A 144,179-nucleotide genomic window follows, 5' to 3' on the forward strand; every position below is an offset into this window, starting at 1 on the left:
CGGTCTGGCAGGGGCACAGCCCTTATGGAAAGGGCTTCCCTGGTGCAGGGCAAGGAGCTGGCTCAATCCCCCAGGGGTCCCTCCTCGGGATGCCCACCTTGCTGCTTTGCCTCCGCGTTTGCATCCCCTGTTCGCACGTGCACATCGTCAGTCTTTCAAAGATGCTTGATTTCTGTTTGATTCTTAATTATCGCAATAGTTAAGGCACTTAACAGGCTTTAGTGATTTACTTCATTTAATTGGCTGGGGTGATTAGAATAACTTTTATATTAACCTCACTGCGGTTTTAATTTGAGATTAAAATCTCTTGATTTTTTCAGTTTCTCTTTTATTTTGATGGTGCTTTTTTTCTTCTCTGATTTCCTTTTGTTTATCCCTTTTTCCTGCTGATTCAGTAAACATGCTGCTAGGATGATTTCTCGAGAAACCTGAGCGTGGTTATAAATTCTTTCATTTAGAGCAGACACTAATGAATTAAAAAAAATATCTGAGAACGATGCATGAGAATTTCTGCTGCTTTTGCAGTCATTTATTAGAATTAAAAAATACATATATAATATATTACATATTATATATATATAATATTTATTATATATTATATATTCCTGTGAAGTCTATCCACGGAGGAGCTGGGCGGGAGCAGTCCTCGTGTGTAGAGCGAGCAGCAGGGTTGGTGGCGGGTTCTCCAGGTGTGAAATGCGGAGAGCAGCACGTGTTCTTTTCCTCTTGGTGATACGTGGCAGCACGATAACCCAGCTGGCTTGTTGCTGTAGGACTGCACAGGGGCTGGGTTTTGTCTCTCCTCTAGTGCCAGATCCTTGGTGTCCTTCCCCACGATCAGTGCTCCTTTCAGCAATATGGCTGGCTTGGATTTGACACACAACTACCGCAACGAAAATGTAAATCCTTAGTCCTTTAAATCATTAAAAGGTAGCAGTGATCGTGTTGAAACAGAATCAAGGATTAGGTCCCCGGTGCAGTGCTCCTGGTGCTGCCCCAGAGTGGCCACCCGGAGGATGGAAACCGGCTCTGTGAGCCTGGCCGGGCAGTGCCTGGGGCTGGAGACTGGCCTGAAACAACGGGGCCATCCTTGTCATGTTCAAGCCAATAATGAGGTGAAAGCCACAGGTACGTGCAGGGCTTCAGAAGCTCTCTTTGATGAATTAATTATTTTGGCTGTCTCGCTGTACCTGTGTGCCACTGCACTGCCTTGCCTTCCCGGGCCCTATGGCTGCACCTTGCGAGCCAGGCTCTGGTGCCTTTAATCACCGTGAACTGAACTTTCTTCGGGAGGCGTCCCAGTGAAATCAATTAGGGCTCGTGCAGAACGAGGTGCGGCTGAACACGACCCAGGGTACCGGCACCTGGCTCTAGGTGACCGCTGTATCTGCTCTAACCGGAGCATCGGAGTGTTTGGCAGGGAAACCGGGAAGGTTTCTTCTGCTCCATTACCACGAAACACTAAAATGGCTCGAGTGTTGGGTGCTGCCAAGTATCAGGAGTATCATACGTGTCCTAAAGCAGTCAGGCTGTTGTTACGAGTGCAAAAAATATTAATAAATCATTGGTTGTTTAAACTGAATCATTTAGAGCTCATCTGGCTAATGAGGAAGAAAAAAATGAACTGAATGCTTCTTTTGAGTTCTGCGGAGACGTATGAGATCAGCTGTTCGTTGGAATCTATCAGTGTACATACCTCGTTAGCTCCCTTGTGTAAAATTCCTTATCTATGTCTTATTAGTCTTTCATTAATTAAAGCTACAGAATTCAGCATTTTTTTGTTAGCTGTGCTCTCAGCATGAAATTTAGCTAATTCTTCTACTATTGGAAACAAAGCTCGAAGATTGAAGTTTATTTTCATTGTGTTCTTTCAGTTACTCTTGTTCTTATTGCTGTCATGCATGGATGGATTTATATGATGCTCTGATGACCTTTAGAAATTCTTCTGATTAAATGCTGTTCTACTTCATTATGACATTTCTGTACTTGTACTACCAGATTTGATGTGTACAGCTTAATAACACAACTAGACGTGAATGCTAATAACTTTACAATTCATTGCATTGCTATTTTTTAACATAGATGAAATTTAAAACAAGTTTCTCTTGCTGCAGGCTCACATGAATCATATAAATTAGAAGGTAACAAAAGAACATATTAGCATTTGTTAGCCTGGATGCACAAATTTTGTAGTAACCATTTTAATATGTACTACAACTTTTCCAGCCTCAAGTTTAATATGTACTACAACTTTTTACCCTTGATTTTTCAACCAACACCATAATTGAATTGGTTCCCTTCTTGCCTACGGATAATGATTTAACACTGATGGAATCTTTATTAGATTCTAAGGGTTGTACTGATGCTGCCTGTTTTACATCGAGAGAATCACAGTTACTCAACTGCAAAACACTTTTACACATAGGCTACTGTAAGCCCGAGACATATGAACTAGTTATTATGTTGAGAATTGTTGTTAAGACCCGGCATCTGTAGCAAACGTCTTGGCACAGGTCTGCGTGGTGGGTGCGGAGCGCTTTGAGAGCCCAGCCCCGCCGCGTGGCCCTGGAACTTGGCGGGCGGCGGGGAGCGGCGGCTGTCAGCACACCTCAGCACTGCTTGGCTGGTCTTGGGTGGATGGAGGGAAAAGGGAGCCTGGGTTGAGCATAAATGATGAGTTTCTGCTATCCTGAAAAACATCACCATTGCATGGGTAGTTACGTTTTAGACGGCAGAAATGGCTGTTGAATGAATTCATTTTCCAGTTGCTTCCTCGTGTGCTAAGCGGGTGTTGGCTGGAGTAGCCACGTCCAAAGAACTTGAGAAGTCTCCCCGGTAAGAGATGTTTTGGACCAATGGACCTGTGTTTATTGAGTAATCATCAGTTAGATTGCAATTTAAATATCTGCAACCTTTACCCAGACAGAAGGGGAAGTTAAACTTTAAATACACAGAACATTTTTGCAGATTTTACTGATACAGAAGTGTCTGGAACTGGAATTAAGCAAGTAGTCTTTTTTTCTGACTTTAACTTGAAGGTTAACCTCAATTAAAAATGCACTTTAAAATCATGTTTCTGTAAGTATCCACTTAAAATGATTTTAAATCAAAGGTGAGAGACCAGTCAGCATAACTCCAATGGACTGCTCTTCTGCGTAGATTTAAGAAACCTTCACGCTTCATTACTGCAGATGGATATCACTTCTAAGGTCATAAAATGTGATTGTTTTCCCACACTTACACTTCAGTCAGTTTTATTCACTACAGAAAACAAGGGTAAGGACCAGCACCAATTGTAAACTTGCACTTACTCAACTAAAACTCTGTAAACAGAGTGATCAATATGAGAAATCAAATGTTATTTCCATGGTGCATTAAGATATTATCAAACTGCTGTGCTTCTTGGCTCCTTTAATATGCCTCGAGGTATAGCACACCACTCCAGTTATGCGTGGTTCAATAGTTTCTTTAAATTGAGATGTGAATGTCTTTAAAAGAAAAAAAAAAATGAGGGAAAAAAAAAGCAGCAGACGTAAAGCTAATAGAGCTGCACTGAATTCATCTCAAATACGTTAAATTTTCTTGACACCATTACCCTTTCCTTTGGAAACTTCAGAGTGTTCTTGGCTAACAATAAAAATAAGAAAAAAACAACTGCAAAATCTAAACAAGAAAACTCATTTACCCATCTACTTTCAACCTTTTGCTCTTTGTCCTGGGTATTTGCAGCAAAGGAGACAAAATCCCATCAAGCGTCCTTCTAAGCATCGCACGCTGCTTTATGCTGTTTGCTGTGCTTGAGCTTTTGCCTTTAACAACAAAAGAAAATAATTAAGGTGGTTGTAGCAAAGTTAAATGAAGACTGTAGCCGGAGACAAGATTCTGGATTGTAACCCAGGCTCTGAGACGTATTGAATAGCCTGTGCTAAATCGTGTAACCTGTTAGCTGCGGGTTCCCTGCCTATGAAGGGAGGGCATTGAGCCTTACCTACCCTATCCTTGGCATCTCTTGGCTCGTGTTGGCGTGGTGATTTCAAAACTTAAAACTGTGAGCTGCCTCCTTCCATAGCGAGGAGATGGCCCCAAAGCTTGAGGTCTTCTGAAAATCGACCAGATTTCTGTAGATCTCCAGGGGAGGAGGAGTGAAATCTGTTGTTGTTGCAGTAAAACCTCGTTATAGACTTGGTGTTACATCTCGTCAGGGATCGGCTTGGGAAGCATCTGCTATTGCCGTGTTGGAGGAGGTGGGAGCAGAACTGCAGAGCAGCTTTAAGTTGAGTTTGGGGCATCAGAGGTAACAGCAGACTTCCAGGAAAGCAGTGCTTGAATCTCCTCCATTCCGGTAGCTGTTAATCTTCATACACAAAGGGGGAGAGGTACCAAGGATGCCCGGTGGACAGAGGTGCTCTGAAGGATGCGCGGTGACGTTTGACAAACCCTGGCTCTGCAGGTGCTTCGGTGTCGCTGTGGTTGCTCTTAGGACACGTGTCAGGGGCTCTGTGAGCAGCTCAGCTGCAGCGGCACTGAGCACCTGGTGAAGGCCGGGGAGAGGAGCGGCAGCGCTTCGGCAAGTGCCGCGTCCCCCGGCCGCAGGAACAGCGCTGCCAGCAGCCACAGCGAGCCCAGCGCCGATGCCGATGGCTCTCGCAGGGGGGTGGCTGTGAGATAAACGTGTCCTGTGGCACCCTGCCTGCCCCGTCAGACCGTGCCTTGAGTAACTCGGAGGCGTCCTGGCGGACTCGGTGGTCTCTCTCTTTCCAAGCAAATGGAACAGAGAACAGCAGTTACAAAAAGGCAGCTAGAAGCAAAGGGTTTGCTTTTCCATCCTTTTCTTTCTAAAACAGCATTTCATTTTGGTGCAAATGTTAATATTGACAAGTAGGTTTTATAATTTGCACATGCACGTTAGGCTGAGCTGGTGCATTGTTTTTTAATATTTAATGCACAAAGTTTAGCTGGTATGCATTAATCATATTCCTGTTGCCTTTGTTATGTTAATGGGAGAAGTAAGCTCCTGGTTTTCTTTTATTAAAAAAAAAGAAAACTGGTAAGACTTTTTAAAGATGCATTATATATCAGCAGCTAATGAAGAGGAAATAATGATGACTCTGCACTGTAATATGTATTAGAGCACTAATTAGACTACAGCAGAACTGCTTACGGATGTCTTTTAAACACCTGCTCGGTAATTTCCAGCCCCATGCGTTACTACATTTAGCCAGGCATGCGTGCACGATCAGGAGGCAGAGTTAAGTCTGAAATGTGAAGCATGGCACACATCAGCCGGCCTTTTTGTCTTTTCTTCATCCAGCTTTACGTATGTTTAAGGAAAGGATGATGGAGCTGGCCGCTGAACAGCCCTTCTTGTTGGCTCCTCCTGTGCTTTCTGTTGCCTGTTGCAGATCAAGGGAGGAGATGAATATGTTTTTTTTTTTTTCCTAACTTTCAGACTGTACAGAGGCATTAGGTTTTCAGGCCAAGAATTCCCCATTGATACCATTGCCTTGCATCTGTACTAGCCCAGAAATTTCTGTATTGCAGCTCCAACGTTTGCTAATTATTGATTTATTTTTGAGTGTCTGTTTTTTAGACAGACATTTTTCAACCTGTTTTGAAGTTTCCTTTTTTTTTTTTTTTTTCTTTTACTGCAGTAAGAAACCACAAATATCTCTACTCTACACTTTATTTGATTTTACATTTTTGCCCATTATGTAAAAATTGTCCATGATACAGGAACTGAATTCTAAACACAGATATCAAGTGTGGAGCCTTCAGCCTAATAGCCTACAATGAGATTAATAAGAAATTGTAATTATAAAAGTGGTTTCCTTCTTTCTTTGACAGGCCAAGGCTCCATCTGTGGGCTTTGAACTTGCTCTAAAAGAGCTAGATATTGTCAATAACTTGTTCTTAAGAACATCAATCCTCTTGCAGTAAGTGCTTGCTTTGCATTTTCATATGCAAAATATTTCTAAGCTGCTCCTCTACAGCAGTGAAAGCTGCTGGCGTAGGGTCGGTTTGGGCCATCCAACTTGTTTAAGCCCTGGGGCAGCCAGCTTGGGGCCGTGGCCCCGGTCCCTGTAACTGTGTTCAGGGAGAAGCCCCTTCTCAGGAGATGCTCATGTAGGACAGCTTCGTTTGCTTTGTATTAGGCGATCCGTTCTGTAGTAGCCCATGAGGGTAAACATGGTAGTTTTATCATTGTAATACTCCCCAGTCTTCCCCAGATGCTGACTCTGTGGTGTTTTCACCTTCTCTTTTCTTGTTCCCCTTTCCAAAGCAATCCACCCTGACCGTGCTGCTCGCGCCGCCTCTTGTAAGCTGTGGAGCTGGTTGTGCTGGAGAGGCCCCTGCTGAGCGTGCCATAGGTGAGCAACTGATCCAAAGCCTTTTTATTATTATTATTATTCTTGACCGTGGAATTTTTCAGCTGATGCACTGAATCCTGAGATAGTTGCTCATTTAAATGCCACATGACCACGTTTCTCATAAAATAACGGGTTTAAAAGTACGATATGACATTTCTATTTTATAGGTGTGAGGTGTTTTTTCTCTATTTCAAATTTTTTGATGCTAGATGCAGTTTTATATAACCCCATTTCAGGCAGCCATTGCGAGCTACAAATGTTTTCATGCTGTACATAAAATCATTTTTGACTTGCACACAGGGATGCTGCTACTTTATATAACTTCTACCCTGGACCCTAAAGGTAGCAATAAAGCTGGGTAACTTAATGCAACAAGCAGAGAGGGGACAGAGTAGAAAAGAAGAGTGCTGGGGAAGCTCAGCTGGGCCCATCGGTAGCATTTTGCATTTCCTGAGTACCGGACTGGTACCAGATCTACGGCCTGCCCCAAGACCAGGTAAGAGATAAGGAGTGAGTGCACAGGGGTGTGAAGCAGCATCAGAATCCACAAGGCAGTGCAATAGCCAGGTGTGGATTTATTGGAGGGAGAGAAGGAAAAGGGGAATCTCTTTTCCTTCTCCTCCCTCCTGCTCAGCACGTGGTCTGATCCAGAGTGTGGTGCTGTGCTGTTGGCAGCAGTGCCGTGGGTCTCCTGCAGGCAGTCCCGTAGCACATTGCATGGTGCTCTGGGGCTGAGAGGGCTCTGTGGTGTTGGGAGATGTCACAGTGTCAAATATTATCGTTGACAGATGCCTGGGGGGCTGGGATAATGCAGGAAGATGCCTTTAGGTAGGACGTTTACAGGCAGAAACCCTGTCCTTCTAAGAAAACAGTCTCCAAGTGTAGGACAAGGAACTTACCTAGATACAGGGAAACAAGCAGCTAAAAAAGTCCATGCCAAACTCCAAGCAGTTCTGTTGCATTCTTCATTAGGGTAAGTGGTGGTCTCAGCACACCAGGTGCCTACGCGCCAGCTTTTGTGGAGGCAATAGAGCAAAGCAAAAACGCGTTCGTGCAAGGGAATCAGGGGCCAGAGCCTGAGTCTTCAGGAGCCCCCGGTGGCTCTTTTGCCTTGCTGAGTGTTGGAGAAGCGAGCCTGGTGACACCAGCTGTGCACCTGACAGCAGCTGCTGCCAGGCCCGAGCCACCCTCTAATGAAGCGCTGAGCCAGTACACCGGGGAGTTTTGAGCACGTCAAGCCCATCTTGAAAGTAATGTTCCTGGGAGGTTAGGCACTTGCTGTCAGTTACGGGAGAAGCTGGCTCGCAGGATCACGAAGAGGAGGGAGAAGGAGGAAGGCACCTTGGAAGGGGTTGTACTGGGCAGCCCGGGTGCTTTTTGGGGTTTTGCACCTGCTCACAGCACTGGTGTGTGTCGTTGGGGTGTCAGCCTGTGAGACCAAGGCTGTCCCCACCTCCACCTGCCTATTCCTCGCCGGCCTCCTCCTCCTCACCGGCCTGTGCGAGACGAACAGCCTGAAGAGGTGAAGGAACAGCCCTCTGGAGGGTTTCCGCCTGTCCCCATGGGGGTCTTTCCCTGCCAGCTCCCCCGTGCACTGCAGGTGACTCCAGAGATCTTGGCTTCTGCTTCTTTGCTGCTGTTTAATTGCCAATCTATATCGGCAGTATAATTAGGCAGAAGCCGTATCAATTTAATCACAAACTCTCCACAAACCAACAGTCATTTGAGTCCTGTACATATTGACAGGCAAAAGCAAACCCTCACCTCTTCTCCGTTCTGCATACATATCATTTTCCTGCCAGCTCCTTCAGCGCTAGAAATTCAATAACCGAGACCAACGTTGGTGTCAGTAAACGCAGCGTGTGGTCTGCCCCTTGCCGGAAGGCTCAGACACGCGGCCACGCCAGTGGTTCTCATTTGGAAGCTGTCAAAGGTCCGAGTTTCATTCTTTATCTCCCTTTTCATCTGCTTCAGGCCGCCGAAGGAAGGAAGTGGCATACTGGGGAGTTCAGTGGTGTCAAAGACAACCTTGTGATGCCCGACCATTCCCAAACACCTCGTGGGAGGACGAGGAGCGGGAAGCAGAGCTGAGCATTGCTGCCCTGCAGCCCCGGCTGGCCGCCGCCAGCGTTACCCCTGCCTGCCCTCCAGCTGCACGGCACGAAGCCCATGCAGAACTGCCATGGCAGGTAGGAAGCTTTCAGCCTGGTCTAAAGTAAATCTGATTCCTGAAGGTGAAAAAGGTTAAAATTAAGTTCAAATGTCTTGAATTTCCTGTGGGACTGTGTTTTGTGGAAAGGACGGTGGGGCTCGCCCAGCTGCTTACCTCTCACAATACAGTTATGTGGCCGGAAGGATTCAGCTGTCAGTGTGCTGCCAGGTGCCAAGAAGCGCTTGCTCAGGGCAGCAATACCAGAGCGTCGTGTCCCGTACAGCAGCCCCGTGTACCCGGGCTGCTGTCACTGGGAGCAGGGTCGGATGTGGGGTGCTGCCCACCAAGGCAGGTCTGGCACCCAGCCCGCGGCTCCTCCCGGGGAGGGCTGGGCTGGGCTGGGCTGCTCGGGGTAAGTGTGAAAGCTCTGAACAAGCACGACCTTTAAATTCAGGCTGAAATGGAAAGATCTGCTGCTACATAAAAATCCAGGCTTGCTTTCATGTGTCTGAGCATTTGGGGAATAGATGTAGCTTAAAATGCAAATGCAGTGCCTTCTGCAGAGTGTCTCTGCTTTTCAAGATCTCTCTTTTCACGCTGTTGCTGCTCCCTGCCCTGCTGTTTCTGTGAAAAGAGCCTCTCCAAGGAAAAGTTTCCCACAGACAGAAATCCAACTGATACGGTTAAAAAAAAAAAGAAACTTATATTTTAATTTCTGAAACGTGCCATGTCCAACCAAAAGTTGGCATTCAGCATCTTCGCAGGTGTTTAGAAAACAGCCAGCCCATTTTCTGTGTATGTACCTTATACATTACTCCTCATCCGTGTAGGGGACTGGATCTGAAATTGAGAGCTGGGGTCCTGCCCTGCCGGAGGGGTGCAGAGGAAGGTTTTCCTTCCACCAGCAGCGATGCTCTGGAGCCTTCTGCCACGTTCAGGGTAGCTCTTTTCTCTGCCTATGAGTTGCTGTGCTCATGCAACTCAGGTGTGCCACACATACAAACAGCTGGCCAAACGCTTTTATGTCACGAATGGGAAATGCCTGAAACGCCCGGGTACAGCCGGCTGGTGACTGTTCCCCGGAGGTTACACGTGCTTGTGTCACACGCCACCAGTGTCCACTACTGCCTCAATGTTTGCTTGGCACTTCAGATATCTCCCTTGGGCAACCTGGACATCAGCATCTTCTGTCTTTAAAGCAATGTGTGATGTGTTATTGGCTGAAATACAGGAAAGGTTGGACGTTTCTCTAATACCTTGCATTTTGTTCTTTTATAATTTCACGTCTTTTCCCTTCTGTGCCAGCGCCATGTAATTCAACGTTTTAAGTGCATTGCTCCTAACAGTGTCTGCTTATATTTTTAAGCTTGTCTGGTTATTTTGACAACAAGAGGCATCATAAATTATGTAAGCAATTTCTCTCCTTACAAGCAGGTCCCAGCCCTGTGCTGCCCAGATAAGAGCAGCGAGACAGAAGCCGCTTTAGTAACTGCAGGACTCGTGTGACTGCACTTGAGCTGCTCTGTAACCAGAGAACAGAGCACACAGCACTTTGGAAATGAATTGAAACTGCGTAGAATAGGAGAAAAGAAATCAGATCTGAGTCCTGCTGAGGTCTGAGGCTCCTTCAAGAACTGGCGAGGTGAGGTTTGTGGCAATTCGGTTGTGAAGTTGTGGTTGTGGCCGTGCCATGGGCTGTGTGTAACAGAGCACATGGGTAGCACAACCTGGGTCCAGAAATTAGGGTATCTTCATCTCTAGAAATGGGCTTTCGTCCCAGATGTGGAGGGCTCTGATACACAGGGCTTAAAGAAAATCAGAAATATGGGCCAGGGGAGGGAACCGAACCCGTCCAACATCTCGTTTCTTACCCAAACTCAACAAAACAAACAAAAAAACTCACACAAATTCTGGTATTTTCTTGAAGGAAAGACAGTGAGGGCCTTTAGGAAGACCCCTGGGCTCTGCACCTTGAGTGGGCTGAAATATTTCTCTGTAATTCATTTTGTTGTGTGTGTGTGCTGGGAAGCTATGTCCCAGCCCTTGTCTCAGCACATGGGCTTTTTTTAGGTTCGACTGCAAGGCTCCTAGGGCACAGGTCAGCCAGCGTGAGGGATCTGCTCCTGACCCTTCAGTCACCTTTTCATGGCAACAGTCATTATGGGCTAATTGATAATCTGGAGGACTGGCAGCAGTTATCTGTGACAGACGGCCTCTGCTGGGCAACCTCTGGCTCTGATAGCTCCAAAATATGACGCAAGTCTCATCTTTTCAAGAAAGCCTTTACCAGATGGGTCTAAATTAAAGCATGGCCTTTCCCATTGCTTTATAGAGGATAGCTAATTAACCACGGAATGGGTAGCTCTGCTCCTGCTGAGGGCAGGCAGAAGTGGGTGTTTGGTATCAAAGCGTTTATGGCTTTGGTTCCAGTACATCTGTAAGGAGAGATGATGAAGCCATTAGACTAAGTGTCGACGTGTGTATTGAGCTGTCCATTATTCTGAACGTACCGGAACTGGCCCAAAAGAGGACACTTCTTGGGATGTATGTCGTGAAAAAATGTTTCTTTTCTCTCGTTTTTATTATAGTTCTGCAAGGACCAGCCCTGTATCAACTTGTGTTTCTGTAATCACTCCTGTTAGTACACTACTGCCAAAACTTGTGGTCACAGCTGAGCACAGGGAGCACAGAAGAGGAGGCTGAAATAAAGCTCTCTTCTTGCTTTCCAAGTGCTGCCTGCATCCATTTGTTTCTGGCAGTTGTTCCCCACTCAACAGGCAGGTTTGTTGTCTGACATTTGAACCTCCAGCTTGTTTAGCAGGGCTCCTCTCAATCCTGGGTTTGCTGCTCCGAGGAAGCGTTATCCCCAGGCTCCGGCGGGATGCTTTATTCTCTTTTCCTCTCTTGCATGAAAATGGCTCCAAGAGATTGTTCTCCTTTGGGCAGGAAATCCTGAAAACGCTGGAACTTTTCAATTAGATGCATTGCAAACTGTGCTGATTGCCAGCCTTGTCTTTCTTCTCTTACATTAGCTATAAAAAGCGTTTTCTCATCCCCTCCCCAATCAAATTGAAAATGGCCTATTTTTATACGCTGCTCATAAGCATGTCTATATGGCAGATCTGAAGAGTTTGAGCTTATCTTCTGTTATGTAAATACTTCTGTGCTTCTAGTATAAAGTTGTTTTTCCCTTTGATCCAGTTTTCTTGGAGCCGGTTTAACCTTCAGGAGTCAAAGGAGATTGGTGGAGATTGCCGATGGCGTTGTTCCTGAGGAAAACCGGAGAAAAGAAAGCAAACTTACCACTCCCCGTGTAACAGCTGGTTTAGGAATGAATGGCTAACGAAAGAAGAGGTTGCCTCGAGGTGTCCTTTTAAGCAAATTTTTGCTTAAAATAGCTTGGGACCAGATGTAAAAATAGCAATTGCCATGTTCATGTAGTGCTGCAAGCTGGAAGCGGTGCTGAAGGCCCGTTTCTGTACCAGGGAGCAGGAACGGTACCGTGGTCTGCTGCCGGGTAAAATCGTGTATGTGGGCTTTATGGAGATAGGTCTTGTCCTGGTGTTTGCCTGGACGTTTATCAGGCCAGCTGCTACTGTCTCTTTGAAGGAAGAGGGCGCATATTTTCAGAAACAGGCAATGACAATGTTGACAAAGTCATGGGTGTGAAGGCGGAAAGGAACCTCTGCGAGCTGCTGCTGCGAGCCCAAAGCCTTCCTGTCCCGCTGCCGTGGGCGATGCTCCCAGGCTGGCTGTCGATCCCGGGAGCTCAGTAACAGCCCCTGCACGTGCGGGTGCTGTCCTCGTGAGTGACAGGAGCCATGGTGGTCTCTTCTTGTCTGAGGGGGTGTTCGTGGGGATCCTGTGAAAAACTTCTGATAAATCTTCTAGAAACACAATCACAAGTGAAACTTGGCTGAGATTTGTTCTTCCTTGGTCCCTCCTTTGTTTAGAAGGGATCAGACAAATCTTCTGGAACTGGGGTAAGGGTTTCATTAGTCTTGGATCCGGCCCCCAGCATTGGACACTATGGTTGCTTAAAAATAAGTAATTAAATATTATTTTATTTTTCATGTTTCCAAGGCAACGCAAAACCCCAGGACACTGGTTTTCAGTACGTGAGCTGAAGCTTCTGGCTGCTGCAGAAGAGTTTTCCTCTATTTCTCTCATGAAACTTCCATAAAGGTATGAAAGCTGTATTTTCTGTCTTTGTAGTCAATTTACATCCTGTATCCAAAAACTAATGACAATCAGATGCAGCTGATGAAATATCTGCTCTTGCTGCAGCGCTCATTCAATCAGCTGAGAGCTCTGATGCTCACATAGATAATGAGTGTTGTGACAAGTGTAACTCCGACTGCCTGTTTGGTGGCAACGTTAGAAACTGTGACAAAAATTAAATTATTTGTCTGCTTTAACCGTGGCCCTTCTTGGATTGCTAATGAGAGAGATCTTTGTTAAACATATGTCCTTTCTGACAGACTCCTTTTCACATCCTCAGCTGGGAAAATGATTTATTGTTTGTATCATAAAGGGCATGAAAGAGAGGGTTTTCCCTTAGTTTCTGTGCCTTGTTTCTTTTTATGTCTCAGGCTGAGGTAACAGGTCATTGCTCGTGTGCCAGCATAAAAGGGAAAGATCCCCTAAGCCAAACTTACTGGGGAGAGCAGTGCTGCTGAACACCTTTCCTGCTACATGGCCCTACAGCATCACCCGGCGCTCAGTGTTCCTGCTGAATGAGCGGGCACGGGGAGCACGTGGAGGTGCTCTGGTCTCAGGGGAGTGTTTGCAGTGCTTTCCTTGGGCATGAAAAAAGTAAATCTGTGCTTCTACTACGGGCTGCAGAGCAGCTGGCACAGAGCACCTAAAAATAAGTCCCTGCGCTTGCCTTAAGTGCCTGTCATACATACCTCACAGGTTTGGTCACTGGTTCTTGGTCAAACCTTTGAGGGAATGCAACCCCCTGCCTGTACTGCCGGAGGGCTCCAGCCAGCAGTCCGCATCCTCGGCTGGCACCGGAGGTTCTGCCTCCGTCCTCTTGGTCCTGGGAGCAATGGGGGGCTTGGAGGCTCAGCAGGTTCAACAAGCTGGGCTCTGTCAAAGGGGGCTCCTTGCTGATGGATAGTCCTGGGATGTTCCCCTGCCTCAGGAGTTGCTTTGACTTTAAATTGTCATTGGCTGAATTAATGAACATCTTGAGGTTGCATAGGCTCCTAATGGGATGCTTTTGATTCTTCCCTTTTCAGCATTTGCAATGCCTTGACGTTCTGCCATCTGAGGAGGAATTAATCGCCAGGATGGCATGAAGAGCACAGCACAGAAAGCAGGCATGGTCCAGACCTCAAGGGACTAATTATGTTCTTAAAGGGTAAGAAAGTAGTCTTAGGTACCTTGCAAAGAAAGTGTCTTAGCGATGCTACATAATGCTCATATGCCCAGAGTTACTGGTGTATCTCCAATACTTGGCTGTTAAAAAAAAGAGAGAAACTTTCAAAGACACTTCTTGACCTAAAAAAGATCAGCAGGGAGCTCAAGAGAAGATATTTAGTACCAAAATTTAATACCAAATGAGCTTGTGAAGTTTTCTTGACCATTGGAGATGGGAAAAAAGCAAAGGACAGATGCATATGAAAGCCTCATGCATCTCTGGAACGCTCATGTGCAAGCTGAAAAGCCTCAAAACAGAGAGTTCAAAACCAGTCGGGGAGCGTGGTTGGCGTTATAACAAGCGCCATGGCAGGCTCTGTGGCACGGCGATGAATGAGAGCACGTATCTGGTAGCTAAGGCTGGTGAAGAGGACCTGTAAGAGAGAGGTTAAGAGGAAGGTGGTGTTTGCATCTGTTCATAGGAACAGCAGAGGGCTGGGGAGGGAACTGCTCAGTGCACCTAGTGCAGGGCAGGACAGAGGCAGAGGTCACGCAGCACAGATCCCAACAGAGCAAGGAAAACATGACACGATAGTCAAAATTGGTGGTGGGCTGGGGTTATAGACCGCAAGTGTCTGTGTTTATGGAAGGTGCCCGTACACACAGACAGGAAGGTGCCCGTGTGCTGTGAGGCTATCTCCTAGCAGTGGCTTTGTTTCTCCTCCTAAGGCAGGACACTGCCTGCCTGCTATGCACGTCATGCCTGCTGTGCCTTGGAAGCAGTGTGCTGCTCACAGCAACTCCCCGCTGGGCGGGCAGGACTGCAGCTGCCCAGGAGGCCAGAGGGTGGCCTGAGAGGATGCCAAGGCCCTGTCTGTTTGCATCTCCTCGTCCTGCAGCCAGCGCCCTGATGGCGTGGCAGTGACCGGTTCTGCTGACGGTAACAAGACTTCCCCTGCCAGACGCCTCAGCTGACTTTGGGAAGCACCTCCACGCCGAAGGTGAGACACTAACAGCACTTCTGGGGGAGGTACAGCACGTACAGGTGATGGGGGCAGGCTCAGGGCTCAGCTGGGTGCAAGCAGCTTCCCTTCTCTGCCGGCTGAGGCTGCTGAAAAAGGTTTAGGGTTGGAAAAAGACAAATGCCTGTTCGTTCCTCGTAGGCTGTACATCCTGCTTCCCAGTGAAACCCAAGCGGTGTGCGTGCCAGGAAGGCAAATATGAAAGGTCTTCACACAAAAGCTCTTTTTCTAAGAGGTTAAAACTGATAGCTAGAGATATAGTAAGTGGCATACTGTCTTCTTTTCCTCCCCCCGTTTTGTAGCTTGTACTATACATGCATCAGATTTAAAGAAAAGTAGTGTCGCTTTTTATCAAACAGGCGTGATAAAAGAACAATAATGTACACTCAGTTATATCTCTGCTAAACATATCCTTTTTTATTGCTTTCCAGTAGTTCAAAGCATTAGCATAAAACAATCAAGGAGGTTGTTTTTCCTAAGAGAGAGAGTGGCTGTTTACAAACTCATTTTATTTTCACAATATTCCATTGTTATTTATTTCAGACAGAAAGCTGTCAGATTAATGCATTCCCTCATGCAGGACAGCTTGCTTTATTGCCTGTTATTAAGATATAACATATATAACCTGACAGGCACTGCCCACGTCTGCAATCCACCGGTGAAAGGCAAATTAAGTAGAAAATGGAGATCTCCAATATTTCTTAGGGCTAAAGTGATATTAGTTTTTAACTCATTTTGTATTCAGAGGGGATTCTGCCTTTTCACAACATACCTGTCGGAGTAAACTGTCCAAAGAAAAAGGCTTTTTTAATTCTTAGAGAAATTCGGATTTCAGTCACAGGAGACATCAGTTCCCCTCATATAATTGTGTGCCAGGGAAAATGGAAAAAAAATGGATGGCAAAAGAAACTGTTTAGAAAGCAAGTCTTGGGGGAATAGTGGGGCAGGGTGAGTAACTTTAAACCCATGCCTACAACAACCCCCCAAACACCTCATGTGCCAGACCTCAGCATCCTTGTGTCCCTGCCTCCAACTGTAGGTGTCGCAGGGACTGGAGGAAGGCCAGGGTCGTCCTTCCAAGGGCAGCCTCCTCCTCTCAGCCCCTGCTCCTCCTCTGCCTCATGCCAGCTTTTGGCTTTGCTGTTTGTTGGTCTTGAGCGTCATTAAGCAGCTTGGAGGAATACAGCTACATTTTTGTTTGTTCTTTTTTTTCAGGACTGAATTCCTAAACTTGTTTAGTGACAGAAACTGCTCCGGAAAAGCCTGCAAAAGGTAAGCTGGCTTTGGGAACTCACATTAGCCTTTGATGACTCAATGTTTTCCTCCAATACTTTCTCAGTAGTAACTTATTTTCCAACTCTCCCTGGAGTATTAAGTTAGTCTTACAGCAAGTAAGTATTAACTGAACTGAAATGAGCTTAGGAAGAAACAGACGTCAGTTTATAGGAAGACTAATCTAAGTACGGGGTGAAACAGGGAGCAAGGCACATGTCCACCTACAGTCATCTGAAAAAGAAAACCTGCTTTACTCAAGAAAAAGAGCTTTAGTCTTGCCCTGTGCATGTATACTTAGAAACACATTGGGATTATTATTAGCTTTTACTGCAGCATTTGGATCAGCTCCCCATTATGCAGGTTAGGTTGAAGCCATGTATTCCATGCTCTGAAAGCTTAAAATACGATTTCTGTTGTGCCCATGTTTCCACAGCGCAGGTTTTAGTGCTAGAAAGTCATCAGCTTTATGGGAAGCTGCAGTACGTGAGGAATAGGCAATTTGCAGGGGAAAACAGGCCATGGAATTTAATGATAAATAGTGATATACAACATAAATTATTAAAAAGAACCAACTCTTCTTTAATATAATTACATTTTATTTCATCTCGGAGGAGAGGAAACAGCCTAATTGGATAGATGGGAAACCAAGCCATGGAAGGCGAGTCAGCTTTTTGTCTGCTGTGCTGCAAACCTATGGGCACGGGGAGCTCGGCACCTGGAGTTGGACCTCGTGTCCCTGCCTCTGTGCACAACTCCTCCAGGGAGAGACGTGGACGCAGGCCTGGGTATAGCTCAGGAGTTTAGCTTTATGGCAGCAGAGCTACCACCAGGGAAACCACTCCTGTCCTGCCAGGAAGGGGCCAGTTAGCAGAAATATGAAGAGCATAGGCTGAGGGCTTTAGTGGTAAATCCCCACATGTGTGAATACATAGTACGGACAGGCAGTAATATTTTGAAATAGTCTTGTGTCCCTCAATGTAGTAAATATTTTATTAGAGTAATAGAAAAAATGCATACAGATAACCATAGGATACACACACGACTGGAAGTTTAAGGATAAATTTCAAACTTTTCAATATGAAACAAAGTACTTGGTACATATCTCATGGAGATATATAACTAGAAATTAAATAATATGATATAATAGCATGAAAATGGCAACACAGGAACGTGAACTAGAATTCTGTGAAACAAGAATAGAAAGATTCACCCTTTGTTGCATGAAACATAACTATATACTTACTAGTAACATCTCTTCTCCATTTCCCCCCTCCCCCCGTTTGCAAGTGTCTGAAAACATCACTGGTTAGCCACATTGAAAAGCAACTAGCCATTTATAACCACGTATGTACAGTATATACAGATCTTGCTTACCTCAACAGTTAGCACATAGTTTCATATGGATGTGACACTAATAACGTAATTTGCTATTTGAATGCATATCAAGGTATTTCTACAGTGCTATCATAGTTTCATTAATCCTGGTTCTCTCTCTTTGTATTTCTGCGTGTTGTAATAATACTGTGAGATAAAAATGAACCTCTTTAAAAGGATATGCTTTATGTCACGTGAACACTTGCTCTACCATGGATGTGGGTAGCTCTTTAAAAGGTGTCTAGAAGGCTGACTTGGTCTAAATTCACAACTGTTAAAGTCCAATGTACCAGGTTTAATGTATCTTTAATATATTGCTATGAAAGAAAGCATAGATTTCTCTGTACTATCAAGCTTGAAGTGTCTTTGTGTATTTTTTGTATTATAAACCACACTATTGCCATAAGCTTACTAGAATTACATGATAGTAATGGGTGCATTAGAGTGCCAGACCTGGTGAAATACTTTGAACTGGTTAAAGAGCAGCTGGAAGGCGAGTTATGAATGTAACGGCAAACACTGACTTATGGATGAGTTCACATTGCAGTGTGGTAGACACAAAAGAGCAAGGTAATTTTGGGCTGCATATTGGGAAGCACCACATCACAAGGTAGGGAGGTGGTAATAGTCCCTTTTGGTAAGGCCATGGTGCAACTGCATTTCAGTAATGCTTAGAAACGGGCACTTCTGTTAGCAAAACACAATGACAGGAGTTCAGAAAAGGGCAATGAGAACAATCCTGAAGGTGGCAGAACTTGGTTATGAATAAGGAACCTGGTTACAAAATGTAAGGTAGAGATGTAAGGAAATTAGAAGTCTATTGATTAAGAGGAGGGTCAGGTGCTTGAAGGGTACATAAATGTGCACTGCGATAAAGCAGAGAGCCTTCTTTGAAACATGGCTGTGAGATAATTTCTTACAAGTAGTAGTGGAAGCCCTGCCTCTTGGACACCTCAACATGGACTGTGCAAAACTAACATTCATACTGTGATTTTTCTCTACCTTCTAGCTTTGATTTCTTACTAGATTTAGAATAACTCATATAAAGGGCAGCAAGCAAACGGATCCAAATCTCCTGGATTACGACACTGTTTTAAGAACTGCCGGTTGGTTGGCATTTTCGATTCCGATCGAAGGTATGTCTCTGATCTCATCTTTCATATGTACAATGCTGTTATCATAACACTACAGAACATACTCAAATCATTGTCATTGCAAAAATGGAATTTGTCATAGAGCTACGCTCTTCCTTGTAGCTGATCACAGTGCCACTGCTTTCACCCTCTCTTTTACATTGTATCTGAAGTATGCAATATGTAAACTCCTTTGGTTCAAGTATTAAGGCATTTTAGATCCCTTTTTAAAGGATTTGCTAAACTTTACATGATATTTGTACTTCAACCTACAGTGAAATATAAAGAATTTAAAAACACGTCAGAAGAAAAACATGCATTAACCACTGCATTTTTTTTTTTAAAAAAGCACTTTTCTGTAATAACTGATTCCTTTTTTTTTTTTTTTTTTTCCCAGCAAATGAAAATGCATCATCACAACACTGAATTAAGAGTCAAGTAAAATATTGTTGGTAAGAAGCCGGATAGACTGAATGCATTCAAGACTGGTGGACCAGAACCTCTTGCATCCATACCTGTGACAAATGAAAAAGGTACGGATTAAATGAAAGTATGAGTATCTGCTGTGTCAAATTATTACTCTTATTAGATACTAAACAAAAATTACTGTAAATTTATATTTTTGATAAGCAATGAAAATTTAGAGAAATATTTTAAGGTATAAAAATGCATAGCAAGATGCTGAAATTACACGAATAGTCTTTACTTGCCAGATAATTATAAAAAAAAAGAGAGAAACATTTTTAAAAAAGTGTTTTTTAATATCAATTTACATGGTAATTTATCAATTCAATAGAATGAAGTTTGTCATGCATAAGGGCATGAAGATTGTTAATTGCTTTTCTTTCTATTACCTTATTATCATACAACATACAGGCTTTAATTTTTTTCTCCTATCAATAAGGACTCAATTCCTATAAAGATAAGCTGTGACAACTGCTTAGTGTCAGCTGCAAATTTAGTAATGCCTCACTACGCTAAGGCAGAGGCAGTCTCTTTGTACTGTGGCTGGTATAAAGCAGGTTCTGATATTTGTTGAGGTTATAAGCACGTGACAAAACAACATTGATTCAGCTTCAACATACTTGCTAGTCTGGGAATCAGGATCTGCTCGCTGCTAGTGCCATCTCCACCATCAGTTGTTGCTTTGACTTCTATAATGTAATCGTCATTAAGCTGGAGCAGAATTTCAGCTGTTGTCTTGTCTGTGTTCAGCACGTTCATATTGGTCTGACTGCTTGTCCTATAAAAAACCTGCAACAAAAGCAAACAGCATCTTTTGCAAAGCTGTAGTAGATTATTTCTTCCAGTAGGACCTGCCATGCAATTTTTATTAATGTTTCTTGAAAACAAGGTTTTAGGTCTTTAAAAAAGGTCTAATTTTTGGCTAATATTACAGAGCAGAATTGCATTCAGTATCTAGAGAAGTAGTGAAAGAAGGTAACATGGAACAAGGGCTTTTGTTCCAACTTTAATCTAAAATGGCACAATGTATAAAGATAATGAATAATATATTCTGTTGAGTATCTTAATAATGTATTGTTCTATAAATTACTCCACCATTTGGAATCAGTCATTATCTAGATCAAATACTTAAGCCAACACAAAGTATGAGGAAGGAGATAAGTCAGAATGTGAAAATTACAGACCATGTTGGAAGATGTTCTGCAAGCACTGATTAATTATTGATATGAAACTTAACTTCATACACTGTGCTATGTCTCAAACAACAGGAGCTACGCCTAAAGGTCAAGTCCTCTATACTCAAGTATGATCAGACGAGGGATTTAAGAACAACAGCCTCTTTGCTGCTCCGTAGGCCTGATGAGCCAAAAGAGACCCTAGTGCAGTTGGCCCGCCTAAGGACAAGGATGCGATCCAGCAGAGTTATACTGCAAATAATACATGCATCCAGCGCATTTCTCTGTCAGAGCTTCACAAACTTGACAATCAGGTAAGCCTGGGAGTTTCTCACTGCAGCGCAAAACTCAAAAAAAGCAATCCAAACTCTCCCAAAATAACGGCAGGAGTAGTGGGCAACAAAAAAATGCAAAGCCACTGGAATTACATACATGATGACCTGCTACCAAACCTTGAATTCATCTAAATTACAGCAGTCTCTCAGAACCTTCCCAGCTCTGTACTACATGCCACCACCCTTGGGACATGCTCCCCAATGTTGTGCTTTGCTGAAAAAAGCTCTGAGGGACACGACCATATGGCTGGTCTGAACAACGCCTGCGCTACGGCTGCTCTTGTGCTTTCAAGGTCATTCGGTGGATGTTCTCTGCTTGACAAACCAGCTTTCTGTTAACTGCAGTGCCCTTGATTTCAGGGATAAAAATGACACCCCTAAATGCTTTACTTGGGTAAAATTAACCAGCGTTATCAAAATTCAGCTTATTGTTATGTACTTAGCAATGCTTTCAATGGGGAGACCTGAAAGTGCTGTGGGAGACAGAGGATGCAGTTTGCAACTGTACATTGGATGCTTTTAGTTCAGCTCCTTTCTGTGCTAGCTAAAGCTAGATAAGCTTTAAACATGTATTTCTTGCCAATAAAACTGAGAACACTGAATAGTCAGATCTTCAAATAAATCTTTTATACAGGTATGTATCATGTGGGATACATCTCTACGCTGATCATCAAGAACATCCTCAGCAATTCTCGTAAGTATACTTAAGATACATGTCATATTTAAATACGTGTAGATTTGTGCTCTGATTAGCTTTGGAATAAATGTGGTGATGTAGTTTCTGTGAAGACAATGAGCATGTCTCACAGTAGGTAAGAAGAAAAAGCTTTAATAATATGAGAAGTACATCAGTTTGATATGTGGAACTAATAATTCAAGTTCCAGTAACAGAAAGCATTGATGTACCATTAATGGTAAAAGGCCTACGGTTTGTGAGACATCGTTAGAATATGATTAAAATCTAGAAAAAGGAAGACAGTACTGAAATATGCATCTTTTAAACTTACTGCCTTGCAAACAGACAAGATAAAGAAGTGTGGATTGCTTTCAGATACTCTATTGGTGGTCTTTTGCTTACCTTATACCCAGTCACCTCAGACTCGTTCTCCATGGCTCTTACTTCTTCCCAGTTGAGGATTACTCTGGAGTCAGTAACATTCCACATGATATTTCCTGGTGGTTGACTGGGTGCTTTAAATACATAATAAAAGCATGACTTTAATTTAATTGGCATTAGTGATTTATTCTACAGTAGGAAATAATAGCTGAGGTAATTGACTGTCATTACATGTCGGATGTAAAAGCCACTCAAATACAGCCTCGTCATTTGTACACTTTATGGTTCAGGGACTAAATTGAAAAAAACAGAAGGAATTAAAAATAGAATGGCACATAAATGTTATTACTGAAGTTGTATTATCTGTGGATGGTCTTTCATTATAGTCAAACGAGCATGTGTCTTAAGACACGTATGATCAATTAGAACATACTCTAATGAGACCATTGATGATAACAGACAGTATCTATTTTTAGTATGTTTTCAAGAATAAGAAAATACTTCACAATAAATTGTTAGACAAATTTAGTCTTAGTGAATATACCAACCTATATGCTATGCTGATTTCCTTTAACATGTTTGTAATGTACAAATATGTGACAGATTATTTTTATTGTTGACTTGAGACATGATTTTGAAATGCATTCTGTACCATTTCAGTAATTGGAACAATAGTGGGCCAAGCAACTTTTTGTTTTTGTTGATCATTAACAACTCAGGAGTAGTGTGCTTTTGGCTGTACACTTCAATATATCTTGAAACTGCCAAGTTTTCGTGAAAAGTGAAGGTAAGTACAAACCTCTTCAGATGCCTCAAGTTGGCTTCCCAGAAAATGGGTCATGCAGTGAACCACTCAACTATTAAAATCTTTTCTAAATGTGTTAAGGAAAACAATTTACTGTTGCTGTCACCTAGTGGAGGCAACTGCTGCTTAGGTGGACTGCTCTAAGCTTTGATGCTGAAGACATCCAGTATTAAAAGCTAAGAGTGGTTTTAAATAGTCTTGTGCATGCACTCATGCTTGTGTTTTTAGTTCTTCCCTTTATTTTAAACTCTTTTGCACAGATAGCTCCATTAGCCATCAGATAAAAAACACACCTGATTATACTGCTTAGCACTACATGGACACAAAACGTACGACCAAAACTTACAAGAATTAAAGTCAAACTGTTCAAAGATCTTTTTTTTTTTTCTTTTTTTTTCCTGCAGTATTTGCCTTGTTCTAAATACTAAATAGGATTCAACCTGATGCACTAATAGCCAACTTGTGTAAATTTAAGAGGAAATTGTTTTACGCCTCAGATTTGAGTATTATAGCACACATAAGTAGTTTACACACTCAGATATTAATGATGAATTTGAGAAGAAATGAGTCACACTCTTAAATCCCAAACTAAATATTAATGTCATCTGAAAAAAAAGAATAATAATTATATATAAAACCTGTAAGCCTCTATCTACCACTTGACTTAGAGAAGTGATTCAGGGGGCTCCAATTTGCTTCAGCTACACAAATCTCCAATAATCTTTGGTGTTCAAAACTTAATTTGTAATAGATAATACCAAACTATTATTGTAACTATTGTAATGACATGTCCAGTACTAGGTATGCAAATACTGACATGGATTTCTCTACAACTCCTTGGATGCTTAAAGTTAGCCATCCACACTAATATTTCTCTGAATTACAGCTGATGGACAGAACATTGTGTTGCAACGGCAGAAGACTTTGTTGTATTGTAAGACCTCAACATGAATTGTAACATCTTACCTTATAAACTCAGGCAGATCTCCCGGTTAATCTCAGTTTATCTGAGTTGTTTTAGTCATTGGTGATAGACAATGGCACTAAAATTATTATTCTGAATGTATTATTTCATAATATTGATGATACAACTACTTTCCGTAGAAAGACATTAGTAACTATACCAGGGAATTTGACCTTTCATACAGTTAATTGTACATTCTTGTGAGTCTGGAAGAAATATGTCAAGGTTGATGACCCTGATTTTCAGTTGTAATACAAAGCAAGAGCATACCAAACACATTTCATTTGTAGAAAAATTAGTGCAGCCTTTGACAATCTGTTCTCCAGCTTAATTTCTCTTTTTCAATAGGAAAGTGGCCTCTTGTGTAACTTCTTAAAGGGGAAACAATGAATGTGAGTGATTGTTTTGCATGAACTGTATGAGGATCATTACGCTTCAGAAGTCATGCCCTAGAGAACTTATAAATATGTTATAAAACCCTGAAAAATTCAACAAGTCACTGTTTATTCTTCTCACTTTTTTTTTTTTTTTTAATTAAATTCTTCTAGCCACTACAAGAATATAAAGGTTTTATACAAAAAATGGTGCATCTTATTTCAGCTCTACTGGCATAGCTGAGTTTTACTTACTATTGCGCTAAAGTAGCAGAGGTTAGAAAATAGATCTATGCTTGACTTACTTGTTTAAGTCCTCTGGTCTGTATGAAAATGTAGGTCATTTATGCGTACTGTGATTCCCAGTAACACGTCTATTTTTCATTTGCCTGCAAATGCTAACATCCCACTATGCCTCTCCCCAGCATACATTTGATATACTTACGTGTCTTTTTTGTGGTAGCATTTACTGTGGCACTAAAGGGACCCGCTCCAGCACTGTTGTAAGCACGGACAGCTGTGTAGTATGCCAAGTTGCTCTTCAAACCTGTTATTCTTATTGATGTCTCATTCCCTGCAGCTTTCACTCTGTTTGAAGATTCTTCTTTTCCACCATTATTCCAGTATCTAACCTAGTAGATATAAACCAAAATTATTTAAAATGTTGAATGGAATTGAGTTTTTACCCACAGCATCGCATTTGACTCCTTTAGGTGCATTTTTTTCTCAGCTGAAAAAGGTAGAAATACTTAAAAGTTTCAAAAATATGTAAACTATGTAAACAAAATTCTTCTTATCCATCTGCCTTTCATGCTTGCTGCTCTTTTGACTGTAGAAAAAAGGAAACTGAAATATTAAATGTTGCTTGAATTAAAAAATGACAGCCAGAGGAAAATCATTACTTCATCTAGAAATAAACAAATTAAACTCAGAAAACTGCATCTTACAAAATAGTTTCTACGGAAATAAATGCAATTCTGAAAAAATATGTCAGTTTGAAAATACTGTTAAACACGTGACTCATCATAGGAAGCAAAACAATTTCATTCTGTATTCATTTTCAAAGATGCTTAGAAGAAAATATCCTTTTTCTCGGTGACGGTGGGGGCAGAGAGACAAGACGACAGGCGGTAATCTTCTGTAAACTAGGCATTACTAGAGTCTAATATTCTGAACAAGTAGCTGTTTGCTTTGATTTTCAATTGCTTTTATGAAAAAAACAAAACAATATATATATATATTTAACAAAATCTTGATTTCTGGATAATGATTGGGCTGAACTGAGGACTTAATGTATTTTAAATGAATTTACCTCATAACCCAGTAGCCTTCCACTACTCATCTTCCAGGGAATGGCTGTCCAGGAGACTTCGATGGCTGAGGCGGACAGGCTAGTCGCTGATACGCCAGAAGGGGCTACGGTAGGCTCTGTGATGGGAAATCAAAACATGAGAGATCAGCAACATTGGTAATGGTGCAAATATGTTTACATTCCAGATAATCTTAGTTGTATCAACTGCTGTTATATTCTCTGATGAACCATAGCTTGTTCAATAGTTGGAGAGAACCACATACCTTCTTCAGCTGAAAAAACTGTGGTTACTGAACTGAACGGCCCTTCTCCTTTGTTATTATAGACCCCAACTTTGACTTCATATGGTGAAAAGGGCAAGATGCTTTCGTTCCGAAAGACGTATCTGGGTGTGTCAGGAGAGGTGACTACAGTCTGTATCCATGTCGTGGTGCCAAAGGGGCGGAAAGCGACGACATATCCAAATCCTTCTCCATTTTGTAGTTCCTCAGGGATGGGCTGTGAGAAAAGCAACCGATGACAGAAGTCTGGTCTGTGACGTTACATACAGCACTGGAAAAGCTTTGCAGAAGGGAAGTGCCACCATGCTAATGCACAAGGTTGTAAACAGGTTCTGGTACTACATTTGGGATCATTCCATCAACAAATTAACTCTGGTACGGTAGAGTGAAACACTTTCTTTTGAACCTATTTTAAGGCTTGCCCTTCAAGAGAAGTTCATAGTTCTCAGGTATACTCCTTGTTTTCCACTAAGTGCTTAGTTTTAAGGCACCATTCAGTAAGCAGTTATTTTCAATTTCTAGTCAAAATTCATAGTTCAAAAAATTAATCGCTTAGTCAATTGTCAGAGAATCCAATACTATCTTGTACCTTCCCCCAGTGTGATTATGATGAATTAACCACAGGGAGCCATCAGCATGAGTAAGTAATATGTTAACATTTTTTAACTCATTAGAAACGGGATACATAATTAAAGTCGTATTGGATTCTTTGTATGGGTTAGCACATGCATTCACAGTTAATGGTAACGAAGTACAGACTGTAAAGTTGCACTGACCAGCATAACGCTTTGGCTCCACCTTTGAGCTACAACCATTGCCCAGCCCAACAATTGTTTGAGAACAGAAGCAATCGCCTTAAACAAACTACTAAATTTCTTACTGATCGCAGTCTAGCACAGTAGCAAGCGAAGGAGGGAAGGCAAACGTGCATAGCTCACATAGCAGAATGTTACCAAGCACATATACATCCTAGATGAGAAGCTGCTGCAGCCAGGAAAACTCATCTTTTAAGAACAGTTTGAATGAGAACAACCATTCTGTGAAGAAAATTGCTTGCCAGAAAACTTACATCCCATGTTATGACCAGTTCAGACCTGCTGCCGCCTCCCCCACTGACTTCAGATGGGGGAATTTCAGGAACTGTGAAAAAGAAACGTACAGCTGTCTGTGCAGTATAGATAGACGAGGTGACATCATATAATGTTAACCTCATTCTTTGAAGCTAACGCTGCAGTTTTCCTATTTCTTTTGCAAATCAAGGCAAGTGCTTTGAACCAGCATGAGCAGTCCTGGAAAGGCCCAGCCCCTTCATTCAGCTGGCTTTTTACCTCCTTGGGGCAGACAGGTATTTTTCTCAGCGTTTGTAGAACCTCACAGATTATATGCTGTATCTGCTTTAATGTTTATGAACTTCTAAAAGCCAGTGGCACACTTCAGGTTTTCAACAGGGTTAACTCAAGCAGATGTATCAGGCAATAGCCTTATTCCAAGTATCATCGGGGGTTTTACTTGATGTGTTCTGAGCTACATGCTTATTACACAGAAGGTATATGCTGACCAAACACCAGGAAGGGGAAAAAAAAAGAGTCAAAATCAACTCTTCCTATCCATTAACATTTTTATACTCTGTAGCACTAACTAAACAGACAGCTTTTGGAATACTAAATATAGTTGAAATGTATTTTAATTGTTATGTGTAATGCAACACAAACTGTCCCACAGCTAAATGGAAAAATCATCAACAAACTAGTTACGGACTTTTATTAATTGATGGCAATGCCAAGCCTGTTTGCAGTGAGCCAAAGGTATGTTTTTTTTTTTTTTTTTTAAATATATCTACAATTCTTGAATTAAAAAACAAATAAAAGAACCCACTAACCTGCCTCTTCGGTTCTTACTTTTTCTGAGGGTAAACTAGGCTCTCCACCTCCTATTTTGTTACTGGCAACTACACGAAATTCATATTCAACCCAAGGATTTAAATCCACCACTGTGGTTGTGAATGTTTTTCCATCAATCACATCTGGAACTATGACATAGAGAAAAAGAAAACTAAGACCATGATGTCCCCTAGTCAAACATATTCCAACAGAACTTGTAACAAGAATTGAGTTTTACCTGTTGTAACTCGCTGCCAGCCAACTGAAAAAGGTGTTCTTGCTTGTACGGTGTAAGTGGTTACCGGGCTGTGATTATCTGTGCCTTCTTGCCAGGAGATCTGAGCTGTGGTATCAGTTATTTCATCCACTTTTACATGTTCAGGGGGCCCAGGTGAGCCTAGGATAAGATTGAAAAACAGAAGGTATTTTGTAAAACCAGGACCCTGAATATTCCTAAAATCACAGTATGGATTCCTGTTGTACTGAGTACTGTGCAAGGAAGAAAACAATTTAACTTGGAATAAGAATATTTGTATTTTTTTTTTTTTTTTAACATTCACTAAACTTGCATCTGATAAAGTAATTCTGAAATAGTAACCCTGAACTCCTATACAGATGACAGCATTTTGTTTTAGGTCAAGAACCTTTATTCAGCATGATTTCTGTACCTTTCCATGTTGTCTGTCCTTTACTTTGGTCCCTGATATCCTCTTTTAATCTATTATTACATCTCTGTAGTCTGCCAATTTGTTATCTGCAGCTGTTTTAGTGCATGATGTGCTGTAGCAATTTTTCAGCAGACCACCTGAGCAGCACCCTAAGCAGCTATTCAGGCAGGCAAGTGTCCTGCTGCATTCTGGAAAAATCCTGATTCCGGACAGCCTAGGGGACAATGCCCCTTTTGTTTCATCTGCACAAGCAAACAGAGCTGAAGTAACTACAAAGGCAATTAAAAAATACCTGACATATTTTAAAATACACAGAATAAATGTTGATTGCATAATGTTCATTCCTGGATTACAGATTTTCTCTTGCAATAAACATAACTGCACCATTAGCAATGAAAGCTACAGTTCAGACTTAGCTGCAAGCATTCCTGCTCTGGAAAAACAAACGAACAAACAACCCTGCGCATTATATACTTTAAATTCCAGTGTGTCCCTAGGAAAAAGCCTTTCCTAGGCTTTGGCAGACACCCATTTCAGAGGAAGGATGCTGGACCATGGAGTCACCAACCCCATTCAGTCATTTAACAGAGGCAGCAACTCACAACCACGTCACAGCTGCCAGTACAGAGTTCCCACTCATCAGTGACTTGAAGGACTGTCAGTGAAAAAATACAACACATCAAGATTTATTATATTCAAATATTAATTTCTCTGGGAAAAAGCAAGCTTTATCCCATACTGAGCTAAAATTCTCCCTAGCTGCAAGGCAGAATCACATAATTCAAGTCACAGATGAATTGCTTTTGTAATCTACATCATCAGTGGTTTCTGTAATCTACAATACACAACAGTAAGAAAATACAATTTACAGTAACCGAAGCCGAAATTTACCTCGTACTATAAGGTCTGCTGCAGATGCTACACTATCCACTTCTGTCTTCACCATACAAACATACTTTCCGCTATGTTTCAGCTGGATGTTTCTTATCATTAAATCTCCTGATGCACTCTGTCAAAATACAAAGGTCATAAATGAACCACCTTGTGATTTAGTATTAACCTCATATTTTGCAAGTGGAGATCAACCAAAATAGTTGAAAATAAAGTTGCCCTAAAATGATTGGGCAGAAATTATTTCTGTTTTCATCCTTAGTTTTCAATAAAAAATTATTTTCATGGAGCATGCCATTGTTTCAGAGAAATCTCTAACAATATGCAAATCAGCCGTGCCATTTTGTCACAAGCATTTCTTTTTGAGCTTGAGTCTAGTTCACTGACGTCCACATCTGTAGTTAAATTGTAGGCTGCACATTAGTATGTCTCACAAGCTGAAAACAATTCTGCCTGCTTCCCTTCCATGCGTGACAATGTAAATACAATGCCAGGTCTTCTACAGAGATGTAAGCGTTTAGAGGACAATCCAGCACTGATTGCTTACAATGCCCTAGAAGTTAAGTTGAAAGCAATCTAAAATCTATCTACTTGATTGGAACTGGATATTCAGGAAATGATCAGCAACAGCTACAAGCAAATCATGTTCTACATGAACTAGATTTAGCAAACCTTATTTAAAACCTGGACAAAGGGGACTGTCAAATAGAGTAATTTTACTAAAATTAAACAAACAAACAAAAACCAGTGAAATATTAACACTGCATTTAAATTATTTGTGGATATTTTGGGGAAGCATCCCAAAGTATTGTGGAAAATGGAGAAATGTGCAGCAGCAAAAAAAATACAACGAAGAAGGCACTCTCACCTCTCCTGGCTCTGCAGACCGTTAGCAGTATCCACATTCTTGCCTAGCCAGATTAAATCTTTGTCAGTGTGGACAAGTCCAGGTGACAGTAAGGTCACCTTCCTTTCTCCATGCTAGATGGAATACAAATAAGGAGAAGTGCACGCACAGTACCAACACTTGCTGGAATTGCTTTTGCTTTTCCTGACTGCATAAAAATTTCAGCCAGTGCTGGGCTGCGTAAGCAGGTGATAACCAGGAGCTACTTGGGAATCTGCTTGGTTTGCCGTCCCCTTTGTATAAATTGTTTAACAAAGAAGCCCAGTACGACAGTGTTACATCCTGTATTTTCTAACCATCTGCAAGACCAGGTGGTGATCCCGTAATGTTCCCAGCATCAACTACATGTTGGGGACCTCAGGCATGCATACCAGGGACTTCTAAGACACCATTACATAGGAATCTATCCACTGAAAAATTATTTTCCTTTTGACATGTTAACCAACAAAACTGAAGTTACGCACAGGTATTTTCATTTAACAAATGCACACTGTGACTTAGGCAGATTTACTTACTGCGATGCTCATGCAACTCCAGAAGAAATCATTCCATCACCCTTAGTGGGATCCAGACAAAGTCCACAAAATAGTTTTGTCTATCTCTCAGTAACATAGCGAGTTCTCTACTTACAAGCCTCAGTCCCTTCTTCACACAAATAAGAGATTAAAAAACAAAAATAAAACTAAATATCTGTATTCGATAAAAGCTCCTAGTTCTGTCCCTTACGACAAACTCCCAAGAAAAATGTTCCAGATTCAGAGGTCTGAGTTAGTCACTACTCACTCTCAAATTTTCTTCAGGACTGGCTGAGAATTTTCTGTGAAAAAATGATTTTTTGATGCTTTTTTTTTTTTTTGTGGGAAGGGTGTGGGAATGTAAACACGGCTTGGATTAGGAACAATATTTGTGTTTGTTAAAAGAAAAAAGCTGGAATTTTTAGTGAGAAAAAATATTTCATTTTCCAGTCAGCTTATGAATCCTTAACTGAGCCAATAAAACTGTAAGATTGAGGTTTCCGAATGTTTTTAACCTTTCCTGTCTCGTATCACTATTTGTATACACGACAAGAGTACAGCTGGGGGGAAATATTACTAAATAAATAAAGGCCATGTAGCAATACTGGAAGGTAACGGGCTATGAAATCTGAGCACTCCCATTCCAGCATGACAGATGGTCAGTTTGTAATTCTAGAAACATTTCTATCAAAATGTACCTGATATACGAACATCTCATGGCTCTTACAAGGAAATCTCATCATCTCCACATGCAGGTGTGCTTTTATCAGTTGCAAGCTGTGGAACAGTCCTGTGTGTTTGGTGCCTACTGATTAAATGCTAAATCTTTTGATGTTTTACAGGCAAAAAAAAGAAGTTAGGTGCTGAAATTTCAGAGTTTCACAGACAAGTGTGTAACCCACAGCTATCCCTACAGAACAAAAGATCTGGCAAGATGACATGAAAGGAAACTTCATGAAGGCTTAAAATGACCAGTTTCGTGCTGATACTCAGCTGTCTTTTTATTACTTGGCCATGGCTTGCACTGAAGTAAGGCGCATTGCTGTAATTGATTATATCTTTCATCTGTCTTAATGCTTAACTTTTCATGTTTTGATTAGAAAGCTGAATTCTGAAAAGCACTGCTGCAACCATTCCCCACCAGCAGCATCACTTCATCCTACATAAGAAATATTTAATGAGCTTTATGGCCTCCCTCTCTCACTGGGGGAGGCTTAGAGAGAATGGTGAGGAATACGCTAGGGACACAAGTGTAGGAAAAGTAAGGAGAGATGTGATTTTTTGATTAGGTTTTAGGCTGAAGCTCACAAAATCTGTGTTGAGTTCCACAATCTGTCATTGTTATGTTTCATGTGATCTTGGAAAAATCATGTAGGGCCAGATGCAGACACAGAGAGAAGTAGGCACTTACAATACTTCATGTCTAAAGCATTAGGTCTGTATGGTGAGTTATGTGCAGCCATCTAGCTCAATTAGTGATTTCTCTCCAACATAGAAGAATATTCTATAGGCCCGAAAGAAGAAACGTCTTATTTTTAAAATAAAATATGTTTTTATGTTGAAAAAAGAAAGTGTGCCTGTTTGTGCTGCATACATCTACAAGGAAGCGAAGAGACGGTGTTTCGAACTTACCCCCCCAACCTTCTCAAAATGGGAGGCATCTTTTTTGAAGTCGGTGAGTGTCCCGTTGAAATACCACGTGAAGCTGATGTCCAGGATAGGATCGTGCTGAACCTGGCAAGGCAAGACAACACTTTCTCCAACAGTGACATCCATGTTTGAAGGTGCCAAAGTAATCCTCGTTGGCTCTGTGGAAAGCAGAAATACCAATTATTGGATTTCTGTATTACTGAGCTTTGCCTGCTACTCATTCCACCATGTTCTTCAAACCTGATTAATGACCGTCACTTTGAATTATGCAGCTGGACTATAAATGCCACTGACTGACCTCTCTTGTTGGAGCATTGCATCACTGCACATTTACCAGGTAGATTTTATTTTACCAAGCTAAATGCACTGCAACCCCCAGCAGTAAAATTACCATTCAGAAGCATGTGTGGATCTCAGCATGGTTTGGAGCAGGAAGCTGTAGTAGCAGCCATTGGGAAAATTAAGAGGTGGGAGCGGGAAGAAGAGCTAACAAAACCTGGAAACTAGAGGAAATCTATATAGGGTAGGATCCATTGGATATGTGAGCCCATCTATCATATCGAACATAAATAGCGTCATTAAGAATAGCTGCTTGCAATTCCTGAATCATACTAACAGAAAAAAATCAAGTACTGTAAATACTGGAAAAATTAAATTTCATTCCATAAATCCTCTGCACATAATTCTATTATTTGTACATAACAAGGCATGAATCATTTAGAAACAGACTGAAAATCTGTAGCTGTTAATTCACTGAACAAAATAATTCTGTTTGGATCTATGAGATATATAGGATATGTAATGCAGTAGGATATTAAATAATTTTGCATCTGGAGAATATTTCAGATATTCCAGTCTTCAGAAAAGAACATCATGAGAAAAGTCAGTCTTCAGCTAAACTTCACAAACCATTTGTCCTCTTAATCTAGTATCTTAGACAGCAGCTAGTAATGGATGGCTTGGAGAAAGGGGCAAGAACCTTTTAACAGTAATTATGTATACAATTAGCTTTCGAAGACTTTGTATTTTACTGCCTGTGGAGTCCCTGAACACTCCTGCAGCTGGAGCTTCTTCCATATCTTTTTCCATAAACAAATAAGTGTATGGTGCCTTAGGGATAAAGAGGTTTTTGGACTAGATTGTAAAATTGTATTAAAAAAACAAAAAAAAACAAAACCAACCAAAAAAATTTAAATTTTTTTGTTGGCATGAATTTTTTTTTTTTTTTTTTTTTTTTTTTTTTAACAAGTTTAGAAGTACTTAGAAGTATAATTGCATTGTTTAGTATTTAGGTAAGTATTTAGGTAAGAGTGGAGGAAGGCATTCAGAACTCCCTGATCTGAGATCCCAGGGCTAAGAAGCATCTCTGCCAAACACAGACCACCCGTCAGTCTCTTTTCTGTCAACTCATCAAACATCTTTTATTTGTATATATTGTTGGATGTATAACTACTTACACTTTACATATTTGTTATTTTGTTCAAAGAGGAAACAGAATTCACATCACTGCAGACTTCTGTTGCCAAGTTTGCAGTTCGATGTAATTCATCGTTCAGATGACCCTCTCCCTTTCCAGCTCACCCACCTGTAACTATCAAGTTTGTCGTTCCACTGGCTGTTCCGAACTGGTTTGCTGCCACGCAGGTGTAGCTACCAGCGTCAACTTTCGTCACGTTGGCTATTCTCAGTCCTCCGTCCTTTAAGAACACGATTCTAAAAGAGATTTTAAAAGGGAAGAGATTTTAAAAGTTGCCCCATTGCTTTGTAGACACAATGGCTGAATACTCATTCTGTTACACCTGATAGATCAAACCACATCAGCTACCAAGCTGGTGTTGGAAAGTTTTGATGCTCTGTTACTGAGGCTATGCAACAGAGCTGCACCCATCCTTCAGTTCCTATTTTGGACACCAGATAGGTACACATGTACGTACCTGAGAGAGACCCCACATTAACTCCATCTTTTCCAGCTGTACCAATTGAAACTGGAATAATTTTCCGCTGCATCATTATGGTGATGACGCAATACAATTTTTCATAAGCAATCCACATTTTGCACTTTCCAGTATTCACATGTACAAGACCAGCACACTACATTCAGTCAAGTCAACAGCTCATTTGCACCACTGACTCCTCAGAGCAGGATTGAGCTCATGCAAGTATAAACCTGGGGTTTGTTTAGACAGCAGGTTCAGACTTCGTGCTGTGGCAGATTTCTGTCTCGGTTCCTCACCTACACTATGCAGCAGTGACCTGCGGACACGCAGAGGTATGCTTTGTGGGGGGACTTGAGGGAAAAAATTCCCTCCACCCCAAACAACCTCAGGCAGTGAGAATCATGCCCGGTGGACAGATAGCATGAACAAAACAGAAACACTCCTAAAACTGTAAACCGAAGGAGACGTGCATTACTGATACAGATGTTAAGAGCACCGATGTCCCTGTAGTAGAGTTGACATCCCAGACAACAGCACTGTAAGGACCTAGAGGTAAGGTTAATTTAATTCCCTCTTTCTGGGCCTCCCATCTGTCATGTCCTTAGATGCAGGACCTTCCACCAGCCGAGAGATAACCTGGAGCAGCTACAGAACCAGCTGTACATAAAAACATTCAGAATAATTGCAAGAAAAAAGAAATAAAAAGTAAACAACAGTTTCCTGATACACCTGAGCCAAAAGGCTTCAGAGCTTCTATCTCAGATCACACCAATCCATTTCAAAGGCACCAAATGAATCACGGCGAGGCTCTGCTGTCAGGTCCCTAGGCACCTTAGCTAGCAGGCATTTTGGAAACGTCCCAAACACCCCACATCTCACTGAACAGAATCAACAGAACAGCAAACAACATGAATACTCGAGGCAAACCTCTACCCGCATTAGTTGGAGAGTCTCACACAGTTGTCAAAATAAGTATAATCGGAGAAGGCGGCAAATGTCAAGAAACTTAACATTGCTGTCTTCCCTCTTCAGAAGAGTTGTGTGGATTTTTGGTCTTCTCACTTGCATGTACTTCATTATTAATCTGCTGCTTTATTCAGTACAGAATTAAATGCACACCCCTGCTGCTTTATTTTTAGTATACGTGAGGCAAATTTGTATCAGTAATTTGTCCCAACTGAGATCCAGTCCTCTACACTTAAATACGTATTACAAGTAGCAGCTAAGAAGGCTGCTGTGTTTAGCTGGTGATTGGGAGCGCTGCCTTTCTTCTCGAAACCTGTCCCAAGCCTGGGCTAAGCAGGATGCCCTGTTTGAAGCTACGAGTTCCCTGCTCTTCTGTCACTCACACGCTGCACCTACCAGCTCAGCATGAGCCACGGTCTGCATGACACCGCTTGTGCTGTGCCAGCTGATGAAGGGTAACGCGAGCAGGGAAATGCAGCACTGGCTGCAGGGCAAGGCTGCGAAGACTTTCTGGACTGAAATAATGATTGCAAGGAAGCGACTTAGTTTTTGGACTGTCTAGATATCTGTAGATCCTGCAAGGGCTTGTATTGCATCATCTACATCGAAAAAGTTTCCAGCAGAAAAAAAGCTAAAAATAAATAAAAAATCCAACAGTGTTGACAATGCCTTAGATCAAGCAAACTAAAAATAGGGTAGGGGTATAAAATGGAAAATGCCTATTATTTAATTAAAGCAAATCACATTTGGAGTGCTCTGAGCCATCTTCAAGCCTAGCTTGTCTAAAATAACGAAGCAATAGGCTTATTAAAACCAAGACAGAGGTAAGAATCACATTTTTTTGTTTTCAGAGTTATAAATAAATAAAAAACCCCAACAAATCAATCCATGAAAAATTTATTGTCAAAATAAAATCTTTACTGGTGAATTAGAAAGAGCAACTCTTTACTTTTTCAAACACAAAGCAGTACATGCAGCGCAGCTTCTGGAAACACAAACCCCAGAAATAGCTCTACCCCTTCCGGCTGAAGCATTAGAGAAACCGAAGCTTTTAGTACACTTAAAATTAGTAGATATTCACACGCTGTTACAAAACAAACAGACTGTGGCTGGCCTGCTGCCAGGAAGCGATCTAGATTTCTAACACAGAAAAATAATACACCCTTTAGTGTTCCCTGTATCTACAAGAGTTTTTCCAATACATTTTGCTAAAGGCCAGCAATTTTCAAAGTGAATTTCATGACCCGCATACTTGTGATGCGCTGGCAAACAGCAGAAACTTTTAGCCCTGTAAAACGAAGCTAATTGGCTGAATAATGCTTTGGCATATATGCGATAGCACAACTGGAGACTGATTTAGGACCTATCTACTCCTCAGATCAAAACATGATTGACAAAAATGAAATCATTCTCTTGAGCGAACCTGTGGGAAATCAGTCTTTGAGAAGACTTTTTTCTCCAACAGTCAAACGAATGGCATAAAAAATACCCAGAACAGCTACATGTCTTAACTCAGGTCCACCCTTTTATGCTCCTTGAGAGGTCAAAAGGATGGGAGAGGGATTAACCAGTTTTAGGACTCTGGGGTTTCTTACTTGAGAGGCAAAACTAGGAGAGATTTCCTGTCCCTGTGAAGCTAGGATGGAGTATTTGGCATTACAGGCCTTCCAAACAGCCGAGGGACTTCAGTGAGGTTACAGACTCCACTAATTCCACCCAGTATGTCAGGTGTGTTTTACTCCTCAGATTATCACTTGTTATCAGTTATGTTAGTCGTAACTGACCATGCAGAAGTCCACCCATGGAACAAGCACATATACTTCTAATGCTGATGAATTATTTTGCTATGGTTACTGCACTGCATTTTCAGTATTTACAGATACTGAGACAAAGATCATCTGGGATTAGACGGCAAGCGATGCTCCAGAAAGCCAATCCGAAATCTGTTGACCTCACTGTCTGTCTGTAAGAACATTCCAGCTATTCCATGTTCACTGTCCCCATATTTGCTTGCTTAGAGACCTGTGACATTATTATCTAGAGGCTTACATGTTTTTGCCTTACTCATCACAATCCTGCTAAATGGAAGTGTTGGTGCAGTACAACACACACCTGAGGGCCAGCATAAGCCACAGGATCCAAGATCCCAGCTCTTGAGTCAAGGCTGCCACCTGAAATTTGGTGTCATTAATGAAACTGTTAACTAATGGAAATATTCTCATCTTCCCAGGTGAATACTTTATTGCTAACATAACAGATGTTAAACTAAATAATCACTACCTTGTCAGATTATTCATCAGAAAAGCCAAGTACTTCAGACATTTATTGGTATGATACTAAACATAGATGTATTACTTTCCAGTTCATAACTCTTCAGTACAAAGGATCAGTGAAAAAGTGGGTCAAAACTGTTTTTTTTTTTTTTTTTTTTTTTTTTTTTTAATATATATCAAGCAAATTCCAACTAAATTAAACCAGATTACTTTACAAGAAAGCCAGCCAAAATAAGCTCTTACAGAAGTGCTGGTAAGTGAATGTGTTGCTTTCCAGATCACAGTGTTTCAAACTGCATCGCAAAATGAAATAAAAATACTTCAAACTGCAGTGACAATAAAACCAGTAACTGATCCTTATAAGGCTTATGCACCATTTTATCAGGAGTAATTCCTCTTCTTTTCTTTCCCCCTTAATTTGACATCATTTTGCCATAGTTAAAGATGCTAAAACTAAAAGTTGTTTTGAGAGACTTGCACTGCAATGCTTCTTAGTGAAGTTAAAGCTTGCAGTATCTTTTCATCTTTTTCTACTCTTGGTAAATTTAGAAAGATCTAGGAATAATGGTGGGTTTGTTTACACTGAAATAACTGCACTGCATGATCTCACAATCTTCATCTTCCTCCAGTCAGATATTAGAACATAATAGAAACATCTTCAAAGAAAACTTTAAAAGGGTTATTTTTCTAGGACCTGGCATATTTTAGTGGCTTACGCCTTTGATGGAGATGTGAGTTAAACTACCGTCAAGTGAATTTAACCTTTGTTAAAATGTCTAATACTCATTTTTTGGAGGATACAAGACAAATAAAAGCTCATCCATCAGGAGATGGGGGCGTCTTAGGCCAACTTTCAACAGAGAAGGTGGCAGGCTTGTCCCCATAGAGGCCTTGGGGGCTGTGGTCTGCCATCAGTAGAAGCTGCCCCAGAATCATTTACAATAAAAACCAACCAGGTTTAATGACTGCAGATGTAATATACTCTACCGAAAAAAAATATTAAAGGCCTTATTATATGAGCTGGTTGGGAAAGAAGAGCCTAAGTGAATACAAGCAGCTCCTAGCATGGAGATACACATGATAACCATAATACTGGGTAAAAATTGACCTGTGCCAGTTAATCACAGATTCCTAAACTCAGTACCTGATCTGGCATCATTGAAGACAAGGCAATTATTGCTAATTCTTGATTATCATGCTCATTACATCCAAAATAATTTGTTTCAGAGGTCCAAAACTGTTTTGGAGGGAAGTATTTCTTGCTTTAGTCCCCAATTCATTTTTTGCCTTTACTTCTGCATATTCTACAGTGATTCATGTACCTTAATGCTTTCTACATTCCACTGTTCTTCATTGTCTAGCTTTCTTTATTCAAGATATTCTAAAAAAAAAGTCACATATTTTGCAGAACTAACAAGAAGCAAGGTTGTATTCTTTATGTTGAGCTATTTCTCAGTCCAGAGACTCACAAATCCATTTTGACTTATATCTTCTTCCCTCCACAAGATATATGAGATTCAGCTCATTTAATTAAAATTTACTGAGTCATTATCCAAATCTTCTACATGCTGAAAACCTAGCATCATTTAAAAATAAATTAAAAATACAAGCAACAGTACCATCAAAATGAAGATTTTTCAGGCTTTACAGAAGTAATGTTGTCAGTAGCCCCTGTGAAATGTACCATACAACAAATACTAAGGTCCGTTACACCACAAGCAAACCTACCAAACCAACAAGAATATAGTTTTAACTACTCAAGGACAATCAGACTGGGGAACTACACCTCTGTGTATCTACTTGGGGTACAGGGCAAGAGCTGTTCCCTCGCAGGAACCAACTTCCAGAAAGGAAGCAACCTGCTGTGCTCTTAAGACTGTGAATTCTCTGCTTGCTCTCTACATGCAAATAGGAATTGCAAAGAGAGGAGAAATCCTTTCCCTCAATCTCTTTCTCAAGGAGTGCTCTATGAGAGAGCCTCAATGCTACTGTAGGTCTGAGGTCCAAACGTACTTAAGCTTGTTCGGCCTCTGCCAGGTAAAGAGCATGTGGGACCTGTGTGCCCTGCATTATCCCTTTTGGGAACTCACTGATCCCTTTCTCTGCAATTAAAAAAGGCATTCTCTGCCCCAACACACCCCCAATACAGACTTCTCCCTTAGAAATTTAGTTAATGGTTGAAAAATGTACTGCTAATTGGAAACCCATTCCTGAATTGGAAGAATTGTAGAACTGCAAGGAATTAATGAATTGTAATTATCCATAGCAGACAGTAATGAACTACAGGGCTTTCTGCAAAGAATCACATTTCTCCTTTTCTCTGAAGGAAAGTGGACTCCATTTAGATTAATTCAGGAGTACTGGCTTGTTATTATGTTCCCTCTGTAAGCCATTTATAGTGTGTTATCAAAAATACAGTGGAAAACACTTTGGGACATATTTTGGAAATATCTGCACTTTGCAGAACTAAAAGCCCTAATTTGTGTTTTCAAGCAAATGCGTAAATGTAAGCAGGCAGCATTATGTGTGCTCAAAGCATTTTCTGAAACTGAACGTTACTTTCTGCTGCCATCGCCATGACTGAAATCAGTGGGTACAGCTTTTGAAGGGCAATTAAAAGCAACCGTTAAGACCAGATCTGGTGTCCGTTCAGACAGAAAGCTGACAAAGTCACCCCAACTTTACAGCCACCTTTGCACAGTGATGCTTGTATCGCTCTCCTAAGTGTTCACAGTTAATTTACTATACTTGTATAAAAGCAGTTTTCTTTCCAAAGTGTACGTGTACAGCATGTTACACATCTGTACACAGGTTAGACATCACTAATCTGTCACCATTCAGCTCAGTTGTCTGGGTTCATCAGGTCCCTCTTGCAATTACACAGTAAACCTTGTATATTTTCATATATCTTTTAAAATACACCTATAACTTTGAGTCATCTTTGTGATAACTTTCCCCAGAAAAGCTGTTCTGTTTAGCAGAACAGCAAAAATCAAAAGACTAGAATGGTAAGAGTGCTATTCTAGATCTCCCAATTCTTAATTTTTGCCAACTGGAAATTTATTTCTTTTTTTCTTTCTGTTTCTTGGCCACATTATCATCGTGGCTGTAATACGCCTCATCCGTCTCCCTGCCAATGTTTTCACAAAATTTTGCTGAAGGCTTTTAGTAGTGTTTTATAGGCTTTGCCTTTCCAGGTTTTCTGTCAGTACCTGATTTTCTCTAAATGAGGCCAAACTCTACATTAAACTGAAAGTAAAAGCTGGCCCTTGACCTTAAAGAAAGCTATATACGTGTTCTGTCAGTGCTCAGACACAATGACAATTAAAAACCAACAAAACTCCCCCAGCAAGGCAGATTCCAGAGAGGCTTTACAACTATCTGGATCTACAGATGATGCTATTGCATAAAAAGACATTAAAAACACTTTTTGTAAGCTTAAAACAAATGAACCAATATAGACTTATACCTTTCATTTTCGTGTAGCTGCTCACCTCCCTTCTTCCAGGAACATTTGGCCTTAGGGGAAGCTTTTGGTCTGCATTCAAAATCAACTGTGCTGCCTATTTGAACCTGAATCATTTTCTTCATTGGATTCTTGGAAAAATCTGGAGCAGAAGCTAAAACAGAAGGGATACTAACAGTGAAATAAAGTGTCTCGAATTATATTAATGATATTACTATTTAGCACTTACATGACACTTCTGAACTTCCAAACATAATTAAAAACCTGAATGAATTAGACAATTCAAATGCATCTTCTGCTGGGCAATTATGTGCTTCTTTTCCTTACACTGGTACAAAAAGTAAAGGTTTCCACTTTGCAAAGTATGTCACCTAATGATGCACGCACGTAAGATCATACTGACTTTATTTGATCTGAAGCTCACTGAACCCAACAAGCTTCAAGCACATGCCTAACTTTACGCTTTGCTGAACTTGAGCTTACATGACTTGTCTAGGTCCAGTGAGGGCAGTCAACACCATTAAAACTCATTAAAACTCATTTAAACTCAAGGAATTGTGTGGCTTCTATCTTCATGTCAGAGTACAACGCCACATCAGGTACGTTAAATGACACAAAACTACAGCACAGCTCCTTCTGTATTGGGTGTAGTTGGTATTAGCTAGCAGTTAAGAAAATGCACATGGCTTCTATCTATGTCAACAGTGAACTTTGGAAGGAAATTCAGTATTTTAGGAGAATGAGATTGAGCGAGCAGTCTGCTGATTGAGTGTAACCTCATACAATATAAAGGAAATAACTCGTGCCCCAAAACACACCGCTCTTACAGGCTTAGTTTTGATATCAATCTTTCTATGTTGGAAGCAGAAATTGCACAAACATATCAATGCATATGGCATTCTGCAAGTTCACTGTTTCCCTCAAATAAATGGTTGTCATTTATTCTAGACTCCAGCACGCATCATTTGAATGACTGAATGACAATTCTTTGTCCCCTTGATCAAGAATGGCTGCACACAAGAACAGCCTATTGCTTTTAAATGACATTGCTCCCCTGGGAATGCTGGAGCCATGCTGCAGAAGGTCAGTGCAGCTGACTGATGTGCTGAGCCAGTGCTGATTCCAGACCCTGTGAGAGGTTTTAATCTCCAGGCCTGTGTCCAAGCCCCTGTGTCTGCTTTTCCCCTAATTAATAATGTATCTGTGTTCTGTTTTAAGGCAATGAATGATTGGACTGCAAATCCTCTGGAAATAGATGAATAAAATCCTCAGCACTGCAGATAAAAAGATATTAGGTTGCTAAAACTGTTTATTTCAGTCACAGCAACAGTGAGTTATAAAGTAGAAATAATTACGAGGTGGAGTAGTGGATGGGGTGTGGAGAGGGAGAATGAGGTCTTTGTTTTTAGTAGAAAGGAAAATCTTACCTACAACCCTGAGCTCTGCACTCGAAGAGATGACACCATGCTTATTTTCAGCTATGCATTGGTATCTGCCAGAATCTGTCAGATTTAGATTTGATATTGTAAGTGCACCATTTTCAATTTGGATCCTTCCCTGAATATTAAGAAAAATACCTTTATTGATGATATATTTCCTGTGAAAAATTTAAAATAAGTAAGAAATATGAATAGGACAGCATAAATATGATAAATGGGGTAGATGCAACAGCATATATTTGAGAACAGTTCTAAAATAATTGATATGACCGTATCATGGTATGGCAGCACTGAGATTTAGCAATGCAGTGTATAAAATCAATTCTTCAAACTTGCTTGGTTTCACAGAGGCTTTTTAGTCTCAAATACCCTCATATTTCCCCAGAAATGTGGACAAAATCATACTAAGCACCTCGCAGCAGACTAGAGTATCCAAAATATACAGATGGCACTGGCATTTCATACTATTTAGAGATTTCACACTTGCCATTTGTTAATGAGCTCTCTGTAATACTATGCAGAAAAAATTCCAACAGTCATTAAAAGGAAGATGCATTTCAGTGCCTCAGAGCTGACAAAGCTACTGAAGTATAGGGTGCTTCTCACCTCAATACTTGTTGGAAAACTATGAATTATGGTAAGGAGCGACTGCTTTGAAGGATGGTGTGATAGGGACTGGTGACATAGGAATCAGTGACAAAGACAAAACTAAAAGAGCTTCTCCTCTGGGGAAAGACAGAGAAACAATAATAAACAGAGGGACAAACTATTTTCTTAAAACATTTTCTGCCCCCCTTTTTTTTTTTTGAGCAGCAGTGCCTAACAAACGCCCTGGATATGGCTCCCTAGGCCTACCGCAGCGGTACTCCCTCTTTGCCCTTTCTGCTAAGGGCTGCTCACAGCTGGCCCCACTGAAGGGCGACTCTGGCTAAGGGAGCTCAGCTCAGCTCCTTCCCTTCCTAACAGGTCCTTTCCCAGTTAACTGCAAGGTGCTCAGGCAGTTAGACAAAGGACAAAACAGGCCCTAAAAGGAACGGGCCTGAATCTCCACATCTTGATCCTATTTCTAGCATCCTGAGCTGCTCTCACTCTTCCTTACGTCAGATTCATTTATGGGGAAGAGGAGCTTAACAGAATAACCCCAGCAGGAAACTTTTGTGGAGCAGACCCAGCATGAAGGAGGATTATTGCAGTAAAGGAGCTGAAGACAATTCATGTTACACAAAGAACTCCTCTTCTTCTGCCTCCTCAGTGCCAGCCTTTAATGAGTTAGTCCTACAGCGTACAGCCCTTAAGCGTTTCCAGAGCCACGCTTATTCCCTTACATCATGCCTAAAGGCTTGACACCAATGCTCCATGGTGGAGAACTGCAAAATCTGAATGAGAGAAGGTATTTTTTGTACTTACTGGTAAGGTAAAATAGTGCATTACCTCAGTGACTTTGTGTAATACAGTAACAGCGCTCTTAAATCACTGAGATATTTTGTACTCCCTCACTGAACCTGTCCGTGAAACACTACCAATCCTTTTAGTGAGCATATAACTATAACAGTCTGAAAGGTAAGAATTGTTTTTCAGTGCTCAGATCATTTTTCATAGCCATCCACTGAATTCACTTGAGCAGTCCTTCTTCAACTGTGGGTGCCAACATTGAGCACAACATTCAAGTACTCTTGACAGCACTGGCTAAGGGCAAAATGCCTTCCTACTATGGGCTACTGCCCCGGTTTATGTTCCTGATAACCTGCATGCTGCGGTTTTCTCAATGTAGCAGTGAGAAGTAAAATCAATAGGGGTATCAGATGCTTTTCTGCACTCCTGATCTGGCAGACATCCTCAGTACAACATTTTTTCCTTGTCACCAAATGGATTACTTTCCACTAGGTTAACAACTGTATTACAGCAAAGAACTATGTTACATTGCTATTTACATTTCGAACACTGGTGACCTGTGGCTTTTTAAAATTTTTGTCCTCCTTCCTCAAGAAGTTTGAAAATCTTTTCTTATTACCTTCAATGAAATTACAATGACAAGTATAACAAAATAATTTAAGTTCTCCATCCCTTATTTATGGTTGTTAATGTATAACTTTAATTAACTTATCTCTCCAGTCCTTCCTTATGTAATTATTTCCCTGGTTCTACCACTGTTTTTAAACCTCCTTTTAGGATATTTTTGTATAATGTCATTTGTCTTTGTGTTTCTGGTATATCAGCTTTTGAAGTTTCCGACTGGACGCTCTGGACAAACAAACATGTAAATTATATAAAAATATTTCTCTGGACATAAATACATGGACTTTTGTGAATTCTCATTGTTATATTAGGTACTGCTACTTTTGCATATCATCATGTTTTTCAGAAGTGAACGTTACCTCTGTTGACAGCTGTTCGCCATTCTTCAGCCACCTATACGATGGTTTGGGCTTCCCACTGGCCCTGCAATCCCAGTACAACGTGTCCTCTACGGCAATTTCAGTATTTTTTATTGTCTGGATCCAGTGAGGTTTTGCTGCAGATGAAATACATATCAACAAGGAAGACCCTAACAAGTTATTGTACCACCAGAGATTCTCACTGGTTCTGCTTCAAGTCACCTAATGAAAGAAATTACTCACTGTTCCTTCTAAACATCTTTACTGCGAGTAGTAAAACAAAAGAGAATTGAGAGTATAGATCACTAAAGCTGAACCAGTCAAACCAATATTAAAATCACTAATGATTAAATAACACAACTTTAAAATTGAGGTAAATGTAAGATAAAGAAATTAGCAGCAATATTGGAATTAAATAATTGATGTAGCCAAATCATCAAATTAATACTGAAGAGAATCCGTTAAGTCCTAAAAAACGTAATGGTATGTCAGTCTTAATTTCCAATACCATTTGAATTGTTTTCAGTACTAACATCCAGCTCTATGGGTGAAAAGATAAAGATGTAAGACTGCTTCTGATAGCAGTAGAAAACGTCCTTAGCAAAGTCTATAAAAATAGCTAATTTTTGAACAACATTTGGATTTATTAAAACTATACATCCTTCAGAATTATCTAAAACACAATTAACAGCATAAAGGTATAGTTTAAAATGCTACAGTTTGCATGGGGAAAAAAAAAAGCTCACTTGGCAAAAAAACACTCATTCATGAAAGGCAACAATAGTTTCATCCTTTAGTGCTATTTCACAGAATAGCACATAATTGTCTAATAGCTAACTGGTGTGAAATTTCTTTGAATTTATTCAAATTCACAGAAAGTTTATGATGTCAATATATAAGCTATGTCTCTTAGATAAGATAAATTTTGAACACGGCATAGAAAGAAAACATACTTAAATTAGAATGAAACTTGGGTTGCAAAAATATCATTACGGGCAATGGAATTTTCTAGACCCCAGCTGACTACCTTAATGATTTTCCTAAAATGATCCCTTTTCCTATAAAAATAAATACTGGAGCTAAACTTTCTAAACTAGAATCGTTTGTATTTGCACTATGTTTGTCTGATTAAACTTAAGATGACTGCTGAAAAGTAATTTAGCACTAGGATATGAATCAGAAACACTTTTTTTTTTAATATCTAAAACCAAAGAAAGATGTTGTAAGACATTTAAAGAAGTAATAAGTACTACATATTTATGTAATATAATATTTACAAATCAAAAGGCAAAATTTTGAAAGCTTCTAGTAATCTATGGACCAAAAAGTCAAGTTTTAAAGTACCTTGCTCTACTAGAAATCTGCACTGAATGAGGACATATCTTTAGACATCTCAGAGTACTTGTTACCTCAGGAATAACGTTGACTTTGATGATCTAGCAGGACAGTGCTGTACATTGACAACTATATACCTTAGTATCTAGATAATCTGGGCACATAACATTAAAGTCTATACTTTTTTTCCCATATAAAAAGCAAAAGCTATATAATGTACATGAGATGCAGTCATGTAGATAAATGTTTAGAAAATTTTCTTTTAGGAAGACTTTTGGCTACTAAATAGAAAGCATCAGCTTCTAAAACACAAAGGACATTTGAAATTTAATCCTTTATTTCCTTAAATACAGGCTCCGAACACTCTCATACCAAAACAAATAGAAAGAAAAAAAAAAAAAGAAAAAAAAAAAGAAAAAAAATGGAAAACACCATTATTTTATAGATGACTTTTAGAAGCACATAAGGTCAGATTAATTCCTGCTGAACTTCTCACTACAATACTATTATACCAGCAATTAATTCAGACCAGGAAAATTAATGACTTGCCTATGGTCAGAAGGGAAGGCTGCAGCACAGCAGGGAGCTGAACCTATTCCATTGCCAAAGGCACGAGACCAGCAGACCAACACTTGGAAGAGGGCTAGTATTCATTTTGTTAAAAAGGTTCATTCCTTTCTAGCACACAAATTCTCTCTCCATCTTATGTTCTGAAATGCAGTGAGAAGATCTCACCATGATCACATACTGCACCACACTTTCAGGATAACAAGGATTAATTCTGTTTATGATTTCTGTGTAAATATTCAGGATTAACTTCTCATAGGAAGAATTTACTAGAACATACTCATTTAGATATTAACTTAGGAGGCTTTGGAATTCAACCAGTATTTGCTGACAGTGAAACCTGCTGTTATTTCTTTTGTTTTGCATGCCTCTTATACCACATGAGGATTAATACCTTTTACTGGTTTGGGGATCATATATTTTTTTACACTCTATCGAGGTTAGCTCTGAAAGACAGGTTAGCCTAATCTCTGTGTCAAACAAATGTACTATCTTACTGATGTTAATATCAGTTAAATACTGAAAGCTAATGTTACTACATTGGAGTTCAAGAAAGAGCCATTGCTTTGTCATGTTGTCATTTGGAGTATTTGTCCCACATGTGTCAAGGGGCTGAAAGCTCAGTCCTCCATGTCAGCACGCTTCCTGCACTTTGCATACCTAAATATTTATGCAACAAGCAACAGTCCGTGAATTATTGATGGATCCATACATGTGCAATATTTCACATCTGCTGCATATCTTCACTTGAAAGTAGGTCAACTGTGGTCTGTTTTCAAGTTCAAGATCTTGGATTCAATTTCATTACACAGAAAAACTCTGTCTTCACTGTAAATCTGCACTTTAGGACTCTTTATGTCAGACAGTCTCCATAGGCTGGTTTTCCCCAGTCTCTGGGGTATGTTCAATAAAATTCTCAGAAAGTGTGGGAGCAAGACCACCACTCAGAACAGAAACAAACAGAACAGAGCTTCAAAAGCCCCAGTGTGTGGCTTTTCACAGTGTGAGAAAGTCATGGTGCTTGAGCATTTGCAAGAGAGTGTTGATGTAGACTTCAGTGATTTTCTTGACGGATGGTCTTTGTCTCTTTCAATTACTGACAAAGGAATCCAGCAGAAAGAAAAATACCCTTTTCAATCTTCCACATCTAAAAAGTCTCTAAAGATGAGTGTAGAAAATATTGGAAATTCTTTGAGAAAAAAAATCATTCAACTAAACAGTTCAAAAGTGAATAGACAGCTTAAGCAGGGCAATTACAGATGGGAGTATTCCATGAAATATTTTGAATCTTGGCAAAAGTAAAATGTCCACACTGCAGCAACCGAGAAAAGAGCAGACAGAAGGTCATGTATTGGTAGATCTACATATCCTCTTAAAAGATAAACATCATTTTCCAAGCCCAGCACTGCCCTTTTTATTGAGCTCTGCCCAATTGTACCTAAATTATTCTGAAGAAACAAACATATTCCGCTTGAAGTCTAGTCACTGGTAGGCAAATGTTACCTGCTTAGAACGTCTGCTTTCAGTCTGGAGAGAATACCACCATATCTGTGCTCCTGAACGAAGACTGTAATGACTTGGTAAAAAAAAAAAACACACCTCTTTCTGGAGACACCACTCCTTCCTCCTTCAGCAGGGAACAGGCAAACAGACAACACATTTCCACAGAGATGAAAAAAAATACGATGCCCTGTAAGTTGTGAGGTTGGAAGTGAATTTTAATGGAGTTTGTAGCACAGCGTTTGTGACCATGATAGGAATCTGTAATTGTGTGATAATACTTGCAATTCTCAGGAACTTGCAGTACAATCTTCACGAAACATTCGTAAGAGGTTCCCTTAGGACAAAATACTTGTAGGTAACTGATTTTCTAAAAAACATAGCCATCAGCCTCACAGCCAGTTACTTGTAAAGGCATCAGAATACATTTTACTTCATTTGTTGTTGCCTTATATATTCCTTGTAATACTCATGGTCGCACAGGCAAAAATGATACAAGTGTGTAAAAATAACATTTAGCCTGGTGAGAAGATTCAGTTATCTTTTTCTTATCGACTGTGACCACCTTTTGCTTCCAGCTAATAGGCCAGGCCGGCCATCCTGAAGAGAACAACTGTTCCTCCACTATACCCAGGGGAATCCCTGTTGGCCCTAAGGGGAAAAAGACCCAGCATTTTGGCTTTTTAAGAAACCTCTTTGCAATGACTGTTCTGGGGTTTGGTGAGAGCAAAGACCAACTGCACAGAGTGACTGTGCCGAGGCTGAAGAAGCTGACACTTTCCAGACGCTGTGTTGAGACCTAATTTGTAAATAATTTGTGGGGTACCTTTCAGCCTCCTCAACAGCAATGATGTATGTTAACAGGAAACTTTACATCTGATTTCCTTCCAAGTCAGAGGCTCCAATGAAAAGCTCTTTTTAAATTCTTTAAACCACAGGAAGAACGTGCAGGAAGACAGAGCTTCAGGACCACGACTTCTGTTCAGACACACTGTGCTCTCCCGGAGAGCACTGAGGTCTGCTTTACCTCTGCTCGGAGGCAGGAGACCACGGGAAGCTCTTCCAGAACAATCCCTAATTGGAGCTCACGCATAAGATGCAGCCTGCTTATACACACATCCTTACTTTGAAATTTACACTCTGAAAGCTGGGCTGGAAATCTCTTTTGAAAAAATACCTTTGTATAGCTCAGCAGTCAGGCAATAAATCAGAGTCAAAAGGCACTTTCCATAGTTCAAGAGAAAGGGGCTATGAAGCATACTGGGAATTCACAAAGTTTTATAAAAACAGAAAATGTAACCTTCATTTTCCAAGGTAATATCTCTCTGAAAGTCAGACTACGACACTCATACTGATGCCTACAGCAGTCATGAGCCTACTTTTATCTAAAAAATTCAAGTGACTTTAAGCACAGAACTCTTTCTGATAAAACAATGGGGCCTAAAGAAGCATGTAATAACTTCAATTCAGAGGTCGCCGAAAATGTCATTTTTTCACTTTCATTACAAAACAAAAATGCTCTGAAGCAACAAGCAATTGCTACATCATTGGCGAAGGCTTTAGTATGTAAAAAAGACAGGCAATTAAATTAGACAGTGATCATCCTGAAGTTTAGTTGTCAAAAATGTCAGCAACTCCTTGTATTTAGCTCTTTATAGTTTTATGTTTTGAAGACCTCTCCGTGAAGAAGATGGGGTCAGGCTATCAGACAAAAGCTTTGAACAGTGAGGCTCTTCCACATTCAGGAGTAACGCGTTTCAGTATGATTTTGGTGGTACATTATCACCAAATGGTGTATCAATAATGTATTTTATACAGAGTCTATTTCCTACTGGGGGTCTGTATGTTCACAAAATGGAAATTCTGCCCCGACATCCCTGCATGCCTTAGCTAAGCACACAGAAATGGCAGCTGTTACAAGCAAGTGGAAGCAACCTTGCTGCCTGACTTTGACCACCAGCATCCTGGTCAGCACAAGTCACCTTTGCTATTAAAAAACACTAATGCAGAGCAAAAGCAAAACAGAAGATACTTTTTCTCCCTATAAAACATTTAACCTTAGTACTGACTGCCAAGCATGAGTTCTGTTATATCAGCCTGTGCTAATTAAGAAATTTCTTCAATTATACTTAAAATTAACATCTTTACATAACTCTACCACGTTACATGTTGTTCAACTGCACCTTAAAATACAGAAATGTAATTGTTTAATTTCTTCTCATTTTTCCCTGCTATGAAAAGTCACAGATTCTTTCTTCTTCTATTACCTCTTTATGAAAAGGGGTAATAGAAAAGATAAGTGAATATACTACTAAAGTGAAAGCACATTATTTATATATTCAGGTTTTATATGAAATCAAAGTTAGATAATCTCATCCTATATTTAGCACATGTTGAACTCCACCGAGGAGAAAAATATCATTAAACACAAGTTGGAACTGTACAGAGCACAATGAACCGAACGTTTGATGTTGGGCTTTTCTTGATATAACCCTTCACAAGGAAAAAGGAAGATTAATAGCCTGTTAGTAATGTTATGAAAGAACCCATAATATCTGTTTTGGAATATCTATGTAAATTATCAATTTGAACTATGTCTCTAGAGTTATATTTAAAACCCACAATAAATTAGAAAAAATTGACCCATTTCATTTTTTATAAAGAGAGTTACAGAGGTCCACAGGATTTCTAAACCCAAACATATTTATAATCCTTCTTGACATAATGACAAGAGGCACGACTGAAGTTGAGCCTGTATTAAAGTGCTTAATGATTTCAATACCATGATTCATTACTGGAAGAAGAGTAAACAATTGAATTATTTTTTTTAATCAAACAACTTATGCATTAAAACCCTAACTTTCAGAATTCAAGATTTACAGTTTCAGATGTTTCCTAGCAGAGTAACAAAATAGTTAAAGCTTTTGCTTAGTATCAGGTTTATGTTTCACTTACAAAGTTTTTAAAACCTGCAAAGAAAGGAAAATTGCCTATTTTCAGTCAAATGACACATTTTTGCCCATTTTTTTTCCCTTAAGAGATGTATTTTACACGTTGTTTCACTAAGACAACATGGAGAATATTAACCCCAGCTCTTCTTAAACTTTTTTGGATAAGACAGAAACCTCTTTTTGTTCTGCTGAGGAGAGAAAAAAAAAATGAGGCCACTGCTGAAATAAAAAGGCATTTCTAATGCTTGTATTTTTCTATATATGATTATCAGATCCATCCTAGACTTCCATCAAAATATTTTTTTAGACAGCAACCCGTATCCACTAACATTGCCACACAGATTTGAGTCATCTTTGCCAGAACTGGTGCTTTATGGCAGATGGGTGATTTTTATTCTAAGCCTTCAGTATACTGCATTAATTTTCCCCCAAATCCTCATCTGCTTTCAGAACAAGTTCCTTAAAAGTGCATAAATATTGATCTTCTATTGGAAGACTAACTGGCATACGATTATGTTTCTTTACCAGACAGATTTCTGAGCCCTGATATCAGACATAGCGGCAAGCCATCAGAAAGTATAATCTTCAGTTATAGCACACTATTCATTTTCACACAGAACAAAAATCCTAATTATCAGAAAGGTTTAAAATTACCCTATCCCAACAACAGACTTGTTGGTATTCTGTTTGTAAAAATGAAAGCGAGTAATAAAATAAGAAAAAAAACTCAAATCTACTTAATTCTGCAGAATGGGTTTCATTAAGCAAAACAGATGAAATAAAACAGTTGGAGTACCATTAATGCCATTACAAGTCTCATTATTCTCTCCAGTTTAAGCACCCATATTAGGGACGAACCTAACGCAGACAGATATTTATACTGGAATATTAACTCCATTTGAGAGTTCAGATCCCTTTCTGGATTTGGAATGAAAATATTCACACTAGGCAGTTGCAAATCACAATTTCCTTGTTACAAAACTGCAACTTGCTTACTTTTACTGATTACCAACTTTCTTTATTTGAGCTCTGTGCCCTTTAACGATGCAAATGAAAGTTGGAAAGCATGTCACATATCATGTCAAAATTACTCACTGTCATAAAATTATAATGATGTAACTAATAACTATATAATATAATTCATTTATATATAATAACTAAATTTGTTCATATAATAACTCATGAACAAATGAAATTCTATCTGGCATGTTGTTTACGTCCATGTATCTTACAACTGCTCTGATTTCAAACAGGCACAGAAGTACCGGAACCAAGCTGATGACAAACTTCAATTCATTTGAAACTTTTCAAGCAGTTAATAAAGTCATAGAATGGTTTGGGTTGGAAGTGACCTTAAAAATCATCTAGTTCCACCCTCCTGCCGTAAGCTGAGATGCTTTCTACTAGACCAGGTTGCTCAAAGAGCCACTTTATAGAATCAAATGCATAGTACCAAGTTTAGAATTACAGATGACACTGGCAGATAAAACATCTAGCTCTTTTGCCGTTATCCACAATTACTATTAAAAAAAAGCCTTAATTAGAATTACTATATGGAAAATTTAATACAATTATTTATTTGGAAGCTGGAGTGGGAACACCTTTTTTCCTTCTTCTTTATCAGTCTTGTTTCCTAAATTTTCATTGACTGAAATCTACATTGCAACACTGTGTTCCAGTAAAAAGTAGCTTCCCATGTAGGGTAAGCAAATGGACAGAACATTTGTACAAAGTGGCACAGTAGGTATTCTCTGTGTTTTTTTACACAACTTTTTTTCTAAAAAAAAAATCTCAAATATCCCTACATGAGGAAAATATTTGAAAACAGACTGAAACATTCTTTAAATTGGCATTTACCAGAAGAAAACTAATTTTACTAAGATCTGGTTTTCACAAAAATTGCCAATTACCACTTTGTTGCAAATCACTCTATCTTTAAACCACTATCAATGTGCTTTGCTAATATTCATTTCACTCTATAAATGCACAAAAGACTCTGTCATTTTTCCAGCTATTACATTTCTTATTATTTCATCTCCTATTCTGGATTATATTGTCCTATTTATTTACTTATAACATAAAATAAAATTGTCTTTTTTGAAAGCAAAGGATTGACAACATTCATCAATAATCTTATCCTAAAGCAATATAAAATTTCTATTTCCTACAAACATGATGACTATGTAATACCTTAAATAAATCTAATTGACTGGAAATTTAAGGTTTCACCCATGGACCACTAAGAGGTGTTAATATATATAAATGTGTATCTTTCCAGCATTTTTCTAAATAAGCACAAGAGCTTTCTACACTACTCTTAGCAATTCTTTTGAACACAGACGTTTATCAGAAATGTTATGCAAAGACCTGGTGGAAAATTTCTCTTATTTCTCTACAAGATGTTAAGATGCCAGGGATTTTTAAGAATGAATCTTTCATGGTATTGTAGAAGTTGTAAACCCAGAAGTACTTAAGAGTGGTTTGCATTTCATGTGCAAAGAAAGGTGGGAGACAGGGAGAAAGAAAGTTTCCTACCATAGTAAGTGAGACGTCCTCTTGCAATGTTTTTTCCTCTTGAGTTCTCAGTAATACATTCATACAGTCCTGCATCCTCCTGCTGGAAATTAGGTATTTCAATCATGCCATTGGATTTCCTTAGCTTTATTTTACTCGGAAACGGCAGACCATCGGTTCTTCTCCAGTTAATCTGAGGCACAGGGCTGAACAGAAGATAATGGGATTTAAGTAAACAACTTTGCTTCATGTACTTGATTGTCAAAATTAGGCACTTCAACTAGTATGTAATACACCCCAGAAGTGACAAAAACTTGTGTTAAAAGTAGTATTAATACTGTACATGACAGATGGTCAGACAGCATGGTAACTGATTTGCATACGCTGTTCTGTTCCTTATGCTATTATTTGTGGCATCAATTTTTTCATGAATATCTGTTTGAATGACCAGTGACTAAAATTTCCTGTAAATCAGCACTGGCCTCCCCTGAAGACAGGAGAGATTTACACCAATGCCCTCCATGGAAAGGGAATCAAGGCAAGTAATCTGCAATTCCCATCCTAGAAGAGCCTTTCATTTTCTGATTTCAAAACTTTCCCTCCTGTATCTGGGGAACAGAAGCAAAAGCATGTCATTAAGTTACTGTTCTGGAATTTAAAATTATGAGCGCTTGACAAACTGTCTACAAATAAACTTCAGAGTGGTTAGTAAATACATTTACAGAAACATAAATGCATTCTCAGATCATCTATGAAACAGAAAAGGTATCAATTGTGTGTGAAATGCCATGGAGAAGAGGAATGTATTTTAATCTTTATTTCAGCTATAAAGGAAGAACAATATTATGAAAGCATCAAGTGTGTTTAACAGTAAAATTCAGTGAAAATTCTCACTGACTTCAACAACAATTCCTTTACCCTGAGAAAGTGGAGCTACTTCAAAGGACATCTGCAGAACTGCATTGATCTCATTCAAGATAATTTGAAGCGAAATGTAAATTCCTGTGTTGCCAACATGCACATTTTAATTCTAAACAACTAAAATGACTCCAAAGCTTTCCCCTCTTATTCCAAGGCAGTAACTCTGACGGTCAAAGCCGGATCTTTAGAAAAGAGTACCAAAGACTGCCAGCTGTCCACACCTGCTGTGCAAATGAACACTAACATGCTTCAGCTTTGCAGTATAGGTGAAGGCAAGAACTTACTTTCCTAGTGCAAAGCACTCTAGCTTCACAGTCGAGCCTTTAGCTGCAGGAAGTGTCTCAGGAAACTGAACTTCTATTTTGGGTTCATATTCTCCCATTACACCTATACAAGACAATCGGAAAAGGTCATATTTCGTTTTTGACGCTACCTTTCTCTCTTTAGTACTGCATAACATTACATTCAAAATTAAGTTTATTTCTACCACACTCCATTTAGAAATTCAAGCACGGGGACCTTCCAAAGAAATCAGCCAGAGGTAGGAGAGGAAGAGGAATACACAACAGATATAGTTTATCTTCTTATAAGCAACCATTATTCTGAGAATGCATAAAAGATTACACCATAAGATACAAAAACTTTCACTAGCAACTAGCTGTAAGTAACATAATGAAAGAAGGGGTGTTTAGTCACAGGTAAAAGGGAAGTCATACCATCGGTGCGCAGCACTAGAGGAGTAGGTGACCCAAGAACGTGGCTGTTTGTCACCGTGCTGGTTACGACACAGGTGTAATTTCCTACGTCTGACGGCTCCACTTTGGCTATGTAGAGGTGACCGGTCTCCTGAGACACAAATCGCCGGCTGTCCTCTTGTACAAATGACGGGTACTCATTGAAGATCCAAGCAAATGACAATTCTAATTGGTTAGAAAAAATAAATAAAGATGTTTGGTAGGGTTTTCCACATCTTTTTTTCTTCAGAGAGATTTATTTTTATTTATTGTATCTTACAGCATTATTATAGAAATACAGAAATATTGCATTATGTAACAAATAGGATCAGAAAACCAGCGATAGAAAAAACAACCTAAAAACAAATCAGAAAGAAGTGAAACCCCAAAAAGTTAAAACGAACCACTTTTTCAATGAAACCATACCTCTTCCAGGAGAAGAAAAACGTGAAAGGAATTCAAAGTCTTTTACACAATATTTTTTTGATCTACTCTTTTAAGACTTAATATGACTGGAAGAGGAGTAGACAGCAAAAAATGAGACCAGACTTTGTTAAAATGGAAATATCATTCAGTATCTACTTAGCAGCCCAGCTAGATATTTAGCAGAAATGGCACAGGAGTATATGCAGCTGAAATGAATGTCAAAAGAAGTAAAAACACCTAGAGGAGCACAGCACACAGCAAAACTGTGTTTTTCACACAAAAACAAGATCTTTGCATGAAATGGCAAACTGGCCCTCAATGGAGTACTTTACAGACATTTTAAAGGAAAACTAAACTTCAAAAGATGAATAACAAGATTTAGCAAAAAACATATTTGATTTTTTGCCCTCTGAACAGCACTCTGAGCTGTGTATCCAATTCTCATTGGCATGTGAGAAGCCATGTGCCTCTTTCATTCATATCCTACAGAATGAAAGGAAATTAATTTTTAATGGTTTTCCAGGCAAGAAATAATTTTTCACCCAAGTGCCATTCAGCTGAAAGTTTATAAAAAGATTAGAGCTTCTGCAAGTGCTAATTAGAAACAATTATAGTTTGATTGACCTGCCTTGGCGCTAAAATGTCTTGTAGCATTTGCACTGCCCCTACAAAATGGAGATCATTCCTTTTTGCACAGGTTTAATTTGAAAGTGCATACATTAGGATGCAGTCACCAAAGGAAGGGTAGGCTTTTTCATAACCCCCATAGCTGAGTATGAACATGCAGCCAGGAAAGCACCAAACCAAGAGAATAATTTAAAAGGTAAGATTGAGCAGATAAAAAACACTCAACAAATTAAATTATTAAAATATTTATGGACTAGTTAATGCAAAAAGGGCATCAAATGAAATGGCTTATAATAATTGCATTTAATTTTTGTCAATCAATATTTAAACTCCTTCCATTACCATAATTTTGCAGGAACAACGTGTGTGTGAACAATTAACATTCTCAGGAATATTCTCAAGAGTTAAACTTTTGTTATACTGGGAAATTTTTACTGTTGGAAACAGCCAACTATCCTATATGTGCAGCATGTCTCCTCCCCTGAAACAGAGCCAAAAAGTTTATTACTAGGTAACACGGGAGGTTGAATTAATTTATAACAAGGAAGCCAACGTGGATTTGTTACAAAAAGACAGAGCAGTTAGTGCAGTAGGAAGCAAAACCTTGCGACAGAGCTTGACTTCAGTGAAACATCTGAGATATACCACAAGAGTCTCTTAAGAAAGACACGTACATACAGTCAACAACAAAAACATACCCTATATAGCTATTCTCCCATCTTGCAACAAAGATACCAAAGTGTCAATGTTTTGCTGTTGAACAGAGAGGGCTTGAGTAAGCAGTGTGATGGGAGGGCCATAGGTGGTGCATGGCTCTGGCTAAGGTTCAATAATTTATGACAACCGCTACAAATAGTGAATAAATAAATGCATAAATAAAAAAGATGATAGAGAGTACACCTACAGAGTTTGAACGGGACCACAACCTCTGTGTACAGTCTTGCTAAAGAATAGAAAATTACTACATTTTATCAGATCTGCTAGGGGATGGAGCGATCATAGGAAGTGGTGAAAGCAGCAAGTAGGTATCAATTCAGGAACAGTAGGAAAAAAATGAAAGAAAGTTCTACATTTTCAGCTTTATACCCCATTCTAAAGTTTGGGAAGTCACAGTATTAGTTCTGGTATTTATTGAGCTCCTTGTTTTCCTTCAACTCAAATTATTATTTTATTCTAAAACAAAAACAAAACAAGACATTATTCTACATATTCAACGGGGATGGACAGGTCTGTATACCCAGCAGGACAAAAAGCAGCTTGATTTCATTATCATTATACTGGATTAAGAGAAAATTCACTGGAATCAGTCATTATGATTATGAAAGCCACACAAAGTGTATTTCAGTTTAATCAGATTCTTCGACAGCATATGAATAAGCACTCCTGGAAACCTAGTTTCCCATTCAACATACATGTTCATTGACTCTCTTAAACACAGAGCATTTCTTTACCAGTGCCCCACAGCCACTATCTCATTTATATTTGCTGTACTTTACAATATTGTATTCTGATTTTCCCCCCAAATTCATATTAAACAACTTGTTCTGTGATTTATTATGTTTACACCCCTTGCTTGTTGCTGATCTTACAGCACCTCAAGGGATATAAATTCACTCCCTTTCTGTCAATTACAAATTTTCAGTTGATTTTCTGTTATAAATGAAAATAATACGTCTCTCCTGGGCTTCCTCAGAGATCTAAGCCTTTGCTTTCCAATGCATTTTTTCCTTATTTGGAGACCATGCATGGATAAGGTATTGGAAATTACAGTTATTACTCAATTTTTATTTGTTTACTACATCATGGTTGGCTTCTACTCTTTATTTAGTATTATTTGATTATTATTTACTGTGCAGTTTACCAGTCACAACATGCTCATACTGTTCTAGGCCCTTTGTGCACTTAAATGTTCAATTAAAAAAAGTCTCATAAAATTGCCTGTCATTTTTAAACTGAAATTTTATAAGATTCAACAATTAAATCACCACAACTGTTGTGGTCTGCCATGGTCATTTCCTGCCATCTGCAAGCCTTGAGAAAACTTCCTATGTCAGAAAAATGTAACGCTGCTAAAGGAACATAGAGGGAAGGAAAGTCCCACACATTTAGTAGCTTTTAACTGGGTTCAAAACTAGGTCTTAAGTACATCTAAATGCTTTTGAAGAAAAATTACTTTTAATTATATTGCACATTTCCTTCTTAAGACAGACCAGGACACCAGTGGGGAACCACTGAGCGGAACTGGAATGATTTCATTTTTAATGAACAGAATGTTAGAGTCCATATGGGTTTGGGGAATTTATAAATGAATTCAGGAAGTTGGCACAGCAAAAGCTAGAAAACAACAGTGGAGATAGGCCTGCAACAAAGGAGCAGGATCATTCATAAAGCTGGTTTGATACACTAAAGCCTAAGGTCTAAAGGTCTTTTCTGCCTATCTTTCCCTCACCGTCTCTTAATCCTTTTCTTCTGGACTGCCACTCCTTTACACCTATTTAATACACATCAGCTAGTTCCCTAATTCACACCTTAAATGAGATTTCTAAGACAGCCAGAAGTAAATGATGTGAATAATATTGTTCTGAAACTGATTGGAAGTTCTTATTTTCAAAATTGATTACATTTTGGTTACAGAAACTGATGTTTCCATAAGTAACCCTGAAAAGAAATTGATGTATTCGATTTTGGAGTGCACTGAGCTGACTCAACAAAATTTACGGGTTCTGTTGTTTTTCTGTTGCTGTTGTTTTTAGTTTTGGTTGTTTTCATTTTTAACAAAAGAAGTTTCATTGCCTTCACTGAGCCTGAAATCCTTATTATTTCATTAAGTCCTACAATTTAGATTTTAAAATATTCTGTACTAGAGACATAATAGGAAGCTGAAGTATCTTGCTATTTTCTCTTCAATTACAATTCTGCCTAAACCACAGGATTGCATATGCCTTCAAAAAACTTTGTAAGGGAGTAATCAGAGAAAATTTAGTAATGATACCAACTGCAATTAAAGACATGGAAATCTGGAAGAAAACCCAAGTATTTTGAAATTATCTACCTCAGAGTTAAAATTAAAAGTAATGGGAAAGCAACACTGATTTTGAGAGGATAATGACAGATTACATAATTACGAATGAAACCAATTAGTTTGTCATTTGCACCAGCCTCAGCTGAAAGTGTGAAGAACGCTGCACCTCGCGGCCATAGGCCGCAGTGTCCATCTGCCAGCATGGCCCTGTGTGGGGAATGACCTGCCAACGGGACACTAATTAATTAAAGGTAGGGAGTTAATCTGCATGAGGTAAACATGCACTGAACCCCCTGAAGATGCTCTTTTCTGTAAGAAAACCACCTCGCTGCAGCTTAATCCTGAGGGGACTGCACTACTGCGAGGTTAGGCCGCTGTACTTCTGGAGGCCCCGGCGCTATCATGCGCTTTATGTTGCATATGCTAGCTTCAACCTTCTCATTAACTACCTCTCATTTCTTAAACTAGACAGAATTTGCCTAAGTATTTTGCTCACTAGAATGAAGAAAAATGTATTTCTGCAATACATCCACCACGTAGAGACCACCTCTGGCATTGCCTGAGTCAATGAGTATTTGGTTAAAAGAGTTCTAACACTCACCATACTAGATTAAAAAAGTTTGGAGATTTGTAAGAGCTGCTGAAATTTCCTCAAAAACTTTTAGAATAACTCTCTTCTTTTGCTTAAAGATATTTTGTGTTTATATAAAATGTAAATTGTATGATGGGAATCTGAGTCCAACTACAAAAAGTGAAGAACGTATCCTCAGAAACTCATTTTATTCCAGAGTATAATGGGAAATACTCTGATTTGAAACTAATGTGTACCATTAATCTTTCTGGCATAAAAGGTGAATTATTTTGTAGATAAAATATAAAAGATCAATTTTCAGCATGCTGTGCAGGTAATTAGGCATGCAACTTCTGCGTATGGAATAACCCACAACAATGAGAGCAGTGCCAGAGACCTATGTAATGTCTTGCAATTTCAATCTACACATTTAATAAGAATATTGAAATGTTTCAGCTTGAAGTGGGATCCTTGCAATTTCAGCTAGCACCTAATTTTCATTTTTAAATGGAATATGGTAACAGTCTGCTTTTTTGATTCTGAAATGAGCTAGCATGATGTAAAAAAAAAAAAAAAAAAAAGAAAGAAAAGAAAAAGATGCAGTTCTTTAAATGTAGTTACATCAGGAATTACATCTTTCTCTACTATGCCACAGATATAGGCTGAGGTAGTGGCGATCAGACAAACCAACCAGTGATAAAGCTCCAGCAATGTAAAACGGTCCATAAAGAAAGGTCTGTCCTTCACTGTACTCAACAGTTTGTACAGTTTTTCCTAAAGACTTTCAAAGCAGCACCAAAAGCAAAGCATACAACTGTAACTGAAATGTAGACATTTCTAAGCTCATCCTTGGGAAACACAGATATTAAAGACTGGCATCATTCTTTCCTTATTAATACAGAACAAAAACTCACGTTAAGTACATTTCCAAACAGCATAACCACTGGAAAAGCAGCTCAGCAATATGGCCTTGCCTGCTGCCTTTTTCTTGCCCCCATCCTTGCCCCCTCCTGTCACACGTGTGATTTGACCATTAGCTAGTGCTAAATTTCAAACCGACTGTGACCTTGTAATACAGAAGTGCTCCTTAACTGGCAGGTTAAATGTTGCTTGGTGCTCTGAAGGAAATCCAGACACTAATGGAAAAGTCTAACAGAATGCTTTTCTGCATTTGGGTTCCAGCACTGAATAAAATCGCAATTTCTTTTGCCCTGTGGCTGTGAGGGATGATGGATTAGTTTCTCTTTATCACATTTCTAAACTAATTGTTTCAGACTAGCAATGTCATTCAAAATGTACGGGCTCTGATCAAATTGTTCATACTATGGACGTATGCACAAAAGTAAGAAACTGCATTAGAAAGCAATATTTAAGCATATACCCATTAGCCATATCCATTTCAAATGACAAATTATTCTTTTAATCACCTCCCTAGAACTTTATATGCAATTGCTCAGAGCATTTTCTAACAGCTCTGTTGTGCCTTCTCAACAGTTGAAAGTATTTTAAATTGCTTCTTGCGTATAATAATTGAGGATAAAAAGATGACAGTTTAGCTTGTTGTTCAAATATAACACATCTGATTTATTCTGAATGTTAAATACTAGTGACATAAAATAAGGAAAATACACAGGTGTAAATTTTCAAAGAAATATTCTAATGTTTATAGTGGTAGTAGTATTTAGTGGCAAACTTCTTTGAGTAGTCTTGAACTCATTTAGGAGAAATTACTTGGTAAATCCTTGTGAAAAACTATCTGTACTCTTGTTAACAATGCAATGATCAGCTCTGAGTGTGTGCTGGGATTGCAGCCACTCCCTCCTGCCACTTTCTAATCAATTATCCTATTTCTAAAGGAAAAAATAAACTATTTTAGTAGAGAAGATAAAACTGAGAGAAAAATCCACAGAAACAAGCTAGGGATAAAAACAATCCTGGAAGAGAAGAGGCACAAACCCATTTATGCATATGCATTTAACATGGAGTTAAAAAAGAGTTCTATAAAGAATCTGGAGTGGTACTTGGCTTGTCTAGTTTGCCCTTTCCCAAACTGGAATCATGCATCTGCTGCTGCAGGTTTCTTAAGCCGGTTATAGACATTCACACTAGTTTAAAAGCATGTAGCATACAGTAGCTGCACATGTTGCACAAATACATAAATAGGGATATACTAATTTCAGTCTGTTTTACTTCAGCCCGGAACACAGGCATATCAACAGAAAAGGTGCATTAGCAAGACTGGATTAGATAAAGCGCAGAAAATGGAGAAAGCGTCTCTCTGTAGCATTGGTTTGTTACTGGCAGTGGGAATAAGGCTTTGACAGAGAGAAATCATTGTAAACTCGAGCTGTGAACATGTATTATTGTCTCTCGTATGGACAAATACAAGTGTCTCTCAGGTACCATTTGATTTCAAACTGTCAGCTAGAATTTGTGCTACTGCTGATGACGACACCAGAAGGGCTATTGCAAAACATATATATTTTTAATAAAAACACCATTTCTCCTTGGCAGATTGAGAACGGCTTGAGAACGCTGTGGAACAATTTTTAAGGCCACTGCTTTTATGATATTCAACTTGCTATTCTCCTTAGAATGCATTTTTGAGCAAAAACCTCATAATGTGCCTACTGCAAGGATGATTTATTGTTCATGCCCAGATGAGTGTCATACACAATCTGCAACAAAAGCAAAAGTAGATGTGCAAAGACAGGCTGCTTTGCACCTACTGAAAACACACAGATGGGCAGGAGAAAAACTATTCTGGAGTTCTATCAGCTTGGTGTTGCTTTTTTTTAAAGGTATGAAATGTTTACAAAGCCAGCAAAATTAATTCAATACACAGCTCCTTGAAAAAATAACACATTGTGATTCAAGAGTTGTGGAAAAGAAATAAATAGCCAAAGCCTCAAAATATTTCTGGCGTTTTAGATACTTTCCATGCTATGTTATTCATGAAGCACGGTCTTGCTGGAACTTGCAGGTCTCCAAATGGCAGTACAGAGACACGAGCAAAAATTTGCAAGTCTAAATACTAATTTGCAACAGACATGACATTATTCACTGAATGATTTGTCATACCAAGCAGTGAGCAATAAATTGGGATCTATTTATCAGTGATCTAATATTGTTTCAAACCAGCATGTCACAGCTTTAAAATAATAAGCCATGAGCTAGATTGATCACTATCATTCAAATACAGCCTCATTTATCAATTAAGTCTTCATTTGTCAGGGCATGATATTAACATGGAGAACATTTTTTTCTTTTCTTTTTTTTTTTTTTTATGTAGAAATATCCTTGCCATATTGGAGGAAATAGGAACACACGTCACACAAGGCTAATCATGAATACAAAGCAAGTGGAATTTCCTCCCAGAGCTGTAAGCAACAGCTTGTTGGCTCCACAATGTTCTTGCCATTTACTTAAGATCTTGTGGTTATGTTCATATCTCACTTTGTATCCACCAACAAAGAACTAATTCCTAGCTTTCTGGGCAAGTCTAAATGCCTTGGAAAGTGTAAGTAACTATCAAGAAAATCTTTACCTCTACCTTTATCATAATTTCCTCTGTGTATAAAGCAGTCCGGAAATCAACCCAGACAACATGAAGAACGCTATGCAACACTGCCTTCTCCAAAGATTCTGTGATTCTGTAATAAAAACCACCTCAAACGAGCAACATCTTCTGAAATCCAAAATCATTGTTAAATTAGTAAAATTGACTGTATTAAACTAATAGAAAACATAATATTAAGATAATAGAAATCGTAGTGCCTGAAGACAAAACTACACGATAATCAAGACACACATAGAGTAGCATTAGTAGGTAATACCCTAAAGGAACTTCGAGATTTGCTTTACTCGGGGTTTTGTCAGTCCTTAGATACCGATTTTGGAACAAAATCAATAGTAGAGAAAAATCATTTTTAGATCTCCATATGCCTAGCCTTTTCAATTCTTGGCAGAATGGAAAAAAAATAGCATTTCATGATTTTTTTTTAAACCTGCTGCATGTTATTATACAAAATTTAATATTAGATATGTTGAGATGTTTGCTACATCAGCACTCCTTGAAAACCAAAGACATACCAGTAGCACAGCAGAAAATCAAAACAGCTGTATAGAGTTTAATGATTATAACAATTGAGAAAGACAGCAATAGATCTACATAAATCAATTTTAGATGTTGTATTACCTTTCAAATATGTGGGGGTCGTGACTTGTGAAAAAAATGTCTTTTAACAGGTTCCCTCTGACAGAATTAAAATTATATACAGCAATATGGTCATGTATCTGCAGAACAATGACCAATGAGCACCTTAATTATCCAAATATTACAGTTCAACTAGAATACAACTTAACACAAAGAAAAAAAATACACTTAAATTATTAAAACATTTTACTTCAGTTTTACTTAGAAATCCCAAACCAATAGCAATCATTGAGTCACACGTACATCTCCATTCAGTTAGAGCTATAACACACACACAAAAATCACCATAAAGAAAGGGAAAATCTTCACAAAGTCGATCATTCACTCCGTCTCCCATTCAGTAAATCTCAAACAAGACTGCTAAAACAAGGAATGATAAAAAGGGAAAATGCGCTAACTCTCAAGAAAATATGAGTGGTTTGTAATGCAGCTTACATTTAACCACAGAACTATAGAACGGATTGGTGCACTCAGCTGGAAGCATCGAACACCCTTTTCCTCTCCCCACACACTAACAGCAAGTTAAATGGAATTTCTCTGTTGGTTAAAATAGTAGATGTCCATACCCTCATGGAATTGCAAAAGTACTGTTAATTGCATGAATAATTTGCTCCCAATTGAAATGGATATTCTTATTACTTACATCAGTATCTGTAGCTAAGATAAGCCAAAAAATATGCCAGACTGTAGAAGGGAAACAGTTTCATTTTCCCATACTACAAACTGCTATTTCTTCTGGGATTAACATCGGTTTATATTGTAACTGGAATGTTGTTTATAGAGGAATAATCACAATTTAATCAAATCTCTTCTCAAAAGCTTCTTAAACCTAAGTGCAAATCCCCATCCCCATCAAGCTAACAAGAACTTGAAAATTGTGAGAGGCAGCAAAATATACAAGAATATTTTGGAGGCTAAAGGGAGAGAGAAAACAAGGTATTTGAGAAGGTTCTCAGAATTAGTACTGTGTACTTATTTGTGTACTTATTTGATAGCTCAGTGCAACAAATACAGAATCAAATAATAATAGTAATAATCAGCCTACAGATGTGGAAAGGGCTGAACAGCCATCAGAACCCCCAAAAGCTCAGGTCAACTGTCCCTAAACTATCCCAGACAGATTATTAATTCATTCTTAAAAATAACAAACAAACAAAACCATCTATGCTGCCCCCCCAAACACACAATTTCAGTGAAGAAAGAAGAATTTCTTCGACCCTGTTCCACATCTCCAGAAAACTTCACTGGTTAATACTCCAATTCACACACAAACCTGAGGATTCTCAATTCTATTTGATAAATCATAGAGCTCTTTTTTACAAATGAATAACACCGTTAGTGTGGGGGTGTCAATCAGATCCCATCTGCTGACTGTGAAGGAAATCCTCACCTCTCCCACCTGTTGATTTGAACCTCAGCTCTGAGCAACGTGAGCATGTTTTGCATTGCCTCCTCTTTAACACCTCAAACGCTCATAGTGCAGAGCTGTAGTTAGCTATGCGGCCACCTCTGCACGCACACATGCATGGCATGTTAGTGTGGGAATGGTTGGGGTGATTCAGACTCTGGACTGCACATAGAAGCAAAATTTAATCATTCTAATTCTTACAGATAGAGAGGGGAATGACCCATTTTCTCAGCAGCTAAAAGACAAAGCTGTTGTAAGGCTATAAAGATGATTTAAGAGTACGTATCGGTTTGGAGAGAGAAAAATTCTGCAAGCTCAGACAGTTGTAAAATTGTCACTTTATGGCTGTGTCTGCTCTGCCAAATTTAAGAGGCCACAATACCTGTATTATTGTATTCACGATGTTTAGCTTATATTACCAGGTCTTTGCAATCAAATCTAATGTTTAATGTCACAGAGCTTCAGTAATGAGACTACTTATCAATAAAAAACAAAACAAAACAACAAAACAAAAATAGTCATTTCCAAATATTACTGGAGGCTCAATAATAATTAGTTGAAAACTGAAGACAGATAACAAATGATAAAATGTCCTCACAACTTCTGGTTCCCAAAGAATCCATATAACTGTTTTTCTCTTCCCCCTCAAGACGGCAGTGTTTTAATTATATCAGCATCATTGCATTATGTTACAAAATGCCTTAGTTTTAAGAAAACAAGCACGCACTTGAATAACAGCAGACAAGAACCCAATCTTTGCAACTGGCTGGCCATAGAGAAAACTAGATTCGGCTCAGCAATTATGAAATTGGGCAGAATTTAACTCCAGAAGATACTCAGTTAATTACTGGAAATATCATAAAGATCAGACATGTTAAATGCACAGTAATTACTAGGGACAGAAAGGCAGTTCAAGATAGAAGTAATTTCTCCTGGGTGCTGCCTTCCCGCTTCTTCTCCACTGGCTTTGGTTTTGTTTTCTTTCTGTTTGCACGTACTTCAGGAAACCAGGTTTCACTCTCGCTCTCCCTGATGGACCTCCCTGCCACGTTTCCGTAGCGGCACAGAGACATTTCCCTGTCCCGACAACCGGCCCCGGTGGAAGAAGAAAGCCGCGGGTGCCCCTTACCTCCTGCGCGAGGCGGCGTGCCGCAGAGCAGCACAACTCCCTGTCCCTCTCGCACCGACACCGCGCTCCTCATCTTCGTCCGGGAGCTCTCAGGATCTGTTTTTGAAAAAAAGATGAGCTGGATGTTAGGAGACAGAAAGGCAAAGTGCACAGGGTTTCACGTTCTCTAGCTCTTGGTATCAAGTCTTGGGATGCCAAGAGGTTCAGTGATTTCAGCGGCTCATGGCAGAAGAAATGGCTGTTCCGCACAAGTGAGGATGACAGAATTGGGACTGAAGTGAAATAATTTACAAGAACATAATGAACAGATCCTATGGGTAACTTTGTTCTTACGCTAGGCTTACGCCACCCTAATTATGCTAACTAAAAAGGAGTCATAAAAACGGGTCTTTAAGCCACTGTTTCTTCTGAAATGAAGGCTCTGATGAAAATAGCATCACAATCCTACTGAGCTCCTCCAGCCAACTGGATATTAACGCTAATAACACAGCTACTTGGAAGAAGGATGCATGTCTTCAAACAGGAAAAAACCCTCCACCACCTCCCCGTGGGCAGCATTGCCAGGCTAAGACCTCACAGCACAGCTAAGGCGAGCGCCTTACCCCTCAGCATCCTGACCCGGCGCCCGGCCTGGTTTCGGGTCTCGTGGGATCATTTTAAGCTGTATAAGAGGGGAAACAATTGCTGCTGGCTATGCATAAATGCAAAATTGTAGAGCAGTGGGATTTGTTATAACTTTAAATTAACTTTCACTCTAAACTTATGACTCGAGATCCAAGAAAGTATGGCCTCGTTGTAACCCTGAATTAAGCTGGATATAACCATCAATCCACACTGACAGCGAGGTTATACCCTAAGAGAGACTTTTCCCCAAATAATCTCATAACAAAGCCAAACAGAACACAGTTCAAACAGCAGTAAGCCAGCTAGTAATCTAAAACAAAGTTTGGTCTATAACTTTGTAAAGGATATTAATACATGATGCTCAAAAACCTCGGGGTGTCCTTAAAATAAATCTGGCTTTATAACAAAGCATAACAGCAGTGAATTGACCAGCAATAGCTATTTCCCAAAACATAATGTTTTTTAATATTGAAAAGCAACAGCTGCTACAGCCAGCACACAGTGATTAGAATTTCAATGCTTCATTAAAAAAAAATAATACATTTATTGCCACAATAAGATATTGTTCTGCTATTGTTTGTTATTGAACATAGGAGGGTTTCTTAAAAGGGCTGCTTTCAGCTTTCCAGCTGAATTTCTCTGCAAATACATCTCAAGGACCAAGGTCTTCTCTCACATAATAAGTTTGGGTCCTTTGGCTGGATGTGTTTTGGAGTTCGTAAACAACCACAACTCAACTGATTTCTCCAACAGATCAAAACATTCTGCCCCGCAATTTGTTTCAGGCCTGGTAAGCAACCTTCTCTTCCCTCCATCATGATATAAACTCCATAGCCCTCCCAAACGATTGCACTGAGTTATGAAGTTGGGAGCTAAGAGCCAGGAGCACCCCCTGTACCTGCATCCCTGGTGGGCAGCAAAAGGATGGCTACAAAAGCCCACGCTGGGTTGTGGAGCACCAACACTGGGTTGTGGAGCACCAACCAGAACAGGCAAAGATTTCCAACGCCACCTTCACTTGCAACCTGGAGACTTTTCCCTCCTTGGATTTTAGGCCTTTGTTTGCTGGCATACCCCAGAGGGGAAGAGACATGCGACACCTTACTTGAACGAAAACAGCTATGCAATTTGGATTTTAAAACTCCGAAGTACACGTAATTAATGCCTAAAACAAACAGACTGTATTTCACCCCCTTACAACACAACCGCTGCAAGTCATAAATCTTACATATTACTTCTGTAATTAATATGAACTAGTTTATCGCTACTTTCTGCGAGTGTACTTTCATTTACTGCAAATGCATCTCTTTAGAAACACAGCTGTCTCTGTGTCTAACACACCGTACGGGCACCATGGCACTGGGCTGGCCCAACTGGGAAGGGAGCGACGTGGGGAACGCGTGCTCCGACGGGCACGTTGTGAGCCCGCCAGCACCCTGCTGCGACCCAGTCTGATCTGCTGCAGTTTTGGGCTGCTGCAGTTATTCATCACTGATTGCAGGTGAAGAGTGCTGTCACGGGGGAATAGTTTTTTGGGAAACACGAGGCAAGCAGAATCCATCAGAAAACAAAGAATATGAGCCCTATTACAATGAAAGAATGATTTTTCGTTAATTAACAGGAAGTTCTCCATCGCACCTTGCAGAGTGCTTGAATTACCAGACTAATCAGACAGCTGCAGAAATATCATCACTTAATTCATTTAGATACCTTCGTGATCACCAGCACTGGCTGCTGGCACTTCAAAAATAATTATAAATTACCACGTAAAATAGCACCAACGTCCTCTATTAGTATTATGCAACGAGTCCAAGCCTCTGACCTTGGAAAGACCTTGGAAAGTGTTCCTTGCTTATATACAAGATTCTGGTCTGATTTTAAGAGGTCTCTGTAGCATATTCATAGTATTATAAAGGTCAAAGCCAGACTTGCTCTGTGGAACAGGAGGAGATAAATATATTTTTAAAATAAAGTATCCTCAAAGCAGTAACACGAGGGAGCAGTGCTGTGTCTTCTTACAAAACCAATTGCGATTGTATGAAATCAATGGCAAGGAATATTAAGTTCCCAGAAAACTGATGGGGTAAATAAACTACTGTAAGAAGTGCAAAAATAACGGAAAAGATTTTCTTTTACAAATTGATTTGTTTCTCAGAGATCGTGGGCTCTTATCCCACAACTGTCTTAACAGGTCAAACACAGCTGGAAACAAGGAATGAAGGTAAAAACAGGACAGAGGATGGCTTTGGGAAGTGTCGAGTCATAAAACAACTCGCTTTTCAGCATGTTTCTGTGCAGTGCTATGCAAGATGAGTGAAGGCGTAGAGTAGGCCCCTGCCTCCTCCTTGGGAAGCGGCGATGGCCGTGCCTTGTGTCACCTCTGGACAAGGAGCTCCCAGCTGAAGGAGGGCCATGGGAGGCACTCACCATCCAATATTTACTGACTGAAAAGTGGGGAGAAGGGGGGTTTGCTTTGCTTCATCTCCTATCTGGCCTTGGTTCTCCTCTCTTCCCATAACTTTCTATTGCATCCCAGCACAACATAGGATGGCAATAGCCCCTTGTCCTGCATCAAGCAATGTATTTCTACATTTTATCTACTGATAAATGGATGTTCTTATTCATCACTGGATTTTTACAAAGGTTTTATCTACTTTCTCAAGCCAGACACTGAAATTAAGTGTTTTGATTAGCTTTGCTTGCTTACATCTTTTTACTTCTTCCTTGCATTTGTTATGTCCCAATTTTATTTCCTTCCATCTGAAATGTTATAATTCCAGCTCTATTATGTAACTTGGCCAGGTAAAGTCTCTAATCTTAACACTGAAAATAGTTTGGTAAAAATGTTATAAAAACCTCTCTCTATAATAAAAAAAACATTCAACCTAAAACTACTCTAGAACACTGTAACTTGAAAAGTAGATGTCTTTATTGCTTTTCTGTACTTTGACATTTAGAATAAAGTTTAAAATTTGCAACTGAGACATTTTGGATTCCTGAAACAGCGTTGTCTTCTCCCTTCCCATGCTAATAGCTACATTTGCCTCATTGCTTTAAGTACATGAAGTTGCATCAACTGAAATACACAGACCACTCTGATAAAATAGAGCAAAAAAAAATTGTAGTTCAGATTTATTGGAAAGACTTTTGTTCTCCTCTTCAGCCAGCATACTCAAATGCATTCTTGTTCATACAAACAGCAAGGATGTGGAACCTCGATATCCCATTGGCTTCTCTCCTTCCACTTAACTCAGGTTTCAAGCCTCAAGCATGATGCTAAGAAAGATTTCAGAAATATGGAGCACAGAAATAGGGAGCCAAAGTAACACAAGTACCACTAATACTGTTACTACCCTGGAATAAAAAGTTCATTGATACCTGTCATAATTAAAAGATGGGTATTTAAAATTAGGAGTGGCAGAGCGTACAGAGCCTGAAGCATGTTGTAGAAGGTAAAATCTGTTCACCTGCTGTCAACAGGTAAGAAAGAATTAAAGAAAAATGTGACAACCTGGAGATGAGCAGGATTTCCACCAGGTTTCCAACTCCATGTCGTCCAGAAGCAACCAAATATCTAATCACATTTAGATCGATTGATATTTATTGTCAACACATGTTTATTAGCAATTCTACTATGTTTTAATAACGTCAGAAAAATGGTTCATGCTCTACAAACAAAAGTGTCCCCTGACAGCCAGAAAAAAAGATTTATTCCATTACTTCATTAGACTCATTCTTCAATGCAGCAGAACTTGTTAAATGTATTTTAATGTATAATTTTGTACTGGTACGATGTTCAAGTACCTCAAATGAGCCAGACATCCAAATTTTAACTGTTTTCTTCAGTATGCAATTCTAAAGGAGGAATGTGGTTCTATGTCAGCACATAATTAAGTACTAATTCACACCCAGGTCGGCTTGGTACAAGTCACATTATTTAAAAAGAAATGAAATACCAGTCGCAGCTCTCAAGAATAACAGCCTAAGCACGTTGTAATAGCTACACTGGTAGTGACAGCTTCTGGAGAAAATAAGACAAATCTGTTTCTTTTTTGACAGTGCCTTCCCACCACCTACACTGCTTACGCACACGGGAACTCCCCGCTACTCTATATCCCAAACTTGGCTCTATCAAGGCACTTCCATGACCATGTATTTTATACCTCGAGACAGATGCTAGCAACTCAATGTATACTTGACATAATTTTAAGCTCTTTAAAACACTTCTATCTGCTTAGGAGAGGAGCTGGGATACGTGCTCAGTTAGCCAGAACACACTGCCTGCAGAGCTAGTGCACAGGGAACAAGTGCAATAGATCTGCACTGGGAGAAAGTCAGTCCTGCTGCTGCCTTCACTGAGGTTTGGGTTGAGCCTGTAAGAATAATGTGGGGATGATGGAAAGAGAACAAAAATTATCGCTATAATCATCAATTATTGTTGGGAGGCGGAAGAAAGAAAAATGTTAACAAAAAAATGTTAACAGCACAAAACTGAACACTGCTGAAAGTGCACAGAAACCGTGTGCTTTGTCACTGGAGAAGAAATTTGCTGCCTACTGGAAAACTATCTCCATGGTTTCATTTTTGTCATGCTGGTATTACAGGGAAATCATATAATTTCACAGCAACATCCACAAAATCTCTTCATGCCATGACACATTGCTGAACTTTCATTTTATAGAGCATTTATCTGTAGGAAGGTAACAGTACAATGGGTTATGTATACGTAGAAATATTCTTCAAGCCTCATGTTAGTACGAGGGCAGCAGCTCCCCCATGACTGGCGTATTTCCACAGCACAGGAGCAGACGGGGCACCAGAGCATCGCTCATTTGAATATTGGAGCTCAGTATCTCGTATCAGCAGAAATATTGCTAATAAAATGCAGACAAACTTATCCACAGAGCGGGCAGGACAGGGACGAGGACCTGCAGGTTGTTTCTGTTGAGTGCAACCGGTGTCTGACAGCAAGTCACGCACGATGAGCAGGCTCTAACAGCAGCAAACTTATTTACAGAACACTCGCCCTCTTCAGCTCCACTTAGTCACTTGGGGTACAGCAAAAAGATGCAACAGGAAACAAACACGGTTACACCAATTAAGGGAGAATCATAAAGCAAAGTCTCTGGTATATAAACACACATGAAAATCTAAGAACACATAGGCACAGATACATCAAAGTGGATCTGAAATTCCAGGGTACAGAACGGCAGAAGAGACTACAGAAGTAAGGGAGAAAAAAAGGGAAGGAAGAGAGATGAGATAGGTCTGTGGGCTCCGTGGAACAGAAGGAAGAGATCAGAGATAGCAGAGAAAAGGAGCAGTAGGGAAACATCAATAGCATAGAAGTTGAGTCAACATCTATCTGATGAGCAGATTCCCCCCCCCCCCCCTTTTTTTCCCAAGGCATTTTGCATTGGTAAAAATACACCAAAAAGAACTGAAAAAAACCCACGACACTGCAAGGAAAATGCATGTTTGTAAGGAAAAGCATTCTCCAGTACTTCCCAAAATATACTTTCTCAAAATTCAAATTATCTGGGAATTATCCCTTTACTCAAATACAGCACTGAACAAAGCAACTGAAGCAATTTAAGAAATATCTCAGGAGGGAACAATGTTTGCTCAAGCAAATTATCTCACAGCCGAGTTCTCACATGAAACAATTTTGTCCCCCCAAAGCCTTCCTAGAAGAAGCTCTACGAATATCCTGACAGTCTCCAAAGCACCTCTATCATTAACTACTCGTGGCCACAAAGCGGGTGTAGGTTTAGTGTTGAACTATGAGGCTATTCACACTGTTGTTGAAGAATTACAGTCGTGTGCTACTCACATTGTAATAGCTAAGCAGATGGCTAAACGCACTGCCAGATCTAGGTTTCATTACCTGAAGGTTTGTTTATGTAAGCAGCAGTATTTTGACTTTCCTCAAAATATAAATAAAAGACATCTTGTGACACTTCATTTTTTTTTTTTCTTTTTAAGTACTGAGAACTTGTTGACACACGACTTTTTTATTATTATTTTGGCAGTGGCTTCACTCCTTTATCTTTCTAAAGATTACAGCCTTCCTCCGAGAAATGGACATTCTGCAACAAGTAGTACCGACTACAGCTGGGTTGTCACCCCTGTTACCAGGACATGGGGAACCAAAATCTGTCCTTTCTCCACCTTGCTTGGTGCGGAGCACCTGGCAGAAAGCCACAAGTCTCTGATTAGAGCCATGTGGACTATAACAGATGTAATGATGACAAATAACAGATACGGCAGATGAGTAAGTGTCCTATCAACAGATGTCATACCACAGCTGCTGTTTCACACCTAAAAACACACCAACTTGTCTGCGTAAAAACCTAATATTCACAGACCTTCAAAATATTTATAGTTCTCATCTCAAAATACGGGCTGTACCTGGCTTAAGCAAAACAATACGAAACGCACGAGCTGATACAGAGCTGCAGGAATACAGAGGATGCACCCGGAAAGCTGCTAAGAGCAGTTAACGCCCACACAGCTAATTAAAAGCACGTCCCCTGGAGGGAAGCGTGGTGTCCTTATGGGACTGCTCCAGATTTACAGAGCAAACCTTCGGTCTGCAGACAGTGTCTTTGAGGATCAGATTCTCCAAAGGTAAAGATCTCAACAGCTCTTCAACCCTGAGACATGTTTCTTGCTGTGATTAAAATGCTGAAGTAGCTTCATCTGTTTGTTCCTGTCTCTCCAACAGCCGCTTCTCAGCTAGCAGGCACTTACAAGGGCAAATGCACCTGTGGGTGAACTACAACACTATATTTGGTCTTTTGCCATAAAAAACAGAAAAAACAGCAAACCTTAACCCGTGACTTGCCCTGGCAACACTGCAACATCACCTATGCCATTTTCCTTTCCTGAAGCTCTTGGATTTCACCTCTAGCTCCAGCTACTGCTCTGTATTTTTAACTTGAGCTGTTGTTGAGGATCCCAAGAAGCTAATGGATGTTATTCAGCTGTCACCAGACCTAGATTCTATTCTCCTTGACAGAAACATGGGACTGTGCATCTTCCAAATCAGTGTGGTCTGCCTGGAAAGCTGACAAGGATGATGATGTTTCAGTCCTGCCCAACAGGCTTCCTCAAGGGCACAGAATGCTGCCCAACAGAAAAAGCAACGTGAACTTAACGCTTCTTTGGCAGCCTCAGTTTCCACCAAATGTGAAGGTGAACACGTGTCAGGCTGTCCAAACCCGGCTGTAACCACCATGAGAGGAGACGAAGCCCATGTCACCGTTCCATGCCGCACAAAACCAAGCAGCCCAGCCCAGCCAGACACTCAGACTCTTGCTAAGCCACGACTGATTACAATTTTAGCTGAGACCCCACTCAGGGGATGGGGAGATATGGGAAGGGATTTTCCCTTCTATACCTACGGTACGGCAGGAAGGACACGCTGCACGTACCCGAACCATCAGCTTCTCTGAGAAGCTCCAGGGAGCAGAATGTGACAGAGGTGCTGCTTATAAGCAGCAACAAAGACCAAGAGTCAACCCTACCAGAACAGCTCAAACCATCTCAAGGTGATCTGGTCTCATTTTGGAGCCACTCAGAACAGCGAGTTAATTATTCGTAACAGTCTCCTGCTATTAGAGCAGCCACTTTCTTATCTTATCTAGAAACCTCTCCCTTCCTCAAGTGCTGCTGAGCACATTTAATTAGTTTTCAAGAGCCTGAATGTTTGCTGGAAGATGTCAAACTATTTTGCACCTAAGGCATGCTGCAGCAGGGACCGAATACATGGCAGCTCGTGCTGGGCAGTGACTCCACGATCCTGGTGGGCCATTTAGGAGCCTGATGAGCAGACAGGCTTGCAGTCACTTTAACACACAGCGAGACTTAGTTACACGTGCTGCAACAGCGCTACTTAGCTCAGCTGAAATATGTTTTCACTGTAAACAACTTCCTTACACTTGTACCCTCCCACCAACAGACTCACAGCAGTCAATAAAAGAAATCATTTAGACCGGAGTGAACGCGTACCACGGGAGTAACCAAACGGCACGCGGTGAGGCCAACACGGGCTTTGCAATAGCTGTCAGCAGCTTGCTGCCTGCCTGCCTTGCGAGTGGTTGCACAAGGGTGTCCGCTGCAGTCATTTCAGGTGTAGGACCACATCCAAAGGCCTAAGGTTGGTGCCAGATAAACTGGAGTGATAATTAAAACTCTGGACAGATCAGAAGCGGTGGTGAGTTATCCACCTGCTCGATAATGCCTTAATATTGAGTTAAGTTGTATCGCAATCTCCAGGAGATCAAACAGATCGTCTAACAGCTCCTGCTGCTCCTTCCTCTTCGAAGGACAGCAATATCCTATTGCACAGGTTATTCTCTCAAATTTAAGTGCTGTAAACACTGCCTTTTATCCTACCACAGAGCTGCTCGGTTCCTACTCTCTGCACAAATACCTGCTAGTCAGCCCGCACGGAACTGAAGACAAGATCTGCTGACTGCTATTAAGCCAAAATTTCACTTGCTTTGTCACACATCTACTTCTGCATCTCATATCCTCCACAAAACCTGAACGGACTTTTTGGTGTGTGCACCAGGGCATTAGTCTGGTTACAAAACCTCTTTCAGTATTTATTATATCTGGGTCAGAGAAATGGTTGAGATATATTTAAAATCAAGCAGTTTAATCCCCATGTGGGTAACAAATCCCATGTTTTGATTCACAAGAGCATGAACAATGATTCTTAAGCAATTAAAGAGATAAACAGATGATAAAATGACATTTGATCTTGCCCAAAATGAACTGGTATTTGATACTCCACTGTCTAGAGGAAGAACAAGAGAACCTTGCAAGCATGACTTAGAATAAATTAAATTCATTACACAAAGCAACGTTTTGTGAGAAGAATTCACTCTAACTTCATTGACTTTGACACCTTATATAGTGACAAATGCAAGTCAGGGTCTATGGCAGGCAAGTACCATGCTGTGCTCAAGCATCGTGCTTTCAATCAAACCCACTTGCAATGCACAGCAGTGCCTCTCCAGCTTCTAGACCTACAGCTCCTTCTCACTGACACTGGGATGTGAAAAGAAATGGATTTTACCCTTGGAACAGGAGTTCAGAACAGTGTTTGGGTCCCACAGTTCAGACACAAAGCTCAGAATTGGAATCTGCAGATAAATTTATCAATAATGAAGGATTTACTGTGAGGAATAAAGGTTTCTAAAAAGAAACGAGAGAGTAATTCCAGTGAATCCCCAGCAGAAAAACTAGAAGTAAAACAAACAAACAGGATGGCTAAGACATAACTGGCTTAAAGAGAGGTTATAGTTTCTTTTAAGTGGAAGCGAACAAAGGAATTATACAGAAAGTTGAAAGGGTAAATAAAACAATAGCATGTGCTATTAAGAGGTGAAGTTCTGAAATACCAGAACTAAGGAGGAAGGTCGCAGATTGCTAACCAAAGCAGCTAAGCATTCAAAAAAATTCTCCTGGAAATAACCTTAAATACAGACAGGAAATTTAGAAATATTTAAGGAATGAGATCTTCAAAAATATCTGAATACTTTGCTCCCATTTTCTAAGAGGAGAAATGCCAAGCAGTGTGAACAACTGATAAGGAAGTGCAAAGCTCCACTGTTAACATCAAATATTAATAATCTGAAGCACTGCATCACACACATCTCTGGTACTCAGGGAGTGAGAAAGGAAGCCTCCTGGCAAATCATGAATAAGAGTTCAGAGAAGAGAACAGATGAGAAGCAGCAGCACTGCAGAACCAGCTTCTAAGACAAGAAACTCAATAAATTACTGACTCGTTTGACTGTTTAACTTCATTACTGGATTAAATATTAGAACAAAATAGAAGTAATTAATATAAAAACACTAGGAAAATACAAATCATTAGATGTTACAATGATGCAACACGCAAGGTTGCCTTCTTACATGCTGGAGCTTAGAGTAGATGCCCGCAGATCCAGTTTCAACCCACCATCTACAAACTAATTTTCTCTAACAGTTCTGCAGTCCCAATGCAGCACGAATCCAGCACGCTGCTGTACACCTTCCTCTGGAGTAGCTGTGGATGAAGGTAGAGAAGCACCGAGAAGCTACGTGGCTTCGAATGCAAAAGTGTACCAGATTGTTCCAAGCTTTGGTATAAAGGAGGTGCTCCCAAGGCCTGCAAAGTACTAAAGTACACTCAAAAATTAATATAAAGATGAGATTTTTTTTTTTTTTGAAGTGGTTCCACTTTTAAATGCACAAATGCCTATGAACAAAACACCGATTTAACTGAAGTTAGTTCTATACAACACTAACATTTGAATATTGTTTAGCTCTTCTTGTGTAAGGCGATTTTGACTTGCTTATTTCCACAGCAAGTGGTGTCAGAAAATGTACATAGATATGTATCTGTATATATACATAGACGTACACACATCTGTACAACCTTTTAGTAAAAAGCTAAAAAAATAAACGTGCCAAGGAAACAAGTGAAGGCATTTGAAATTCAAGTGGTAAAGAGGCCTTCTACCCAACTGGTGAGTTCGTCTTTTAACTTTACTTCATACCCTAAAACCTAGTGCAAACAGATCGTTCTTTGCTCTTCTCACAGCAACAACAAGTGAAAAAAAAAAGAAAATGCAGGGATCATTTGAGCACGTTAACCTCCTTGGAAGAGAAGGGAATGAGACGAACCTTTAGAGAATCGCATTCTGTCTGCCTCTGCAGTAATGGCATTACACTTGAATGAAAGCAAAATTATGTGGAAGACTCTTAGTTTACTGAAGGGTCAAAGAGATGACAGCTGTGGCAAGCTGCAGTAAACCTTTAATATGCCATGATGTACCGATGTGCACATCCTTCAGTAGATGAATAAATGTGGCTGAACAAGGGATTACACCTGAGCAAGCAACTGCATAGATTAATACATCCTGTAGCAGACTATTCGACAACAGAAGCTGGGGAAGCAGAGAAAAAGCTGCCCACAAAGACTTCTCTGTTCTTCTGCGATTCTGTTTATGAAAACAAATACAATCCCGGTGCTATGGAAGCAAATTTAATAGATTGAGACATATACATTATGGAGAACCCCCCCCAAAACACAGTGGGGCCTCAAATGTTTTTGCTGATATCTGAGCAGAATCTTAAGTGACAGATGCTCGCCGTGCAGATTGATCTCCGGTGTAAGCCAAATTGCTCTGTGTAGGGTGGTGTAATCCTCAGAAGTATATTGTTAACTACAATTTAATAAAAAGCCAAGGGCTGAAAAAATACAGTTTCATAAAAAAGAATGAAGATCTCTCACTGCACAGGGCTGAGAGAGGTAATAAGAAGAAAATAAAAAACAGGTAATGCTTCTCTTCTCATAAGTATGGAGAATTTCCCTGGCTATAAAGTCACACTCCCCACAACTCGCTCTGTGTAAATTATGTAAATATATTATCGATAGGAGATAAAAAGACACAAGCAATGCAGTGTAATAGGGATAGTTCTGCAAGTTCCATCACTTCGGTATTAAAACATCTCCTTTGCTTAGCCAGTAGCTGTAGTGACAATAAACCTCAGGAGGCAAAGCGGGCAGGTTGGCAGCAAATCAGAGCCCTCAACAACTGCACTTCAAGTCAGAAGATCCCGAGCAAAGACATTTACAAGGTATTCCCAATCCCTCTTAATCCTGACATTTCATGTGTTGCAACCATGGGTTGCTTGAGGTTAAAATTTAATGTATATTTATATATTCATTTACTGTTGGTGGACTTTGGTAGATTGCGCATATAGCTAAGACCGCTGCACTCGTTACACACACTTTTAGCAACGCTTTTTTTCTCCTCTATGCGAGCCTTTCTTGCTGTAAAATGTTTTCAGGACACTTTTAAATATTATTTCTTTTTGGAGTATTAATTTCAGTTGGAGGAAACTCCAATCCAACCATTTGGTTAGTCAAAAAGGGTGAATGAGGTATGACAGAGGTAACAGAGATGTGTTTATAGACCGAAACATTTTTAGTGTTTGACTTTCTGTGGTTTTACAACTTAGTTGAAAGACTGAAGCATTAAATTCCTACTGAACATTCCTATCAACTTCAATGGCTTTATAGTGTGTCCTTAATATGGTATTAATACAATTTAGATGTTTTTAAACATTATTTTAATATTATCTGTAGTGTGCTATATGAGCTTACAAGACCCCATTAGGATACTTCTGACAAACAAAACAAGGGATGAAATGTTTTCCCTAGTGATGATTCTTTGATTTTTCAATGCATGTAAGCTGTTTTCCAAAGAAGCTATAATGCAGAGATTTAAGAATAGTCGCATAATACAAAAATTCTAAGGAAAGTCACCATTCTTAATTGAAAAAAATAATTTAAAATAAATGTTATCTGCCAGAATTAAAATGGAACCATTTTTTGTTTAGAGCTTTCCCTGGGGGCAAATAATGCCCAAATCATTAGTCTCTTGTAAAACTTGTATTCAGAAGTTTTGTCATGTTCTCCTCAATTTAGACAAAGTACAGCAGGGAGGGGCCTTACTCACCTCTGCCATCTAATCGCTCAAGGCTGTATAGTACATACCCGATGGTAAGCAATGCCAAGTAACTCCACCATGTCCCAGCTGTTTGTGCAGTGGCACCACAGCACTGCCGCTATGGTGTGGGTAGAACCTGGCCAAGGACATCAGCCATCCCACCACCCCTCACAAAAACTAGGCATCAGGTCTTCAAACATAGCAGATAGAGCAAATATAGCAAATAGAGCAGCAGGACATGCCCAAAATACAGCCAACGCTATCCATAAAGCACTTTTGCCTCATCCTTTCCTCTGAATCCAAGCTAAAATTTCAGTCAAACTAAAGGGCCACCTCCAGACAAAATTCAGTTTTCAGCATAAAACAAGAACTTCACAGAAATGGTAATCTCCATTCACTTGCAAGAACGGCTGTGAAATTCAATAAAAAAAGATCACAAGTCTTCATGTTCACAGAAACGCAGCTTTCAATGACATCAGCAGAACCAAGGCTGACAGATAAAGAGATGCAATTAAAGTCCCGAATTGCTTTGTTAAGCGAGGCGCCGTGCCTGCAACTACTGGACATGTGCCCGTGTTTGGGGCTGATTTCACCTGTCGTGGTCTTCAGCTGTGCACCAACAGCTTCTCCATCCTGTTCAAGGAACCATTTCTTCATTTGCTTTGCATTCTGAGAAATATTCTGTCTACTACAAATAATGGTGAAAATCCAGTCTAGATCCAAACTTCATGGTTTGCAGGTTCCTACAGTATAAAATGCAGTTGAAATCAAAGCAATGCACTGTACCCCAGCTTTGTAAAGCAACCCAGGGAATGTGTTTCTCACCCAAAAAGCCCTGATGACTAGCAGTGGCACCTGCTTAGCCACCACATTTCATTTATGATTTGTTCTTTTTTTCTTTTTTTTGGCATGAAATAAATCAAGTAAGTTTCATATGCAGCTTCAGGGATTTTTTGTACAGTTAATTTTGCATTCCCCTCATTCCCCAGTTGTGCCTTGTGCTAAATGAACGTTAAGGGTACTGCCCTTTTAATAGCATTTTACATCTAATATACAGAAGCTAAACTTCGCTGTTAATCATTTTAATAAAACTGTTCAGCTCCACGTTAGCTACATAATTTTTCCAGTATAAGTCTAGTGGTTTTGAATACAAAAAAAAAAAAGTGAAAGAACTAGAAAAAACATTATTATATGGCCAAGTTTTTAGCTGCATTACATCTTCTATTAACCTTGAAGATCATCAAGCCTGGACAAAATATAGCTTCCCAATAAAACAGCTGTCGATATCCAAGGCATCAACAGTATCAGAACAGGTCTGTGCAACACACAGAACAGAAAAATGAAGACAATAACCATGTTGTTGTCAGCAGCCATGCTCTCCTGTTAGCTTACTGGCCAAAAAGTCTTGCAGGCAGGAGTGATGAACACAAACCGCGGACCGCCTATAGCACCAAACAGCTCCCTGCACACAGCTTGCTCTTCTGGCATTCCAAAGGACCAAAATCATGGCAAGTTAGGAATTATCTTCACTGAAAATAGCACATTTCACAGATAGAAGGCACTGTTAGAGGTCTGTTTTTGGCTGGGGGTACCGGTTGACCTTCAAAATCTTTTTTAAAAGTTTTCCCCAGACAACCTCCTAAAACAGTGTGAAAATTTTAATTCTCATTAGGGAAAAATATATGGATGATAACAAACAGCTTTATTTTTTTAAAATTATTTTTAACAACACTCTTTCAATTATTTTCTGTGCCAAAAAATCTCTGTCCTCACCATACTCCTCCCCTTCACAAGCTATTCATGTGCAAGCTTTGAAAGATAATAGGAGAAAAGCAGATTTACATCATAAAAAAAAAGATAAGGTTGCTATGGGAATAAAGTGACAAAAACTGTTACTTAATCCAACATAAAAAGATGACAAATGGAGAGAACTCAAATGGAATTGAAACTGTCACCTCAACTGATAAGGTTATGATCTGTAACGACTGCTTTCTCTCCCTCATTTACTCCATGCTTTTATGTAGATTTCATTTTCTCTTCAAACACTATTTACAGAATAACAATGTAATTCCTATCAAGACTCAAAACCTCTTAAAAAAAGACAACAAAAAATGAATTAGAGCTAAAAAGTAGTAATTTCCAATATTTTGCTTACTATTGTCATTCGCTTGTAGACTCAAGGTTGAAATAAGTCCATTCTGCATCAGTGCTACAGGTGTAGGACTGTAAGATGAATCTTTACATTTTATATATGAAATATATAAAAAGTTGATTCAGATGTGTAGATTTCTGCCTTTAAACTGCAGTCTATGATCTGCAATAATATTTTGCATAGGTTATTAAGTAAATTTAGATTTCATTTTCCCATAGTTGCTATCAAAGGCTATTACAAATTGTAAAGGCAAAAAGAGCTATCACACCGTCCCCCCCTCCCAAGCATTTTTAGCACAAAACATCATGACAAGGAATGAGTCTTTCCCATTTTAAAACTGGAATATAGTCAGAGCACTAGCACGTCTAATGTTGATGCAGGACAAATGTTTCATCACATTCAGTAAAATGTGGTAAGGACATATTTCCTTTCATTACATATCCCCATAGCTGCCTTGACTCATTAAGTAGCGTGCCAAATGATCTCCTTACACAGTGAACCTTAAAAATGAGAAACGTGATGAAGCCTTAAAAGGTCCAATTCACGGTCTCTCTACTGATAGATCATCCCTGGCAATATAAAGACCAGAAAGTAATCTGGCATGAACCAGCTGAAAAACTTTTCTTAAACATATGGCACAGCTTTAAAAGACTGATTCTTATTTGCTCTATAGCTCCTCTTGCTACGTAACTGCTTCTGAGAACGGCCAAGCAGCAGATTGGAAGCTCCTCTAAGGTGCCACTGCAAGATTTGTATCAGGGTAATTCACATCAAGCAGAATCAAATCCTCTGCCTGTTATTACGACTGCTACCATCACTATTTGCCTCTTGTTTTCAATATCATTGAAACGTTCTGTATAACAAGAGTTCCTTATGTTATTATTGCATGAAATTACTCCATACCTCCCCTTCTTCACTAAGGGTTTCTGCTTGTGGTTGGATTAAAATATTAAAGCTACTTCTAGTGACTGGTTCAAACAAAATGGTTTCTGTGCTCAGAAGCTTCTCCGCTGGTCCTGAACACTTGACCCTTGAAAGCTCTGTGAAAGGGTAAAGGATAATCGAGCACAAAAACATGCACTGAGGTGTCACATTAAAATGATGTTCTGCCTTCTCTTCCAAGACAGCAAGCAGCACCGATCTAGCAAAAGGTCTGCTTTCCTGCCAAATGGCATGTGCTTGAAGTGTTTTTGACTTTCTTACAAGACTTCTAAAAATTTGACAGGAATGTCATAACTGTTTGTTCCATCCAGGAAGGAAAAATTCTACTATATTAAACAGCCGTATCTTAATATTCTCTTTATAGTTATGGAGGTTTGATTCATTTTTAGCATCAATAGTTCTGATTATGCTAATCATACAATAATATAGGTGAGCCTTTATTTGCTTATATTTTCAGACATGTTTAGCAATAAAATTGAGGTTAAGTTCTCTTTACAACTTTATCTTATTTCTTCCCTGAAAACCAAGTGAGAAAATTGTGTTCTGATCCCTGATATACCTTCACTGGTATCTACAGCCTGTGTCAGAAAAGTTAAAGGCTTTTATTATTCCATTTGTTATTAAACAAAAAAAGTTAGTTATGGCAAAAAAATATAATCATGTATTTGTCCAAATGGTAGCAGCAAAGCAAGATTACCAAAAATTAAAAGTCTAAATCATTCATTTTTCAGCATGATCATTAAGAAAAAACAAGTTTATAACAGTTTCTTCCGGAAGGTTTTTTTTTCAAATAAAGAACAATAATATTTATTCTCAATTCTGGTGTATTCCTGAATATCTGCCATCATTCAGCTTTGGATTTCAACCTCAAAGTGCCTCCCGCATTTTTCAGCTGTTATTCACAAATGTTTCAACATCTCCCTCACCTGCCAGTGTCCTCAGCTTCCCAAGGGGCTGATACAGGTTACGTTCAGCACAGTTAACTTCTACCAAAGTCCTCTTCCCTGGTGTTCCCTCCCTAACGTCTTTTACCTTTTTATTTGCAGAGGAAGGGGTTCCTTCCTCCCCTGGTTTGGTATTTCCACAGCATGACTCACCTACACATCTCCAGCCTTCATAAAGTAAGGAGCACCACTAGATCTGTTTTCTAGGTAAGAAAGAGAAGATTAAAGGTATTACCCAAAACCCCAGGCACCATCTCACAGGATGAGATTACTTATGAATCTCGGTCATCATTTATTCTTCAAACGCTCTAGCCAACGATAGCTACTTCGGGAGGTCGTTTAATCAATAAAGATGCTGAGCAGCCAGCCTAGGAAGCTTTTGTCTAGTTTCCTATCAAAAGGTAGAACAACAGGATGGCTCTTCAGGTCATGAGCGAAAACCCTCTCTTCATTACCTAAACCAGCAAAGGACAGGCAAAACAGCCAAGCTCTCTCAGCTTCTATCTCCTCACCAGCAAGAGGTCTGGCAAGCAATGTTGGATGACTTTGGTAGCTGCCGCTGGGGGACGGGGAAGAAGAAAGAAGCTGTTGTTTTTAGAGAGAAGAAAAAGGGACTCCAAAGCCAAGGATCTCCTACCAGTGGCTTCATTTATTTATTTTAAAATATAAAGAGCCTGAAGGTGTTTCCACCTCGAACCTTGAGTTCATGACTTTCCTACCTACTGCTGTCACGCACAGCTAGATACCACCATTCATATTAAAGAATCAACACTTATTTCAAACAATTTGTTCATCATTTTCACCATGTCCGATACTTTGCTGAAAACCAAGAAAACAGACAAAAATGGGACCGAGGATGTGGGGCCAAAACAGGAACTTTACTGAGACCCTTTGCAGGCTCTCCAGCAAGCAATCATCAGGTCTGCTGCAACAGCTCATAAAGCATCCTTCTGGATCTGGGTTCTCCTTTGACAAAAATATTTCTGCTTTCCTGCCTTTTTAACAGCAGCAATACATCAGTAAGAATATGGAAGGTTTTCATATTTCTTGGAAATATTAAAAAGTACGAATCATGCCTCCTGATTTCATAAGTCCCCTAAACTTAACACTAATAAAAAGGAAAGCAGTGCATCTGCTGCATGACATTGCTGAGCCTGAGGGTTTAAATGGAGTTCTTCTCTAAGAATTAGACTGACAAAAATGAAACGGAAACAACAAAAGTGAAAATAATGAAAACACCTGAAGTGCCATTAAATCAATTATAACATGATCTAGTTTTAAGTGCAAACAGGCTATTAAATCAGTAACCAGAAGGAAAGGCTCCATAGTGGCAGATTACCCTGTGAAGAGCCAGAACTGGAGCCAGGCTTTGATGTCCAAATGCTTTGGGTGCGTTACACCAGATACTTGATTCTATTCAGCAGATCACTGTTTTAAGATGCTTGGGAAGGTCATTTCTCAATGCATCTGGAAAACGTGATCAATGCTTGAACTGTGCGTTTCTAAGAGAGGACGGACAGAACATTAATCAGCAGCATCTGTCCTAAACAAGTTAGAGGATACCAGTAAACCTGCACTCTGATTTTCTTTTTCTATTTAGACACCTCCATAAGTTTTCCAGTGGAGCTGTAAACTCACGTATAGCACATCACCACTGCCCAGAGGTTTGTTTTTCCTAACGCTCAGTGGAAAGCGCAGCCTGCCTGACGCAGTCTAGTCATCTTAGCATTTCTTATCTTTACTAGTGCAACAGAAGTATTTCTTTGTTGAAAACCCCATATTTATGGTTTTTAAGCACATTCAAGTGTGCAAGAGAAAGGCGCCTAAAGGAACTGAATGGGAGAAGAACCTTCCAGCTCCACGGTTACAGTCAAATTCAGCCAAGCCTTGCGAAGGGGGCAGATAATGGCAATTTTTTGCTCTGTTTAGATGAAGTACAATCAAAATAGAGTTAGGACACTATTTGTGGTGATGGCTAATTAAAGCTTAGGAGAGAAAGTTAGTGCAGGTGGATTCTACAGGTCTTGTTCTGGACACGCTGATTGAAGTATGTCCTTTCATCTTCTGAAGAACAAAAATTATATACGTTTACACACACAATTCTCCTTGTTTCATTTCTTTGAACTTTTTTCTTTTTCATAGCCTTCTTTACCCCTGAAATATACTTCAAAACTTGTTTTTCCTCTTAATTCTCAGGAGAAACTTTAAATAGATACGTTTTCAGAGAGAACAGAGCAGTCAGTTTTAGCAGTATAAAACAGCAAGAAATGACGAGAGAGCAGGAGAAACTAATGCCTGCTCTCCTACCAAGATTGCTGGGAGAGGCTGGGTGAGCAAGTGAGTGGCACAGCTTGTGCCAGCCAAGGCTGATGGAGATGGCGCTCCCCTTGGAGCTGACTCCTCGGTGCAGCAGTACAATAAATTGCAGTAGGAATTTGAAGCCAAAATTAACAGGAATGGTAAGAAAAGACAGCTGTCACGCAAACTGCAGAGAAGCAGTTTGTACTCTCATGGGATAGGAGTTTACCTTGTCTATTTTAGATATTCACCAGTCACTTCTATAGCAATGCATCTCAGTCATTTATCCTTCCCTCACATGGGAAATAAAAAACCCTGCTATCCAGTTTACTAAAAGATTAAGTGAAATCCAGTTTATTAAAGATTAAATGAAATCTTCTGGGTCACTTGGGAGGCGTGGGAAAATCTATGAGGGTCAGGAAGAGTCATAATCAATTCACAACCTCCCCCCAGACCATCACTTGGTTCAGACTCCAACTTGTTGGACCAGATGAACTCCAGAGGTCCCTTCAATCTAAACCATTCTGTGAGTCTGTGAACTGCTCTTTTTTTTTTTTTTTTAGTTGTTGGTTTTGTATTTTTTGATCTTTCAGCTTGTTCTTCAGAGTCTTGTAAGCATTGATAATAAACTATGTTTTTTTTTCAACTTCATAGACTCATAGAATGGCTTAGGTTGGAAGGGACCTTAAAGATCATCTAGTTTCAAGTCCCCTGTAATGGGCAGGGAGTTTCTTTCCTGACTAGGTGGATGTTCCCCTTAATTGTCTCAGACTCAACATGTATACTTCATGCTGAATAACCATTTTATTTCTCCCTAAGGTAAATAGGCAATGACAGCAAGATCGTTAGTTATACAGATATAAATATACATCAATAAATTTGGATTTTCATCCAAAGGCCTTTTTTTTTTCCCCCCTTTATTAGGTACTCTCACATCCTCACTTTGATGAACTGAAGATTCACACAGGATAAACCAAAAGCAATTCAATACAGAACAACTGCACACTAGGAACTAGTTTGAAGTATGTTATCTGTAAGGACAAAGAACATCAAAACTTTTAAGATCAGCAACATCTCCATTTCTGGAACTATGATGTTATTTCGTAACATTAATTTTCAGGCAAGTCTTAGAAGAACTGTCTTTCTGGTCATAAACTGAACACCAGAAAATTGTTTCTATAGAAAGTCAAAATATCTCCTAATCTGTCTTGATGATAGTTTAAAAGTAATAGTCTCAAAAGTGTTTAACACCATGTTTTGTGTTTACACTGCTCCCACTAAAATTTGTCTTGAAAAAGACTCAACTACAGGATTCTCCGGAAGATTTTTGAAGTACGCTGTTCCAAAGGTATATTCATAATATTGAAGCAATTTAAGCAAAAAGATAACGTTAGAATTACACACGTGCAGCCTCCAGATAGCAAAAGAACTGCACGTCAGGATTGAGACCTTGTGTTGAGCTGAGTGAGATGGGGTAGGCAGCTGGAACTGTTCAATTCAGGCTGTTCAGCAAATTACATCTGGCTCAGCCTCATGTCTCCGTAAGTGCTGACTGTTGCTACAAGCAGCATGGTCAGTGACAGCAATAAAACCACATTAAGTCAGGGATATCAATTATGGGTGCTCAAGGCTTCTAAGCAGCCCTGCTCCATCCAACCATCTGGCTTCTGGCAACATGAAAAATGGCTTTTTTTTTTTGCTTGATTTCTTGCCGGTCCTCCAATCTACGAGCTCCGCACTGCTATTCAGAGGATGTTTGGGGAATACCGTAACTGAAGAGAGATGAACGGGAACAGATGCAAAGCAAGGGTGAACAGGGAATGAGGGCAGTGTCTTACAGGAGACAATGCAATGGCCATCAGAAAATAAATATTCTACTAGTAATTAGCTCAATAATGAATATTTTTCTATTAGCTCTGACATTAATTTGCAAATTCCATGATAATCAATGCCAACCTGAGATATGTGAATTTATGAATCTGCAGTTAACATTATCGCTTTCATATTGTGTCCCTGTCTGCAGTTACATTTGCATAGAGTCAAACTTTTTTTTTTTTTTTCCTCTCTTCCTCTCGAGGAACTCATTTGGTTCATCTGGTGTTAAGGTGATTTAACATAAGATACTTTTGCATTCATCTTGAATCCTCAAGACTACCATACTTCGTAGGCAGCAAAAACAAAACTTGCTTTCATCTAAGTTGCTTTCAAACATGACTGAAAAGAACTGAGATGACACAAAATAAAAATATAGGAAAGATTAAAGGACAAAAGAGTCCTTCAGCAGATGGGTGAAAAATCTTTCATCCTTTTCGAAGGAGGTTATGTATGCCTCCACAAGAACTGCTACCAAGGTCAAAGTGATCTGAGTGAAGCTTTGAGGGTGTCAAAGTAGTTCTGCAGATGTTGCGGCTCATACTCAGTAGATTTATTTGCATGACTCCAACCTGTGGTGCCTACAGCTTTCTCCATATTATTGTCTGTAACAAAAACAGTAACATCAGCAGTGCCTGGGAAAACTTCATGCTATGTAAGAGACAACATAACCTCCTGTGCCTGAACATCACTCATCTATCATCTAAAATGTTTTTTGTTTTTAAAAGGGAATAAATATGAATTCAACACGTCAATCCTGAAGATTTCCAAGCTTTACAATCAAAGATAGATACAACTTTATTAAGAGTAAAATTATTACCCTTCTTCAAAAGGATATTTTACTGCATGTTGCCTATGAATGAAATATTAGGTTTTAGTTCTATGAATGAAATATTAGGATTTAGTTCTCCCCTTTTATACTATTTGCGTCTCAGATACCTGTTATGATCCAAATGCTAAGTATTACACATTATCAATACAATCCCAAACTAAAGGAAAATAAGTTTCTAAGGTAAGAAAGATAAAGACTAGTACCACATGAAAAACTTAAAATTATTTTAGCAGATTGAAGAACAGGCTTCGTTGTTATTTTTGATTATTTTTACAGCATTAATACTCATTTAACACTAACATAACCATGAACATAACGAAATCATTCATTCTACTACAAATGATACACAAGATGCAAGTCACCAATGCATGTTACTATTGCCTGAAAAATACTCATGCACTTTAGTTAAGTACTGCAATGTAAGTCTAGCAAAAACAGTATCAGCAGATCAAAACCAGTGAGAGCACACTTAGAAAAATCCATAGGTAGCTAATGAATTTTAATGTTTGGATTCTACATGTCGGTCCCCCACCCCCATCCTCCCAGTATCCTTCATTACATCAACTGATCACTTAAAATTTCTTTTGGCTTAGCCTGTATTCTAATTAACTAATAACATATCTCCTTTGAATAGTAACTGTACTGAGCAGTCAGCATATTTCCAAAGTTACATACGAGAGATTCAGAGATGCACGCATACATTCTGCAAAAACAATTTGTTTTGCTGACATTTATAACGTCAAGATTTGCCAATTCAGATGCTGCAGTGTCTAATTGGCCTTACAAGTAATTCCCCAATGATACCAAAGACATAGCAGTAGGCATTGCAGAAAGTGGACTTACATCCTTCAAGTGGTTTTAAGACTACAAACACATTTTCAACTTGAAATATTTCCAGGTGCAGCCCAAAGGGAAGCACAGTCCTGGCTGGCACAGCTGCACTTTTTAGCTAACTCAGGATGTTCACAGCCTCGCTTCCCAGACCGCCGCCACATGCATTAACTGCTAAAGCAGAAGAGCAGGAAGAACAAGAACAGCACTGAGGTATGCCACAATACACTGCCTGTAGTCCCCCTGTAGGGAAACAGCTCCCTGCTGCTCCCCCATGGCTGTTATGGGCTGCCCAGGGGCTCAGATGGAATCAGACTTTTGCCTGGCGTGTGTACTGGCAGCAGGACCAGACAGACCGACATGGGGAAAGCATAGGAGCAGCAGCACGGCAGTGTCTGCTCAGAAATATGAAAATGTAGCTTTGCTTCCTGCAGTTCAAAGGAGAGAAAAGCAACTCCCCCCCATTCTAACCAGTATCTCTGTGCAAATCTATTATCATTGGCTCAATGTCAGAAACATTCAGCATCTTTCAGAAAGCAAACCATAAACTAGGAAGGAGTCCTGCAGATGAAAAAAAAATGTATTTATCTCTCTTTTTTCTACGGAAAAGCGTTTTGATTTCACAGAGACAATATTAGTACCTTTCATGTTAAAGACAGGGAAGACATGTTGTTAAACCGTTTGTGACCCTCTGCATTCCCACATAAAGCTCAAATCCACAAACCTTACTCAGTTACGTTCCAGCACACCTCAAACAAGAAATCAATCCTCCTGAGGGCAGCCAAAACATGAGCAGAGGTTACAGGTGTGAGAGGGAAGCAGGAAGGGGCATCACCACATGGCCCCTCTCTCTCCACCCCTGCACTGGAGCTGCTGCCAAGAAAATACGCACCTACTCCCAGCAGGCCCAGATGATAATCCTTTTGACTGACTAACTGGTTCACGTGTTGAGCAGTAGTTGCTCGTTTCAATTGAAGCACACACATACACATCACCCTCCCTTGCCTCAAGCCACCCAAACCACCCCTAACTTCAAAGCAGCTAATTCAGATCACTCTTCAGAGTAATCCTCTACAGAGGCCTGATTCAGAAACAGGCATAAAACCATGTTCACGTGCCAGCAAAGCCCCCGAGGAAAAGACCATCAGCTTGAGATTCTGACAGCACTGACTGTTGCTCTTTAGTCCTTCCACCAGTTCTTCAGCCAGCCCCCTTCTAGGGAGCAAAGCAATGCCTCAAGAGGGAACTTCTCTTTTTTTTCCTGTTTGCATTGCATATTCAAGAACATCCCAGACCTTTATCAAATGAGATGAGTCACAACAACAAAAGGCTTCCTTCCCTCTTTCAAGACAAGTGCTGTCATTACAGCAATTAAAAACATCAACATAGCACTGACTTACTGAAGAGCACGCATTTTGGTAATTTGGGAACTGTCAGCGATGCCTGCTCTTTGCAACTCTGATGGTGCCAACACGCACTAAAATCACTGGCAGGAGTCACCACCGAGGACAGACCAGGGACCTCCTCACACACAGCAGCATCACTAGGGATGGTCAAGAAGAACACATGCTGAGCAGCCACCAAAACAAGTCAGGGCCTTCAGGTGCTACTCTGAGAACTGACCTTAGAAAGGTAAAGATCAACAGCTCTGAAGAGATGCCTTGGCAGAAGGAGAAGACCTGAAGAGCAGCACAGTTCCCAGCACTGAGAACTAGCTGGATTGCTGTCCGGCAGAGTGGGAAAGCAAACCTTTGAACTGCTGAACTGGTGCAGCGATAACACAGCACAGCTCCTCATGAATAAACCTATTCTAAAATAAACGAAGCTTTGAGAAAAGCTGAAGCAATCATCCCCAGTAGCAGCAAGAATTTGAAGTTTCCAGTTACAGAGAAACACATACTGCAGCTATTATATTAGCACACCTCTGGTGCATGCATTTCTAATAACACATCTACCGTTATCAACTACCTTCTGCTTGCTTTGAAAGCAGAGCTCTGTTTAGTAACCTTGGAGCAGAAGTTATTTTAATTCATTCACTGTTAATATTTGAAACCCTTGTATTGCATGCATTATTGCATTTTGTTACCTCCAAGACAGCCAACAAGTAATACCAGGAACAGCAGCTTCCACAGCAGCAGCATCTTGTTGTCAAAATTCAGTAATTTTGGTTCCTTCTCAGATGAGCTGCACAATTAGTCTTCTATGGGCAAGGTTTAACCTGGTAAGAGAACAAAAAGAGGGATGATGATTGGGTTCAAACTTAAGAATTGGCTTCCTTGTAAACATGCTTTTTTTTAATAAATACGAAATGGACAGATGCTCTAAAATGCCTTCTTTTTCCTGTGACCGAACACCAAAGAGAAGTGTGGTTGTGTATGCATATAAGGTGTTAGAATTTATGTCATTCAACAGGAGCACAGCTGGCAAGTAGGTTGATTTTGTAGTTGCCTGCTTCCTGGCAATCTCTGGCATGCGTTTATTTGTAAGAAACAGGAATTTAAAAAGAAAAGACGGTACATGAGGTGAGATCACATACAAAGAACAGAAGTTTGAAGTTTAAAACAAGTATTAGAAGAATTCATTCCACTTGCCTTGTATACGCTGTGCTACCAACAACCTGAACAAGTGCAATAACTGATTTAATTAAAGCCACATCCACTCTCCCTTCGTTTTACCATAGCAGATCTGCACTTGACATGCATAACAGCGGCACAGAAGCCTGAAGAGGAAGATGCAGCAACCAAAAAAAACAGAATGTGAGCATGTGGCACTGAGGCACATCAGATGTGATGATATGCCACAAAGTGTTTTGCTAGATTCCATTTCTACCTGTGTTACTGGCTCGATGAGAAAGGATTTGCCAAGGTCTACTAGCTTGGGTATGGCATTCTAATTTTGCTATTTTCTACAAAAGCTTTGCAGTAAATTTTCTGAAATCGTATGACAACTGTGGCCTTTACATTATGTGTGTGTCACTTCCACAGCATCTGTTTTTTCAGAAGAGTAGCTGGGCAAAATTTGAGGTTCTGCAGTACACAGATCAGGCAAGATCAAATGCTTCCTTCTGGCACTGCAGTCTACGGATCAACGCACAGAAATATGAAGGGCAAAACAACCACCATTAATTCCGAGGTGCCAATCTGAGATGTCTGGACTTTTTTTTTCCAGTCTATTTCATATCACACTTAAAAGTTTCTAATATTTCTGGGGATCTAGCACTTGAGTTTCAATCTAGGCACCCCAGGCAGAGAGGTCACCCAGAGGATTCCCCCGAACACATCCCCAGCCCACAACCTGCCAGAAGAATCTAATCTCCCCAGAGAAAGATGGCATTGCTTTTTGCCACCAGAGCTGTCTCTTCTCTCCCTGCAAGCCCCTGGCTTGTGCAGACACCACTACCAATTTGTGTCCTACTCAAGTGACAGCTGCATGACACAAGCAGGATTTCCTTTCTTGCGTGTGTAAAAGCCAAAACCCTGAAGCACTGGTATGGCAGAAGTCCTACCTCACCGTTTAGGAAATGGCCAAAAAACTGCTGCTGAGAAAAACGGACCTTACGTATCCCAAGAATTAAGTTCTGAAAGAAATCAAAGCATCAGAAACCAGGAAGCCTCAGCACCGCAGTATTTTGCATGTTGCTTCTGAGGGATCGTGTGCCTTTTATTGACTAGAAGTAATAATCGCTGCGCAATGCCACTGTAATATAATGATAAAACCAGGCTAGCATAAGCTGCTGGGCTCTAATTGTACTGGATGTTTGCCAAGAGCTTTCCAGAGGTAGGCATGTCCCCTGTTTGACGTGCCCTGAAGGCACCTGGTACAGGCTCTGAAAGGGCTGGAGCAAGTCCAGCCTCTACAACAGTTTGTGTGCTCAGACAGCTGAAGTCTGTGCAGATAACAAGAAGATAGGAGATACCTGCAGGAGGTGCTTAAACCAAATATTAAAAAACTGCTCAAACAGGATACTGACTTACTGCAGCTACAGGAAGAACTGGGGTTGGCTAGGAATAAAATCAGAAAAGGCAAAGTAGAGGACAACGAAGCAAAAGGATTAATAATATCATAGGGAAATAATAAAATGAGACTAGGGAATAAGGAGAAGTGAGGAAGCTGAAATAGAGCTTTGCCAAAATAGAATTCAACAGAATTTCTCAGATCTGGCTGACAAGCCCAAGTTAAACTTTCAGTTTGAGCTGGAGGAATTCGTAGCGCCACTGAGTCTAAATTGATCAGAAATTCCTGGAACTCAGGAGAGTTTTAAGAGACCAAGAACTGATTTTCCAGTATTGATTACAAACCACAAAACAAAAAAAATAAACTGAGGTGCTGACACTAGAGGTCAGCATATCTTTGCAAAGGAAAACAGTTATTAGAATCTCCTCTTGATAAATTATGAGATTAACATTTTAGTTAAAGTCATCTCCACAGGGCATCATAAAAATGAGATGCGCTGATTAGTGTAAAATGTCCCCCAGCCATTTCAAGTAGTTTTATCTATTTTTTTGGAAAAATATAAATTGAAAATATCCATTTCTCATTTCCCTCAAAATGCAATTGCCAGCTGTGAAAAATCACCCAATAGACTTTGTTTCAATGAAGAATACCCACATGGCAGGCTCTAAATCCTTCACATCCTTGACTCAAGTCTCCACCTCTCGCGGTTCATATTCTAAGGCTGACACGAACCAGCGCTGGGATGGCAGTGATCTGGCTTTGGAAACATAACGGCATAGTTCCCACAAACGGTGAAAAAAAGTCTGAGTTGAAGAGCATTGCACTTCTGAAAGCGCAAAGGGAATGAAATAAAAACCACTAGAGAAGTGCTACGTTTGCACATAATTTATCAAGCCAGTCTTTCTGCAACTTTCCCACTTTCCCGATCTTTGCACTTTCCCGATCTCTGCACTTGGCTTCAATAGCACGACAGCCCAGTTCCCTGGGATCGGTCTCTGCTGAGATGAACTCCTCAGAAGTGCTGACTGTACGTGGAAATACCAACTCAAGGCACGACTATCCATTGCTAGAGTTGGCAAAAGAAATACAAGTGTGTATTTAAACTCACCGGAGCTTCAATCGGCATCCAAAGTTCTGACTTCATTCCTTACATTTCTGTGTCTGATGTATGGAAGGTAAGGGAATACATCCTCCATGCAGATCATTTATGAAAGCGAACACATTTTCAAATCTATTTTAAGGGATAAACAAGATCCAAGCCAGCCCACGAAAACCCACATGTATTTTTCACACTGGTCTGCTCAAGGAGCCTAGCAGCACGCCTCACCTAAAGCAGCATCACAAAGGCTATCGTGACGCTCAGCCGATCTCAGTATTTCAATAACGTTAATTCAACTCTGACAGAATCCATTTGCAAACAGGCAAATCTCGAGACTAAGGTATCTGAGTAAATTCATTTTGCAGATGGCAAGGCTTGGAAAAAGTGAGCTACAGTACAAGTACTGAGTGTGATGGAGCCACTACTGGTAACGTCCCACTGGAAGAAATGCAAGCACATCTAGTACACCTGTATCAAGCTCTAGATAAATGAGAATAAACCAATTAAAAGCTAAGATTCATGACAAAATACAGTTAAAAACCCTACTAAGCAATACCGTGGCTTGTTCCAAAGAAAAGTTTAAAATGGTGCTCCAAGGAGAGCTGTGGCTGGTCCAACTCCTTTGGGGGCTCATTAGGTCTTTGTTCCACAACTGCATGTAGCACCACTCATTAGCAAGCAGCCTTTGCAGGCTTGTAGCAGTTGTTAGGCTGCCTGTGGCTCTTACTCAGCCTTCCTGTCCCTACAGGGATATCAGCACTAGACAAATCATCCTGATGAAGCTGGACTGTAAGCATAAAAAGATGAGGAGAAAGTTTTAGATGAACTCCACCATTAACAATCACTAAGTAGGATTAAAGTCATCTACAGTGTGTCATTAGCAGACACTTAATTAAAAGCATCACAGACATTCTTAACAAGATGAATTTACAAAAGCTTGTAAGAGAAGTACCAGCAACTGTTCTGTGGAGAGTTTCACTACAACTTCTCTTGTCTTACTGCATTTATTGACTCTTTCAGCCACGGTCCTATTTTACAAGTCCATATATCCTTTGCACTTGATGTAAGCCTTGGGAGCTTTATTCCCTATACTTGTCCTTCCTTTTCCCCCTGGAACAAAGAATAATTGTAATAACTGAATGCCCACTCTCAATGCTCATCGCTGTACAAACAGCACCACAGTGCATCTCTACCTTACACCTCTTATTCTTGGAGCTCTCCGAGCATACCAGCCAGGCTCCTGAGCCCAGCACTGGCAGTTCTTCTACTGAAGACCAATACCCACTAAAGAAAGCTATAACTCAGCTGAGCCTTTTACCACAAACAGTTGTTCCATGACAACAAAATAAGAGGAATTGCAATGAGAAAATAATTACAGAATGACATTTACCTTAAAGTTCCTCAGGAATCCTACCTTACTGTAAGACCACCAGCTTTTACAAGTCTGCACATTAACCTTTGTGCCAGCAATCTGAGAGCCTCTTTAAATCTAGCCAGAGGTCTTTGCTTTGCACAAACAGCTTGACCACCCATGGAGAGTGCCTAGCTAAATCAATTTCGGTACACCTATGGGAAAGCTTCACAAAGGAACTAGCTTTGCATTTTTTCCTTAAGTACAGGGGAAAAAGTAGTATCAGAATTTCTTTCAACTCTTTCTGTTAAATCAATTACGTGATAAAATTTCAAATCAGTAATTCATTATAAGTGATACTAACTCCTTTCCCAAGCCACATGGAATACAGCTGTCCTAAACACAGTGAATCAAGTTTGCAATGTTTAGTTACTGCCATTCAAAACTACATTATATATTTTTTGCACTGGTACAGCGAAGGTATTGCACTGATAGCAAGTAAACCTTCTAAATGCAAAATACAGATATTAAAGAAAAAGTCATATTGCTTTTTTCCCCACTTAATTTCAGGAAACAGCTTTCATATTTACCAATCCATGGGTGATGAGAGGAAGCGTATTTGCACTGAAGTTCACTCTTAAAGTTTATCCTGATATTGTCTTCTTTTTCTGCCCAGCAAGTCAGCAAAAACCACTACATTTCAAGAAACCACTCTCTTATTCATGCCATGTGATTAACCAGTTTAATCAGAAACACCACAACACCAAACATTTGATGTTTTCTTTCCAGTTCTTTGAAAGGTTTGGGTGCAGAAGACGTAGCATAAAAACAAAACAATACAGACAGATATCTATTCCCAGACAAAATATTAGGTATTTTGTCTTATAGGCACCTTATTCTTTGACAGTGTTAAGTGCACAGGCATCAGTTAAGACATTGCATGGTACGGTCCCGACATGGAAATGCAGATTGAGTTCTTGCTGCCTCTTGCTGGCTGTAGAGCCCTGAGGAGCAGGCTTGGAGGTGGCTGCAGTGCTCATCTGCATACAGACTTTCTGTGCCCTAGTTACCATCAAGCTCACTTCCAGTTTCCAAGTAAAACGTTACCTTCAGTGCCAAAAATAACGCCTCCGCTTCGTGTGGAAGGATGGGCATTTTTAGTGCACCAAGACTTTCAGGCTGCCGCTTCTTTATAAAGGTTCTCGACCCACAGTAATGAGCAGTCGTGTCTACTCAGCACAATGAGAAGTTTGAAGGTGCCCACAAGTGTTATTAAACTTTTATATATTTCACATTCAGTCATCGCCAAAAGCTAACTTCTGCTGCTACTTCAAATGCCTCTGTTTATTACCCTTATACAGACACACTCCTCTACCCTTCAGTAGATTACTGAAGGTCTCCCCAAAATCCTTGCTACACAGTGTCTGTAAAACAGCCTCTTGGATTTCAGAACCCTACCATTTAACAAACAGTAACATTAACATCTCAACGCACCCTTGGTGGCACAACCTGTGCTCTGGACATCAATGCTTCCTTTCTTGGAATTAGACTTCAAAAAAAAAAACAATTTCCAAAAGCTCTTTTTCTTCTCCTTCTGTCTAAAAATCCCTCCAGAAGAATGACCCGTCACAAAAAAAATAAAAACCAAACACATATTTTCTGTTATTTTCAGGCCCCTATTCCTATAATTTGTATGCCCCAAGCTTTCCCCCTGAGATTTACCAATTTCAGACATCCTTTTGATAACACGTATGGGTCATCACCTTTAACCAGGTGCCCCAAGATAGGTACTTCAAGGGTCGGAAATTTTTTGATCCCAGATGAGTGGATGTCATGAATCATTTACAAATAATCTAAGGCTCTAGAATCATGATAAAGTTACTGATATGGAATTGGATGAACTATGCCTTGTGGAGCACCCAACTACTCTGTTTCCATCTCCATGCCTCCAATGACTATGGGGTCTGCCAAGAGCTCTCGCTGACTTCCAGCACTGTGGGATGGCAAGTGATGCTGCTGATGAGCCAATACTTCGGTCTGCAAATATGACTGATCTTTGGCAGCTTGGGTTACGTTTATTAGCCCTTCCTTGCTCCCTTGCAAGTAGCACACTGTTTGTTTCAAAACACCTTTGGTTCTATCTCCTATAAATAAGGACTACAAAGTTTGTCTTATCCTGCACAGTTGCCAAAATACAACTCATCCCTTCCCACTGCACACACAGGTGGAGTTTGATGCTCCTTGGCCAGAGCCAAGTCAATGTGAACACCTCACTCTGTCGCAGCCCGTGTTAGCACCCACTAACGTGCTAACGTGCTCAGGGCTGAGCTGCACCCAAGTGCCTGGACTTCAGCTGCACCTCTCAAGCCAGACTGCCACTGGGGCCCTTGTGGCTTTCCACTGCCACCTGGACTCCACTTTGCTTTTGAATGGAAAAAAAGGTCCAAGATTTCACATTTTAGAGGCTTTAAATTAATACATTTTAATGCAGACTTTTCCAGCCAATTTACTCAGAGCAAGAAAGGACAGGTTTTCCTGCACTGTGTTTCAGATGTCCAATTGTCAGGTACTGTGTGCCTTTTTTTTTTTCCCTGAACCACTAATTCAGCTCTTCACATAACTTACCAGGAAGTCACCACAAAGGAAAGTACATCAAAAACCCATACAGCCAGGTTGAGACGCATTGCTCCATGTCAACAGTGATTACAAACGCTTCCTCTTTGCAAAATCCTCATTTTTCCTCCCTCCAAGGAGAAGCAAGCCAGAAAGAAGAGATGACCTGTAAGCAAGCAGACCTAGCACAGACCCCGCAGGCTTGTTTTTGGCCGCAGATAGGCAGAGGAAGAAACCTGCAGCTGACCAAAGGGGATCCTCTTTGTAAGTGTCTAATAGCAAAAGAAGAAACCAGTTTCGCTACGGTAGGCAAGGGTGAAAGGTGTCACATGCCAATGAGCTAACAGTAAATTCTTGTTTTTAAATATCAGCAGAGACCTCAGGGTACAAAATAAACACTAATCTGCATGTGCCGGGTGACCTTTACTGAAAGCTAAACTCAGTGCGAAGGCATGGAGCAGTGTGGGTGGGGAAGCCACCAGCAGCAGGGCTTGCTGAACTCCTTTGGTGCGGATGCTCAGCATACCCTTCAGCCAGGCTTACCTCCCAGTCACCAAATGCAAACGCTGCACCATGCGTGGCTCTCCACCTCAAGGCAGCCGCATTCAGGAATAACTCTTATCAAGCAGTTTTATGTGGCTGAAGATAACACAGACAGCACTCAGGGAAACGAGACACGGCGGTCCCACTCCGAGACCCAGACCTCGCACAGCCTGCGGTGGGACAGAATTTCACCACTACTCAGCCGAGCGGGGCCACAACGCTCGTCCTGCAGCTGGACAGCAGACCCCCAGTGAGAAAAATGTACCGTTTAATTGTAAAATAAAAAATGCTCGATGAGTAAGATACTAGGAAGGGCAAAACGGCATAAATACTTCAAGTATATTGGCATGAGAGGAAAAGAGACATATTTTATAGAATATATTAAAATATTAATATATATAAACATACATTTTATATGTAATCTTACTAGCCTTCTCTTATTCTTTTAAAATACGTATAGCCTGGGAATAGAGGAGTGAATTAGAAGAATTCACCAATTTCAGCATGGAAGTGAGCTTCAGGAGATATGGCCACAGGTACCCTTAATCTAAGCCTGTGATTATCTCACTCCAAGTCACATGCAAGAGAATAATCCCCTGAAGGATAGAGCACTGATGTGAAAAGAAAAAGCTCAAAGTCACAGCTGAGTGGTTACATCTGAACCCATTTCAGCATTTCCTCCCTACCCCCCTATTTCTTATCCGAGACCTAGGCAGCTTAATCTGCATTGATGTCTATGAAGTTTCACTTTAAAAGTTACTCAGCCCGAGAGACTTTCCCCTCATATGAATAGAAATAAAGTTCTTAAGTGTTTTTATGCATTTTTATGCAAAGTTTTCTTTTTTAAAGTATGAGATATTGCTTGAAAACTTGAATACTGCATTTCAGCCAAATTTCAAACTAGTTCCAGACATATTAACCCCAAAATGAGATTATAAAAGGAAAAAACAAAACAAAACAAAACCAAACAACAGCAACAAAAAACTGCACCAACAGGCAGAATAACACCCACTGGAGAATATGATAAAGTAGTTACAGATGTTCAGTTGATTACTACAGCTGATTAGCTTGAACACACCAGTGCACTGTATAACTGAATCAAACCATGTCACGGTTACCATTAAGACCAGATGATAAGGTATTTCTTAATCATTTTATTTAATCAGAACACTCCCCCAGCCTTTTCCCACTGCTTGCTTTCTCTCTTTTGTCCCCTACAGCCCAACTCCCCTTCACCCCAGGGTTAATGTTTAAGGAATTACAGCACTGATTTACACATGCACTTTCTTGGCTGCCTCACCACTAGTAGAAGACCATATCCAGACCCCCATGCTGGAAAGTAGAGGGGAAGAAGGAGGAAACAATGAACAATGAAGTGGCAGCAGGTAATCTGAGCTCTGCATAATTTAGGGATTGTAGTTATTATTCAGGTATCCCTGTTACTTATGTCTCCAGGAAGGAAATTGAGTCTCAACATAAGACCCTGATTTGAAACAAGCAGAACACAAGAAATTAAATTTCAGCTGAATTTTCTTCCATTAATGCTAGGGATAACTTCATGGTCTTGCCCAAGATTAATGCACAAAAAGGTTCTGTGCCACAAAATGGCCACAAAAAGCAGTAACGAGCAAATGCTTCTTAGCCAAAATGACTGCAAAACATCCCATTTATACTTTCCACATAAGAAGACTTCACTTCCATGCAAAAAAGAAGTGGTCTTGACAAAAGCAGTGTGTAAATTACTTAACAAGATCTCTTTAAATATCAGTACAAGGTTAGATGTGATAACAACTACAGTGGCTTTGCAGGATACATTTGACAGCTTCAGTTTAAAAAAAAAATGGAGCAGAGAGCTAAACTGAAAATACAGAGATAACATTTAATGGCAATGAACTTAAGAATATCGGAAGTACTGAAAGATCAATTTCCTGACTGAGGAACTAAATTCAAATTAGGAAATCTCTGGCTGACAGAGGTTCTGAAAACCATGGAAGGAGGAGGAGAAGGGGGAGGAAGGTTAATTTGGTTTGTAAAGTATTAAAAGTAATTTTATACAAAATGCCCTGGCAGGAAAACAAATCTGCAGTAAGGTCAAACAGACAGATAAGAAGGAATTTTTAAAAATCCAAATTTAGTTCTTTAGGTTCAGGAGTTCTATTTCATCTCATTTATAATCTTGTTCTGAAATCATTCATGACTGCCAAAGCAAGTTTGAGATGCAGCTTCAGAATACCTATGCCTGAATGAAACCTGAAGCTTTTCTAACCAAAAAGCTTGTACTTTTCTTCTCTGCTTCTCAAATCTCACTTTACCTTTTCTTTACAGAGAAGAAAAATGCACTTCCACAGCATCTAATAGGGAAGTAGCAACAAGTTCCTGATGCCAGAAGATGCTATTTTTCTTTTGGACCTCCAAGGTTCACTTCATGTCTTAATGTATTTGACATTGCTCTCACTATTAATCGTGTATTGCAGACCAAAAGAAAGTGCCTTTCCAGAAATGACCTCAAACTAAATTCATAATTCTTTAAGAACTAATAAACCCACTGAACCAGAAAGCTCAGCCCTTCTTCAGCAGGCTACAATCAGGCAAGCTTCCTTACTCCCTTTCACAAGATTCACCACTGCCTTTTATTTAAAGCACTGTGTGGAAATTGTTTATATACATTTTAACATCGTACCTGTGTTTTGAGCCAGAAAAAGGCCAGTAGACAACAGAAAGGAACAGCTATGCTAGAGACATGGTACATAACTTAAAAAGCCATCACTGGTCATATACAACTTCTATCTGTGATGGAGCTTGTATTACCCCACACTACTGGCAAAGGAGCGAAGACTTCTGGACAGTCCTACCTAACATGATCCTAATCCCCAAGACTGAGGGGAAGCAACCCTTATCACTTTTCAGATGCTCCTACAAAGGTCTTCCTACAGAAGATCAGAGATCTTCAGTCACAGTTTTCTGGAGTTAACCTCATCAGCAGGAAATACCTTCTGTGAGGAGTATGAGACTCACATGCACTCAACATGTACTACATGGGGTCTTACTCTTCCTCATAGGAAGAAATTATTTACAATTGAATAAGAATTTTCAATAGTCAGATCTCCATTATATGTCAGGAAAGATGTTTGAATTACCAAAAATATTAGGGATGCCTCTGCATCTTTCACTGCATAGGACAGGGAATGAGAAGATTGGAACGTAGCCTGAAACAGCCCCTTCAGGAACAGATTATGCCTAGTTTTGAAGAGGTATTATTAAAGCAAGAATATAAAGCATAAGCTGGTCTACAAAAAGCCTTGTACAAGAGTATTTGAAGCTGTGCCTACAATGCACATGTTTCCAAGTCATAAAAAGTAATTTTAGTTCTTCAAAGGCTTTTGAACTTTTTTTTTTTTTTTTTTTTTTAAATCTAACAAGACCATTAAATTCAACTAACCACACAACGAATCCAGGAAGCAGTTTTCAAGGCCTGGCATTAAGGGAGGTTTTTAAGACTTCTTTCACATTCTTACAATACTAATTAGATCTACACATATTTAACACAGCAGAGGAGAAGAATGCCTAATAGAACTTTGGCAACTGATGTAATTTTGTTTCTAGAAGTACCAACTTTTCGTAAGAAAAGTCCAGAGTATGTAAAATATAGCCCAGTGAATCAAAGTAGGGTTTTGTATGCATATGCACATATATATACACATGTACACACACACATCTTGTTCTAAAAAAGATAACTCCTCCACGCAATGCATGGTAAACCTGTGCAGTATATCAGGATGCATTGCCCAGGAGTGTTCACAAAGAACAAGATAAATAACATGAATAATAAGCATGCTTGAAATTTGGGCTGCACACAGTTGCCAAGCAAGCAGGCACTGGAGCTGAAGGAGGCCTGTGGAGGGCACTGGGATGGCTGGAGGGGACCTGGGGAGAGCACTGGAGAGTCCAGCGAGGCCTTCAGGAGGTGCTAGAGCTCACTGCAAGGCCCTGGAGGCCTCCAGAGTGTCTCAGAGAGCACCGAGGGGGCCACAGGATGCCTGGAGGCTGCACTGGGAGGCCTCTAGGGCATCCTTGAGGACACTGGGAGGCATCTGGGGACAGCTAGAGTGCACTGGGTGGCCCTGGGAGACTGGAGGCTGCAGGCCCAGAGGCCTGCGGAGGGAGGACCCAGCTGCTAGCACCATGGGCAATACAGACACAGATCAGGGCAGGTCGGTCGTGCCATCCTCCAGGTGACCGCCGCTGGCTCTTTGTGGGGAACATTCCCCAGCACAGGTCCTTTAACATGCTAACTTGGAGACTTGAGGGTAAATAACAGCAAAGGTTGGACCAAAAGTGCTTGGTTAAGAATTCACCGTCATTCCTGCTGCCAAAGCAGGAATTAAGGAAAAATGGAAGTGTGAACTAGCACTTTTCTTCTCCTCAGTTCATAAAAGTAACACTGCATGTTTTCATAAGTCAATTTTTAGGTTAAATTCAACATATATAAACATGAAAAGTATAAATGCATAAAATTTAGTATGTAAATGTTACATGACAGTAACATTAACATTCCTCTTATGCAAATAAAAAAATCTCTGCTCCAATACCTGTTTTAATTTCAAACATTTTATTTTCATGTATGCTACTTAGTTCAATCGCTATGCAATACTGCTTCCCAAGAAAGTCAGGCACAAATTAATCCAAGTAGGATATGCTCATTCCTATCTTAGTTAGACTTTCTGCATAAGCCCTTTTGGAAAGGAAGAATGGGCTCAAAAGGGGATGTAAATCCTTACAAATTTACAAGTTGTATGGAATTCTAATTAGAATTGCATGCCGCTAACGCTCGGCAGTGCTTAACCTTCAGAATGATGCTCTTGAAGTTTTTCTGAAAGCCAGGTAGAAACAGGCATCCTTCCCTCAGCTGACTGCTGGAGAGAACCAAGCACTGGGCGATTGCCTTTGTTACAGTATTTAAAGGGTCATGAGGATAAAGGAGATTATTTTCTTCTGCTTACTTTGCTAAGATACCTGCAGTGAAAGATGGCATTTTTCCCTTCCAGATGATGTTGTATACATCAACTACAATAAATTCCTAGCCCGGTTCTCTTAAAAATGTCACTCTGGACTTATCTGCTGGAAAGAGAATCTTTGGGCACAAAAGAAATTCAGCCACAGAAACATGGGTTATGCAAGCCCCACTGCAGTAAGCAGCAGTGAGACATGAGGTTTCCAGTCTCTGCTGTTGTTCTTAGGCTTATATTATGTAAAACAAGTAAATTATTAAGCTCTGAACTGTCCATTATTTAAATTTGGATGGCAGCTCAAGTCTTACACATAAGGCCAAACGCGGTTTGGCTCCTGCATCTGTTTTGCTAGAAAAATTGAGACAACTTGAACCTGTGTCTATTTGTGATTTTTATGTTTGAGGACTCCATATAATTCTCTTCCCACTGCAGTGGGAAGGCTGCAGGAGCAGCTGGACACCTCTGCCCCACCAGCACCCGATGCTCCGAGGGAGACAGTACACTCCGCGTGGCGTTCTCAGGGATCCAGGGTCTCGGACAGAACCCCAACCACATCCAGAACCCACAGCCACCTCCATCTCTGAATCAAAAGGGACTGCACAAAACTTCAGGTTTAATCTCACCAAATGCTTAGTACCCTTATTACTATTTACTGTCACTTTTTTTGCATGTTTTACTGATTTTTATTTATTTATTTTTAAGTCACAACCATACCAAAGGTCAGGGAGCTTTTTGCTCTTTCAGGAAAACCGACAGACATGAGCAGTTAACTATGCAAGTTATCCAAATCTATAGACTTAAGATGCTCAGATGCTGGAAGAAGAAATGATTATATGGTAAAATAGCTTAACAGCAGGAAGCACGAGGTGGTAGAGCTTTGCTACTACCTTAAGCTGCTTAGCTTCAGATAAGGAGCTTATGCAACTTTCCTAACTCTGAAATACGTTCAGCAAGTGATACCAAAGCAGTTTTCAAGTTAAGTTACACTCAGGACTGATGCCTCTTGAGTAATGTTATTCTACACTCTTACTGAGGAAAGAAGGGGGAGAAAACTATCCACCCACTAAAACCTAGGTCCACTTCAGTAAGGGAGGCAAGTGCCGTATTTGCTTTCCTTGATGCTTCCCTTGTATGAAACAGCATAACTGCACAGTAAGCCCAGCTTCTGGGAGCATTAACAAGACTGTTCTGTAGTTTCCAAACAGAGCCTGACTAAGCAGCAGCTGCTTTGCCATCCTCTGGAAATAGTTGTAAAAATAACAGGAGTGTAAGTATTGCAAGTAGTCTAGTCAGAGAACAGAATTCTGATAAACTATTTGGTTTATATTCAGATGAAACATCCTAACAGCCCACAATGGATTCAGTCAAGAATATTCTTGGTACAGGATTGGATAAAGACAAAGCCTTTAATCTTGCAGCTAGTCTTCAGCTGAAGAAAGCTTGGACCTAAGTGAAAGACACTACACTCCTCCCAAAAGCTGTTGAAGAAAATACGTGAAAATGTGAGGAAGTCAGAAATGCCTTTCTCAGCCCCAGCACCTCTTACAAGACACCAGGTGAGGACATGGCGCTCCCCCTCGGGGTGGCAGATGCACAGGTTCTTGAGGTGGCCGGGACCACTCACCTCTCCAACCAGGGACCACCCAGTGTGTTTCTTGGTGAAGATCCACTTATTTTAGCTGCTTTTTTAAGAGAAATGATAAAGAAAGGATCAGCAGAAGGGCTTTATGGTGCACTGGTGCTAGTACCTGATGAAATACTGCAGCTTTCAATCTGGATTTCAAAGTGCAAACCACCGTCACATGGCAAGGAAGAGATTACTACAAAAAGTGCCAAGCAAGAGCCAAAACCTTATTTTATTCTCCCAAGGAGAAGAGAGAAGGAAGCCCTACTAGTTCTTCATTTAACAGACACACAAAAACAGCAGTTAAATATTATACTGCTTCTGTTTGCATTTTAAGCTTATCAAGGAAAAAGGATTCTCAAGTAGACTCAACTACATTGTTTAAAGTACTAGAATCACAGCTGTTTCCCAGAACTATACAGATTCTTATTTTCTTTAGTAATATAATAGCAAAGATAGTCAACATGAGACTCAAAATCCAATAGTTACAACAATTCTAGTGAGAAATGGATGAACTGGAAGATCTATAAACAGATTACGCTAAACATCTAAAAGGAAAACTACAGTACACACGTAACTACATCAATAATTGTATTTGATGCCACAAACCATTTGCCCATTCTTTGGAAGGCTTCATCACTTCTTTCAGCTATAATTTCAGCAGAACTTTGTTGAATAACAATGACATTAGAAAAGCAGTAATATTCCTCTTGTTACTGCTATGCAACAAAGCGTAACGCAAAAGGAGGGGCGGGGAGCAGGGCAGAAAGAAAATAATTACGTTTTACATTAATTTAGCTGCTTCTGAGACAAAAACCTAAATAAATTAGATGTCTAGGAGTAAGCAGCTGCTGTCCTTTACCTTGTCAGAAAGAGTGAGCCATGGAGCTGCACTTCCCTTACAGCTGGGTGGCAGTGGCCACAGAGCTCACCAGCATTACCAGCATCACACAGCATTAGCAGCATTTATTGGACTGGTCCAAGTGTGGGTCCAAGTTAACTGATGCCTAACCTCAGGGAAGAAAAAAAAAAGTTCTCATCCTGAGTTCAGGGAGCCATTTGGTCAAGTACATACACATTCTTTTCTTTATTATTATTTTTTCATGAATAAGATCTTCAGTCTACAAGAAGAAAGCATGTGTTTTCTCTGGTGGAAAGAGTTCAGCACACAGAGAGGCTATTCATATGCCACTAATGATGTGCACACAAGCCTAATGAGTACACAGAACATCTCTGTACAATCAATAAATCTTTATTCAGAGGAGGTGCAAGTTGTTTAAAAATGTGAGCTTATGCGCCCAGATGCTATGGACCACACAGCTGGAGGACTCGCATGAAGTGCTACAAGCTGAGGCACCTCGAGTTCTGTTCTTCCTCAGACTTCACCATTTTGAGGTTCCTGTTACATGGATGCTTCTCCAGCAGCAATGCTGCCTTAACCTGTACCTACTTATTCACTCATACCAAGAAACAGTCAGTCTGATGCAGGTCAACTGAAGGGGTTATGGGGTAGGTTCCTTGATCTTTTTTTTTTTTTTTTTCAACCTTAGCTGTTTCTCAACTATAACCCTTGTGTTAAGTTACTTAGGCATCTCTAATTTTTTTACTCATTATCCAAGAAAATCTCTTTCAAGCCTGGAAGGGATTAAACAATCTGTTCTTGAACGCGTTTCCTTCCTTCCTGGCTGGCAAGTTTGTTTTGTTTACCCTCCTCCTCTTCTTCAAGCTTGAAATCCACTTTTTATTCTGTAAAGCGATGACTGCACATAAAAGAAACTTAAAAACTTATGTCTTGTGCATTGTTTGGAAGAGGCAAGAACTCCATCAGGCATGTAGCAATGCTTTTTTTTCCCCTTGTCACCACAACTCAGCCTCAACTCATGAATTCTGCAAATCTGTATCTAAACCTCATTTCTGCTGTAAACTCTTCCCCTTCTCCTTTTTCATATGAAAGCATCATCTGCAACCTCCTGACCCCAGCAGCTTGCTTCAGAATTTAACAGAAAAGAGGTAAAAAAAAAAACAACAAAAAACTAAAGATAAGATGTGAGAGCTAGAGCCTGATGCATAACAAAGTATACCATATGGCTGATAAACATAAAAGCTCTCCCTGTTGGAGTTGTTTTAGTTTGTCTGTTTCAAATCAGGTTACAGAACAGATAAAAACAACAAAGAAATCAATTCACTTTCTTCAAGCAAAGAATCAAACAAACACTTCTCCATTTTAATGTTCTCAGGCTTCATCTCAAAAGTAAATAAAATAAAAAAAGTCCCCGAAGAGGGCTCAGCAAAGAGCCTCTGCATTTACCATGGCACTCTCCCTGTTTCGGGGGGGCCTGAAGCCCCCCAGGCCACACGGGCAGAGAAGCGCAGACATCCTGCTGGGTAACTGGATGCATCTGAAGCAATATTACACAGACCAGAAGATTTAGCAAACCTCTAGAGCCAATTTGCATGTTTCCAACATTTTTGCATATTTCAGTACTCAACATTTAAGGGCCTCTAAGTATTTATTCATATTTGCTCGTTTGCGTCACCTTCTTAGCATTTAATTCATTCATAAAGCGACACGGATTTCTCCCCATTTCCATTCATTGGTACTCCCTCTCACTCAGCAGTTAGACTCAAGTTAATGTTCATGATCTCATTTTAAATAGCAAGTGCCACCCCGATCGTACCCCACGCTTACAATGGCTGTCAGCCAGCCCGTTCAACGTGTATCCACCTGACAAGCTGCACTGGTGTAATCCATGAATGGTCTCTGAAGATTCCAAACGCCCTGACCCTTTTGGGGTTTTTCAGTGATGTAAGCTAAAGATGTTGGCCACAGATGAAAAGGCAAGGAACAAGAGCATTAAGCCCACAGATGTACTCCACACAGCTTTTAGCGGAACTTCCACAGAACCTGACCTTTTATCTAAGGGTTAAGCCACACACTAGCTACTAAGGCAAATATTTCTGCTCATAGGAGACAACCACGGGGGGGCAGATCAAGGTAGAAATCTATCCTCTAGCTTAGTTCTTTATTCCCCTTCCTCTGCTCCAAGTTGATCAACTGATTACCAGCCGCCTTTAATGGGAAAGCACCGGGACCAGCTTTACCTCTCCATCAGAAGGACTGTCTTTATACCTCTGCTAATCTGATTTAAGGAAGAACTAAATAGCTTTTGTTTCCATTAAATTTTTCAGAGGTATTGCCCAGCAGCATTTGCCATTGATTTTAACCATTATATACAGCAGTGCACTTCACGAGATCCAGAGGTAGGAAAAGATACTTGGAAGAGAGATCTGGTATTTATATTCTCCCACTGGCCGGATCAGCAGTCTCTGGGAAGGCTTCAATCCCCTGCATCTTGCGGCTTCAGCTTGATTGGAAGGACAGTTATAGGACAGCACTTGGAAACCCCAAATAAATTACACCCGTTACACTTCACAAGTCATTTTGCTAACAAATGATCCACTTTGCATATTCACATGTAATCTCTGAACACAGAGTTAAGTTACAAGATCCACCCTTTCCTTGTAGACTATCCAAAGCAGATACTCATTTTCATACAGTCATCTTCACAGTCAAAAAACACGCTCAACGTATTTAGTCAACATGAGCAAAAATTAGGACAGATGGAAAGGAAAGAGTTGGAGCCAGCGCTAGTATATTGCGAATGCCAGCTCGTGTACAAAAACATTAGGAGTTTTCCTAAAAAGCCAGATGCAGACCTGAACAGTCCAGAAGCTGGGAGCTCTTCCTGAAACGAGCACTTACCAGGCATCTTTCAAAGGCAGCAGGGCTGCTTGCTTGTTTTAACTTCAATTAAGTGATTAAATGAATTCCCCTATGACGTAGCACAAATTTTCAGTGCAAAGCTTGCCTTTTGTTAACTATAAGGTGCTCTATTCTTAAATCCCAAGGGTAAAGAGAAACTTAACTGATACATTAACAACCTCACTTTATGGACCAGTGAAATAAATTCAGTGCAGATTCACGTGACAGAGAAATTGTTGAACTATTTCATGCAAATTTCACGGGCAAGCATTTATAAAAACATGCCCTTGCAATTCAAAATGGCATCAGTGGCCTACCCAACATCCACGTACAGACTCAGAGGTAAAAATAAAACAACACATGCCATCAAATTTCAAAGACCGATTGCAGCTAAAGCTCAGCTCTGCTCCTTACCCACAGACTCAGCTCCATGCCAACAGGTTTGGGCACACACCTTGAGACGGGGCACCCCGCTCCAAGCCCGACTGGCAGCAGGCTCCTTTGCTTGTTCTTGGTGTTAAAGGAGGCCGAAGGCTGCAGTGAAGCACAGCCCGCCCAGGAGCAGCCTCCCTCCTGCTACTGTGCCCTTCATTTCTCCTTGTGAGCCACGGTTGGCAGCATGAGCAGAACCGAAGAGCACCAGCTGCTCCTTCTAATGCATTCCTGGTTTCTCTGCAAAGAACCTTTCCTTTGGTATTGCACATCACTACGTTTTAGAGGAGAGGGGATGGAGAACAGTGGCTGGAGGGACTTAAGAGGCAAAGCACTGTTGGAGCAAAGCCCTCAACTCCATCACCTATTTGAATGGAAATAAACAACAGAGCACTGAACTTTTTAATGAAGCTCTTTCTTAAAAGAGCTATCTCCTTCTAGGTAAGCAAAAATGGGAAGTGGCATAACATGACTCAATCACTTTTACAAGAGAAAAAAAGCACACCACGACCCCAAGATGCTGCCCCACCTGTGATGAGGCTTGGTCCTGTTACCATCACTGAGCCCAGAGATCTCCTCCTCCTCCGCTAGCCACAAACATCCAGAAAGAAACATATGGCCAGAAAAACATCTGCTAGCAGGAGGTAGGGAAGGTTCTTAACACAACTCTCTTCATTAACCGTGGAAATACCAGAAGAAATCCCACCTTCAGACCCGCAGTACTTTGATAACATGCAATAATTATCTGGATAATCATCATCCCACAGTTCTCACACTATTACATTTATAAATCATGCTGTTTTAAAACAGTTTTAAATAATTGCTGCAATTGATATGCTATTTAAAAATACCCTCTGGTCTTCTTGTAATGAACAATATAATTTCCTGAAAAAAAATAGTTGACTGCAGACAAAACTCAGTGGAATAGCCTTATTGATAAATATATTAAAAAACAAACAAGCAAACAAAAGAAAACCACCAAAAACATCTCAGAACAAAAACAAGAACAAAAAAATGTAAAAAACATCCACACGTGTAAAGCCTTTTCGTTTCATTATCATTTAAACCCCACACTGCCAGAGATGTTAAATAACACAGGATGCAGCAGTGGGCTTCAATCCCAGTCCTTTGGGCACACGCTGACCTGCCCTGTACTTCTAAGTGACAGAAAAAGTTGCTATTTAAATGAAGAAAGAAGTAATTTTAGTAAGTGCTGACATTTAAGTCATGGGCTTTGGACACAAAGATTCCCATTTCTGCAGAGGTAGGTTTTTACCAACACAGCCCCATCACCCAGGTGAGTGTTGCTCTCCAGCACCTGTGTATGCAAGATCAGACCCGCCAAGGGTCACTCCCTGGCATTGCCACCAGCTGTCTCTAATCAGAAAACCTTTAGTTTCCTAACTCTGCACCTCCAATAAATGGATGGGTAGCAAAAACGAGACCTTGTTTCTATTATTTTAGGAACAGACCATCTTCAAGCTTTTTAATTGAAAGAGCCCAGCAGGATAGAAGCATGTCTAGGTGCCTGCATAAGCCTTACTTAAAGCCAGGATGAAATTAAACTATTTGGTTATATTCAGAAATTATGGCTTCTATATGAAGCACAAGAGTCTGATTTTGCAGTCTCTCCATGCAAAATATCTCCACAATAGTAGGGCATTAAAACTGTATTTTTCATCTCACATCTTACTTTGAATTCCACGAGAAGCCGATTTCAACAAATGAACCGTCTTCAAAAGCAGAGATGCATGATTTTTCTGTAAATGAACTGTGAACATCAGTATGCTTGTAAGCTAAACAAAATTTATCATTCACTGACCTGCTCTGGATTGGATTAGACTGGATTGCTCCTTATGTAGTCAAGTAGTGCAAAACACTGAGAATGATTGTTCTGACCTCAGCACAGGCGAGAGGGACACCAGCCATGCTTTACATTAAGTCAGCTTGGGGAAAACCAGTTGATTTTCCTCACCAATTTACTCCAAATACAGGCTTACAGCTACAAACAGCTGTAATTTATTATATTTTAAATTTCATGAAAGACCTAAATATGCTGAGCAATAATACTGCTCAGAATTGTCAAGGCCTATTGAACCGCAACATACTCCCCAAATTGGGAACACGGCACTCTGATTTCAGCAGAGCTAGAGATTTTTTTTTTATTATTATTAATATAAGTTAGTATGCTGAAGACACGAATAGGGTAAAAAGCTTTTTTTTTTTTTTTAATATATAATTAATGGAGGGTGGCCCCCTACAGCTCAGCTTAAATGAAAATGGCAGAGTAACCTGGATTTAACCGTGAATTTTCAATAAAACTCAAACTGTTAAATTACAGTAACATGCAAGAATTTTCTTCATTATTATTGAATGCTTAAGTGTGCGTTTTCCTAAGTAACAATCTCAAAACCAGATAAATAGCATGTCTGTTACTATCTATCTGCTCCTGTATGGAGCCTGTCTTCATCTGAGACCCCTGGTGCTTCTTGTACCACACTGACCTCGCTCAGACCAAGCTGTTCTTGATTCCACACCTTCCCTGACATTTCATTACGTGATTTATCATTATAAAGAACAGGCTTCGCTTAATTCTCCTCATTTAAATCCAGTTTAGAAGAACTAGCTTGCAGCAACTGGAGCAGTTCAGCCACGTTGGAGTTGTGCTGTGGATGAGGTGCACCAGCAGGCATAAACTGTCACGCGTGCCGCGGTGTGTTAGCACAGGGCAGTTTAGAAATATAAGTACCCGCTTCACATTAGAGACCCTTATGCCTGCCCTCTGCCCATCACCGAAGCTCACCAGAGGGAACAATCACTTAAATGAAGAGGAAAACAACCCCCATGGCATTTTGGCAGTTATCCACCTGCCTGTGTGCGCACATCTAAAGCCACGTCACCTTTGAGCTGCGCTCTGATGGTGAGAGATCCCATTTTTTTTTGCAGTGTTGGGGTTCAGCTACAAGACAACTTCCAGACAACACAAAGAAGGCAACATGACAGCTCAGGAAAAAAAAAAGACAATTCAGCCAACCATGTAATTTCAAAAGCATAATCTTCATAACTAAGCGTCAACTTGACTATCCGGAGTTAGTTGAGTGTTAACTGCTGATAACACTTATTATTTGAAGAAAATAAGCCTAACCTATTGCTTTGAAGGTACCTCAAAGCAAACCAGATAGTTAGCATCTCAATGCATGAAACTCGCTGAACTATTTCACTGATTTTAAGGAATAATATTATACTTTCTTACATTAAAAAGTGCTACTTCAAAAGTATGAAACTAATGTCTCTTTCAAATAATGCCACTGCTATATAATTTATGAGCTAACTTTTAAGGCCTTTTCTGAGCCAAAATTTCAATATGCATATTTTAGCTTGACACAAGAAGACCACCATCTGCATTATTTCACCAACAGCCGCCACCACCTTTCTTTCTTTATTCGACCAAGAACAAGATTAAGAATCCTTAATATTTTTTTTTTTTTTTAACTTCTGCCACTTTCCTTCAGTCTGTATTAGGACCTCTTTTCTTTGCATTACACAGCATGCTAAAAATCCACATACAGTAAAGTTTTAGTTGACTGCAGCCAAATCATTGCTTCCCCTCCATTTTAGGTATCCAAACCCTCCTGGATAGACTCCTGTTGCAAAGGCCATCCGACTACCACCATCAGCTTGGATCTGATTTTCATCCGTGTCAACAGAGGCACAAGAAGGCATTGCCAATGATTCATTAAATTTCTCCTCTAATGTCTTCTCCTACACCGCATGCTGTAAAATCTGGATATCCAAATTTGCATGGAGAAGCTGGGGCTGTGACTTTAAATAACTTTGTCTAAATGAAAGGCGAAGATGTTAGCGTAAGAGAAGACTGCAGCTCTATCAGGTTCATGTTTCTGCATTTCATTGTTTTTAATTGCTATAATCACCGGCTGATCTTTCCCAATTTTGGCTGCAAGAGGCTGCCTCTGAGGGAAATTTAAGTTGTAGAGCTGCAAAAAAAACGACCTGGAAAAGGACTTATTGTCACTGCAGATGTTTCATTAAGGATGCAGCAATGGTACAATTGTTTTGGAACATAAGCATCAAAACAAGCCTTCTGCTCCTTCATTTCCAGAGACAGAGCATGCCATGGAAACTATTCTGAAGAACCTAGACAGTTAAGTTTCTGAACTTCTTTAAACAAAAGCTGATTTCAAATTATCTTGCCACTTAGCCCACCTTGACATCACCCATGTACAACCCAGGCTTAAGCAACACATTCATCACAACCATCTCTTGAAGAAATCATATCCTCTACAGTCACCTGTGATTTTAGTAGTGTTCAGCTGGAATTCATTCATGTTGGCATCTTAGTCCACTCTAATCCACTGTTCACTGATTTTTAAATACGAACTAGAAGACTACATATTTGATGTCAGAACAAGACAGACCTACATGACAAAGTCAGCACCAAGAAGGATGAAAACTAAAAAACTTTACTGATGAACAGACTACCCATGTTTCTCAATTTCTAGTAAATCTTGCAATTATTTCTTAATTCAACCTAAGTCTTTTTCGTACTCAAGAAGCATACTCAGCTCTAGCTGCAGTCATTCCTCAGCACTAATAACTTCTTTCCTCTCTCAGCAGGCTTTCTGGCTCCTCACAGATAACAGCAGCACACAACATTTGTTTTTCTTTGTTCCAGAATAGTGAAAAATCTTGTTTGTGGATAGCAGTTCAAGTATAACATTTCTGGTATCAAAATAACCCCTGATCATCAATTTCATTCATATAAGACTATAGGCTTATGCCACTTGTAAGAATCAGTCTCCACCACAAAGAAAGAAAACAGAAATCAATCCAGTTTGCAGGAGCTCCAGGCACCGGAGACCCTGAAGCGTGCTCTGGAGCAGGGCTCCACCAGCCCACCCAAACCCCATCCTCTACCAGCAGCTCTCTCGAGCCTTCCCACCACACAGACCCGAACCCAGCCTACCTCCAGCCACCAGCAGGTTACGCCAGATGCACGAGTTCCACTCAAGCATTAATTAAATAACCGCTGCGTGTTGCCGGAGCCTTAAGATACACAGAGTTATGATCTCATCTCGCTTCCCCTGACACCCACGGTGCCGAGCTGCAGGCTTTTTTGGCAGCTCCTCCCCAGCGCTCTGTTCTTTAGGGGAGCGCCTACAAAGCCAAGGCTGGACCAAGGCAGCCAGCACCATCCTGCACACCCTCAGCCCCGAGGGCACAGCTGTGGCCACGAGTTATACCTCCTCTCTCCTAACGGAGCAGGCAACACTGACACTTTCGGCTCAGAAAGCCCACAGACTGTCCCCAGCAGAATGCAACGCTGAGAGCGAGAACACAGAGGAGCAGAAATACTACAAAGCCTGTAGGTGACTGATGAGCAAGGGAAGCGACTGTGAGCAGGGATACAGAGAGCTTGCAGCCCCGAAGAATCACAGGACAAAACGCACCTTTAAATTGCAGCCCCCCCAACAGATTGGCTGCATTTTTGGTATGAATTGCATGCATTTTCTGCACCATTCTCCCCCTGATGATCTTACAAATTCCTTTGCTAGTTAATTTCAAAAAGTCTCTTGCACAGTAAATAACATGTTAGGAATAAGTGACGCACATGGAGTAGCAACATGCATTTAACTCTTAAAAGTTAGCTCAGCATTGCCATTAATTTCAATATCTTGTTTACAACTTCCCATGTATATTTAAAAAAGCAAGGACCATATCACTGAACAAACTCAGCATGCAGCTTAAGCTATAGTTCAAGTTTCTCTTGCAAAATACAGCTGTCAGTAGTTTAAAGAGTTTGGTTGTCTTTTGCAAGGTCTTTATTTTTTTGGCACTTCATAATAAAAATAACTACTCTTGGGTCAAGTAAAGACTTTGAAGACAGCTGAAATCAGTATGGCACACACACAAAAAAAATAATTGCAGTGTCATTAGCAAGGTAATCAAGGCTGCACCCAGGGCTGTGGCTGGATCATTTCCCACCTGGGCTGACCGCTCGCAGCGGTGCGCAATACAGCAGGGATGGGGCTTGGGTTAATCCCAGCCTGGCACCGCGTTTGGTGGCAACAAGGTCACCCAAGCAGCGACCCCAGGGACACCGGCAGCGAGCACCCCAGGGCGGTACGACCCCATCAGCACCCACGGAGCTCCGGAGGGGCAGCGGCTCCCGGGGGGCTCAGCCGGCAGTGGGGCAGCCCAGGGCCGGCCCGCAGCAGGAATTTGGCGCGGAGCACGGCACGGCACAGCCCTGCTGCTCCTGCCGGATGGAAAACTTCTCCGGCCGAACCACAAGGGTGCCCGACCAGCGGCAGCCTGGTTGCTTTCAGCCCAACGCGCTAGCGTGTGCACTGACCTCGGAGCGGGGAAGCTGCTCGCGTACTCTCGTCGGTGTGTTTCAGGCTGGTATCAGCAGAAGCAAAGCCTGAGGAGCGCAGTTGATAACCGCAATCCCTCCGGCCGGGGTTAGCGGCTCCGGGTGCAAGAGGCACGAACGCCCCGGGTGGCCCCGGCAGCGGCTCGCAGCTCCTGGGGAGCGGAGGGCGCCCGCCGAGGGGCTGCCCCCAGGCTCTCGCTGCCCTCCGTGCGAGACTCCCCAACTTTGTTCCGCCAAGTTACAGCCGTCCTCTCTCCTTCCCTACCCTCCAGTCCCCTCAGCCCAGCCACGGAGCCGCACAGCCGTCGCCCTCCCCGCCGCGATCCTGCGGCTCCCGCAGCGCCCGGCGCCTCGGCTGGGGCGGCGAGTGGGGCGGAGCGGGGCGGGCACGGCCGCGGCTCCCCGCCCACCGCCACCGGGCTCCGGGACCTGGGGGGAGGTGGCCCCCGGGGAGGGCGATGTGGCCCTGGGACACGAGGAGGCGTTGTGACGGAGCTAGAAAGGCAGCGGTGCCAAAATGGAGCCGGGTCGTGCCAGGGGGGTTGTGAGAGGGCTTGGCTGCCTTCAGCCTGGGCAGCGGGCACCGCTCCTCCCGCGGGCACCGCTCCTCCCGCAGCCGCCTCTCCCCCCGCAGCTTCGCTGCGCCTCAGGCAGGGTGGTTAAGAAGGAGGTTGACACAGGAGCTTAAATAAAAAACTTCATCTAATTTCTGGGCTGGGAGCCCAGGCAAAGAATCAGGTTCATGTAGGTCTCCGTGCAGGAGCCGGATGGAGATTTTATTGAGTCTGGCTCCAGCTGATCGCAGTATTATAGCTGTGTTGCTGTAATTAAGCCTGAGCAGAATTCCTATCAGCCCCTTGTTTAGCAGGTTATATAACAGAGCTAAGTTCCCCCAAACCTCTGTTATCTTCCAGGATCCCCACACAGGATGAGGTCCACCATGCGGTCGGCCTCCATGGCGGCCTGGAGGAGGTTGCGAGGCCACAGCAAGGCCGCTGGGTGTGAGGGACGGGAAGGGCTCGGCCTCCTAGGCAGGGTGGCGATACATGACCCTCTGGTCATCCAGAAGAAGGACAAGAAGAAAACTTGGCTTCTTCAACAGCTGGGTTTTAAGTTTGCCCCTCTGTTTGCCTGTAAGGTGAAACATTGAAGTGTGCTAACAGGGAGACAGTGGCCTCACCTCTGGGACAAGGACAAGTTAGACAAAGCATCTGCTGGGCCAGGCTACTGGGGAGTCCACTCTAGGGGCACCTGAGGAGACCATCTTTGCCTTTCTGCAAGTCCAGAAGCCTATAATTATGTCCAGCAACGAAATGCAGCCACTTCTGTAAAGAAAGAAGTGGTCTGAGGAAGGGATGTTGAAAAATAAATTATCTCAAAAACACTACAAAATGCATTTTTAATTGGCAGAGCGCAATCACAAAGGACTCATAGAGATGATGTAGTAAATGTGATTTAACGAGCTACTGTTCACTAGCTGAGCACCAAGTCTCAGACTAACACGGTTCAGCGTTGGCACCGAGCAGGAGCACGTACTCAGTCTGGTACTGTAGGTCAGCTGATGGATTAAAGTATGGAAATTCCACCTCATGTCTGAAACACCCCTTGGGGCTTTTGCCTAGAATATTACCTATTTAATATATTATTATTATTATTACACAAAGTCTCATCATTGGAAGAGAGCCAAGCCTTAGCTTTCCAGCACACCCTAGCTCAGGTAGCACCACGGTGGCCATGGGCACCTCCCTGGTGCATGGGCCAAGCATGGACCTGGGAGCAGAGCCTGAAATGCTGGGGGTAGGCCTCTGCAGATCCAGCTTCCTCAGAGGTCTCCTGTGAATGTATTCACTACACTGATTCACTTGGCTTTCTGAGATCTGACAAGGTCTCGGCCCCATAGCATGGTTCTCAACTCAGAAATATTAGCTTTTGCTGTGCCAGACACCAGCACGGGAAGGCTGGCCAGTATTTTTATGCTTGGCTGACCACAGTCGTCGTTAAAACTTGGAGAATGCAGTTTGCCTTCCCCAGTGTCCTTGTCTACTTCCAACCCAGCCGCACATTTTGACTGCCATGGCCTACTAATATATATTTTTTCAGTTTCAGTATTTATTTAAATGAAGGGCTTCAAATCCCTATCATGGGTACCTATACATATAGAAGACACAGGTTTCTTGAAGTTTGCCACACAGGCACTTTGTGAGATTGTGAGGTCAAAGAGATGACTCTAATCTTTGGGAATACAAGTAAAAGAGGAAATAAAGCACTCTTTCTCTCACTTATTTTGTAGTACTTAGAAATAGTCATTTAGTAAGTATTTTTTCCTGTATTAATTGTTTCATGAAACACTGCAAATTTGCAATATCACCGTATACTTAGTGAGGATAATCAATTTGCAGCCATTAAACTCTCTGAGGCTAGATGGCATGTTTTCACACAGCACCTGATACTATGGTGCCCTTCTGCCATCTGGGTCTTCTGGACGCTGCTGTAATATATGTGTTCAATAATAACAACTTAATTGAATGTCTCACGCTACTTCCAGCGTAATGATTTCTTCTCATTTCCACTTGTCATTCAAACATCACTGTCAGCATGTCTCAAATTATATGAGAACAGGGATGCTTCTACTGTAGTGTTATCTAATTAATGCTTCATAAGGATTAAAATGAAGAAAAAAAAACACTAATTTATGAGCAAGGCAGATAAATGAATATGATATTTAAGTAAATCAGCTAAGAAAGTTCCCTATTAATAATTAATAATCTACTTGGAAGACCCAACTTAACCGTCTCCATCCTGGTGTCAGTTGGCACAGAGGAGAACCACCAGCTGAGCACCCCTGCTCCCCCTGACTGCACCCCACACACCACTCTCTGCCACTGCTGTAGTTGCCGTGTCTACTTTCAAGTAGTGCTTCTCACCATGTTCGTGGGCTTTCAGCACATGGGTTGCCTGTATAACTGTTTTATGCGCTGCTATTGTCTGCTATCTGCTTTGACAACCCATGTTTTTTTTTTTTTTTTTTCTAAGTTTTTGATGGGAATTTAGCCACCAGTAACAAGTAGGCTCAAATCCACCACAATTTTCTACAGAAAAAAAAATAAAATAAAATAAAATCAAATCAATCATACCTTGTCTCTTAGACACTTTTGTTTTCAAAGACTCTCTTATCCACCGGCAGAAACACCAACTAATTCACCTCAAGCTTAAACTGAAGTTGTTTTGCAAAAGACCTCAAGGATGTTGTCAACATGGGAGGTATAGTCAACGTGATTTGATGGACCATTGCTCTGGTCTTGCCACTGACCATAATCACCACTGGCTCTTTCTTTGGAGGCAGATAAATCGATTCCTTGAGTCTGAAATGGCTACCAGACAACAGAATATTTAAAAAGAAAAAGTTGAAAAATTAGTTTTCTGTCTTTCTCGGTATAAGGGTTATTTTAACCTTCATTTTCCAAACACACTTTCAGGCATAGCAATGTCAGTAATCAAAATATATAGACAAAATGATATGATACTTTGGATGCAGTTAAAGGCATATGAAATCTGCTTTTTCCAGTGGTACTTATGGGACCTTGTTTAAAAATACAAGTTTAATGTAAATCCAATCATTGTAATTTTTAGAAAATGCTTCTCTTCTTAAGCCAACATTGATATCAATTTACCTGAGGCCTTGCTCTGCAGGCACGGTTAATGGATTATGCATTTTTTTCAAGGCCAAGGTCAAATGTACTAACTAGATGGTATTTTGCATGGGTACATCACAAGATAATCTGCCAGTGCCTCGAGGCACAGGGAGACTCCCTGTTGTGGCGGTGACGGGTGATAAGCAGCATTCGCTCGTGTCCTTGCTCCCGTCGTTTCGCAGCGTTGGTGTGGCTGACACCGACACCAGTATCAGACCCGCTCCCCATGCCCATGGCCATCTGTATTTTATCACCGCTTCGTATAATCCTGCTGTCCACAGGTGTAGGAGGCGTTGTGATAAAAAGGAGTGTTTTCAGAAGCATCCAGCAGCAGTCTAGCCCAAATTCACTGAAGTCAATGGTAACACTTATTTTGGCATCAAATGCAATTGATCAAATCACCAGTATCTTAAAAATTCCATTTCACTGTCACCATGAGCTCTCGCTTGCGCTAATAAAAGCAGCGCAACTGGTGTTTGGAGCAGCAGGGGGAAGGACTGGGAGGAGGAGGCTAACAAGGCCCTGTCTGCATTGAGGAAATTAATTATGTGACGGGATTAAACGGCAGCACTGAAAGCCTCACTTTGTCCTGACGCAGGCTATATGCATTAAAGGTTTACGCTGGTGTAATAACCACAGCGATGTTGTTATATGGATGCAAATTTCCTTAATGTGGCCAGAACCTAGATCAGACCACAGTGACTAATATAAAACTGATAAAAGAAAGTGAATTATGTGTTATTGTACTGGAGAGCATGAGACAGAAAGAAAATGGTAATAGGAAGGTTAAGTGCCCACTGAGTGCAAACTGATATACAACATCTTGAAATCACGGAGAGAGAAAATTAAAATGGTGAAATGATTTCACATATAGGTGGATGGAGGTATAAAAGCCATCTATGAATTATGGGAGGGAGAAATGTGTGAGAGCATGATATTTTCAGATGTACAGGCTTTTTACCATTAGAAATTAATAAGTGATTGAAGGCTAATTCCAATAAAGAGGCAATTTTAGTTTTGTTTTTAGTTCAGGTTTCTGTTGTCTCTGTTTTTGTGTCACTGAAATATTTGTATATTAATAGATACTCATTTTAATAGCATTACAGTAATCTGAACATCTGCAGCTACTAGGCATTAAAATACAGCTACTTCCCTATATATCAAGTTATTTTCACTGTACTGTTGCCTGATTTTTTTGATCTATTAAAATGCAATGGATCTGTTCTTATCTTTATGTACTAACTGGCAACCTTGAGCTGAAACGCTACAGAGAAACAAACCTGATGCCTGGAAGCCTGGCTAGCAAGTCAGCAGAAGGCAAAGACATTTTATGGCTGTCCTAACAGCTAAAGAAGAGGCTGTGTAACTTTCCTAATCAAATAGAATTAAACACAAAATTATATTCCCACAACCCCTGCCATCCTTTGTTCAAACAAATTGCCTGATGTGCTGTTCAACCGTTTACTAAATATAGAACATCCTCTAAATTAGATGTTTTAATTTTACCAGGAATGCAGCAGAGTTTATTGGAGAAGTCAGATGTTTTGTTCACTGAGTCCCAAGGAACTCCCACACCCAGAGCTTAAATGCATCCAAACACCACTCTGAGTCTGCTGTTAAGGGCTGGGAGAAAGAAACCAAAACAGAGGCAGCCAATGCCAGTAAAAATGTGGTTAGTAAATTTTTGAGCAGCAAAGGAATACCCCCTAAAAGCATTTGGAAATGTGATCGTGCCGGGGGAGTGAAGAAAACAGTTGGCTGCTCCTCCTTCCCTTCTTAGTGTGACAGCGATTTGTCGTTATACTCAACAGAACTTAAAAGGATACATATTTGTAAAGTTAGCTCTGTAACGGACAATATTTATTTCTAATGTAAAGCTGAATTTTAGTCATCCCCAAAGCTTCCAGTTCCAGATGGGAAATTCAAGGCAGTCGCTGTGCCACCCAAATACAAGGAAATGCTTTCAGCATCGCACCCATCAGCTGATATTTCTTATTTCTTGCATGCATCCTCCATGCAACCATGGAGTGGTGCTCCAGCAGTGTACTTCTGTACGTAGAACTTTAAATTCACCCAACTTTTCAAATTTTAATATGATGATGTAGGTTCAGGTTTTAATACCATGCAGTTTCATTCATGAGTTAGCGCAGGCATCCCAAACATAAGGATAAGGGCACTTAATCCTAAACTTTGTCAGCAGGATCAGATGCAGGCAGGTAAAAACACAAACATAAATAATGCTGACTAATGAAAAAATAAAACAAAAGGAAAAACGGCATACCTGAATGACAAACAAGATGAAAAAGTGTCCAAAGAACCTCAATTCAGTGAAGTCCTTCAGTCAGTATCTACGTTCGTTGCTATGAAAATTTATGCTTTAATTCCTGTCTTGCTCTAGAATACATTCCTAAATCAGTACTAATAATTTTGAAGTCTATAAATACCCTGATGAGAAGACTCCTCATCTGAAATGAATACAAATCGCTCTGTGCAAGTGCACTTCAAACAGAAACAATAAGGAAAATAGTGTATTAATGACCTCCAACCAAAATGTTATTGTGTCTCAGCATGAGGGCAGTTGTGGACTTTAACATACTGAAACCAAATTTTAAAATCCTTAGAAAATTCTAAAATAAAAAGGAAGACTCCGAAAGCACTGAAGTTGCTAAGATTATTGTCTGGCAGTCCCAAAGAAATTATGGGAATTGCATTAAAAATAAGTAAGGACGCCATCCAACCAGCACATGTCCAAATACAAATGGAAATCAAATCCTTAAATTAGCATTCATGTGTACCTATTTTAAAGTTACTGACATTTTTCACATGGGTAATATCTACAACTACAATGTCCAACAATTGCAGTTTCCAATTGAATTGATACTTAATCACCCAAAGTCATTAAGTTGTGTTTGCACAGTGTCACTGCACTGATAAAGAGCAGTCCATGAGGGAAGAGGATCCCAGCCGGCTGCTTCTCATTGTTTTCAAGCTAACGTTTGGAAAGTCCTTGTAGCTCTGCCTTGAGAGACACACCATTTGAAGACTGAGAGGGATGTGGAGATGTTGAAACACTTATTAAGGATGCAATTGCTAACTCTCACCTATTCTACTGCTCAATTTAGTTACGCTGAACATTGTAAGAGGAACTGCAGGCACTAGAAAATCTGCTTTTCAGCTGTAGCACATCAGCAAAAATGAGTGACAAGACAAAAAGAATCGGTTTTAAAATATGAAGGGAAAAGGTTCACAAACTCAAAAATGGCTTTGAAAAGTTTGCAGAGTCCCTGCTAAGGCTAGCTGTTTTCTAATACATGCTTGCTAACTCTCCATCCATATATTATTCTTATCATCCCTTCTAAGCTCATTGCAGAGCCAGGGGTCACTGACTCAGTTCCTGGCATCGTGCTGAATGGTTCAGCCAGCACCTCTCTCAGCATGGCTTGGTGGGGCCTTGGCACTTTTAGCTGTGTTGATCCTTCCTGTGACTTTGTCACAGTGACTCAAGCCACGGTTTCCCATGTTCTTTAATAATTTTGCCAAAGTTTTTGACATCGATGTGATGGTTGGGTGAAACATCTCTAACTTCAGGGTTAGAATAAATCCTATGTTAGGTTTTCTACTCACCAGAATCTTGCACATAGTTATATCTTCAAAAATTGACAGACATTGTTCAGAAAGTAGAAGAAAATAAGTATTATTTTTTTTTTTATTTTTCTGTATTTTATTTTTTAAACTTTTTCCTGCTAGATACTCTTTCTGTTAATTAATTGTTCCTTTACAATTTTAGGTAAGCCATTCATCTATTGAATTGAGGATTTTTCAAAGCCCTTCCAAAAATAAGCACTGGAATGAGACTACCACGAGATATGCACAACACGTAGAACTGTTCTTTTGTCATTTTCAAGCCCATGGTTTTAACTCCTCTCTCATTCCCGTTACACGGATGTCAGATGGAATAATACAACAAAAAATTAGTCCAAGAATTGATTTCTCATGACAGAAGTTTTTTTTTTTTTTTTTTTTTTTTTTTTTAATAAAGTTTGCCAAATTTATGTACAAAATTTGAATAGAAAATCCCAGACCTTCTAATTCCTAGTATTTACAAGCAGCTAATTCATGTTTTATGGTTTCAGGCTAATATTGTTTTTATTCTAATCAGTGCACTACTGTATCTTTACCCTTCTTTCTTTTAATCCCATTGGCCTAAACATTGCTTTCTGCTGGTGAACTGCAAAAACGCCCAAACACGTGCAGTTCTGGCACACAAAATCATTTAAATAACCTTTTTCTTTCCTATTAGCAGTTGCTGATAATGCAGTCAAACTCCACTAAGTGTTCATTACTGAAAATAGATGTGTATTTTACTTTTTTATGAATTTTTATATTGTCTTCAGTATGGTACACTGCCTACGAAATGCATGTGATTTAAACAGTTGTGCCCTCTACTGGCATAAAAGAAATAATGAAAAATGAGAAAGAAATACCTTTCCAGATGTATTGAAAGAGTGCCAAAATCAACTTTTTTTTTTTTTTTTAATTATTTTTTTTTATTGTTATTATTATTTATTATCTTTTGTGGACTATGCTTTAGTCACATTTGAAGGCCGTGTTATTTTCAACATGAAACATAAGCAGACTTAGGAAATCTTAAGTATAAAAAGGATTATTTCCAGTGTTAAGACAATATAAAATGGCCCTGTCATAGATGAATGTAATAGTGTGGACGATATGTTAATGGAGTTACAAATAACTGTTTTTAATTAAACTTTTAAGGAGCTATACTATCAACTGGAGAGCAGAAGAACAAAGCTGTATGACAAAATCCTTTAGAAAGTTCATGAAACTTTGGAGTATTCAACTGTTTAAAAGAAAGTCTGTAGGAGTTGATGCATAATGTGCAGTCGAATGTAGAATTTCATATAATACAGGAGAATTAGGACCTCACCCTCTGCAAATGCTTCTAGCCAATCCTTCACCTTCCATTTAAAAGAAAGCTTATAATTTTCCGTCCTATCCCCCACTATTGAAGTTGTCAATTGGCATTACACTTGAATAACAAAGAAACAAAAACATACCCTTTGGTAAGAAACTTGCGTTCTGCAACTTCCCAGCGTGGGCAGGATTAGTCACAGATGCTAATTGAAATACTAATTGACATATTTATACCATCATATAAAATCCATTCAACACAGCGGCAATAACATTCTTATCTAAAATAGCTGTAGCATCCAGGTGGGAAGTGGCGACAGCCTGCAAGTCTGCTCTACGCTTTTCCTGTAGCCTAGTGGGAAAACAGATCGTTTCAGGTTCCTTGGTTTTTGCCTTTTATAAAATGTGGTGGCTACAGACTACAGATGAAATGGATATCAGACTACATTGATCAGAGAGGAAGAAAAATAATTACCTTCCAGAAAACTTAATAATCAGCAGTTGAAGAGGCCAACATATTCTTGCCCCTTATTTTGGCTTCAACATTGTCCCTCTCCAGTAGAGAGGGAGTTTATTTACCAGTGGAAGCAAAATCATTAATCATAGAATTAAGTTATAATGTACCCTGTAACTGGGTTTATTCATAAATAACTGAATTTGGAAATGAGGTAGGTACAAATAGCATGGGGTCAGCCTTTCAGGAATCTCAGTCCACGATTAAGTGCTTCTTTGCCAGAGAAAACTACACCACGAAAACGAAAAGTAATCATACACTGAAGCAAAGGGTAGGCTTGTGCTTACACCACAATTCTTTTTGCTGACTTCTCTGCACAGAACCATGTTATAATAAAAGTAAATATTAGTATCTCAGGCAGGACTATTGCTTTGAATTGCTATGCATTTCAAACATATTTGAGCTTTATTGCAAATTCTGTTTTGGACAAAGAAAAAAAAATCCTTTAATATTCCAGGTTAAGGGCTATTTAAAATCTACTACGAACCTTTGCTGAATCAGTGGAAAACAGAAAGTTCTTTTAATGTATCATGATTCTGTTATGGCAAAATGCAGAGCCATTGCTATGAAGCTCAAGTACATCGAAAAGGAAAGATGCAGCAGCAGGTGTGGGTAAAGGCAAGGAAAATGGCCCCAAGGAGAAAACAGGAGGGCCAGGCAGATGGAAACACAACCAGAGAGGCAAGTGGAGGGGTTTGAAATGCTGCGTTTTGCACAAAACCACAGGGGAAGTTTAACTGACATGAAAAAAGGAGAAAGAGTTAAAATAGTTATAGGAGGCACAGAAAACGACTGGGATTGTACAGCTAAAAACCCAGAAAGCCCACATTCAGCAATGGTAGAGAAGAAAGAAAGGGGGGGGGGGGGGACTCTTGTTCAAATGCCACGAGGAATTGGGTGCTGCCAGGTCTAATGTGCCTGCGCAGCCCCAGCTTGGAGCACCAGCCATCTCCTGGGCAGTAGCGGTGAGCACTGCAGTGACACACATTAAACTCAGGACAAATGAATGTTCTTAGACTCCAAGAGCCGGGGTCCGTCACTGCTCAGAGTGCTTCGTAAATCAGGCAGGCCCAACAGCAGCGCCGGGGAAGTGCGGCCTACCGCAGCGCGCGTCTCTCCCACGCTGGGGACATCAAGAGATGACACCAGGATGATGCTGGTGTGACCATCTCTGCCCCCCAGCCCTGAAACCCCACATACTCCCCGTCTGCAGGCAGCTTTTGCAGGCAGTTTCACTCCTTCCTCTTGGAATGAGCTGCATGGGACAGTACGGACCTAGTGGACTCCAACTTTTAATTGGTTACAACAATTAGGTAGTGTTCCTGGGCCTTCAGGCACCTTGGTTATTTGTTGTAGCTAATTAGAGTCTCATACATATTCATGTCTCCTTGTCCACATGCTGAGTGCTGCTTCCCCAGCCCTGCCCAGCTGACACACAGCCCACTGTAGGCACAAGAACCCCTCTTGTGACCACACAAATCCATGGGATGAACGCAGACTCAGTGGTTATGATGACCTGAACAGCCTGTTGCACTGACCCAGTGCCTTGGGTGAGCCTCAATGTGCCTGGGTCCCCACGGCAAGAGCCTGCAAAGCAGCACAGCACCTTCAGGGACATTGTAATCCATGATGAGTGAGACTTGATCTCTCAATAACTTAAATTAGCTACTCTGCTATCTGCTGCTGGCTTTCTTCCTCTTTTGTCTGGCTCCCGTTTTTATATAATTTTTTCCCTTTCTGTTGCTACAATTGTGCCTGTTATGGGAACTCTACTGAAGAGAAAAATAAATGGATCACTGTTTGATGTTGTGCTTTGTTTGGAAGTTTGTCTCCCTTTCTTCTTCCATTGCATCAATATTAACATGTTGATTCATAAGCAAAATAAATAAAGTCTATAAATACGTTCCTTTTTAAAAATCATGAAACCTCAAAGTTATGGTTCCCACAGCAACTGCACAATGTGCACATACGTTAAGGCAGGGATATTACCACCAAAGGCAGTGATCAAATATGCATGAGGGAGTTGCATGACTGACACTTGGAGGACTGTGCAAGTCTAAAATCCCCGAGCCATGAAGCATCTTGGCTCTGCCCGTGTGTCGGGCAGAAAAGATCTGTCCTCATGGGCACTGTGGAGCTTGACCTTACCACGTGCAGAAGCACTTACGGGAGCAGGGGGTGGCAGTATCTGCACTGTTGAACCACACTGGTCTTGAAGTGAAGTCACTCCAGAGCTAAAGGTGCTCTGGATAAAACAATTACTTTTAATTAGCTGAAATGTACAACCAGAAGGTGTCATAACAACCAAAGCATTATGAAAGAACTCATTGTTCACAGTCCTGACTATTCACAAATTGTGTGAACGAATTCCTCACAGTTTGATTGACCAGGAATGAAGAGTGGTCTGTACCTTGCTGGAGATACTCAAGTCATCTATTCATCCTGTCCTTTACAATCCATGGAATGGTTTCATCAGATAGAAGGATGCTCACTCAGCATCCTGCTTTCTGGAGCTCCACCAACTACTGGCTAATCAACGTTTATTTTTCCAGGTCATGAATTCCGTGTCTCTGCACCTATCGCCAGCTCTGTCAGCTGGCATCTCAGTTCGCACCACTGACTCTCTTATAACCGACATTCTCTTCTCCACACCTTGCACATTTAAGCTAAAGTTTTCAAATAGTTTGTTCAGTGCAGTCATTGTATCCTGAGCCAGGAGTTCTGGCATCGCTCTTAGCAAGTCTCATATTGCTTGGTAAGAGGGATGCATGCCTCCTGCTGGCTAATGAAAAACAGCCCAGTTCTCAGTGAGGATGCTTGAGAGAACAGCGAATTCAGAGTTAAAAATTTAACAGTATAGATTAGTCTCCGTTCCCTGGTCTATTGTCACAAATGGTAGAAACTGTAGGCATTGTATTTCAGTGATGAAAGGAGAAGCAGCATGCCATCAAATGACTAAATACCTTGGTACTATTTCTCTCTTGTAATCTAGTAATTAAAAGTAAATTGAGGATTCCAGATTTTCAAAAAGAGAACCATTATCATGTTTAACTATAAACAGCTGGATATTTTATTGAAAGAAATTTGTAAGTGGTTAACTGACAAGATGGGACTTTCAGCATATCCAGCCCAGGTATTTTCATACTTGTTCTTGAACAAGAATCAGGCTGCTTAAAGAGAGTTTTCTTTGAGATTTCATTGAAAGTTTGGGAAGCGAAAATTAAGACATAAACATATAAACATACAATTTTAGCCAAATTAATCTTTTCACAACTTAAATAAATTTTGGATTTGGCTGTTCACTTTGTCTAGTCAACAAATATCAACCTCTAAATCTGGAAAATGTCTGTTGTTGTTGTTTTTATTTTAAAATGTATGACATTAAGAATATAAATAAATTCACATTGGGTTGAAAATTAAGAACAATTAGTTTGATAAGTTGCTATGAGTGCCACTGTGAATAATGTGCAATTTAGATTTTTCATCTATGTCAGTTTTGAAATGGAAATCTGTGTTTCCTAAATATTATGGCTTAGCATTTTAGATTTGCAGCAATTTTAATATATATATATACATATTAATCTTCAGAAAAATGCCAATACAAATAGCTCTGTTACAAATTTTCCATGCGCACATACAAACACATTTTCCCCCTCATGGACAGGATTGTAAGAGAAGAGCGCAGGTACAGGAATTCACTACCTCTCTTTATACCTTTTCATGGTTATTTTTTTTCCAACTATTAATGTTTAAACACCGTGTGTACATTTGTAGACCATCTCAAATGTGGTATTCCTACTCATGCATTATTCCTCCAGAACACTTATTGGAGAAAGAATTTATGATCTAAAGGAGAGTGCTATCTTTAATTGCCAGCTTAAACATGTATATAGCAATGGGTCTTGCAATATCAACCATCTCTTTTATAATTAGCATCAACATGTGAGACATTTTGTGAGAATACAAGTCTGTGGTCTGTTTCCATAGAGTATATTTCCAGATTGGTTTTGTTAGAAATGTTTGATTATCATAAATTTACCTTAACAACAGCAACACTTTGAAAGTAATTGTATCAAAACATCATCATTTCTGTGGAGTGAGTTGTAGTTGCACTGTGAAATATGCCTTTTAAAACAATTATTTCCTCTCTGAAAAGCAGCAGGCACTGCCAGCCAGATATTTTTTTTCAAAAATGTTCCAGGATTTCTTACAGATATTAATTTCTGTTTAAGCCTCTCCAAACTCTGGCAGAAAGACAAGTTTCATTTTTCTTTAACAAGTCCTTTAGTTGTGCAGATGTTGTAGCCAGATTGGCAATAAATTTTGCTATAATAGTTAGATCAATTTGGAGAAAGATGATATTATTTAATATTCTGAGCCCATGTAACCTCTTGAACCTTAATTTATAGGTGATGTATTTTACAGTTAGCATACTACAGAAGTCTGCAAAGCCTATTAGATTATTACATTTTCTGCCAATTAAAGTCTGATTGTTGTTCTAAATAAGTATCTTCAAAAGTATCAAGATTAATCATTGTTTACGGTAAAGCGTCCATCTTATGTCCCATTTCCAAATTAATGCATACATTTTGATTACACCTCTCTAATTTCCATCAGTCTATTTTTGTCTCTCCTTTATTGCCCTGATTAAAGGTCTACTGAAATGAGTGGAAAATAAAAACTCTGATGGTTTTGAACCAGTTTTCAGACAGTTACTTCACATTAGTTCCTTTTTACATGATAGTTTCCCCTCCCCCACTTTCCATTTTGCCTTGTCACAAGTACTTTTTCCTAAACACCAGAAATCTATCCTTACACTTACATAACCCCAAGCATCTGCACTGGTAATAGTCCCCGAACTGTACCAGTTCATCTTCTGGCTTCTCAAAATGTTTGATATGACTATGGAATGGAGTGTGGCCTTTACCCTGGGCAACATGGTCAGCTACATGTCTCTCTAAAGTCAGTTTTGGCCGCGATGGAAGGGATGGGCAGGAGGGATGTCCATCCCAGCGCTCCTGTGTCTCCCCCCAGTCCTGGCACCTGCTGGGGGCTGATATATTGCCAATGCAGTTGTGATATTGGAGCTGCCAGTTCTGGCACTCGTCTTACATAATTCAGAGACAAACCTTGAACTTCAGGCTTCAGATAGTTGACCAGCAAAAATGTAAAGTGAGAAGCTGCTGGTATAATTGCATCATGATACTCATGACAAGTAACATTTTCAAAGAGCACATCCGAACCTTTACATCTGAAATAACTGCTGGGCATCAGAGTTGCAAAGAATCCCTGGTTTTAATGGCTCTTTCTGCTGCTGCAGCTAACTTTCCATAATCTAGGGAATTTTTTTCTTTAACACTTTGGTCAGTACAGAATCTATTCCAAATATAGAAAAAGAACATTCTTGCTGTTGACAGAGCAATCCTCTCTAAAGAAGATATTGCAGTCCAAAACCAAGCCGTTATGACAAAGGGAAGAAAATCCCTGTGAGACTTTCCAGCACAAGAAAAATGCAGAACGAGAACCATGCTGGAGGCAGCTGGGCCCAGTTAGTTACAACTGGGTGTTAAAATCCTGGGTAGTCCCAGACTGACTGACCCTAGGAGAGCTCTCACTGCCTCTGGTGCTTGCTCCCCTGGGGGTGAGCACCCCATTTATCTAGGCAAGGGGCTTTATCTCCTCTCCCTTCTTCCTTCTCAGGCTTGGACCTACAGCAGCTTGAATAGGTTCTCCTCAGCTCTTCCACAGAGGAGGACTCAGTGAAACACCGGCCATTTGATACTGACATTGATCTGTTCTGGGGCATCTCTTTTTGAGATCGAGGAATCTTGGGGAGAATATGGTTAAGAGTGAACTCGAAAGCTTATATTCAGCTATTACTATCAGAGTTACTGGCAAAAACTTGCTCAAGGGGAAACAGCACACACACCAATAAGTGTGTAAACAAACAAACTCACAGCCCTTAGAAATTATGAGAAACAGAGAGCTATAGCTCTGCTGCAGTCCCTAGCCAACCTCCTTGTTCTGAGGCTCAGAAAAATAACAGCTTCTTGCCTTGTTTGTTCTTGCAGGGATTTAGGAAAACTTCCATGCAGATTCTGTACTGGTCCCCCTATTCATTCTTGCAAATTTTAGAAAGTCCTTTCAAAGATCTAAACTGAGAAAAAAAAAGCTAAAGGCTTCCTACATGGTAGAGAGCTTTCTGTTGCACTGCAGTAAAATGGTTGGTTCTCAGTGGAGCTAAATTAATAAACTTTTTTACGATGGCTTGAAGTTACTGCTGCTATATTCAGGAGTAGACAGATAATTGGAGTGGTCAGGACTGTATCTGCATTGCTGTGAAATTGATGTAATAATTCTTGACCAGAAATTATCCAAGTTTAGGAGAAAGCATAAGCATATGCATAATATATCTTCCAGAATTCTACTGAGACCCCCCCCGGGGATGTGGAATGTGGACCTAGGAAACTGTTAATTAAGATCCACGTGACAAGAAAGAAAAATTCATTAACTACGTCTATTGACAGCCTCCATGATAAGGTAAGCAACAGTCTATAATCGTTAATGCATTGTGAAGAAATCTGCATGGCTTTGCTCGTATGAGTTCTAATAAAGCCATTGAAAATGCATTATAAGTAGAGGCAAAAAGGACATCACTCTCACATGTCGCTTTTTATAGTGCTGATTTGTATTTTGATTCCTTTTGCAGTGAAGTTTGCTAAGAGTTATGGCTGTCTGAGGGTCAACAAATTTCAGAAGGAACCGGCCCTCTCCTCTGGCCTGAAAAAATCCAGAACCTTGAGCTCTGAAATTCATGACACCCATACAAAAAAAGTATCATTTGTTGTGATTTATTCTGACAGCTACATTATTGGGTGCATGTTAACCAGGACAAATCGCTGTACAGGAGAGGAGTACAAGGAGCTCCAAATTACACTTCCAGAAACTTTTCTCTGTACCATATGCTGGTAATGGAGAGTGAGCAATGGCTTTTCACTGGGGAAAATTTCATCAGCAAACTTATATCAATCACTCCTGGCTTTACCAGTAAAGTAAGCAGACCATACCCAGTGCCTTCTGCCAAACCTTTACATCAGGCTGTTCTACCATGCTCCTAAAAGCTTTGTTAGCTACCAAATATATTTGTATGTATGGAGAACAGAAAAAGCAAATATTAATGCGGTCTCACTGTAGGCTCTTCTTCATTACTTTATCCTAAAGGCTACTGTGTAATTTGGCACGATATGATACATTGCTTCATATTTCCTTTTGTGAGAAATGTCCCTCCGTGTCAAATTCTGTTTGCAGACTTAGAGCAACAGAGCAATTCCTCTCCTCCAGAGAGGCAGTGAGAGAGTGCTAGGCTGCTGGCGCATCTCCAATACCATTGTTAACAATTATGACATGACTGTCAAACCTTATTATCAGCTTTTAGGAATCTCTGTGAGATCCTGTAGGCACAGCTGCTTGGCTTTCGTCTGAGACACTGCTCGTGGAAGGCAAGGGAATGAGGAAATGTGCATTCCCTATAGGACGACTCGCTGAGTGCCTGCATAAAGCCACAGCAATCAGGTTTTGTGGGGGTCCTCGACCCCTGTCCCTTGTCCTTCCACTTGTCCCTGTCCCCAGGCATTCTGCTCTGCCTCTGGTTACGCAGGGGCCCCATTGCTTCACCCCCAGCCTTGGAACAGCCCGGTTTCAATGCAGGTCCCTATGACAGACATTTTGGCAGGTGACATGTAGCAGCAAGCCAGGAAAGGCCACAACCCCAAACGGCGATTTCTAAATTGAGAAGCAGGGTGGGAGTGGAGGAGGAGAGGGCGAGCAAAAGGGCTGTGCAGCTCTGCAGTGACCTGCATTCATTATGTGCCAAAGCAGGCCTGATGCTTTCTACCCCACCAGCCAGCACCACCGCTGTGCTGACCCCTGCAAGCATCCCCAGTGTCCCCCCATATCACACCCCAATTCACATTGCAGAGCGTGCAAATGGTCCCTCTCGGAGGAAAGGGAACTAGAAAGTGTCCCCTCAGGAGCACACCTAACACATGCCGGGGGAAATAGACATTTAGTCCACGGGACGAGACTAGCCCTACTTTGCAGTAAAAGGCTCCTGAGCCTCATAGCACGGACACGGCAGCTACGGATCAGCTCCTGCTCAGCAGCTCTGCCCGTCAGGATAAGCACAGCCCCATGGGCCAGCACCTGCTGCAGCGTGTAGCACTGCACAAAACAGACCGTCATGGAAAAAAGAATGAGAAAATACTAATCTTTATGTAAAATGGTGGTTTCAGAACAGAAGCAGATTTACCCAACTTATTTTGTGTGGCATTGTGGACAACATGAGTTCTGACGGAAGGGTTGAAAGGCTGCAGTGAAGTAGCATTGCAGCTACCTGCTGAGCAGGGAGGTAAAAATCTGCAGACATCGCCAGTAGATGGAGAGTGATTATCACATGCACGCATAAGCTCTGCTTATTCACTTAGTATCACCACTGCTAATCTGCCACAGGAGAGAGAACATGGTGTTTTAAGATAAGATGTTCAGAATATCGTTCCATGCCCGTCTCATACCCCAATGGCATAAAAATAAATAAATAAATAAAATAAATAAATAGATATTACATTGCAATGCTGTTTCTTTGAGTCTGGAGCATCCTTCTCCTGCTGGCCTTATCAAAACTCCCATTGTAATTGGCAAGTTCTCATTTTGCTGGGAATCTTAGCGGGGGAGGTCATTGATTTCTCACAACCAATTCGATCTTTTTACATGCCTGACTGCCTTAAATCACTACAAGTAGGAAACTATTTTCAAAATTTCTCAAGAGCCCTGAATGTATTGATTGAGTCTAACTTTAACTTCAGACATTAAATTCTTTTTTTTTTTTTCTTCCTCCTAAAAAACAAACAAACAAAACCCCAAACAACCCGTAACCCTCTATAAGTTCTAGATAGCAATCTGTTCTTACTTCATTTATTTCTGTGCTTGTCAATAATTTTCAGATTAAGCCTTTGGTAGGTTTTTGAAAATTTCATAATCTTTTTCACATTTTCCAATGCAAGTTAATTTTACTTGGATTTTCTTATGTTGATTTAGTTACCAGTCCAAAACAGTTGTATTTTCTGCTAAATAGCAATATATTGCCTCTGCTATATTATGTTTGGAACGATCTCTCTTAGATTCCATGGAACCCAAGAACTTAAAAACCTGGTAGTTAACAGAAAAAATAAACAGGAAAAAACCCAAACCTGTACTATTTGATAAATCTTTTTGGTAATATCCTCACTTGCCTTTATAAATATATCCTGAGAATTAATGTAGTTAGCACAGAGGTTAGCAATAATGTTTTACCTCATATCGCCCACTCTATTAGAGTGGAGAGCCCAATTAGAATTGTAGATGCGGCCCATCCCATTAAGGACCTCCAGTTTGGACTGTAAGGCATGCACAGAAGCACCTCTAATGTCAGTGGACTTCCAGAGGCTGGAGCTTTCCATGCTCAGACCTATATGTTTTGAAAAACACATTAACTATGTAAAGCTTACCTGGAGTACACAGAATAATTTACAGCGGAGCAAAATGGCAGCAAAATATAGAGGGAAATGAAATATTCAGTCTTTCAATTAGGCTAGAGAACCCAATCCTCTTGTAATGTCTTTGTCACTCAAAGTTGAAAACTGCTCTACAAATCATTATCCCTGTAGTCATTTGGGAAAAGAGGGGGTGCCTATTATGAATTGTACAAGAAAGCCTTGCAGGCACAGTAGAGAGCCTTAAGTTGGAGAATTATTTATTTATTTATTTTCTTTTTTCCCCCACACATACTTTTCACAGGAGTTGAGCCAAATCACAAAAATCAGCTTTATATGCACCTTTTAAAAAGTAGACTTTATTTATTCATTTTTATTGATTTAATAAGAACTTTAAAACATTGGGTTTATGGATAGTCAAGGGATTATTGTAACATTGAAAATTTTAAAGACGTTTTATGCAAAATAATTTGAAAGTCTGAGGAAACTCCAAGCTATTTTAACAGGTAGTACCAATATTTTTTGTTGTCTTATGTGGGCTACATGATATAAGGCAAGGTAGTCCTCATCACTGACGAAGGCAGGCAATGCACATTGCTGTAGCTTTTTCCTACACAGAGTTCTGCCTCTGGAGCTTCCTGGGTTTCACGTACTCATGTTGGATGTAAAATCTGCCGTAGCATTTCTTCTGCCAACAGCTAGTTAAAGCTACTCAGAGAAAGCACTCTGTCACCTTGCCAGTAGGTGCCCGTTAGTGCCACACTCCCCCAGCACGGCACCAGACAAGGCTCTGACATCTCCCAGCACTGCTGCGACCAGAGACCACAGCGGTGGCATTATAAACAGCTGTGATATTTGAGTACGAGAACCATGTTATTTTCTAGATGACAGCTTCCCCATGTTTAGCTTTAGGGATGTCACTCCTCCTTCTTGGTACCAAAGCTTTTGTGACAGTTAATAATCAGATTGCAAAACTCAATAAGGTTGTCTGTGAATAATGCTGGAGAGTGGCCAGTTGAAATCTTGAAATCCAAGGCAGCGGTTACAGCTGTAACAAGCTATATTTTCTGCTCCTGGGTCTGCAATGGGAAACAAAAGGGATTTCTCACAGTGTTTTGCTCTATCGTCAGTGGGCTATGACCACAAAAATAATGAAGCTGCTGGAGACACGATAGCATATTTTTAATGAGGGTTATTTTAAACAGCTCTGTGCAACTCAAACATTGAGCAAAAGTTGAGAGGAAGGAAGAAACAGAGTAATGACTTAATATTATTCCTTTTCCTTTCATAATCACATTTTATTATTATTATTTTTTGGATTAAGCATTGTTTGAATAATATGGTTTCTTCACTGATTTTGTTTTGGTCTAAGTTGGGTGGTTTATGAGGTTGGCTTATTAGCCTGTGCAGTTTTGCCAGGAAGAAAAGAAGCCACAGGGGCTGCAGTATAGCCCAGGCACTCAGAAAACATGGGCTTTATTTAGTCTCTTCCCCCATCTGTGGCAAGTCTGTTCAACTTGTGTCTGCTGTAACAGGACAGAAGTGGATCCTAACGGTGAGCACTCATAATCCTTGTACCCATGGCTTGAGCAAGTGAAACATCTGTTACGCAAGCAATTCTTTTGAGCATTGAATCACATTGTAGGAGGGTTGCACATTACAACACTAAGTCCTCATATAACAAACAGTTCCAGACAGCAGTCTACACTATGGTATGGTACAAATAGTGAATTTTACCTAAGTCACCTCCAATACAGAACCAGATTTTGGAGAACATTCTTCCTGCATGCAAGCCCACATGTAGCGCTATGCCTCATTGACCAGGCACAGTTCTAAAGGATTGTGCTTACATGAAAATTAAAGATAAGAGCACATGCTGCAGTTTACACTGTTCGTATTATGGTTAAGCTTGAAGACAGACATCACTGCAAAACTTGAGTCCCCAGGGGGAAGCAGCTTTGTAAGCACTGTGTACAGAATGCCATAACATTACTGAATGGTGCTGCAGTCTAAAATTGTTTGGATAAATTTGATGCACAAACATAAAGCCTATAGGAAACTGAACTTCATAAAAACATGCACTTATGCACACAAACTGTAATTTCCTATGAAAGTTAATCTTTTCTATTACTCTTATTACATTTGTAAATGGAATGCTGGTTTGAATTATTGCCGGGTGCAGTATTTCTTTTTGCTTCAGTAGTCATTGCTTTGGTATTTCAAGTATTTATTATAGAAGCTTGTCAACTCTCATTCATCATACACCTGCATACTGGTCCTACACAAGAATAGTTTCGAGCCACAGCAAACACTGTCATTATATTGCAAGTCAGCATTTCTATTGCTTCTCTGCAATAAATTAATTACTAAATAGTAAATGGGAAGTACTCAAACATGCATTAGAGTTGGTGGCGTTACCTATGTGCTTACATGTAAGCATTGTTTCTGCTATAAGCTGAATCCTGGCAGTCTTAAAACAAATTCTATACAACACTGAGTTTTCCCTTACACATATGATAACCTTGATACTATTTTTAGGATGGATCATCTGCATGAAAATACAACTTTTTGTAGTGTAGAGAGGTTTTTATTCTCTGGATACTGTGGAGAATCTTTAAAAGGTTCCTGCTAGCGCTCAGTAACTGGTAGCAAATCGATGTAATCTGCATTACAATACTTGCATCATAACTTTGAAGTGGGACTGAACTTCTTTGGCTGCGTGTGCATCCAGAATCACTTTAAAGATACCATTTCTGACATCTGAGGTTGTCTTTGGCTTTGTTCCAAACCATTTCATTGTAAACTGAATTCAGAGGCAGCAAAAGAATGGCAAGCCAGTGACATAACGGCAGACAGCTTTGGTTCATATTACACAAAAAGCACAGTAGCACAAACTGTGCACTTCCATTGGGCTTACAGCATAGCCAAGTTGTCTTTGTAGGAAGATGGAAAGTATATGAACAGAACTACTTATTGTACTGCTTAGGTAGCTAAAGGCTGGCTTACCCCACGTGGAAAATCTTGGGTGACTCAATAGGAAAGCACCCCAGTTTATCCATTAGAGGATAATGGGGTACTGCTTACTGTAACATCAAAAGACAATAATGTCATGTATTACATATATTAATATCCTCCCCAAACCCTGGAAAAACGTGCAGATGTACTTTTCTGCACATTCTGTAGCTGAGATGATCTAAGCACACATACACAAAAAAAATAATAATGTGTACAGTGTTGTACTGAAAATGTAGCTTGCTATTAGAGAAAAAGAATAAAAAACAATCTAAGTTCCAGCAAGCAGCCATATCATCATCATATTTTCTTTCCATTGAGGTAGCTGTGTAACCCCATAGCTAGAATACCCCTATACAAAACTCTCCAGAATACTTCAATGTTCTCCAGAAATGAGGTAGCTCTATAGATCTTCTAGCATAAGTAGGATTTTGGTGTTGCTGCCCATACAGATCTCTTACCCAACTTCTGTTACATTCAGGAGACATCTTAGCAAGCCATTTTTCTTCTTCTTGGTGACCAATGTGAAGACTACTCCTCGCCTTGAGTCATGTAAGGAGGAGGGCTATGAATGAAGGCAGTGACATGGGAACAGCTGGAAAGAACCAGACATGCCATTCTCTGCCCCAGAAAAGCCTCTATTCTAGGAAACCTCCTTTTGAGAGCTTCAGGTTTCCCATAGCAACACTTTATTGATTCTGTATAAATAGATTATTCTTTTCTTCAAACACTTATTATCCTAATATCTCAGCAGCCTTAAGAAACAGCATATAAAAAGAAAAAACATTAGTCAAATTAAAGACTGGATTCTGCGTTGGAAATTTCAAAGCTCAGGGAAACACAGCATCAGCCACATTTCTTCAAGCATGGATATTTCTCCTAGTAGTTTTTGCATAAGACTTCACATGAATTAATGCAATAAGGAAATATTTTGGTGAAATAAGTAAGGGAAACTGTCCCATCAAAATAAAACAACCCCCAAGATTTTTCATACTTTTTATCTTGACTTATACGAGAGATCACTTTGGATAAATAAACTAAGCTTGACCTTTTTAGTCCAGGCCATGCTGCTATTGCTTTCATGAAGACGATGGGATAGACCTGGTTTGTCTGAGGTATTTACATAAATTAAAGTGGATTTACTAAGGCGGAAAACCTTCTATTGTCTCCTAGTGGAGAAGTAAAATGTATTAAAAAGGTAATTCTTTCCCATATTTTTCAATCCTCTCAATGTGTTTCTTTCACATATACACTATGAACCAAAGATAGCAGGATTTAAGAGAACACTTGCAAATTTTATTTTGGCATATTGTATAACGCAAGTTCAAGGTGATGGAATAAATTACAGATCCCCAAAGGAAAGAGAACATTGTCATTTCTGAACTTCAACTGTTATAATTGCGTATCCCAATTATGTATAATCCAGTATGAATTAGTAACTACAATAGCTCCACTGAATAGGTCAAAAGTATTGCAAAGAAACAGACTTCTGCTTGGCATTAACTTATCACTGCTTTTAATGAAGCGTCCATGAATAGATCTGGTCTGTTATTTATGAAGTTACGTGCCTACCTATTCATTTATTTGAATCAGTTTTTGAATCATTCTGTCCTCCTATCTCTTTCTCTTCTTCTTTCTTATGAAGCAACCTTTTCCACATGACAAAATTATTCATTCATATTCCTTTATGCTTAGATTTAAACGTTAAGGTCCCTTCCAATCCAAAGCATTCTGTGAAATAATAGATGTTTTCTTTAGTTTGATATTACGCTGCCTGAAATGATGCTATCACAGAACTATACACACAAATGTAAAGTTGATTCCTTTAAAACCTTAAATACCCCTTTTTAATAGCATTTCTATTCACAAATTTTAGTAAGTACAATGTTCAGATTTTTCTTAGGGTAGGTACTACATTTTCATGATCTTAATGAAATAAAACAGCTTTTCTTAATTAGGAAAGCATTGCGCTCAGGAGATTCAAATTTTATTTTATTTTTTATTGGTTACTGAAACTGAGGCTAAATTATATAGGAATGTCCTTGCCAATGACAGAAAAGTAATAAGCATTTGCAACTTCTACCAAATTTAAGAATCCAAGATGCTGTCCCATGTGACCGGCAGGGCTCAAACTGATGCTGGAAATCATGACTCTTGGTCTCCCATGGAAGGCATTGAAAAATCCAGCTGCCCCATACCCTAAAATGTTGTCTGTTACTTGGCACAACACTGCCATTAACAGGAAGAAATGCTTGCTGAGAGTGTTTCCTCCAAAGTTGACTCCTTTCAACATGTTTTTGTACAGTAGGCTACTCTACCTTCTGCACCTCTATAAATTCAAAATCACCAGTGGAGTCTATGAGGATCAAAATGCCCTAAGCTCTTCTATTCATCTTTTATTCATGTTTTCAACCTCTCTTTTTATTTACCTGCTATGCTGCCTGCCAGAAGTAGTTTTTGGCAGACAGCAGATAATTCATTTTGTGGACATCTGCTCAAAATGTGTTATGAATAATTAGAGAAGTCTGTAGGGTCTACTCAATGGGATTGAGCACTAACAATATCAAGGGATTTCCAATGCTCTAATCTTCCTCGCAATAAAAGATCCTTTAAAAAGAACGTTCCTTCAGTATTTATGTTATATCACTAAAAGAGAGCAACAGAATTTGTGTTAGCACCTTTTGGGCTCCAGTCCTCTTTTTCTTCGCCTCCTCACTGATGAAAGAACAGCTTCATAGAGAAGGAGATGGGAAGAAAGAGATGACTGCTGGGTGAAAACTAGATGTCTATGTTAGAGAACCTAGCCCACATTTTAATAGGAGAAATGCACACTGGAGGTAAGGGATGGGCACACACCCATTTTATTTGTGTATTCTGCATTACCAAAATAAGCAAATTGAAGTGAAGTCTTTCAAAGTATGTTTGTGTTTACCTGTCAGTGCAGTTATTCATGTTCAGTAGGCTAGAGTTATCCATAAACTTGTCGTGTAGTTTAGATATTTACACAATTTGTGCTCCAATTCAAATTTACCTTAAAAAAACAAACACAAAAAACTTAGCAGTTTTTGGTCCGTTTCTATTTCAATGCGTTCTCTGCGGAAGCTAAGAAAAGCTATCTTTCACATTAATCTACCTAAAAGCATCCAGTCTCTGAAAAGTTTTATGACATAACATATTGAATATGTTTTTAGCAGGTCATTACTGCTTTTATTTTTAAGAATTTTTCCACATGGTTTTAAGAAGTACTTTTGTTTGGTTCTGAGTGTTATTAAGTCAAGACATTTGTGTTTTTCTTAGCTCCTTGGCTGACTAAATATTTCAGATTGTCCTCACACTTTCTGAAGTGTTTTCTTTATTTATACTTCTCTAGAGAAGTATTCTCATTAAAAGTGGTAACAGCATTTAAACCTTACAGAATTTCATCTAGTGTGCAGCGACACTAAATAAATTCTTTATATATTCTTTTATTCTTTCCTTTCCTTTTATATATTTATTTATTTATTTATTTTCCTAAGCTCTCCTCAGAGTACCCAGAAGCGTGCACCAGCCACGAAACTATTTCTGAAGACAGGTCAGATTTTGTAACTGGCATTACTCTTGCCAACTTAGCAAATAAAAGTTACAGCTTTGGATCTGGAAACCAATCTACTTCCAGCCTGGGGTTTATGATGGCTGTATACACTACACAAACATTCTCATCACTGTAGAGATGAATACAATCATTGCAAGCTATTAACTGAGCCTACAGATGAAATTATGATACAATTGTCTCCTATATCAGACTTCTGAATTGCCTTTCAAGGGTTTTGTTCACAGGCAAAAGGCAGAAAACGAGCCTTCAGATAATAAGAAATGGCATTGCTAACCACATTTTTACCTTGCTCCAAAATAATGTTCACACAGTAACCCAACCTCTAATTTTTCTTCATCAGTTAATTCTTGGCTTGCTTGTGCTTCAACAAACTATTCTGTAGGCTAATCTATTATGGCATCTATTAATTATGCCTTTTCTAAAAAATGAGCCTCAACTAGAGAAAACACAACTTCAGGAACAACTTCACATATGACACAACTCTATTTTCTTTTAGGAAAAAAAAAAATGCTTTTGCATGTATCATAGAGAAGAGGACACTGAAAATGTCATACCTTTTATTATTGAAGTAACATATGTCATGCAATATGGGGGCTACCTTTCTAAATTTCTTATCTGAGTGAAAGTTGTATGTGGTTTTCTATTCCTGCAACAAGTAAGTCATGCACCAAAAGCTGTAAACACTGCAGTACTTTGATTGCTAGACAGATTCTACTAATGGAGAATATCTTCCGTGAGTTTTAAACACAAATGAAGCTTACATATGATGAATTACATCCATATTAACTATATAATACTTCTCACTAGCTTGTTAGTTTTAATATAGTCTAAGAATATGAGCCTGGTTATCTCTGTAGCTAGGGAAGAAGGACATATATTGCAGGCAATTCATTCAGCACTAGGAATTGTGCTAGAGATGCAGAATGGGGAGGGGATGCTGGATGCCTGTGTTAGAGCAGAAGTCTCAATGGCTAGCCAGACCCGGGATGCAGCTTTCAGATGGCTAAATGTAACCAGGGACAGAGCATATTAATTTGTAGCTGTATTTGTTTTCTTGGTAGTTATCTTCTGTTTGAAAAGGACTCAATTTCATGACAACACAAATAAAGTTAAGCGTGCAATGAGTGGCTTGAGCAGATCCTTCCCAGTATTGTTGACTTAGGCTAATTACAAAAAAGAAGTGTATACAAGAGACTTTACATCGGAGGATTCATCCTCCAAACCCAGTAGGCATTACAGAAAGAGGGAATAACACAGTACTGCTAAGGATTTGCCATATTGTCAGAAGAACTTTAATTACAGTTAGCTCCAGGACTCTCTTCCTGTAATCACACATTGGAGCCTTTCAGAAACTATTCTTCAGTAACATATTCAGCAAGAAGTAGATGTTATATTTTACTTTTCTCCATCATTTAATGAATTACCTGGAGGAAAGCATTTTCTGAATACTTCATGGAAAGCTCAGGATAAAAGGAAAAAAATGTATCTTTTCTTTTCCCCTCTCCAACAGGTATTGAGGGACCTTTCCACCATGCTGTCTGAAACATTTAAGCTGTGGATTGCTTTTGAAGTAAAGTTTACATTCATGTTAAGTGTACTCTCCTGGAATATTAAAATACAGAGGTGGAGACAGTCCAAAAGCAAGCAAACCAATTACCAAATTGGGCCTTCAGAGGTCGGTTTGCATATGAAAATAGCAAGAGCCTGGAAAAGCTTTTCAATAGGAGTAATGGGAGCAATACAACCCACCACGGCTTAGGACAGGACAGAAGCTGTGGCTGCCAAAATAGGAAGGCACGGAGTCTAGTTTAACACACCAGGTTCCTTCCAGAATGTGTTTCTGAGCAGACCTGCTGCCAAAATAAATCCCAGCCACTTCCTGGGGTGGAACTGGCAGAGACCAGGTCACGCTGTGGGGTGGTGGTGACCCTGCAGCCATGCCACGAGGGGTGGCTCTGCAGGAGCCCCCGTCCCCACTGCTGGCATTGGAGCAGCCTGGACGCCCCCAGCCCCTGCAGCGGGGCTCCTAGAAGCTGAGGTGCAGGCACTGTTTAGGAGCACGCAGATGGCTTAGTACAGGAAAGCGAAGGAGAGCCCAATCAATATCAAACTGAAAATTGAAGCGTGAATTTTAAATAGACAGAATGCAATTACCCAAATAGGAACTTGGCTCAGGCTCCAAGCAATCGAGGGTTTTATATCTGTATTTTGGAAGTTTTATGGGCTTACATTGCCATGCCATGTAAATATCAGAAACAAAATAATAGCTCTACTAAGAGAGCTGCTCAAAACTGGGCTTTTGTGTAGTGATATAATGAAGTCTCCCTAGCTCTAACTGTGCTGCCACAGCATAGAGACTGTAGCCTTCAACATAGGTTTTGCTGATTAAATGAGCAAACAAAAAGAACCCAGCAAACAATAACAAAAAACCTAAGTGCCACAATGCTGAATACACTGACATTTAGCAAGACCTGATGTATCTAGCTAATACTGAAACTGATTTAAGTGTAGACCCTTACTTAGCACATTCCTTGGTAAAAATATGTGCACACTTCTGGGGGACACAGTGTGTGTTCTTTATGAATCCAGAGGAACCTGATAGCCTACTGTCGTATCACCACCTTCAGCAGAGACCTGAGGCTCAGCTGCCGTAGCCCCCAGTTCTGCTTTGAGCAGGGTCACCCAAGAACAGTGACAGGAGAAACATCCACAAGTGACTCAGGCTGATCAATCCTGTCCTGCATCCCTTTGGGATGCAGGGTCACCCTTGGCAA

The 144,179-nt window shown here is 40.2% G+C and overlaps 1 protein-coding gene across 2 annotated transcripts; it reads right to left on the reverse strand.

The window, feature by feature from the left end:
* Positions 1–19,085: 19,085 nt before the first annotated feature.
* Positions 19,086–116,507, reverse strand: LOC118173256 (contactin-3-like). 2 transcript variants are annotated; one of them, XM_035337663.1, is made up of 21 exons: positions 116,119–116,507; positions 91,444–91,575; positions 66,348–66,443; positions 54,931–55,134; positions 54,499–54,601; positions 53,315–53,499; positions 44,427–44,563; positions 42,040–42,169; positions 40,616–40,766; positions 33,556–33,683; positions 31,953–32,128; positions 28,899–29,016; positions 27,578–27,736; positions 27,339–27,488; positions 26,529–26,599; positions 25,442–25,676; positions 25,179–25,294; positions 24,312–24,498; positions 21,745–21,857; positions 19,777–19,945; positions 19,086–19,206 (listed from the first exon to the last, which is right to left on the reverse strand). In XM_035337663.1, exons 2-21 carry the CDS (start codon positions 91,496–91,498, stop codon positions 19,106–19,108), a joined length of 2,784 nt encoding a protein of 927 aa, XP_035193554.1. In that variant the 5' UTR covers positions 91,499–91,575; positions 116,119–116,507; the 3' UTR covers positions 19,086–19,105. The 2 variants fall into 2 exon arrangements, with proteins under 2 accessions (XP_035193554.1, XP_035193555.1); XM_035337664.1 differs by lacking the exon at positions 116,119–116,507 and adding an exon at positions 114,730–114,862.
* Between the last annotated feature and the right edge of the window lie 27,672 nt (positions 116,508–144,179).

This window comes from Oxyura jamaicensis, chromosome 12, assembly GCF_011077185.1.
Source record: "Oxyura jamaicensis isolate SHBP4307 breed ruddy duck chromosome 12, BPBGC_Ojam_1.0, whole genome shotgun sequence".
NCBI classification, from domain to species: domain Eukaryota; kingdom Metazoa; phylum Chordata; class Aves; order Anseriformes; family Anatidae; genus Oxyura; species Oxyura jamaicensis.

Bases quoted from the DNA above. Each gene is read 5' to 3' on its own strand.
- LOC118173256 (XM_035337663.1), bottom strand. From the start codon at position 91,498: ATGCTGCTGCTGTGGAAGCTGCTGTTCCTGGTATTACTTGTTGGCTGT. The intron at 66,444-91,443 runs GTAACAAAATGC...TTTCAAAAACAG, and splicing joins ACTTGTTGGCTGTCTTGGAG to ATCCTGAGAGCTCCCGGACG. The intron at 19,946-21,744 runs GTAAGCAAAAGA...CTTTTGTTGCAG, and splicing joins CTGAGGTGACTGGGTATAAG to GTTTTTTATAGGACAAGCAG.